Source organism: Mercenaria mercenaria, chromosome 13, assembly GCF_021730395.1.
Source record: "Mercenaria mercenaria strain notata chromosome 13, MADL_Memer_1, whole genome shotgun sequence".
NCBI lineage: Eukaryota > Metazoa > Mollusca > Bivalvia > Venerida > Veneridae > Mercenaria > Mercenaria mercenaria.
In genome coordinates this window covers 69,900,732-70,044,910 of record NC_069373.1, presented here as the reverse complement: position 1 = coordinate 70,044,910, position 144,179 = coordinate 69,900,732, and the positions used below count along the sequence as shown (strand labels likewise).

Here is a 144,179-nt window from a genome sequence, read left to right as displayed (position 1 = left end):
TTAAGTTAAGGCAGATTTTGATATTCATCACATCTTATAGCTAATTAAATGTCTGTCTTTTCCTTAAACCAAAATGAAATAAAAGATGACAGGAAAATTAAGAAAAATGTTTAAAAACTATTATCTTTTAATGGTACTTTATTTAGACCAAGTAGCCAAACATTAAGAAACGTATTTTCTTAATTGAAACAAAAGCAAAATGACAGCATAATTTACAGGTTTTTATTAAAACTGATTAATAATGGTAAGAATCGATAAAACTGCATTATTTTTTCCAGTCATCTCGCTCACATTTTTGTCATATTTTACAGAATTTATATAAGCCAAATACCAGGTTTAAATTCAAGTGTACAAATAAGTTTTTAATTATGTCACATAACTTATATATGACTTTGAAGAGTAGACAATGAGTAAGTTTTTCTCCATAAAAATACGGCTTTACATAAATCAGATATTGTACACAATAAACATATGTGAAAAAGTAATAGAGAAAAACCATTTTTGCACTTCCTCTTGAAGTAAATAATATAAAATATTTGTTTTTCATACAATTTTAATTTTGACAGCTGTAACAGGTACCTTATATACCAAGTACATGCAGCTATCAGTGATGATATCATTCATGGCCTACAAGTAAAACAAACGAAGAATAAGTTTAGGGTTTGAAATCAGTTACGTTGACGATAAAGCCGCTATTATGTTCATTGTAAAAGTATTTGCTTCTTGAAACATAAAATGCAGATCAGTCAGTTATGTACGAACTCATGATTTGGTTAAATGTTTTAAACTGGATGGGAGATACATCTATTTTCGGAAAAAAATAGTAAGACCTTAGCTATATTTACTATGTCAAATGAACTCATTTTAAGTTCAATAAATGTAGTAGCAGACTAAAGGCCATACAAAAAAAAAACAAAAAAAAAACAGAAAGGGCATATTACTCGAAGGACTTTAAATTTTAGCGGCTATTAGCCGCTAAAATATCACAGTTTTCAAACTGTTTCAAAGTGTAAAAAATAATTTTAAACCTTTACCTCCAAAGACTTCCTAAAAGAAAATTTTTAACGACCTGTCCAAAAATGTGTACAGTTGAAAGGACCAACAGATGTACGGAAACACGTTATGATTGGCAGGATGCATCCTTGTACTGTCCTCTTAAGTGTCTGCTGTAGAAATGTAACCAATTGGACGGGAGTTTCAATTGGACCTTAGAAAAAGTATCAAACAGGAGATTTGTTTTCGACAGATATACTGGACTTTGTAATTTTCTTTTGGACAAAAAAGGTTATATTCCAGTACATTGCCAAGACAGTTGTCTGAAGTCAAGCATTTGATTTATAATAACCGGCCTGCTTCATAAAATTACATATTTATGATTGTCTTACTGTGTTCCTCATAACTCCTTCTTATCCTGAAAAACGAAAACATTTTATTTTTATCATAAAAAAAAAAAAAACATTTTCAGTGAGACAGAATACATGTATCAATTGTAAAAAAATAATTGTAAATAACCAGTAAATCTCACTGGAAATGAAAGAAATATGAGCCGTGCCATGAGAAAACCAACATAGTGGCTTTGCGACCAGCATGGATCCAGACCAACCTGCGCATTCGCGCAGACTGGTCAGGATCCATGCTGTTCGCTTACAGTTTCTCTATTTCCAATAGACTTTGAAAGCGAACATCATGGATCCTGACCAGACTGCGCGGATGCGCAGGCTGGTCTGGATCCATGCTGGTCGCAAAGCCACTATGTTGGTTTTCTCATGGCACGGCTCATATATGAAACGCAAATCCGCTTTGACAAACTTATGGTTGTAGTCATGCTAAATGTGCTAACTGTGTACTCTACCAACTAGGAGTTTATGGTAAAAGAAGATCGTCATTTATAACAGGCAGATAAATAAAATGTGTAAGGGAAAAAAGGAACAATTGGTGTCAATAATCAATACGTTTATTTTAACATTGCTTTAAAGCGTGTTATGACACGTTTTGTCTTAATAGTTATCTAGCACGTCCTAGTCAAAAACTCATGTACAATTTGTTAACAATCCTGCCGTTTTTATAACAGCAAATTAATCAACATTCCACTGTACGCCACTCCACTCCCGCACTCACTGGGAAACACTGGATAAAATCTTATTCAGCATCGTCATCGTAGCTCAGTTAACTTCTTGGAATACTTTCCTATATAATTAGAAGCATACGTTTTCCCACAGTATTATTTTTGTAACATAGTCGTTAGTCTTCATCCTACACGGTCCCATTTCTGTGCCAGTTTATTTGGTATCAAGAGTGTCTTGGGAAATATGATTCGTTCAGAGAAAAATTGCACATATTGTGATATATGTAAACTAATTTATCAGATCAAATTTGTTAAAATAGAGAAAAGTGGAAATTCTGGCTGAAACATTTAACACAAGTGAGAAGTATAGCGGATTAAAAAAAAAGAAATTGATTATCTTTGGAAATAGCAACATAAAAAGGATCTTGATTTTGAATGATTCCAGTGGGAATTGCCTTAAGATTTATCCTAAATGAGAACAATCTGTAGAAAAAGATAATCGCCGTAGGTTTGGACTTGCTAATTACATTAGATGATTTCCCTCTTCTTGGTGAAGATCTACTCGATGTAACGTCTGTCTGGTTTATATTTTGAAAATTACCAAGAGCAAGTATTTATACTGAGTGATTTAGTCTTCGTAATATTACTATTACTAAGACTTTTCTTCAGGAAGAGGACTTTTATCACAACTTCTTTGGCTATATTTTATTATCGGACTTCCAAATTTTTAAATACTTCTTTGACTTGATATTTATGGAAATGTAATTCAGATTACAGATTTTTGAAGATTCTTGGGCAAAGTCACTACCAGTCTTTATTTATTAAAATATTACAACGCTTTACTGGAAGAGGCTTTGTCCGTACAACTACTTGTCCGCTACTACGCTTTCTTCTTGGATTGTGCAATGGCAGTATAGATAACTGAATACATACCTTTACAGTTTCAAAGGTTATGATTTATATCTCTTTACAGGAACTTTATTGTGTTTAAGAATGTCTTCCTGTGCTAACTGATAGAAAAGAAGGTAACTTGGTGGGGAATAAGTTTATAAAATTGATATTATGTTGCCTAACCCAGGAACATCGTGATGGTTTAAGAGCACAGATACTTAAAGTTTGGACCAGCTTCGACCCTGGCCTGGTCTGCAATTTTGTCAAATGTAACAAAGACCATTGAACAACATCTCAACAACTCAAAAAATAAGAATTTAATCAAAATCCAATTGTAGACCAGGGCAGGGTCGTACTGGCCCAACCCCAAGTATCTGGTTTAAGAGCGGGGGTTATGCGCGATGTTTTTGCATCTGTTTGTTTTCATTATTCCACTGGTATTTAATTTGTGTATATTTGAGCACGGTATGCATGTGTCTGCATATATATTTTCACGTGGAGTGCAGTATGGGTGACTGTGTATTTTAATGTGATCTGTTAGATAATAATTGTTTGGTTTGTAATTGATGTCAAAAACTACTGTTTGAAAAGGTGGTAAATTATTAAGAAAGAGTTCATTCTAAACTACATTGCAAATCCTTGTACGAAATAATTTACACCTGACAGTTTTTGACGTCGAAACCGCTCATAACAGTTATCTTCAAATGAGATAGAACACTTTCGGAAATTGAAATAGTTAATTCTTTCGACTGTATATAGCAAAATCACACTATCGCGTAGCAATGTTCTTTATTATAATACGTAAGTTGAAACGAATCCAGGAAATCCCCACTACCCCTAATTTGTCCAAAGCAGGCGATTCCCGAGCTATCTTTGATCTTGTCAAATTAATGCAAGCAAGCTAATTACAAAAAGATATTACATTTCACTAAGCCGTTTATTATCCTTTTGATATATTTCATCAAACACATTGGATCTAAATTGTGAAGGTTGCAAATGTATTAAATACAAGAATTTTACCGGAGACAGTAGGTTCTGTCTACAAAAACAGATTTCGACATTTCATTTTTCGATCAAGCTCTAAATTGTCAAAGAATCGACATGTCGGTAGAACTGCTAAATTCTAGGATCACTCAAGTATAAAGTATTCGTAAAACATCCTTCATATAAGTTTTAACATCATTATAAGGAATATTTTGTGAAAAAGGTCAAACAAAAGAAAGATAATGTCAAGCTAAAAACATTGTAGTGCATTATTTTCTGTAAAAATTAAATTTCGCTTTATTTCACTCGTGAAATGTATGGACTACTTTGTACTAAAGGCATGTTTTACCACATGTCTGTTTCAATGGTTTTACTAGACCTTACCCATTTTATAGTTCCACACCAGTGGAATGTATATATACTTTGTATTTTACCATAACGTTACTAGGTATAGTTCCCTTTTATATTCAAATAAATCGATTAAACGATTACTTGAATAAAACTCTATGCCCTTTTTTTTTGTTATAATTAGATTGACAAATTTAATTAAACTTACGATACAGTCATGACATTCAAACATTGAACACTAACTATTTTCATAACACACAACTAAGAATTGTAATAAATAAAATCTTATCCAATTAAAAGTTGCCAAAGATTTATGAAAACCTATCAAGAGAATATCTAATAGAAATAGATAAATACTGTGATATTTTATATTCATAATATTCACATTAGCCCCAACGGTAATTACTAAACTTAATGCCTAATTTCCATAATTACATTTTTGTTAACAGACAATGCGTGTATCGGCCATACATAACGGGCACATTACGGAATAAGATTATCTATTCTGCTATTCTGAAAGATCACTCTCTCTCCCCCTCTCTCTTTGAGGGCTTTCTTTCGCTCTGTTCCTCTGGTCAGATCTTTCTGTGTCTATACTGGTAGAGGATGTCATTTGAACATGTCTATAATAATAGAGGATGCCATTTGAACATGCCTATCATAATAGAGGATGCCATTTGAACATGTCTATCATATTAAGGGCGCTTCATCAATCGGGTATATTATGCAATGAATCATCAAAATGTTGGACAACGGTTAATCAATAGTATATTTATATTGTCTAATCGGTCAGTTAAATTATCATTGTATTTCTGTAATTTACATTATCTTGTCAGAAACCATACAAACATGCAAACGAAATATTACAGTGTCTAACAAGTGCATTCATATGGAGTCAGTCTGATGATGTTCTGTTCCCAAGTGGCAATTTACATGATATTTTGTAATTTCGTCTACCGTTAATTCTTAACGAAGTTGATAACTCAAACCAAAAACCTTTCTCGGCATGACGATAATTTCTAATGCTGAATTTACTTTAACGGTGAACATGTTCGGAGTTATTACGTGGTTTTTGTAGTAATCAAGCACATAGATATTACGCATTCATCTTATATGTAGAAAACATATTTTACAACTACGCCCAAATTTCATAGGTGCAATGAATGAACACTACTTTACTTAAACACAATGTCATGTTTGTGTTTCCAAAAGTTTTGTGTGTTGCGTTTAAAATAATACACACTTTATAAATGTATGAATCGTACTACTAGGCAAAATGCTTATCGTTTATTTTCAAATGATTTTGTGGAGTGTCTTAAAAATACATTTTTAGTCTAGTGATAAATATAATCTTCACGAAAATCATCCTGAAACATAGAAAGTAACAAAGCAAAGCAAAAGCAGACTCAATGTACATGTATTGTAATAAGAAATATTAACATTTAAGGCACCAAGCTTGTTGCAAGCTTTTGTACAGTTTTAAGTTGCAAGATAAATTGTACAGCATTATAATGTATAATTGTTTTGATCAGTTGAGTTCGATACTTCTAAATGCATTTTAATATGTTTGAATATTAATTTTTTTTTAAAAAAAATCCGTTCGCTCACAACGAACGCCGTAAATTTTTATTGAACATCATTTAGCAGTCAGGTAATTTAAACATATGCCGTATGTAATGTGATATAAATTTCCAGGCTATTAAAATGTCTGAACTAAAACAATAACTTATATTATCATCAATATGATCAAGCAAAATACTATGAACTTGTGACCTTGATTTACCTAGTATATTACACGATGGATGTCTCTCATAAACATATATATCGTTTAAAATCCTTCAATTAAATGACTTGAAAACCCTATGACTGTTACATTTACATAATGACAACCAGCCAGACAAGGATTTAATTATCTTAGATATGACGATGAAAATTAAAACAAAAAGACCACGCAGTCTTGACAACAATTGTGAACACAAAACTATTTCTGAAATATAAACAGTAAGAAACTTCAAAGGTGACAATGCAACGAATGCAATTTTAGATGATTTAACAAATAAATTTTGCTGAAGACTTAAAACAATCTAAAGAAAATCTGTGTCAAAACCGATTGCTGGGAGGTGAACTCTCTAGAAATCAAACTGATCAGCCTACCAGAACAAAGTTTAGTCAGACAGTATGAAATAATTGTGAAATCAGCTTTAAAGTGCTTGACAGTTTCTCAATATCGATATAAATTAGAGAGCTTTAAGCGTTTTGCACTGTATGAAGATGATGTATTTTATAGTTTCACCTTCTTTGACCTATTTGAATGTGAATCAGTCAGTGCATTACTATGCTTGATTATGTATTGACTCTGAACGTTTGTGTTGAAAGGTAATACAAGTGAAATGTATATAAATTGCCGTATAATGCCCAATTGTATTTGTCAAGAACGGTAACAATATGTAGATTAGGACAAAGATTCCACAGGAATAGCTATTCTCAGTGAACGTTGCTCCTTCAAAACGGTTCTATACAATTAACAGTTTATAGCAGAGTATGTCTGTATGGATGTGTAAATAATTGACATTCATACAAAAGTAAGTAGACTTGGGGGGAAAGGCTAGAGAACAAGGACAAAAGAAATACATAAAATAGGAACACAGAGGCGTACTGCCATGAAACGACCAGGAACAAAAGCACCACCGGGGAGTTTCAACCTGTTAAAAGTATGCAATAAAACCTGTAAAAAGATCGCTTTGAAACATAGAATGCAATAAAAAAATCAGACTCAGTTTGATTGAGTCTGTTCATGAGAGGTAATAAAATGTTCAACACCTCTCACGGCCCCTAGCACCGGCTTAAGGGGAACTCTATTACACATCTATTGAATGAACTCCATGATCCCAAAGGAAAAATATATATAACAATAAATAGCAAGTTTATTAATTTTGTAACTACAGTCAATCCAATAAGCTCAACGGAAGAAAACTCCTGATAAGTTATTCAGGATTATAAAGATGATATTTCAGCAAGTTTGTCCAATAAATATTTCATTCATTCGCAGATTCTGCGATATTTTATTATTTAACTTATTATTTAACTTATTTAATGTTATCAAAACAAACGTAATGTCGTATTGTCACGAATACCGATACAAATTAAATTGGCAAGTTCTTCCACAGTATTTTGTAGTCAATTTCTGGTTATGTTGCTTCAGGGACGTATTTCTTCAATAGAAAGCTGTAAATACAGCAGTTTTCTTGGAAATTGATAGCCTTCAGCTAGGTACTAATATATAATCTTCTGATTCCTGTAATTAGCTATTACCAATCCAATAAACATTAAAACAATAGTATACATAGATTTTGTAATAAAAGTTTTACCTCTTGGCGAAATTTACGTTTAAGTCAGTATGTTCAAACCAAACTGATAATGTTTCATTATATTTGGTAAAACTCTGTTTTGTAAGCAGGAATAAGAGAGTCAAATAGGCATGGCATTCGTAAATGAAAAGAAAAAAGGACACGTTAGCAATTCTTCTTTTGGACGTGCTCAGTGTTGACAAAATTATGGCGCGGTGTGTTTGTGTACTGTTTACACACACACATGGAGACGTTACATGCGCCTTTGAAACAAAATGTCGACATGCACCAATATTCTAATGAAAATAAGTAATGAAAATAACGTTCTTCTTAGAATGATTCTTATCTTTACATTGCTCTACGTAAAAGCAGACGACAGTTTTATGTAAGCCATTCCCTGTGCTGTATTATTTCTTCTTTTGTCTTTATTGCTATTATGTTAATAACACACCATATTGAGAAAATAGAATATTGTATCAACAAGTAAGGTTTGCTCAATATTTAATTCCTCATGTGACTCTTTCATGTTATGTATAATTACATGATCAGAAAAGCACTACTTCTAATACTGCTTATTAAATACATAGTTACAGCCATAAAGGGATGCAACAAAAAATTGCAGGAAAAAAACTTTCTTTTATGTTAATAAATATTCAAATCTTTGACAAATTACAAAAAGAATATCAGAAAGAGTTAAGCAGGTGCTAGGGGACGTGAGGGGTGTTGCACATTTCATCGCCTGTCATGAACAGACTCAATCAATTAAAAAAATAATAAAATTGCCATATCTTTATCTTTGCACCGACGTTTTACATTTTAGCTGCTAAGTACCTAATTGTTCATTTGTATGTTAGGAAGATAATGAATTTGACGAAAGAAGCCATATTGAGTGCATAATAACTATGTTAGGTAAATAACCTTACATTTTACACAAACACTTTCTAGCTAGCTAAAGCATGTTAATCACATTGCCAAGACAATCTGATTATTGCTTATCCCTAAGTAGTAGAAATCTGGTAATTTGTTACAGACTTCCTCTATTTCTTGACGGTTTCCATTTACAAATGTCAACAGCCGCATTTTATGGAGGAATTTAGCAGAAGTAGCAATTACTGCGCATTTAGATGAAAAACAGATTTACAAATGCCGATAAAAGGTAGTGATAGATAAATTGAGTTACTCCAGCTTTAAATGGAAATTTGTTACTATTTTACTCGTTTAAATTGCAGGAGAGGATTTGTTCCGAATTAACCGGTTTAAATTCCCCGTTTTTTGCCACTGACTGTTCCAAAACGGTGCACACCGTGCTCTTTTCTGTGTAAATTTACTGTAACAACTTTTGCAGACTATCGCCAATAGTTTTAATCAGGCCTTAATCCAGAGTTATATATTTTCAGTATAATTACTACATTGTTGCCAACATGGATAAAAGGGACCGATTGGTTAAGATCGCTGACTTTAAATTACTCGCCCCTCACAAATGTGGGTTCAAGTTTGACTCGGGGTGTTGAATTCTTCATGTGAGGAAGCAAACCAGGTGGCTAACGAAAGGTAGGTGGTTTTACCGAGGTACCTGTACGTGTTGAAACAATGTACTCAGGGGCACCTAGGGACTTCCTATCTGTAAAAATATTCTTTTGAAGCACAAATTGCAACTAAGCAAAACAATATCAGACCTAAAAACTGAGACGGTTTGATCAAACACATTTTTACCTGTGAAGGGTGTTTAATGTTACCTAAGGTTAAAAGATTGCTGAAAACCAAATACATGCTGTGTAAAAATAACTATTTAAATTAAGCGGTAACTGACATATCAATAATGTTACTGTGGTATGTGTCCCAATACTTTGGCATACTTACTTTCGACATGTAGTATTAAAACGGATCTAGGTTTAGTAAACTGGCAAAAGTTTTGAACGTACAAACACATTTAGTTCGTTGTAATGTTGTCATAACTTTTCAGCACCTGCTTCAGTTTTGACATGCGCACAGCAATATACAACTCCCTAAATATTAACGACAACAGTTTTGAATAATTTAAGAATGATATTAATCTGCTGTGATTTGAGGGTTCTTTATTGAAACGAAGGAAAGATGTTTCGTGCGCATAATTATCACGTTGCGAACCAAGAAACAGTTCATAGTCGTTGGCCAGAACTGACTGTACGGTTTTGTGTCCCAGATAATGCACTTGCTACCTTTTTGTAGAAAATAGCTCAGTTTTGACCCATTATATCTGTACAGTATGTTATTCAAACCCGCCAGCATTATTTTTGTGTATACAATTACTATTTCTAACACACTAATATCATAAGCATAAAAATAAATTTTGAATAATATACTTTTGTTTTCACAATAAGTACCGAGACATCTCACAAAATATTACATCATCACCATTTATCATCATGACAAAATTGTTTTACAAAAATAGAATGAAGATGTCAGTTTCTTTAAGAATTGACGCTAGACATAAATACATAATATCACGTCACTTGTCGCGCGAGAACAGAAAAGCATCATGCAGACTCCATGTTTATGCCCTCTTTACACTTTAATAGTCTGTTTGCGTGTTTGTATGGTCTAAGGAACGATAATTTTTAAGAAAATATATCACAGTAATTAAAAAATAAATCACTCCGATAACCAGTTAGCATCCATGGATGTTAGTCCATTACGGAATTTATCTCAGCACCGATATTTTGCAGACTCTTTATATCTTATTTATACGTGTGCTGTAGTATACATTTGAAGGGTCTATTGTACACAATAGAATTTCTAGGGAGTTTCAATTTGCTTTTCAAAGATATTCAATTGTTAAAGAAGCGCCGAAATATGAATGACCTAGTTCTTTGTTGAATTCCGAAAGAGAACATATGCCAAAAGTATATTATCTTTAACAATCGATAGGTTTAGTTTCATTCTCTTCTTAAAACAGCAATGGCTGTTTCTGTAAAAGTGGAAGCCTCGACTCATGATCTTACAGGCCGTTTATTAAAAAATAGGCGTTTATATGGTGTTTTATGGTTTGGCCTACTTTTGCGATGCATGGCTCTATGGCTATGTTTGGGGTGCTCTGTGCTTCCGGGAAATCTACCATTACCTTTTATCTTTGATAGGATGATATCTTACATTGCAAGTTTTTCCTTTCAATTACAGTCTTCGATAGAAGCATATTGGGAATTATGATAAAATAAAATGTATACTCAATATTAAGTAATAGTTTGCTATAAGCTTTGAAAGAAATTGATTTAGTTTTTATACAAGTAGATTATGTATTTTCTTGATAGTTTCGATTTATATAAGAAACTCTGAACAAAAAACGGTTTTCTATCATTATAATTTTAAATTGTCTCCTTTTAGATAATACGTTTCATTCTTTGTTACAAGCAATAAAGGATGTACGAACGTTTTGTTTTTCAGGATATCCACTATTTTGAAAAAAGTTTCTTTGAATATTTCTTTCTAAAAACATTTATACCGGACATAAATGAAAAATTATCAACACATTTGTACTATTTAACCAAACAGATACACAGTGGGATACGGATAGGTAAATGCAAATATCTCAATGAGTAGAACATGTTTGGTTTTGATATTATTCTGGCAGATATATGTAAACATAAGCTACACTTATAATAAAACTTTTTAACATTTTATCTAGAAAGCATCAATTAAAACAATAAGAAACTAAATTCATACAATCATCAGTTTTTGCAAGTTTTTTTCTAAATATATTTTCTTTGACGCACGGTGACCCCAACATTTTTCTTTCCTTTTCGAAGCGTTACTTTTTGTTTCATGAAATAAACAAAATATGTTTTAAAAATCTAAGCGCTACAAGTTTCTATTCATGAATTAAAAAATGGATGGGGCAATTACGTCAACATGTAAAAGTCGATATCCTATGTTTTATAAAGTATCCCCATTTTTACAAGTTTATTTAATTTCAGAAGTGCTTAAACAGATGGCGAAGAAAATGCCCTATAGAAACGAGTGCGGTGACTTGTGCTTTTCCTGATCTTATATGTCTAGAAACTAATGTTCATCCAGCTCACTGAGTATGAAAACTCCTTATTGTAGAAGAAATGGTCATACTGTCCAACCTTATATTCGCCTGGAACTTTTTTAAGGAACGCTCTTTATAGATGTGTTTTAGCAATGTCTAAAAGCCGTAAAATGTTCACAATAACTTGATATGAACGATTGATACAAAGCGAAATATAGAAATAAAAACAAAAGATCCCACACAAGTTTTTAAATCGGCCTGTTAATTATTGCAAAACTTGAGTGTATTATCTTTGAGACGTATACGTTTAGTACATATGCAAATTAGGTTTTGATTGTAGATCGTGCTCGATTAAAACGCAAATATGAAGACAGGAAAATGAAACTAAACCTTAATAAAAAGTATAAGGGTTTTTTTTATCTTTTTTAAGCAATAAAAGTATGTCCCTACATAGTTCATCATGTGTTCGGATGCGTAAGAATTAAATTACGAGTGCGTAGCACGAGTGATTAAATTATTCGCTTCGAACGAGTATTGGAACATATTTATTATATCTTTATTATTATTTATTATACTTCACAATTTACAGCTTTACATTTTACATCGATACGTCATTTGGCACACCATATGCTGTTATAATGAACTCCCCGCGGTTGGAAAGCATTGCAGAACAGAAGTTTTCCTTTTAATTCAAGTATAAGTCAGTAACAGTTAGGTCTGATATAAACGAAATCAGAAGTAGAACTTTATATTTAATGTTTATGAAGCTTGTACAGTTTCTGAAAATAGTACTCGAGACATGATGTCATTCGAATACACAAATAGTGAAATTTCGGCGTTTAAAATACGTAGACAATTGGAACATTTACTATTTTAGCAGTTGATATTTATAGAACTTCGGAGAAATTGTAAAATACACGGCCAGATAGATGACACCGATGTGGAACCGGCAACCTATCAGTATGGTAGACCGGCAAAATTTTCCCACGGTGAAAATTGCTTCTAACTATAAAATAAATATCAGTTAGTAATTGAACAAAATGAACGGCATGTAAATGAAAGGACAGTAGAATCTCTTGTGTTACAATCGTAGGGTGAAATGGAACAGCTATATATTTTACCGAAGATTCGCGTATAGGCTGTTTGCTATATATTTACATAGCATGTTAGAATAGTGTTTTATATATTTATTGATACTATCTGTTATACTTACTGACACCTCTTACAATGCTATTTCGTATGTCCTTTTTAAATTTACTTATTTACAGTCTTAGGCGTCAGTCCTATATTATTTACATGAACAGGAAAACAGTAATTGTAAAACAGTTTCGGTAGTTCGAAATAGCGGTACATATTCGATACAAAACTCATTTTATCGGTGTAAATAGAGATTTATAGTTTCTATGACAACTGTTTGTTTGCTTTTCCTTCACGTACTTCGAATTCATTTCAAATATTTAGGTATTCAAACCATTTGATCTCATAAGTTAGTTTACCAAATACCCCAAAGTGTGGTGAATCTGTCATTTAGAATCTAATTAATTCCTCCAGACAAACCTAATGCCAAATTTACTAGCACAGAAATTTGACTGTATGGGATAAATTTGATTATGATAGACTGACGACGAAATTAGAATAATATTGCTATTGGAAATGATTGTAACTGTATACGGAATTCATGCAAGATATTGGAATATGACTGTGTCACAATGACGACGTTGAATAAGATTTTATTCCAATCGAGCATGAAAGTAAGCTTTCAATATCACATATTATGTAAAACAAATCATCAAATTGAATCACGATACCAATCGAACAGTCAATTACAATTCCACTCGATCACAATTCTACTCGCTTGATCACAGTTCTGGATCTGAAATAAAAATGATTATTATATACCTGAATAAATGCTCATAAAGTACGGCTTTGTATTTCACAAGAAAATACGAGTAGACAGAAAATAAATTATTATTTTATTGTAAATCCTGCATTGTGCATGTTGTTGGATTACATCTGTGACCTGACACAGTTCGTGAACAGAGCACACGAAACAAACCCACCCAGTTCTACGTTTTAATCTATATACCTTGAAGATTTCGTTTGATGTTCATTGGTTAAAAACTAAAAACAATAAACAAAATGGTAGAATATATAATGGAAGGGTCATTTTAATAGAAGCTAGATGTGGAACGCTTTAACTCATATGATCTCGTCCTAGACAGAAAGATTTCACCCTTCGTACTGAACCGTGAACGATTAGCCGTAGACTTCAAAAAAATGTTAGACGTCAAACGATGGGAAACCCAACGGGTAGAAACCTTCCTTATTCCTAAACGGTTGCGAATACCTATATGAACAGACCCTACACTTATGTCCAACTCCTTTGTCATTTCTTCACATGTAAGTCTTCTATCATTTTTCAAAAGTTCCCTTACTTGTTCTATGTTGAAATCAGTGGTTACGCTTACAGTTCTGCTTGCACGTTGGTGATCTTTCACGGTCTCTTGTCAAAACTTGAATTCATTCACCCATCTGGTTATTGATTTATATGAGACATTTGTCCCGCATGCTTCTCTTAGTGTTTCAAATATTTCTGTCGCGCTCTTGTTACGTTGAACTTCAATTTTTATGTAGCTATCTGCGCTGATCCTGCGACGTAAATTCGGCCATGACGCTCTGAGTGACGTCATTTGATGTCGCATTATAATAACGTCATTTATTATATGAGTACCTATAATTAATAACAACTTTATGCTAAAAATTCTCACATTATCGCAGTGCGTCATGCATTATCACATTATCATAATAAGCCCCGGGCCCATTATCGATAATGGCCCTGACGATAGCGCGGGAAATTAACGTCCGTAAACAGAAATTACGTCATGACGCTTCTACAGTGAATGTTTGAGTTCTAAATTTATTATCTTGAGCGTAACGTCGTATGTTTTTCGTGATAAAACTTATTTAATCCCTGAAGTCTGCTAATAGCAACATAGAACAACTATCTAGGATTTTGATTTTAGACAGTATATAGTCTCTTACATATATAATATAGAAACTGAAAAGCTGTTTATTATTATGCAAGTAGTTATCAGTACCCACAAAAATTACACAATAAAGTTTTCTTACTATATTATAGGTAAACATGTAATAAACAGGTAAATGCACGGGAGCGCGGTGCCTTTGAGTGATAATGGCCCTTGAAGAAGATAATAGCCCTCGGGTTATTATCACCTTGCCAGGGCCATTATCACTCAAAGGCACCGCTCTCCCATTTATTAACCTATACATAACATAACGTCATGATCAATTAACGTTTATAATGTGTAAGTGTGCAAATTTTAAGCGTGATTGGAAATATAGTTTGTATGTGTCACTATATACTAAATGACCCTCGTATATATAGATGTGCAAATGTCCGGCATTGATACAGAAATACACCGACACAGTCCAAATAACACATCAGTTTGTTATGTTGAATGTTTATGCCGAATTATTTAAATATCCATATTGAGATGAAAACGTTGCAGACTGAGCTCACGATCTTTGACTTCTAAGTGCGACTGAACTTTGAGCTAGCGGCCTTTGTGTTGCGCATGAAACGTCGTATCATTTTGATAATCGTTTGTGCATCCTTTGACGAATTGTCAGTTATGGAGCTGACAGAAAAATCCATGCATGATTTATGGAGCGGACAAGAGCAGAACTTCCTATAATTACAAGACCCGTTATGACAATCAACAATTGATCACTTCTCTAAAATAATCCAGGAGTATTCTCAAGCACGATAATTTTTACTGATGACTCATTTATTTTATGTTTTGACCGAAACAGCATTTTTTTGGGGGTGGGAGAGGGGATGGGGGTGTGGATATGAATTCTAAGAGTTAAACAGTTGAACATTAAATGAATGGAAATACCTTGGGATTTAACTTCATAGGTCAATACAAAAAATGTACGAGCGCACAACTATAAAATCCAGGAAATTTAGTCCCAAACGAGTATTAATGACTTCATTGTAGTTAACTAATATCACTGAAGTATCGTTTTGTCGTTTCGAGCTTAAAACCCTTTCTTTGTAACAGCAAATTGATACTGTGGTTACATTAGGGTTAATCCTCGTTAGAGTTCTGTACAGATCATTCTGCCTATTTAAGGGATTTAGATCACTTTGTTATGTAACTGGGTAATTAGGGAAATAAACTGGATGGATTAAAATGTATTTATTAATTTCCAGGGTATCGAACGAATGCTTCTCTTAAACAAAGTCTTTATACTATTTATAAACTATTAATCACGTTTTCCATGTGAAATGATAAAGTACGTTTATAATGAAGCTTATTCAACTTAAAATCTAATTCAAGTACACGAAGGCATAGTACAAGGTATCAAATTATTTTAGTTACATCAGTGCTAACCATTCCTGTGATGTCGGGGCCTCCGTGGCCGAGTGGTTAAGGTCGCTGACTTGAATTTATTTATTTATTTGGGTTTAACGGCGCACCAACACAGTATATGGCGTCAAACAGTACAACAAATTTTAGTTCCACATCTCAAATCATTTGCCCCTCATCGATATAGGTTCGAGCCTCACTCCAGGCGTTGAATTCTTCATGTGAGGAAGCCATCCAGCAGGCTCATGGAAGGTCATCGGGTCTATTACACGTTGTTCCTAGTAACAACGTGTTTTCTGAATAGTTGAACAGGTATTGTTATTTGCACGTGTTCGACAAAAATCATATGTTGAAAATTACAACATCTATGACAAACCATTTTTGTATATTCATGGACAAGTTTATTAACCTGTCACTATTTTGATGCCTTATAGTACAGTTAAACAACGGATAACTTACTACAGGAACGTTACAAATCGTTAGCGTGGTAATATGATATCATAGGCGTCATGACATTACGTGTCAGTTACTTTCAGTTTTTATCAAGTATATAATTTTAAGCAATCTTAATTATCTATGGTGGTATTAAACCTAAAAATTTTCATGAGTCTTCCCCATCTAAATTATGTACAAAATATTGCAGCTTTTATGTATGAAAAAGTGTGTGTGTTTGTTGGGGGGGGGGGGGGGGGGAAGGTAGGGGGTGAGGTGTTGTTTAAGTTAACATCACAGCAATTGTGAAATAAAGTGTGCAGCTTAAACTTTAATTATACTTATTGTTTCCTTTCCAATTAATTTAACGGTAGATGTGGTACAGAAAGCTACGATTTCGTCAATGGCAACAACTACAGCAACAACAAAAAACCAAACGCAAAACCGAACCTCAGATATCCCGACAGCACAATTTAATATGCATCGCGTAATAGACAAGTGACACTGGCTTACTTTTTATCTTTCGTTGTTTTCGTGAGTTGTTAAGAAAGGCACTCCCGCTTCCTTCTAACTAACAATGACATTTTGTTTATATAAGGGAACGCCTGCATGACAGTAACAGAAGTTTCTGTTTTCAAGTTCTGGAAAGAAAATGACATTCCTAACACCTCTGCCGATATGCAAATCAAGTACGTTTGTAAAACAAAGTGAATGTCATTACGTGGAATTACTTGTTTCGGCACAAGATTCAGTGTTTTTGTGTAGTCATCACTCATCAGATAAAATATACAGTTTTCTATTGCTATGATATTATATGCATTTCTAACTCTTCGTTATTCTTTGCATTGATCACGGTAAATGCTTCTACATCGATGAAGCATAATAGAATTGTTGCTGTGGTATTCTTTTTTCATTTATTTAAAATACTTTAGTCATGTAGTATTAAAACGAAGCTAGTTAAGTTAATTGTCAAAGTTTTGAACATACCGACACATTTAGTTCGTTGTAATCTTGTCATAAATTCTCAGCGTCTGTTTCAGGGTTGACATGTGTATAGAAATATACAACTCAATTTATTTCAATGACAACATGTTTGAATGATTTAGGAATGTTGTTAATTTTATTATTTGAGGGTTCTTTAAATGAAAGGAAGGGAAAGATGTTACGTTGTTGCATACCAAGTTATGGATCATTGTCGCCTAAACTGACTGTTCAGGTTTGTGTTCCAGGTAATTTATGCACTTGCTATCTTTCTTCAGAACATAGTTCAATTTATATCTTCCTGTCTGGTATTCAAACCCGCCGACATTTATTTCTGTGAATAGAAATATCATTTCATACACAACTAACACCATAATACTACATTTTAAATAATATTCTACATGTAAAATTTGCTTGCTGTAATAAGTACCGAAATATCTCACAAAATATTGTTTTATCACCATTATCGTCATGATAACAAAATGATTTTACAATAATAAATTAAAAATATCAGTTTCTTTAAGAATTGACGCTAGACATAAATAGAAAATATCACGAACCTTGCCACATGAGAACAGAAAATCATCAGGCAGACTCCATATTTATGCACTGGTTAGACACTTTAATGGTTTATTTGCATGTTTGTATGGTCCAAGGAACGATATTTTTTAAAGAAAATATATCACAGTTATACACATTTAAATCATTCGGGAAACCATTTTGCATCTGCGGTTAGTCCAAGGTTAAAGTAAAGACTAAACACAGCAAGGATATTTTGAAGATTCTTTATATTTAATTTATAAATTTGATTATAGTATAAATTCGAGTTCTGTTGTACACAATAAGATTTCTATGGAGTTGCTTTCTGCTTTTCAAAAATATCCAATTGTTGTAGAAGCACAAAAAAAACAACTGATGACCTAGTGTTAAGTTGAATTCTGAAAGAGGACATATGCCAAAAGTATATTATCTTTAACAATCGATAGGTTTGGCTCTGCTTGAAGCAGGAAGGACTGTTTCTGCGAAAGTGAAAGCCTCGTTTCATGATCAGACAGGTCGTTTTATTTTGGAAAATAATAAACCCTTTAAATGATGTTTTATGGTTTGGTACGATGATATCATACATTGCAAGTTAACATAATGCATTTTACCTTTCAATTACAGTCTTTGATAGAAACAAATTTGGGATTTATGATGAAATAAAATGTAAACTCTATATCGAGTAATAGTTTGCTAAAAGTATTGAAAGGAATTGATTTAATCATTATACAAATAGAACATGCATTTTCCTGATAGTTTTGATTATTATAAGAAACTTTGAAAAAGAAAGTTTTTCTATAATCGTAATTATAAATTCTCTCCTTTTAGATAAAATATTTCATTCTTTGTTACAAGCAATAAAGGATATGCGAACTGTTTGTTATTCAGGATATTTGCCATTTTTAAAATGTTTCGTTGAATATTTTTTGTAACAAAATTTATGCCGAAAATAAATGATAAATTACTTATTTTTTGATAAATCATCTCAATGTGTGGTAATCTGTAATTTAGAACTAATTCATTCCCCTAGACAGACCTAATACCAAATTAACTAGAACAAAATTGGACTGTTTGGGATAAATTTGATTATAATAAACTGACGAAGGCGTTAAAATTATATTGCTTTTGGAAAACGTTTGTAACTGTATGAGAAATTCGTGCATGATATTGGAATATGACTGTCACAATGATGACACTGAGTAAGACTTTATTCCAGTCCAGCATAACAAGAAGCTATTAATATCGCATATAATGTAAAACAATTTCAACAAAATCTTCTTGACAAAAGTAATCATAGGTTGAATTGATATAAACGCCAAACATGTATGTACTTCAAATCAACTCCTTAACCGCCTCGATAGCCTAGTGGTAGAGCGTCCGCTTCGAGTGCGGGAGGTCGTGGGTTCGATTCCCGGCCGAGTCATACCAAAAACGTAAAAATGGTACCAGTAGCTCCCTTGCTTGGCGCTCAGCATTAAAAAGGGAAACTGGACTCTTCTCTCATACCCTCATGGCGATGGATTCCATCAAGAATGAGGTGTCGAGAGTGATTAATATAAGTTGTAGAACTTCCTTCACAATCGACCTAAAATAAATTATGTATAAACTAACTGAAAGTGGATATAAGTGTACAGGAAAAGTCAGGCGGCAGCTAAACAAAATTTGACCGATTTCAGTAATCATTGTTTAGAATGCGTAAGATACATTTTTATACAGTACAGGGCATGTATATATGTAGATTAACTTCGAATTACATGTATATCTATTAATCAAGCAATAATTCATTATAAGTTAGTAAGTTTAAATTGATTTCCTTAATTAAAAATCTAAAATTAATATGGATTCAAATTCGCAGATTAAAGATCAGCAAACTTAACCACCTATAAGAGTGAATGACTTTGGTTCAAATCCGCAATTTAGTTGACTGGCGGTAAGTCAGGTAATGCAGAAGGTGTCCAAAAAACATAGGTGTTCTTTAATTACATTAATACGTACAGAGAAGAGTAAATGGATGGAAATTATATATATGCTTTGGAATTTAATTTTTTTGATTATTACAACCATAAAAATTCCACGAAATTTAGTCCTCCACGAATATCAATGATTTCACTGTAGTTAACTAACATCACTAAATTATCGTTGTCTCTTTTCGAGTTTAATACCTTTCTCTATAACAGTAAATTGATACTGTGGTTACAGTAAGGTTATTCTCATTAGAGTTCTATACAGATCATTCAGACTATTCAACAGATTAAGATCACTTTGTCATGTAATTGGGTAATTATCGAAATGAACTGGATGGATTAAATTGTATTTATTCATTTCCAGGATATCAAACACATGCTTCTCTAAAATAAAGTCTTTATACTATTTATAAACTATTAATCACTTTTCCCATGTGAAATGGTAAAGTTCTTTTATAATGACCATTTATCAAACAACCCGCTCAATCCTAATTCAAGACATTGTACACGAAGACATAATACAATGTATCAATATAGCTGCACCAATACTAACCTGTGATGCGCTATAACATCACTTCATTAACTGTGACATTTGATTCCAAGTAACAATGTGCTTTCTGAATTGATGAATACTATTGCAAAGGTGTTGTGTATTCTAAAATTTGAATATGCACGTGTCCGACAAAAAGCACATGTTGAGAATTTATGCAAACTAAATACATGTATTTTTGTATATTCCTGAATAAAGTGTGCAGCTTAATCTTTAATACAGACTGTTTCCTTTTTCAATGAATGAAATGGTAGCGGTGGCACAGAAGGCTACGATTTCAACAATGGTAAAAACTACAATAATAAAAACAACAAATCAAGCGCAAAACGGAACCTCTACTCTCACGATAGCACAATTTTATGCCACCGTGTAATAATGCCGAAACGTTTGACAGGAGACACTGGCTTCGTTGTTTTTGCGATTTGTTAAGAAAGACACTCTCGCTTCCTTTTAACTAACAATAACATTTTGTTTATATAAGGGAACGCCTGCATTACAGTTACAGAAATTTCTGTTTTCAAGTTCTGGAAAGAAAATGAAACCCACTCGATATGCAAATCAAGCAAGGTGACTGTCCTTACATGTAGAATTACTTGTTTCGGCATAAGATTCAGTGTTTTTAAGTAGTCATCAGATAAAATATAAAATTTTCTATCGCTGTGATTTTCATGCGTTTTGGATTCTTGATTATACTTTGCTTAACCATGAATTGTACAAAATGTTCAATTATTCGTAAAATTCATATATTCTACATATTTTTAGTGATGTTTATCTTCCTACGATCACACTTTACCTGCAAATTATCAGCAAGATTTAATACCAGTTCTCTGTTTCAATACAATGATGTTTTAAATCAGAAACAAATTCGAATCTAGAAATTATTTTACCTAAATAACTAAAAGCAGTTAGAGGAATCGTCCTTCACTGGTATCATTTTCAAACATCTTCAGAATGAAATATAAAATGCATTATCGTGGAAAAATGAATTCTTCCATATATCTTTCAGGCTCATGTTAGGCAAATGATATATATATAAACATCAGTAAAAGCATCAAATATGCACCCAGACCTCTTCAGATAGGAAAATGGTCAAAATCGAAGTGTTTCAATTCCATATGTTTCTTTTTTCTTGTTTAATTACAAAATATCTGAAGATATTCGAGCACTTCAAACCTGAATGAAATATTTACTTCAGGAGAATTAGGAGGCAGGGACAAGCAAGTACAAGTTTAAACATCAAAAACAGAGAATTACACGAAGTACTTCAAAATAGATATGAAAGATAAAAGGTAAAGGTAGATTTCTCGGAAGCACAGAACACCACGAATAAATAGCCAAAGAGCCACGCATTTGCAAAGTAGGCCAACAAAAAAAAGAAGTTGTAACGGAAAATTATATTGACAGGTTGCTTCAAAAATCCAACAAGTACATTTTAATTTTATGCAAAATATATAAAAAGGGAGGAGGAAGGGGTAGGGGTAGAAAGGGTGGTGGTGGCGGGGGGTGAAAGGGGAAGTGGAACAAGGATGAATATTCAAAATGGAATGCTACGTTCCTTAATCACAGTTACCCTACAACGTAAACCACATTAGCGCAGACACTTACGTACAAAAGGCACACACACACACATGCTCACGGACGCTACTAACTTACATAGATAAGCAAATATAACAACACTATAGGGCACCGCCCAAGACACACAGACACACAAGCACATTAGCAGGAATAAACAACAATCGGGCACCACCTAAGGTCACACTGACAACAATGTAAAACATATCCTTAATGTACCGTAGTGTAAAAATAGAACGTATTTATAAACATATCCCAGAAACATCTGCTACAACGAATATATCCAGCTTGTTTAAAATATAAAACCAATTCATTATTAATATCAAAAACAGTTTTTACAAGTTTATTTATGTATCATGCTGGTATATCGTAACAAGTCATGAAATAGATATATTTCAGAATCATTAAATTGAATTATAGGAGAGACGTCATTAGATATATTATTAACCATGGCTGTATCCAAATCTTTGGTAAAACGTATCAAAATGAGAGTAGCTTTCATTTTATACTCAATGGGGAGTAAATTTACTGTAAATTACCTGATAAATGTTTACCACAAGAGTTGTCATTCTTTGCGAGGTCAGATGTTGTTATTGAAACACGGCTTTGGATTGGCTGAAAGACGTGTAACGGAACCCGTAAGTATCAATGCTGTATAAGCTAAGTGGATAAAGAAAAATAATGTTTACAATTTGTAAAATTTGTGCCGAAATCAAGCAATATATTTAGGAATATTTTCCAAGTGTCTGACTGAATGCATTTTAATTGTCACTTTAGAATAGTAGGTGTCAGTGCATGAGCATTTGGCCTCTATATGCCGTTCAACAAAGGGATTGTTTGTGTTTTAAGAGAAATTGTAAAATATTGAATCGGTTGCAGCAAAATAAAGCACTGTTTTATATCATGTATTTATTTTTTTTTGAAATTTTAAGGCTCTACATTTTCTACAAATTAATGTGAGGCATTTATTGATGTACCTCGGTTTTAAAATAAATTGTATGTAATGACAGTTTCTGCGAAAAAACTACCTTATAAAATACTTTAAAATCTGATGCTTAAATAGTAGAAATAACGACAACATATTGTAATGATAATATAAGTTAATGCGTAAGAAAACATATGATGTTATTGTTCTTACTTAAAAAGCAGTTTGAGAATGAAAAGGTTTATAAACAGATTAACCTACATAACTTTATGTCAACACAACATACGTGGGATGATCGATTAGAAAAAGATTTTATCTCTGATCTTGCATTTTATTGTCTTCTTAATAGTTCGTTAATGTATATTTCTGTTATTTCTTTTGATTGATGTTTCAAACGTCAGAAAAATGTATCATTCAGTAACTGTAAAGCATCTAGCGTCTGTAAATATTATGATATACCGGACGTTCATTTGTTGAGATACTCATATGGGAAAATTAGACCCATCGATTTTTCGCGCGAGTGAAAATATTTTATATAGCGCAAAGAAGGAGTCCTTTACTTTATCTAAATTTATGGAAAACGTAGTATAGGTATTTTAGCTTTGCAAACGATGTGATAATATTCAATGCATTGTCTAACTTATGAATATTTTATTTTTAAAATGAATTTAAAAGAAAATGGTCTTTTTTTGCATATACTTTATGTCTGTCTATCTACAATTAGATACATAGTAAAATATGGATAATTTGCTGAAATTTCTTCTGTTTAAGAAAGAATAAATATATTCTTATTTGCCCTTGAAGACCATTGCGAACGACTTAGTAATCTACATTCATTTAGCTATTGTTTCATATTAACTTCAGTTTTCTAGGTGATAAAGGAAATGGTCTTTTTTAGGCATTTTCCAGATGAGTATATGATTGTTTTCGTTATCGGAAAGACCCGAACATTCTCGTATATTTCCGTCAATTCTTACGGAATTTAAGCTCCTTAATGGTAAAGACTGATTCCTTCTCACCCGCTTAACAGCACACATGTACGGATTTATAAATTAGTGGACGCTCCACGATATGATTTGTTTACAGCGAATATTCAATTTTAAACAGCTTGAGGATCAAAAGTCAAAATTTCAAAAAGAAGTATTTCGAGTTTGCTTCGAATATGGATCTTGCTCGAAGCTCGAAACTGAAATGTTCAGTGTTTTATTCGAACCAGCATTGAACATCGAGTCTGTCGAAAATGGAAATCTTAAGGATGTAGGAACGAATTTTTTCAAACGTTTAGAATTTTGTCATACTCAGTTAGCTTGAAGAACATTAGTTTCCAAGACAAACAAGAGAAGAAAAAACCCAGGTCACCGAACTCGTTTTAATTTTATAGGGCATTTTCTTCGGTCTACGGATCGCGGGGTCGCGAGTTCGATCCTCGGGCGGGGCGTATGTTCTCTGTGCCTATTTGATAAACGACATTGTGTCTGAAACCATTAGTCCTCCACCAAGATTTTCAAAATATTTTGCAGTTTTAATGACACACTGAAATGCTTTAAAATGGAAAGAAAAAAAGTTGGGGTCACCGTGCATCTAATGGATTTATGAATAAAAAACTGTTAAAAACTGGAGAATTTTGATATTTTGAGCAAGCATGAATTTCTGGTCAATCGGCATTTTAAAATTTCATATTGCTATCTTTAAACTGGCTCTTAATTCAATACCTACTCGATATTCAGATTGAAAATTTGACTTTGATTTTCGAACTTGTTCAACATGCAGTGTAAGATATTCGAAAAGTTGAGCGAGCTCGCAAATAGAATTAATGCAAGATCGAAATCCAGCTGTTTCAAAAGTTAGTTTGACGTTCAATCCTAGTTCTAAATTCGATTGTTTTGAAAATTCGCACAGGCTTGAAATATAATGCCGGGAATAATCTATTTAGATTTTCAAAAACTTGAATTTCGATATATCCGATCTTGCACGATTTTTAATCTTTGAATTATGATCTTGAGTAGATCCTCAACAGTACAGTTGCAGTTTTAGTATTATTTTGAAATTCAGCTTTTCAAAATTTGAAGTTCGACACTAATTGCTTGCTCGATATTTGACTTTAAAAAATCAATATCAATCTTCTGAACAGTTTTTTTTTATTCAAATTAAAATCGAATTTTGGCTTTTGGAATATTACGAATTTCGATCATTGAGCTTGCCCGAAATTAAAAGCTATTTTGAAATCTGCTGACGTTTTTCGATCTTCAGGGGTAGTTTGGGATCAAAATGCGATGCGGCAAGTTATGAAGTTGAATTTCTATCTTCCACTGCTGGCATAAGATTCTAAGCTAGTTTGACACCGCTCACGACATATAATAAATGTGCAGTAATTTGATTACACAAACAAGTATGCCCACGGGCAGAATAACGAGCCCGCAAGCTGTCAAGTGTGACCTTGGACCTAGGGACCTGGTTCTTGCGCATGACACTCTGTCTCATAATGGTGAACATTCATGCCGAATTATCTTCGACTGATGTCAAAATTTGCATTTTATAGTTCTATAATTGCATGTGCTTTACAACATCGTTAAACATGAACAGGCTTTCCAGCTTGATATTTATGAAGTAAAATAGAAAAAAAAAAACATAGTTTTGTTCATAGTATGTTAACACTGTCAACATATTTTAAAAATGTCCTGTACAGTTCCAGACGATGACTATTAGCTTAGATTTTATTAAGAATGTGATGCCCATGATACTTTTTATAGCAGTTTTAGTGATGTATTTCAGCTTGGCAATCTGGAAATAAAAAGAATTGCTTTGATTCTCCATTAACTTTTTACCACTAAGTTCCTTATATATATATATGGACCAGGTGTTATGTCATCTAACGATAGAATGAAAATCATTTAGGTTATTTCAATAATGGTTTAAAAGTCTTATATTTATTTAGAATAATTTTGTATAAAAATACACTTTTGAGATTCAAGACGTGTGGTTGTTATGTCACTTGTCATTTACATGTTTTGAATTTGATCATACGTTTAACTCAAATAGGCTGTCACCATTAAGATATACATGCTGTTAACTGTTTATTTTTAGTTTTGGAAAAGAACACGTTTTACTGGCATTTAATATCCGATGAAAAATCTAAACCGTTTTTAAAATCAGGAAACGTGATTTTCACTGTGAGGATCATACAATTCAGCCTTTCATGAAGAATGTTCATTTCATCGGTTTTACAGCACTGCTTTTCTGACAAAATTAAACGGAAATCATAATGTCATCATTCGGTGAAAAAGTTTGTAAATCTTTAAAAATGGTGATTTAAATAAACATTTTGAATAATAAAATCGGGAAATGTACATGCAATAAATTTATTATTCATGCAGTGTGTCTGGCATATTCATATGTTCTGAGAATGTAAAATTACAGTCGTTAAATAAGTCATTTTGTAAATAAAAATTAAAAAGGGTCAGCTATGCTCTATTCTTCCGAAGGCAGTTTGAAACATGAAAAAGTACTTACAGCCATATTTCTCCATAAGAACCATTTATTGATAAGATCAAGGCATGTCGTTGAAATCGAACATTTCAGAAATCTTATTGCTCTTAAGATTTGAATATATATAATTATCCGAAATTAGATTCATTGGGCCGACTGCTTGCATTACGACAAGTAGTTTAAAAAACAGTGAGTCTTGGGTCATCGCAAATTTGACATTTGAATAACAGGGAAGAGAAAACTATTTATTGAAATAAATAAAGCCATTTACCTGCCAATATAAACAAATGCATTGAATGTCATCACTCTACATGCCCTTAGAACTTGCCCAGTTAGAAAATAATGTTCTGTCAGCATGAATCAAAAGAAAGATTCTATTCCGGATGCACATGAAATGCTAACAAATATGAATAGCTTTCTTACAGACTAGCGATTGGTTGATTCGACAGACTTAGAACCAGACCGCTGCTTCATAATTGTTCCAGTTTATGCCAAAACTTAGTACCTACAAAGTAAGAGCTAGGCAGTTGCTATATTTATTAATATGTGCATTCTCATATAATTTCAATCCATAATTTAGATTAAATGATAATATATATAGCATCCACAAAAGTTCATTAAGTCAATTTAGTTGGGAATATCTAAATCATATGTTTGCCAATTTTCCTATATCAGTTCAAAATGCTCTATTTTAGGAGTCATTAGGAAATCGATACCAAAAAGACGCAGCTGTAAAATAGAAGATATTTGCGTATCTTTATATAATGTCTCGATATCAAACTTCCAAATATTCACACGAAAGAAATTAACAGTGAAATACAGTTCTGATATACGTTATATGAATAAATCCAAGCAGACCTAAAATATATGACTTATGACAAGAACTATGTAAAATGAGTCTTCAATTTAATTCGCTCACAAATATATATAAATCTGACTTAAAACTTTGAATAAATGTCTGTCTTTAAGCAGTAGTTCTTTATACAGAGCGTTTTCCCTATAATTCAATTTAATTCAACCACGTTGATAAAATGCTTATATATATAACCAAAATATACAAAAGTATATTGCACTTCTAAAGTAGATATTAGCCTATTATAGCAAAAAGCATCAGATAAGCTATTCTAAAGTAAGTTTTCAAACATAGGAATATGTTGTTGTTAGGTATTGGCAATCTGTTGGCGGATGTTCTGTTTCGTGGATCCTACAAAAAATGTACATATTAACAATGTCTGGGTTCTCAGTGGTCCAGTGTTGACCTTCAAGGAACTTTCAGAAATTTGAAACGGACAAATAAACATTATTACATGACTGAGTAAGTATCTTATATCGTAACAATTTCATGACATTTAAGTATCATCATTCGGCATTTTTGCAATCAACATGTATTAATTTTGTTTACAAAATAATTAAATCTGTAGTTTTAACTTAAATGCATAATAATGCATGCATTTTTCTGACGTTATGTTTTTAGTATCACCTGCAAGTGCACAAACGCAACAGTCATTCTATGGTAAATATTTCATTCTTGCAACGTCTGTGTAAATATCAATCAACCTTTATCCCTTTATCATTTTTCATTAAATCTTATCTGATTTGGTGGTAACTTCTGTGAAACTCTATTCGTTACCTTTGTAATATGTGCACGTGGAGCTCGTGTTGTAATTAATGCTGATTCAAAATAAATAGCAAAAACTTAAATCCCATGTTAATGAATGTAACTTTCGATTTCAAGTTAGTGAACCACTATCCTTTACAAAAACATGAAAACATTTACAGCATATTCATTAAAATCTTTTAACGACTTTTATCCATGTCAAAAGTAGGCATTTTCTAAAATACTTTAAGCCACAAAACCAATTAACATTCAACTATAAAAGATGTTGTCTTGTTCTTGTTTTGACATTTAGATAAAAACAAATCAGTTGACGTACTGGACATCTCAGTTGTCTCAGTAAATTGCTAGGTCAGTGTTATACGACTCCCCAGGAAAATTATAACAAAAGACGTGTTTAATAAGCGAAAACTATCAGACAAAGATGAAAGACCGACAAAGGTGATGCATATGGTTATTAATGTGCTGTAAGAAATTTCATGCTTTAATGCTGATTCAATTTCAACGTCTTTAAGCAGAGTCTGGCCGTAATGGCGATAAATAAAAAAAAAACCCATTACATCATGTTACACGGTGAAGGTCTAATAAAAAGTACAAATGTATTGAAGTATTGCTTCTTATCCATGAGTAATACTGTAAATTCTGTCCTTTAGGATCAATAAGAACATTAAATTTTACTGTTAAGCGGGTGCTAAAGGGCGTGAGGGGTGTTGCACATTTTACTTCGTCTCACGAACAACCTTAGTTAAACCGAGTATGCTATTATTAGGTTGCATTCTTACTTCTAAAGGATCCTGTCACAGAAATTTATTCATATACTTTATGCTATTAACCATTTCGAAACTTACATGGTACTGTTAATAATATGATGTCAAGTTTACCATCAAGATAAACCATGCCCGAAAAAGCCTTATGATGAAAAAATACGTTATTTTCGAGGAAGTTTGTCCGGTAACTTTGAGAAAAGTTTATCCTGAGGCTCTGCCAATAAACGTTTCGTAGTCAAGCCTAATATCAGAAAAATGATCACAAAATTAACTTGAAACATATCTAGTGTTTTATACAGTAAAATATTTAATGTATTGTTCCCTAGCAGGGGACTATGGTTGGTGTTCATTAACGTGAATTAGCAACTTTTAGTAGGGAATTATTAACACCAAACATTTTCATTCGTAGTTAAGCCACTTGAGATGTTGATTCGGTGAAAGCCATTTTGACAAATATCCTTTTAAATAATATTGTTTACTTTATTAGTAGTGGTCAGAACAGGCTGGCAGTATGATCGAACAAGAAAACAGAACCTGATACGGCATCTACACCATTAAAAGATTGTTTATCGACACTTTGATCAAAGCAATGCTCATTAGCAATAAATTTTTCCGTAACGTATTGATCTAACTTTATATATAAAGTTATGATGATATAAGTTTTAAAAAAATAACATATCAAAGTAGAAAATGTAATTCACTTTTCTGTGTATCATTTAAACATTATATCTGTCTTTCAGTTCATTCATTTACTTATAAAAACCGAAGAAATTTACAAGCAAGATTCTCTTTCAACCACTTGTTTTCAAAAGTCACGACTAGATTATTGCTATGTGACGTACGTTCGTATCACGTTTACCGTTAACAGTTAATTAAGGTGTAATGCGCCCCAAATTTTTTGCCGAATATTGTCATGATATTTATGCTGTACAAAATTCAGGATATATGCGATTAAGTTCCGGTTTTACTTTTTCACCATATTGTTCGTGATTTTTGCTATTGTGTCACAAACATGGCCCCTGACGTCACTTTTCGTGCAGCGCCCAGTTCCGAGTGTTTTCGGCATTTTTCCTTTCCCGCCCTCTGAATGTTATATAAATGAAAAATTCAAAATAATTGTCATTTTGCAAACAGAAAATACTACTCGGTGGTACAAAATTCAGTGAAATGAAATTGACGTTTAGGACGTCAGTGACGATTTTGTGACGTCAGAACGGAAAAATTCATATCAAATTTTGCTAAAAAATTTGCCTTGAAATTCAGTTTATTAAAAATCGGCTCGATAAAAAACGTATATTTTTTTGTATGTTGTTTCGCAATGTGTGAACATCTATTAGACACATAAATACTTAGGGGTCACCGACTTTAATTTTTCGCAATATAATATAACTTTACCCTCACCCCACATGGTTTGTGGCTATATGACGTTAGAGTAAAACAGAATGTGTTTCAACTTACACAACTCACGTCCGGGTTAAAAAACGAGATGTCTTTATTATAAGAAATTTTCACGATATATTCAATCTCAACTTCAGATGCCATGAACTAGTGAAAGGAAACATCTTTGACAAAATGTATATCTTGTACAATTGTCCGTAAATATTTGACCCAACATTCATCAATCTTCGCTAATATGTTCGGACGTTTTCGTTACTTTACTCAATATCCTGAAAAGATCTATAATTACACAAATATAGTTAACCGTCTGACTTCCACGCACGTTACAACGGGTACGAAATTACCGCAGACCAATTTTTAAATTCAATATAATGAAGTCTTACCGTATTTGCTTTTATTCTTGCAATGTCTTTTGCAACGATTTTCACGAATTCTAATTGTTTTCTCTTCGGGAGTAATTTGTCTTTTTATCTAAGATACATTTAAAGATTTTATTCGACACTTACTACAAAATATCTTGAATACAAGTATATTTCTTTCAATAAATGAACCATAAAAAATAGATAGGTAAGTGCATTAATTTTCCGTCCTGTAAAACTTAGAGATACAATTTAAAAAAAGAAAAGAAAAAAAAAAGATGTTAGACTGAGGACTTCAACCCACAGCTCCGAGATTGGTGGCTAATCGTTTTGTCCCCGCAGCTACTTGCACATGCGATAATTTTTAAATCATAAAAAATACTTACGCAGTAGTTATTTCTCTATTGAGGGTCAGGTTAATACTTATGGACAATATATCCACTTTTTTCTGTCCATTTGTTATTCCTGTTGATGGTTTCAAAATGTAAATTCGAAGATTGAAGAATAGATGTCTTATCTGTTACTAATCTTCTCAGTCTAATGCAAAATGCTAACTTAGCTTTCTAAAAAAGCTAGTATGCGGTCAGTTGATGATTTGATTTCGTGAAAATAGGTACTAAAACATGTTTTAAACATATAGAAATTTCGTTCATATGTAATTTTATGATCGAGGGTTTGCCTGATTTTACCAGAAATATTTATCGACGCATGTCGGACTGTTGCTCCATTTCACATGTACAATCACCACGAAAACAATATTTATATATTTTATATTATATCAGATTCTATATCTGATATGAAATTAATATTTTTTACACGGATTAATTTATTGTGAATCATGAAACAAATTCTACCAATTTAGACATCAATCTCCACATCTCATTCGTGCGAGATTACAAGTTGAGAGAAGAGTCTGTTCTATACGCATAATGCTGAGCAAATGGCATTATTTTTTTATATCCTTGGTAAACGACTAGCGATCAAAGTCCCGACCTTCCGCATGAGAGAGACAAAGAGACAAAGACAGTGAGGTCATAGTACGGCAGAGTAGATAGTCCAACGGACAGACTTTATTCTTTAAAAAAAGATCTTCAGATGATTATTATTGCAGCTGGTCAGACGCAGAGAATTTATTCTTGAGACAGTGTCTTTTTATTACAATCAAGCACAACTGCTGGTCCGATGCAAATAATTTATTTCTTGGCGGGAACCTTCTGATCAAGTGCAGTTACAAGCTCTTAATAATGAATACTAGAAAATATTTCATAAAACCCCCAGTAGTTGCAGCGTTCAGATTTAAGAAGTATGGAAAAAGTAAAAGTCATATCTGTTTCTTTCGATGCTCTGGATATAGATGTAGAAATATAGTTTCGTGTTCACAATCTAAACACTTGGATTTAAATAATTATAAGTCATATCAAGGAATCAACACACATTATGCATGTTGATTAACCAATGATCAAATGTCTTTTCGATAATGCGAAATGTGGTTTACATAATTTACACCCTTTTTATCAAATAGCTCATTAAGGTATTTCATATCTACAACTCTTCTTTTCGGAACAGGTCCGTAATCACCTGAATTACATGTTTTAAAAAATTCGACTTTTTCTTTAACATTTTCTTAGCAAATCTCACCAAATGTCTCTCAATACTTTCATGTCGATTCATTTTATCAATTCATTCCAAAATTACCGTTAATACATGCAGCTTCGCATATTCTTTCGATTATTTTGTTAAAAAAAATGACGATTAAACGTGTCATTTCTTCATGGGGTAGGGGTAAAATACCGTTAAATACTGAAAAATTAAAGTCGGTGATCCCTAAGTATTTATGTGTCTTCTAGACGTATACATACTGTAAAACTACATACCAAAATTTTACGGTTTTTTTTATCGGGTCGATTTTTTATAAACTGGTTTTTTAAGGCAATATTTGTAACAAAACTTGATGTGAGGTTTTTCCGTTCTGACGTCACAATATCGTCTCTGACGTCCTAAGCGTAAATCTTAATTCATTGAATTTTATACCATTAAGTAGCATTTTCTGAATGCAAAGTGACAATTATTTTGTATTTTTCATTGATATGACATTCAGAGCGCAGGAAAGGAAAAATGCCGAAAGCACCCGGAACTGGGCGTTGCTCGAAAATTGACGTCAGGGGCCATGTTTGTGACACAATAGGAAAAACCACGAACAATATGGTGATAAAGTTAAACCGGAGCTCAATCGCATATATCTTGAATTTTATACAGTATAAATTTCAGGACGAAATTCGACAAAAAAAGAACTGGGGCGCATTCCACCTTAATGCTTTATTCCATTAGCTTTATATATCTTTCCTGTGATCAATTTATCGAGATTTAGATAATAAGTTGGATTCAGAAAATGCATAGAATAACTCAAAATATTAATATTGTACAAGTATACGATTTTCGCATTTTATTCAGCAATGGTGATAAGTGAAGATAAGCACCTTTAGAAACAAAACACAGAATCTGCAAAAATACACAACTGCTTCGGTCATCTTTTACAATGCTGGGTGCCATTTCACAGCAACTCGTCCTTTAAGATAAAATGTAATGCTAACTTCACTCCTTAGTATGAACTTTGAAAACAGACTTCTTTTAATGGATATTTTTCGTTTCATTTGAAAAAGGTGTCGTTAATTCAATTTTTGGACACATCTATCTATCTATTTTTCCTTCGGTTCGGATTCAAAGAATAGCCTAAATATAAAATAAATCTACTTACTCCTTACTCGAAAGTTCTAACTCTTCGTGAAACGGGCCCTTGAAAAATCAGTCATTTCTCATATTGTAAATACCAAGTGTGTGAATGGTCCATATATGAAAACTGAAAAGAAAATACACTATTTTGTAGTATGCATGCTTTCTAAAGTTTATTTTCTTTTTTATTGATATCCCACAAAAGTTAACTACAAAGATAGCACAAGCCTCTGGTGGTCGTAGCTGAACAGATTTACCCTGGCGCTTTGTAGTTCCTTAATATTAAGTCAACAAAGCTTAAACGTTATGTACATTTATGTCTATATATGTCTAATATTTGCCTGTTTTTTATGTATAATTGTATATGACTGTTAACGTTTATACTTATTTTTACCAAATAAGGATAATATTTTCGATGTACAGAGAACCGTACATATTTTATATTCACAATCTATTTAATAAGTAAATCATATGAGCCGTGCCATGGGAAAACCAACATAGTGGGTATGCGACCAGCATGGATCCAGACCAGCCTGCGCATCCGCGCAGTCTGGTCAGGATCCATGCTGTTCGCTAACAGTTTCTCCAATTCCAATAGGCTTTAAAAGCGAACAGCATGGAGCCTGACCAGACTGCGCGGATGCGCAGGCTGGTCTGGATCCATGCTGGTCGCATACCCACTATGTTGGTTTTCCCATGGCACGGCTCATATGATTTTGCTTTCATATCTCAACAGCAATTTGTAAAATTTTCATTTCATTCAAGGAAAAGATTACTGAATGAAAACAGTTTGAATTAGAGTAGGGGAATTCACGTGGAAACGATGGCAGTTACTTGCGGAAAGCATGTTAGTACCGGCACAGAATCCAGGGACACTGGTAGGGTTAACTGAAATACTGATGAAAAACGGCACTACTCTAAACAAAAAACAAACAATGTTTGATTTCCTTTGTAAAAACAGAAAAATATAAATGTGAAAATCACATTTATTCACAACTGACATAAATACATTTTGTATTTTACTTCACTCAAACTTTTAAGTGATGTGTGTAATAAATACGTACTATCAACAATTATTAACATAGAATTCGGTATCCAAAAGGACTCTTAGCACTTATTGCTTTTAAGCTGTCCCAGTCTCTTTGTTAACAACATAATAAGCAATTTTAGCGACACTATCTCAATCAAAGATATAATTTTCCGTGCCTCTGACAAAGGCATATGTTGTTTTATTTTACAATTAGCCTTAAGACATGACTAAATATAGCTATGCTATAACATTTTATATTTATTGTTATTTCGAAGAATGGTGTTGTAAAATATTTATCATTTGTAATAGTCTGCAACATAAAATAATTTCTTCTTACTACAGATAAAAACTGTCAACTCTGCATGTTACGTCACGTGTCATCCTTACTTCGAAATTAGGTTACAACAGTTGTCTACCGATAATGCACCTATATTAACATTAATGTAGGCGCAATTATGTCTAATCTTTGATGTTGAATAAAACAAATTTATCTTATTTTATTGTGTTGTTTAAATCATCCTACTATTATTATACGGGGCCTCCGTGGCCAAGTGGTTAAGGTCGCTTGCCCATTACCGATGTAGGTTCGAGCCTCATTGGGGCGTTGAATTCTTCATGTGGGGAAGCCATCCAGCTGGCTTACGGAAGTTCGGTGGTTCTACTCAGGTGCCCGCCCGTGATTAAATAATTCGCGGAGGGACACCTGGGATCTTCCTCCACCATCAAAAGCAGGAAAATCGCCAAATGACCTGCAATTGTGTCGGCGCGACTCTTTGACATTTTTAACAATTGTTTATAATTATTCTTTATTTCAGTATAAAAAACAAACCGCATTTACTTGCTTTCCACCTTCAAAGCGGGTTTGGACTGCTCTAAAAAGCTTGCAGCATGTATAAGTCGTTTGTTTTCAAGATAAGGGTGGTATTTTTTGTCCGTTTAATATCGGAAGTACAATTGAAAAGTTATACTTATTTCTTATTTCTTGCCATTAAGGACGTGTCTTTCAATTGTTTTTTCGTGAAACCATTTGGTAGGTTGACAAATAATTTCTCTCTGGCCGTATGAATAATTAACTGATTTATCAGTTTGCGGTGTTGTATGCATCACTGGAAGACATTTATTCTATCCAGACGGCACAGAACTTATAAATATAAATGGGAATGTTATCATGTTGAAGCTAAGAATGACAAATTTACAGCCAGGTTATTATTAAGCATGTTTTCTTTTCTGTCTTAGTGTACTATTATCTTTGAGTGGGTAGTTACATGGTCTTCCATTTGAGTTTTCTACCATCAAATTATATCAGAAACGGAGCATTTTAAATATAATGTATTGCAAATTAACACCAGCACTGGTAAATGACAATTATACTGAATAAAGTGATACAATCTCTTATTTGATGAAGGTTTCAGCTGTCTTGTGTGCTCTAAAAAACTTGCAGCATGTATAAGTCGTTTGTTTTCAAGATAAGGGTGGTACTTTTGTCAGTTTAATATCGGAAGTTGTGTCATTTCTCCTTGTTTTTCACTTACTGTACTGTCTGTGAAAATTTTGAAAATGTACATATTTTATACTTCGGGAACTTAGTTCCCACACAGACGTCAATATGTTCGCTCACATAAAGTACTCTTTTGGTGGCGTCAAGAAAGAGTTAATTGTGTAAAGTCACTCTGTTTCGAAGGTTTGAGGTTCCACCAATGTATTTGTGTTGTCATCTATGGCACTGAATAACTAATATCACGTTTTTCACATCGCAGGGCACAAGATGCGTATAGAAGGAGACTCGTACACATTCAGATGAGGAAAGACATATTAGGTGAACCAATTATTACCCTGCGATGTGAAAAATGCAATATATGTCATCCACTATTTTGAATGATCACGGATACTTAACATACCTGTGGCAGGTAAGGATATTATGAAGCATGACAAGTTGATTACTTTAATCTTGAATAAATAAATTTTATTATCTGAGCAACATAATTCTAGTTTTAAATAAGGACAAATTTTATGAAAATTTACTTATATCCTGTTCTTGCATTCTAAGAAGGCGGAATTGACTGATTAGAGGAGTTAGAAACATTCCTACCCTACAGTTAGAAAATGATTTAAGCTTTCATAGAAACAATGGAAAACATCATTGATTAAAGTAAACTCTAGATAGTAACACATTTTCTGAATAGTAGTAGAAGCTTTACGTACAGGAGTTCATCCAGTGATGTTTTACAGACATGGCAAATGTTCCAGTTGTTAATGATTAGTCTGTAATATTTGCTTAGCACTTCGCATCAGACATTTCCGGACAACCATCTACATCGTGTGCTTGTTTTTATCGGAAAAAGAACAGGATATTCTGCTGTCTTTAATCCGTTTTCTAGTTTAAAGTAAATTCAAACGTTAACTGACGCATTTTATACATCATTTTGGTGAAAATGTATATAATAAAGATTCATGTGATCTAGATGCGGCTTATATCTATTGTCGGTATCTTTATAATAAATAAAGCTATTACGCGATATGCTTAAGGTGTAAAGGATAAAAGACGTATACATATGAACGTCTCGACAACTGTGAAAAGTTTTATGTAAATTATTTACGAACATAAAATCTAACTATAGCGAATGGTTTAAAATAAAAAGAGACTATTGAATCTACAAAAAAGAATGACAAACAACAGCAAAATGTAAATCATATGGCGAATGTTCAAGTTTTTGATGGTGAAGGAAAACCCCAGATCCTCCTTCTCCTTCGGGCATCGTGTCAGGCCTGGACGGGCACCTGAGTAGACAACCAACCGTCCGTTAACCAGCTGTGTGGTGTCAACACATGAAGATTTATACACGCCAAGCGAGTATTTGAACCAAATCCGTTAAGGGCAAGTGATTCGAAATCAGTGACCATAACCACCCGGCAACTGTGGCCGCCAAAGTCAACTTGTAAAATACAACAAAACATTGCACAAAGTATCACTAATTATAATCAACTGTGCAATAAGATATTTGTGTCTGTTAATATCATATTTTGCCTTAAATATCTAATAATTCAATATTTTGAAATATGTTGTGAAAGTTCGGCAAATGAAAATGAAAAAATAATTGTGTGCTTGAAATGTTGCTTGACTTCTAAAATGTTTACAAATAAAAATAACCTGAGGTAATGTCCAAAGGACACGTTTGAAGGCATTTTGCTTCTAAAGTATACATTGTTAATTTAATGACAATAAGTCATATTTTCATTAAGTTACGTTTGTTTTTATAATAGATTAAACTCAATATAACGTGAATTTACTTTTCGTAAAGTACATAAATTACCATACAAGCATAAAACGATTCCCAGACTATTTTAGTTTCTTGTTGCAGAAATCACTCTTAATCAAACGTAAGTACGCCTTAAATGTAATTGCTTATAAATTAATATTCTTCCGCAAAAGGGAATATAACATGGTAGTGTTACAGATAGTAAAACATTCATGCTAAAATATGTTAGCTGATGACTATCCCTAACTCATTTCCGGGAATTTCTTATCAAGAAGACATTACGCGTTCCAAATCTTGACTGAAATATTTTAAGGACATACAAGTATATGGTTTTGTGGATGGTTGGATATTATCTAACATAAAATTAATGTTTCTTCATCAGAATCACTGCTTGAGAAAGGAAAGCCAATGACCAAGATTGACAAGATGGAATTAACTTTTTCGACATCGGTAAACTCACGCTGTTTCGTTGGCAATAAATTCTACAATGTTTCATTATGTGAAAACTTGAATAAAGCTAGGATGGGAAGAAATAACAGAGTGCGGAATGTACAGAATTATTCTTAACTCCTTATTGGCCTCTTCATTTCCTCATAGGAAAGAAATGAGCAAATCTAATAATTTCCCAATAGTACAATTTCTTGACATGATAATACAATTCTTTCTAACTCACACTGCACTTGTTTGTCCTTCTCTTTTAAAGTTTACATAAAGCCAAAAGCAGTCGTTTGTACGAGTTCGTGTGAAAACATCATGATAAAAATAAAATAGGTTTAACCTTACCAAATGCATGCATAACTCATTAACGTCAGCCGTCTACTGATCTTGTGAAGCAATGCAGCAAGTTTTCTTTTATCAACCCAGTTCGATTGCCTGTCCTTCCACTGTTTATGAGGATACACTTGTGTTTTCCACACTTAGTACAGTAGTTAAGCACTTACTGCACTAAGATAGCCATATTACATGCACAAAACTAATTTTGGATATTGAAGATATTTCTGAATATAAACACTTTAAGAGTTCAAATAAAGTAAACAGTTTGCCAGAACGTATGTCTAAAAGATACGGTGATTTAAATTGAAAAATATTTAATATTTCCGACAGTATTCTTGTCAACATGTAGACAGGCCTGGAATATTCTCCTTCAGGTATACACTATGCTTATGAAAACGACGACTCCGACGATGGTATACGTTTCATTTTCTCATCCGGTATATATAAAAATGTTCAATTAAATATCCTGAGCAGTGATGAATAATTTAATTATATTTTATCTAATAAGATTTCGTATAATATGATCAACCAAAATTTATGTTTTATTTTATCAACACTTAAGAAATTGTGGATTTTAATGGGAAATTTTCAGTTAAAACTGTATAATTCTGAGTAGAACTGTTAGCTGTTTACAAATACATGAAAGTAGACACACCCATGAAGGTTTGACAGCGTAAACTAAACCAAAAATACTCAGATATTGATTTAAAATCTGCAATAATGTTCTGAACCTCTTGTAAAACTGACAGAATTCTTTATACATTTATCGATTTAATCAAATAACACGAACGTTTTATTAAGGTACTACAAAAGGTGTCCAAACTGCGGAATATTCAGCTCAACTTGTAGACATAATGATGTCATTTTGATAGGACATTGATGCCAAATTGTTCTTAATTTTGAATTGAAATTGTAAACAAATAATTGACAATAAACTGTTCAAAACAGTCAATCATGGAATTAGATTAATCATGTTTATCTTGTATGTTAGCTCCTATGTGTACATAAGAATATTGCATAGCAATCAAAACTGTATATTTAAAATGATGGATCGCTGCTCGGTTAAAGGGATACGATTGATAGATAAATACTTGTCTTCACCTAACATCATAAACATACATGAAATGGTGTATAAGTGCGATATGTTTGCGTAAAAGTATAATACCAATAATTCTGTTAAAGTGTGCAACTGTCTTAACTGCATATACACCTTCAATAGAAAAAAAGCAGGCAGCATATACAAAGGGTGATTAAACAATATCAAACACTATGGAAAGCGGGAGTATTTGGACTACCAAAGCCACTGAAAAACTAAACAGTACCAGTAACTCAACGTATATGCCATGCTGTCCGATCTGAATAGCTCATCTCTGATTAATGTACGGGGAGACTTGTCTTATTTTAGTAACGTATTTTTCAAACATAATTCAATCAAATTTATTTTGCTATGTATTTCCCACTGGCATATGTTATACTTTTATTCTGTAAGACATATTTCATTATATTGTTAGGAAAGAATATTTTTCCCTTGGCAGTTTGAATTTTCATTTGATGTATATGATATTTTCCGACAAAATTGTCGGAGATGAGAAATTTATGTCAGATTTATAGACACTATTTGATAACATATTTATCTTACACACAGTAATTTGCAGTTGTACTTTTTCTCTCTCAAAAATATATTACATATGCTGATAACGCCAGACATTGCTTTTATTTGGAAATGAAGTAAATGTATTTCTTTGTTACTACAAACTTGCCAATTTTTAAACCCGTAGATTAAGTCTAAAAATGTATAGCAGGAAAAGCTCAGAAATAGTTAAAGGCACGAGTATTTTGTTTATGTGGACGACACTCTCAAAAAAGAGACACATAAAAACAAATAAATCTAAGTTAGGAGAAATAAATTGTTTTTATTTTGGTGGGTATTTGTCCTGCATAATGCTGTGCCTCATTGCTTACCCGTGTATATTTATATTTATTAAAAGGTGGAGGTATATAATAAAGGGTCTTTACAACAGTCGCTCGATCTGGGATGCTGTATTCGGCTCGAGTGGATTTTGCCTGATCGGATCTCACGAGGCGCGCAGGCGCCGAGTTTGATTCGTCCTTGCAAAATCCACTCGAGCCGAATACAAAATCCCAGATCTAGCTACTGTTGTAATGACCCTTTATTATATACCTCCACCTTTTTGTTTGTTTATTTGTAGTCGAACAAAATCTTAAATGTTTGTTGATGTTAAAATGAAATGAGTGATGTTTTTGTGTGCGCTATTTGTATGACTGTGTCAGCTCATGCATATTCAATGAAAGTAGTCCGGCAACATACAATACAAAAGGTACAATGCGGAATTTTTTCTGCCTTGTCATATTTACTTGTGAAATACAATCCAATTTTTGGACAGAATTTATATAGGTATATAATAAATACATATATGAAAAGGTTTATTAAAACAGTTCCTTGATCTGCAACGATGAATTCGGGTGGAGTGGATTATGTCATACCTAGATCCAAAGAGGAGCTTCATATCCGTTCAAATACTAGTTTGACAAGTGTTGATCCCACTTTATTTTCCTGTCATATTTTGTGTATTGACAAGTACATTCTTTATCTGAAATGCATCGCTTACAAAAAATCTTGTTCGACTTTTGCGAAAATGTGCGGTTCAGTGAGAATTCATAATTCAGATAAGTATAAGTTATAATTATAATACTTTCTTTACATTTTTTCTTGAAAGTGATGAGATTTCTACGTTTCTATAGCTTTCAACGTTACAGACACGAGTTTTGTCGTAAAGTTTATTCCGTTTGAAATATCTAAGAAGTATAAGATAGTTTAACAAAAACTTTTCTAAACAACATTGACAAACTTTTTAATGTAAAAGATGGGAGTTGTAGAGCGTTCATTGCATGTACACGTGTGTTTAAAATACATACGCTAGTTTTATAAATCACTCTTAGCCTTATACATTTATTGAAATACAATATATATGACATTACATGTGAATACTGCCATTAGTTCTCGGTGTTTGTATTACGCTTGAGGTGCCAGAAGATGGACCTTTGAGGCTTACCTATTTCTAGCATATAAGTACGTAATTCAAAATCCTGCAGTTGAAGAAACATCTTATAATTTCATGGGCAATTAAAAGATAAAAGGTAAGGGTAGATTTCCAGGAGCACCCAAAACACAGCCATAGAGCCATGCATCACAAAGTAGACCCACAACAAAAAGATGCCGTAACGGAAAAATATTGTAGACGGGTTGCTTCAAAAATCCAACAAGTATATTTTGATTATATGCAAAATAAGAAAGTGGGGGAGGGAGGGGTGGGGGGGGGGGGGGGGGGCAGCGGGAAGGGGTAATGGGTAGATAAAAGGGACGGATGGAGGAGGAAAGTGGAGCAAGGATGAATATTAAAAAGGGAAAGCCACATTCATTAAACGCACTAACCCTACAACGTAAACCACAGCAGCGCAGACATCCACGTACATATGACAAACATACGCATAATTAACATACACACAAGTAAGAAAAAACAACACTTTGGTGCACCGCCAAAGAAACACACACACACACACACACACACACACACACACACGTATGCACACACAAACAAGCAGGAAAACAACAACAGTCGGGCACCGCATACGGACGGCCGGCGGCCAAAATTAAGTTGGGCACGATAGCTTACTCCTAGTAAAAGGAGAGGGGATGCTAATGCGAGGGAGCGCAAATGCAAGGGCAAAGGATGGGAGGGGCGATGGGGTAGTGAGGAGAAAGAGGAAAGAAACACCAACAACAAAGAAGACAAATACGCAACACAAAATACGAGACAGACAGAAAACATATTGAAAATAGGGGCACCGCCTTGGAATGGTCAGTAATCTATATAAAGGAAACTGGGGGTTTAAACGCGTTTAGGGCATGCCGACCTCGCACTTACCCTTTTCTCAGCAAGTTAGACAAGACAATGTAAATAAAATCAATCACCGCTGAGAAAGGCTCTAACATTAGTGACAATATACCAGATCATATAGACTTTTACTTTGAAGGCTTATAAACGTGGGTACGTAAAGTAATCAAAAACAGGTTATTAATCTCGGTTGAGTTTCTAAATAGAGAAGCATACACAAGGTTGTTATTTTACCGTTTACTTAAATACCCTAATACAAATAATTACAAAATCAAAGACTGTGACAATTAATAACCATGCTGCAAATTCTAGCTGCAACTGAAGTGAAGTGACGGACAATTGATTCTATGCCGCCTTTCAATAGCATTTTAGTTATGCGGTTTGTCGAAAAAGTGTTTTTGGAGACTGCATTAAGGAACATAAATATATATATACATATGTTTACTTAAAGGTAATGTAAGCTTACCATTCCCACGTGCCCAGGAACAAAATCAGCTATCTTAATTTGATTAGCTATGTTCAATTTGGGTTGGTAACATGGTTGCATATCCATAAAATGAAACAGGAGCAGGCAGGTTTAACTGTATATTAATATCTCAGCATCCACCAATAAATTAAAGATAATTTCAAACGGGATTTTTTTTCTTCAGATATATTTTATATTTTACCAATACATTACCATTTTCCCTAGAAGTTTTATATAGGCCAATCAAAGTTTGATCTAAAAATCTTGTCTAGCGGTAAACAGACACAAGGTCCAAACACAAGAAAACAATGTGATATCACGATTTTTTATTCTCAGTATATGTAAATGTTTAACATTTATACATGATAATGCAATCATGATATTACAATTACATTTAATAAAAAGGCAGAAAAGGGATGTTGGAATGATTTTCGTTATAACACGATAAGAATTTCACACAACCTTCAGTATACGTGTTACTTCAACCAGCATTAATGAACAACCTTCCTTTTTAAGTATTTAGTACGACTGATAAAATTGTCGTAATTTTACATCTTTTAATTGATAAAATAACCTTTGTAGACATATTTCATGATGCGTTGGACAGAGGGTCAGAACCATAGAGCTTGTCCAATCTAGTTTGGTAGCTTCCCCGCATGAATTAATCCTATATCCTGATTTGAAGTTTCAACATAGCATCGACGGTAGGCGCAAAAGATTGGAAGGCAGTAACACTAGTAATCAGAGAAATAGATTAATGATAATGTAACCACGCAACAAAAATTTAAGATACAACAACGTGCGCTTCTTGTAATGCACACATTTCATGCGAAACTGGTAGACGTTATTTGTGTGCTTGGCATGTGATAAAATCTTTAAGAAAATATTTTAGAAGCTAAGAACGCAACCAAGCAAATATTGGGACTCGGAGTCGGTTTGATTTAGTCTGATTATGAACGTAATGAAATGTGAAACATTCCTTACGCCCTTTGTCACATTGTCAATTTACAGCTGATAAGCAATTGTCATCAAGTTTGCCATCTTTCCACGTAGAGATCTTTAGAACATTGTTATATGTTAACAGCCGTGAGGACATAAACGTCATAAAACACATACAGTGACAATCACTTTCATTGTGCCGAACCTTCCCTTAACGATTTTAATTTAATTCCAAACTGAAATGATTATCGACTCGCTAGACAAAATATTGAGCATGTTCATGGACTATAGTGGAAATGCAAGCTAACGTCCACACCCTCTATCCCCGTATTGAGCAGAACTGAACATACTAAAACAAAATATAGCGTTTCTTTTCTTCGTAGTTACAATCCTTCAATAAGAGTTAATTGCACAATGTGTTCAATATCCTGTTGTTTGCCATATTCGTGTGTGACTCCGTTTAACGGTAGGGTTTGCAAAACTTGACCCTTCCTTATTCAGATTATATACAAAACAATATTTCTACAAAAGCGTGTCCACCAGGGGACTGACCAGGTGTTTAGGTTCTTCGTTATTAATCGCCTCAAGAAGGTAAAATAAATAAGACTACCACACAAAATCAGACAACATCAAATCCAAATCTCTATGGCACTGGCAAATTATCAATGGAAGGTTACCAAATACAAACTTGACAGTAAAAATAATAATAAATATTTCGTAACGTATACTTTGCCTTTAGCAAAACAATTCTCATGTGGCTGACAAACATTGTATCTTTCATTTACAAGAATGTAAAATTATTATATATCAACCAAAGTCATAGCCTTTATCGAAAAAATTATATGTATTATGTAAACTTCTAATCCGCTGTGATGTTGCTCTCTTTGCACTGCGGAAAGAAATACTTTATAAAAGAAATAAATATATAGATATACAGCAGTGAAAATAAATTACCCAATCAGCCTGTGGCTATGTTTTAAATGAATCAATAAAGTGAATAATCTTGGAACAAAGGTCCAAAAAAGAATTATGAGCACCATATTGCTTTGAAAAGATATTCAAACTGTTAAAGTTTAATGAAGAGATGTTGAACGCTAACATAGACAATATTTTTTATACATATTTTGGTTGGGTGCAACCTTATGACTGTGTACTTGTTCTGAAATCGAAGAAGCAGGTTTCAAACAAATACTATTTGCAACATTGTCCAAGAAAAAAAAAACAAAGACAAATATCAAACAGGGAATGCCACGTGCCAAAAACGCAGCCTCCCCAAAACGACACCCACAGCACGCAGACGTGCACACCATAAACACACACACGCACACACACACTCGCACACAAAGCCAATACACGAGGACAAAACGAACGAACAAACAAAGGAACACAGTGGGGCACCGCCTTGGAACGGTCAGTTGCAAAAACACCTCTGGGGAGCTTAAACCGGTTTATGGTGCGCACCCTACCTCACTCTTACCCCCACCATGTTCCAAAGACACGGGACAGTGTAAATAAAAGTAATCCCCTCCAGGTGAATCTCTAACACACGTAATGGAAACAAAAAGGCATGGCATGTAGCACACAAAAATGCTTGTGTATAAATATGAGTTAATTTCTCTAAATCTTGTTCGATTTCGGAATATTTTATTTACCATAATCGTTAATTTGTGACAGGTCTTTTAATGTTATTTTGAAATGTCAAAAAACCATGGTCGACACGAGTCTTACATGTTTTAGCTCAACAATATAACAACAACATTCTTCAGGATAAAATTTCTAAGACAGTTTACACTTTTTCATTTGTAGAAAATTAGCAACTAGTGAGCGCGACTTATTTCAGATGTAAAACTGGGGACGTCGATTTAGGGCCATTCTTGTTTATAGATGAAATTATCTCGTTTCTTAATCTAACACAAATACTAACATATCCAAAATATACCACCGTAGGAAATAAATACGATTTTATTGTTTTTAATTCCATTCTTATATTTCTAGCTCATATTTTTTGGTTATGTTTCTATCATAAAAAAACTATTTTAAATTTCTTTGTTATTTCTTTTCACGAATTTGTTTTTTAAATCTTATCATAACAGAAAAATAAACTGCACAAGTTTCCGACAGGGTGAAGAAATACAGTTTTCTATAGAAATGGTACATTTAAGGTGAGATGCATTCCTTTTTCTGTTGACAAAATAACGATTTACACTTACGAGCGATTGCACATCATGCTTGCGCCCTAGTTACTATTGTCTATTCATTTTATAAAACTATATACTGTTGAAAGATTAAAACAAAACGTGGGTACTGACAACTGTTTCAGGTTTAACATTTCATTTCGAACGAATTTGATATTATTCCATTACGAAATAATTCAAATGTAATGGTTCGTAATGGGAGTAATTAATGCTGTTCAAGTGTATGAAAATAGACCGCCACACTTCATGAACGTTCAATAACACGTCACAGGCGTTTCATGACATTTCCATCTTTGAATGTTATATAAATCCACCAATTGAATCAACCCATGCACATATAGTGTTAGTCACTTTGGCTAGACTGTGGATTTGTGGGTGAGCACGTGTCAAGATTAAATGCCTGCACTACTTCAGTGTTTTGAAGTTTTGTTGCGTTAGTCATATTACTTGTTGAAGTGTTGTACATGGAATCCGCTCGAGATATTGCGGCGTACAGCTTTCTTTCGTAGCATCCAAATAAGGAACGAAACCCTGAAATGATAAACCTGTAAGCAATATATTATTTTTAGATTGAAGATTTAACAAGAGATTTTAAAGATATTATGGAAGTTTCTCCCATGATTTCTTTGCAAAGTTTTTTACGTGATGCCTTTCACCCCCAAGACGATGACAAAAATAACATCAAAATCTATCACAACAACAATACTTACAACAATAAAATAATATATATGGCAATAAGACGATAAATAACAAATTTTTATTAGAAAAATTCTTATAATAATGATACGACAGTAAATAACTATTATGTAAAATTCAATGAAATTAACTTTCTGGTTATGTATTTAAGCATTTGCATGTTCAAACAACTGATGTTACAATATGCAAATATAAGTCAGCTTTATGTGAGATAGTAAATGTTGATTACACAAGAATAATATTTACAACCGAGGTTAAGTCAATGCTGACAATATTTCTCCGAATGTTGACAATTTTACTGTTCCACGAAAATGACTGTGATTTTTGTTTTATCATACCTAGAAGCAAGATGAATATTAATGACACATTATTTATAAATTCATTTTTGAGATAACAATCGACAGTTCCAGGCTATTCAAGACATTTACATCGTTACTAGAATGTTCTGAGTTAACAAACGCTCGAAAAACTCCCGGTATCACTGACAGTAAACACTGTCATCGCGATTTTGCTAACTGAAAGAATGACGGTATTTTCGAAAGAAACAGTAAGCATAACGACCATTAGTTATATAGCAGTTTTGAATTGGCAGTAAAAACGAGATATAATAACATCGTTTCCAATGGTCCCTTGACAACTCATACAACTGAAGCATTCATAAAGACGGTTCATTGACCAAATGAATAGATAGCGATGGCAGAAGCATATACAATTTAAAACTACACTTTTAGTATACTATAACACGCCTCGAGACTTAAAGAACTATTTTGAAACAAGAAATTAATGTTTGTATATAAAGACAAATATGTTTCAGCAAGTTTTCAACAAGGTAAGTAATCTTTAAAATGTTTAGGACAGCTTCTTAGGGTAAGATTGTGTTTTATTATAAAACATTGTGTGTACTCGTACTAAGACCTTCCACAAAAATATTTCTTTTAATTATTTCCTGTTTTATCAATTAATGATTGCTCTTCCTGCTAAATTATTGATAAAGATAATTGTAATACATTTCAACCAATGAGCACTCGGTCCTGGTACAGTTGTCCGTATGCTAAAGTTCAAAATCTTTCTTAACAATATAAATCTTATTGTTAAGTGAATCCTATATTGATATAACAATAGCAAATACAGTGTCCACATCCGTTTTCTTTGATGTATAATGCACACCTGAAAAACTGCACCACTGGAATAAAGTTCAAGGCAAATTCTTCAGGTAAATAGGGACATACAGTTTTGAAGCGTTTAAAGTTTATTTTGAGATATGATAAAAACATACCTTTCCTAAAGTTTTCGTTGAAACCAGCATATATAAGTGGATTAAGAGCGCTGTTCGCATAGGCAATTGTGTATGATATAAACTCCAGAATCCTATACCATGAAGGTAACTGAAAATTAAACATTAAACACTTTAAAGAAACATTCAAAGTTGAGTGTTTAACAAAGTTATATTTTTATATAATTAAATTTGTAATTAATGATCGCAAATGTTTTCAGTGAAAAAAGTGAATAAAGCTAGATTGATTTGTGTTTTAACTGGAAATCAAGAACAAAGACCCAATAGAAACCGCTACTTTAGAGAACCACACCTTAACAAACGTTACAGCAGTATTTCATACATATGCAGTCATAGAGTAACTGGATTAAAAAATAGTAATAGCGAAAGCCCATTTGCAATGTGCACACAATCATTTGACATCATACAGGAGTTCAAGTATTAAGTATTAAGTATTTACTAGTATATGACAAAACTATTCGATACCTCGCTATGTCTTAACATGTTTCCAATTTCAAAATTGAATTCTATTCATATTGTTTGATTACAAATTAATGAGTACTAGAATTTAATTTCGGCTTGCATTCAAATTGTCACCTTAGGTTTTCAGGTGAATCTGTACTACTGTACTAATATGATACCATGTAAATATTTTCTTGTAAGAGTGTCTATCAGATTAAGAGGGCGGCAAAAAGACGATTGCTAGTGACGAGATTGTAATAAGATTATAAACAAAATTCATACGACTGGAATATTCACACAACTTACCGTCTCTTCTCGATTTGTTCTGAATTCTGTGTATAATATACTTATTTGAAGTGGCATCCAACACACACCAAAAGTAGCCAGTATAATAATAAGCATCTTAACAACCTGAAAAAATGTACATATAAAATGACAATTTGCCAAAGACATTTGATATATGATGAAAAAAATGTACATACGAAATGACAATTTGCCAATGACATTTGATATATGATGAAAAAAAATGTACATACGAAATGACAATTTGCCAAAGGCATTTGATACATGATGTTCAATACAACTATTGCTTTAAACCTATAAAGTATCCACTTACGATCTAATATAATATAAAACGAAGTCTGCTTATTGGAATCCTATGCATTCAATATACAAAAGATATATCTTCACAATATTGAAGTGTATTAATTAAAGTAAAATTGCTATGCGTTCAATACATAACAGTTTAATTACTGTCAAAGTTCTTCCCTTTCGCTGCCCTTCAGTGTCTACACTGTTACATACATTGTCATACATCAAGCAGGAATTGATTGATTGCAACATATTGTTTAGCTGTTCTTGTTTATTAATCTATATATTTGCACCGAGTTGTTTCAACTTCGCTTTGATCATGCAGTGAACAACTAGTTTACGTTCAATTAAGAAAGGTGTTTGCGTGTTCAGACATTTTTGAAACATGTATCGGCCAGTGCTTAGAAATTATTGTAATTGTAATTGTGCAGATAGACTACAAGTGTAAACTGCCTGTCTGTAAATCTATAACGTATATATAAACTATACGTCAATCTATAACGTATAAATAAACTGTCCGTAAATGTATAACGTATATATAAACTGTCCGTAAATGTATAACGTATAAATAAACTGTCCGTAAATGTATAACGTATATATAAACTGTCCGTACACGTATAACGTATAAATAAACTGTCCGTAAATGTATAACGTATATATAAACTGTCCGTAAACGTATAACGTATAAATAAACTGTCCGTAAACGTATAACGTATAATTAAACTGTCCGTAAACGTATAACGTATATATAAACTGTCCGTAAACGTATAACGTATAAATAAACTGTCCGTAAACGTATAACGTATAAATAAACTGTCCGTAAACGTATAACGTATAAATAAACCGTCCGTAAACGTATAACGTATATATAAACTGTCCGTAAATGTATAACGTATATATAAACTGTCCGTAAACGTATAACGTATATATAAACTGTCCGTAAATGTATAACGTATATATAAACTATCCGGAATGTATATCGTATAATAGCTGTTCGTAAATGTTTAGCGTATTATAACTGTTCGTAAATGTATAGCGTATAAAATGTAGATATACTATAGTTTATAAAGTGCGCATTTAATACAGAACTGGAAAAATGAAATTAACTGAAACAATTAAATTTTTTATATGGTCTGCATTAATTATAAAATCAGTAGTCGTAACTACTAAATATCAATATTCATACTGAGAAAATTTGTTGCTACTAGGAAACTACAAAATTCTGCTCCAGAGTATTTGTCTAAATCAGATTTTCATTCTTTTTCTGTTGTTTAGGATCAGGGTCTGTATTAAAGCGTTTATAAAGGAACGTTGAATATATTCATACAAAGCATACACATTTGTTTTTGTACCATCGGCAACCAAAACTAAATGTCAACTGATAATATCCGTTTGATATATACCAAAGACTTTCTCAGCTGATATCTCGTATTCGTTATTTTAGCATCGCAAATGAATTTCGATAATGGTGCGATCAGGACAGTATATTCGCGAAGAACAAATAATACAGCGCATGACGACATTAAGTAAAATGAATAAAACCTGCAGCAGAACTCATAAATTATGAATGTATAGTATATTTTTGTTCAATTACGATATTAATATTTCCACCGATAAGGACAATTTATAAGTTTCGGAGCGATATGATTAAAACATTTATATCTGGCATCATTTGTGACGTCATTCATCTGGATCTGTCATCTAAAACAGCTGCAAATATTGCCTAGTAGAAAGTCTGTACACGATCTCCTTTAACGAATGCACTGACTACTATACTTATTGCTAGGACACGATCATCTTAACCCCTGACAATAAAATTGACATTAGGTTTTATATACCATAAGGTTTCCTGCGATACTGGCACATCAACTAATTTAGCGTGTTTAGATACGTCATTCACATAACTAGAAGGTTTGGGAAAGAAACTCGATTAGTTCGTACACAGGAAGTTATCAACGAACTTCGGATCCGGTATAAACTGTTGTACCGTTTACAAGGTGTTAAAGGATACATTGAATTAACGTTGAACATTGCAGAGTAAATATATTTATCCTACCCTTATACAAGATATAGCACAATATCGGCCTGCCTAATAAACTTTGCTTTATTCAGTCAGTGTCAAAATATCACTTTTGCGGGAAATTTTGAAATCACATATTTTATCAAAATTTTAAACTGAAACCGATACTATTGTATTGGAAATGTTTGAATTTAGAAAATGAGTGGTCAAATTACAGGTTTTTATCCAGAAACAAAAAAGTTATTGCTATTTTTCACTTTTACGGCACTTCAGCCGGAAATTTTGAAAACATATTTTTTCCGAATTTTTCAATGAAACCGTTATCATTGTATTGGAAATGTTCTAACTAAGAAAATAAGTGGTAATATCAAAAGTTTTTATCCAGAAACAAAAAAGTTATTACATTTTTTCTATTTTATCCGCAAATTTTGTTGCACTTGCAAACGTTATATATGACGTTAAGTCTGCACGCTGTTGGTCTTTCCAACGACTTTTGCCCAAATATTCTGAGCACGTAGGATAAATAGAATATAAGATTACTGTCTGAAAATTTTAAATTTATTAGGCTCGTCTACGAAAATATATAAGGCTCGGCAGCAGCCTCGCCTAATATATTTTCTTCAACTCGCCTAATAAATTTAAATTTATCCGACAGTAACCTAATATTCTCTATATATTATGTATATTTAAGAGGTTTTTTAAACACAATGTGACGCAATTGATTGTCCGTTTTATCCATTACTTAGATACCTGTACCAACACAGCTCTATATACACTATTATTTTACCACAAATATCTATTATTAACCCTGTAGCTGTCCATTCTTAATGGATACTTTAAAACTGGACTGTTTGTAGATAATGGGCAAGTATAGTAAGACAACTGAGCGTTGAGGGATGCGACTTGTTTAGAGAATCGTGTACGTGGATTCTAACTCGTAGTAAGTCCGTTAGAGTTCTAATTAGTAACTGTTAAATTGTTTTGACGTGGAAGCCGACGCTAATCCGACGCCAACGAAAGGGTGACAGAACTAGTCCTAAAATTTAAAATACTCTAGCTAAATTTGCAGAACAATATTGGAACAAATACACACACATAGTAAAATAATGTTAAATCTTAAAATGTCAGAAAGGTACTTAAAAAATCAAAATATATTTTAAAATATCTCAAAACGTTTCAATGTGAAAATTGTGTTATGATACCATAATTGTTTAATTGTATACAACCATTGCTGAAATATGTATTTTATTGCAACATCTTTAACGCTATATCATTTATGATCCGCCAGATTTGTTTACTACAGAAAAACAAATCATTAAATTGCCTTTGCAACATTATTCAATAATTGTTTTCCTTTACACTATGGGATGTAACCCTACTTTTACCCATCATACATACTAAACATATTTAATTCATACATTTGGGGACTCGTTCGTCCAAATATACCGCTGTTTTTGACAAAACAGTGTTAAGCTTAACCTTATGTAATCTCATATATCTTGCATTTGTTAAATATAAAAATTAAATGAAAAATAACCTTTGTTTCGACTGCATAATATATTGATATTGCATACCTTTCTTTTTACTCGTTTTTGAAGTTTTATTTCCTTTGCTGATACCCTTTCCCCAGGCGAACGAGCAAACCACACCGTTAAAATGATTAAACTATATATAGCAGCCATAAATATCATTGGTAGGAAATATAATGCCACTGTCAGAACTGTATAGTAGGCTTTTCTACTAGGAACTGAATATTCTTTCATTCCGGTTTCTGGATTTTCAGTTACTTTCAATGGCCATTCGTCGTCACACCATATTTCAACATGGTTTTTCCACGCGAATGACTCAACTTTGCGCACGACAAGAAGTGGTGTTGCAACAGCGATCGCACAAACCCAGATTAGCACGATGGAGTGACTTGCCTTGCGTTCTATGATGTGTGCTTTCATGGCGAACACAATCCCGAAGAATCTGTCACAAGCAATCAGAATCAGGGAAAATACGCTTGCCACCAGGACGGCAACTGAAATAGATAAATGATAAGGTGTCTTACTGGCGTCTAGGATATGTCACAAACATCACTTAGATAATGAATTTTGTTCCTTCATGACAACGATTGTATGCTACAGTAAATCTAGAACAGTACGTGTGACGGGATGTTTGATATATTTAACAATGAATTAAGTGCATGATTCATATCAGTTTCATAGCTGGAATGAAACATTGCTAAAACAGCTTTGAAATGCATTCCACACATTTCATGCTGCTATTATTCTACGTCGTACATTCAAGTGTCTTAAATTTGTTTCATTACTGACGCCCGAAATATTTCATTTAAATGTATTTGTACATTGTTGCTATGTAACATGTGAGAGTCTTACAAAATGTTCTTAAGATGTATATCAAATCAATATCATATACTATAGTAATTCATTTATTGGATTTGGTATGGGTTTTGTTTCTTGTTGCTTTTTTTTGCGGGAGAGGAGGTGGTGGGGGTTGGAATGCATGCACAAAATGCAATATTGTGCAGTGTCTATATAGAACATACGGTAAAACTAACTGTATTCGTTGGCATGTTAATTTGTACTTCATAATGTATGTATAAGCTCAAGATCTCCTAGTCTCATTGGCTGATGGGCTTTTGTAAATCGACCGTAATATTCTTGAGGGTCTTTAATTTGTTACACTGTTCGTAGTAAAAAACTAAGTTGAAATTGACATTGGTAGTATCAGCAGATATTCTCTATACCTAAAAATTTTGCTGAAGCCCCGTTTTAATTGGTGGGTGTGCTTGCCTTTTTTGTGTATGTGTGCGAGCGTGCATGTTATATGTGTATGTGCACGTCCATATGCTGCAGATTCCGGTTTGGGCAGGCTGTGATTTTAATGTTTTGTTCTAAAGAAGATACTCTATTTACGAAAAAATGTCCTTCTTTGGTAACACCAAGTCTCCTTGATATTTAATGATTTGCTATTAAGCAAGTTTTATATATCATCGATCAGAATTCAGCTTTAATCGGTGCTAGGGAATGTGAGGGGTGTTGCACATTTCATTACATCTGGTGAACAGAATAATCAAACTGATTCTACTATAATCTTGCTTAGATGATTTCAATTCTTCCAAAGTGTATCTTATTATAGGTTTTAGAACTGCTAAGAGGCATACCAACATTTCATATCTACAGCTTCTTCGACAATTTTCGTGTAGTATTTCATTGTTAGTGACGAATATGCATTGCTTCAGTAAGTATTTCTAATAACGATGCTGCAATGACCTAACCCTAATCCTATACCTAACACCATATATACTGGATATTGGTTTCATACCTAACACCATATATCCTGGTTTCATATCTAACACCATATTTATTGGTTTCATACCTAACACCATATATATACTTTTTTATCTAATACCAAATATACAGGTTACTAACCTAACACCATATATACTGCTTTCGTACCTAGTACCATATATACTGGTTTCATACCTAACACCATAATAGTGGCATCATTCCTAACACCAAAATACTGGTTTCATATCTAACACCATATATATTATAGTCATTTGTATTTCCGACAACATTCAAGGGAAAATGCCGTTTGATATTTCATTTAAATGATAGGTATTAGAAGCTCAGGTCCTAACTAAAATTTAGATCAAATGTTGTCATAAGTGAATTTAGCTTTATATTACACATTCTACTCAACTTTTTCTGCTCAAAGTCAGCCGCTTTAAAACAAAATAAAAACAATTTATAGTTACACATTCCATTAAAATATTTAGCAAACAAATTGTCTCGGTAGGTACAGTAACAGTGGAATACCTGTTACATAAAAGAATTATGATTTTCTTTTTTTTGGTAACCTCCCTTTGTGTTGTTCAACAATCTATGCACAAGCTGCTAATTCTTAAAACTTTTTGTGGTATTTGAGATTAAACATCAATGACACCAAGCTTCCCCACGATGTTCTTATGTAAAATCAATTAAGGAAAAAGATAATTATAAAGAACTGATCAAAACAATATACATTATCAAACATGTACAAAATTTTGTGTGTCCTTCTATGAGAAATGTTGTGATACTCTTTTGATTCTTCAGATAAAATATACATAGGTCTAGGAGTTGTATTATTGTTAGATTAGTTATACCGTCATGGCAGGATTTATAAAAGAGGAAATTTAATTGTTTGGGGAGTTTAATTCATCTACATAGCAGACATCAATGACTTGATAAAATGCTGAAATTACTTCTTACAGAAGTAATACCCTCGGTCTATGTTATGTTTAACTCATCAAAGTTAACATAGATTTCAATATTGCTCTGATGTATAAAATGAATAACTATGCTTGGAATCGAAACAAATTAACAAATTAATTTGTATTTTCAATTTACTTTTAATATTTTAATATCTGTGTAGAACATAGTATATCATTTCACCTTGGATTCTATATAAATTGCCATAACCGTACTGTCCATGGTTAATTAGTATAACATTATATAAACAAAGTATGTGCTGAATTAAATATCTGTGCTATATTAAGGATATAGTTTAGACGAAACCAAGTTCACATACTCTATAAATAGAATTCCGCGCAAGCCGGTGCTAAAAGGAGTGAGAGGTGTTGCATATTTCGTTACCTCTCATGAACAGACTCGGTTAAACCATGTCTGTTATTATTTTGCTTGGTTGCGTTCTATGCTTCCGAAATAACTTAGACAAAATGAGAAACACCATTTCAGTAAAGTCCCTAAATTAATTTCGTTTGTCGGAATGGTCACCTTTAGCTCAACAGTTGTCACGTCTCTGTAATATCGTTTAGAGAAAATTCTTCTGACTTCACTATTTGATCTTCACTAGAATGATTTGCCGATAGCTACACAATGTTACAAAGACTTTCATTTGTCATAGATATATTCATTAAATCTATCTGCCTTTCTAGCATGTATAAACTGAAATAAATAGCATTGTACAATGTATTTTTGTTTCCGTACGTAGAAATTAATAACAATCTTTATGTTTTAAATGTCCAATTTACAATGATTTCCCACCGAGGCAATATCAACAGAAGTACATTTAACTTAAGGATAATTGCAAGGCGTTTGAATTTGTTTTTCTACATTGATAATTCTACTGTCCATTTAAATGGCGTTATATCTCTGTCGCCCTGCTCAAGAATTAACGCGAGGTACATGCAAAACATCATAGAACATCATGATACAATTGCAATTGCGAAACGCTAATTTTCCCAAGGCCCTTTTTCGATACAATTTCCTTTTGCAGACAACATTTCATTGTTTGCTAAAAACGGTCATTTATGTACGTTCATTCCTCTATATCAAATATGTTATTTGACATCAGGTTTAAAATTTCGTCTACGACGGCAAAGTAGTCAATAAAATCTGTAAAAAGGATCCTTTTGAAGCAAAGAATGCAACCAAGCAGAATAATAACAGACTCGGTTTGATTAAGTCTGTTCATGAGAGGTTATGAAAAAAGCAAAACACCTTTTACTGAACTCTATTACACATCAATTGAATGGACCAGAAAATATAACAACACTGAATCCAAGTACGGAGGAAATTTTATCAGAAAGTATGTTATTGTATTTCATAATCCTTCGTTTAAGATTAGTAACTGTTATTTGTGTTTACGACTATAGTATTTAGGAAGACTACTTTATAATGTTATAATATATATTTTATTACATGACTCCTAACAATTATCAGTTAATTTTTTCTGCTTTACAGTTCAACACATGTTTGCTGAGCTAAAGTGAAAACCGAGAGAAAACTCTTTTTAAAAAATACATTACTTTTGACTATTGACTGGCAAGCCATTCAGTATAATGTTACATGACAACTGAAATTAATTTTACGGTTTCATTATCACATTTTTATCTCATTTGTCGAAAGTAGACCTGTCATATTCTAGTAGCAGAAACGAAGGACCGGCTATCTATCAAAAGGAGCAATAAAGGAAACTATATATACAGAAAAGATGGCCGAAACTTGTATATACTCTTTTAGGAAAGTTGCTGATATTTGATCAGAGATTCAATAGAAATAAAAGTCAAAGGTTTCTGACGTTAATAGCGTATCTTTGACCTGTAGGAGGATTTCCGTTATTTTTACATTTACTGCAAATTATCGCGAGCAATTTTACCAAATAAAGAACACGGGGAGCAATTACATAGAACCATGACTGGCAGAAATAGAACATATACAGGCAATGAATGTATCTGTCTAAAATGTATACTGTTACCGTGGATTTAATAGTTACTATGAGACATAAATGATTCATCATATTCCTTTACTGTTTAGGTAGATTTGGCAATAATTGCATTTTTACAGACATGACATAAAATGTATTGGTGCCTCAAAGGACTTTTAGCAGTGTTTGCTTTTAAGCCGTCCAAGTCAGTTTGTCTTGTTCGTGTGAAACTTTGTCAACAATTACATTATTGTACATGAGTCCTCATATGAATCGCCGATCAAATCTAACTGGATTACGGATCGTCGGTGGTTCTACTCACGTCCCTGTCCACGATGAAATAATAACATAAAAAAGCTTAACAGAAAATTAGTGCGTTAAACCTAGTTAAACTCAACAAAATTTACTGTTTTTACTGAATAGCAGACAAATATTTGCATAGAAAAAATAATTTCGTTAAGGGTAGGTATAAGAAACGGCTGGAATATAATGTTGAAAATTTAAAAGACAAATAATTTTGCATGTGTTAAGCTTAATATTTCACTTGATATTATGTTTATTCCAATTCTTTGTTCCATTTAACAGTTTTTAGCACAAATAGATACTGAATAAAATCTGTAAAAAGATCCCTTGGAAGCGTAGAATGCAACCAAGCAGAATTATAGCAGACTCAGTTCATGAGAAAATACATGTATATTACCCATAGCTGAAGGCTTTTCAACATCACATCAACAGATTAAACTTATATGCCTCCTGGGGCAGATTGAAGGTGTGACAAGCATCAATATCTGATTCGCGGAATGCTTTGATATTTCTTTAATACTGAACAGTTGACAATCGTAAACAAAATTGCATAATCACGTTTTGTGAATTAATCATCATAACGATGTATAAACACGAACTTGTACAAAAGGCCGTTGCGCTCTGTATTAATGGAAAGAATAAAAGGATTGAAAACTGCAATACTAGTAGGGAAAATACTGAATTGAAATTTCAATAAAATGCACTCTCGAGAAATTATAGAATTTGCCTATGTTTGCTAATGCTATATGCTCTCTTTTAAGAATGAAACATAATATGAAATTAATACTGAGCTGACATGATCTTTATCATTTTTCACCCAGTTACTTCTTATTTTGTCGCAAAAATATTTCATTTTGATATTATTTTTTGCGTAAACAGGTAAACAAAATCTTGGTTTTAAGAAAAATTGGATAAAATTTGATGTGTTTTGTAAATCATCGTGAAATTCTTCATCTCAATGGTTTATAAACTTATCTTTAAAAACTCTTTAAAAACATTCGCAATGATTTTTGTTGGGTTTAAACGGCACATCGACACCAATGTATGTAACATGGCGACTTTCTACCTTTTTATAAGGGGGAAAGATCCCAGGTGCCCCTCCAAGCAACACTCATCACTTGCGGGGACTTGGGTAGAACCACCTACTGAACGTCTTAAGCCAGCACATGAAACAATTCTACACCCCAAGCGAGTACCGCAATGCACTATTTTAAGCCCTCTATCATTTCTTGCCTCACGTACTGTTAATATAGACATGTACACTGTTCATTCAATATATATAGTAAGTTCGAATACAGAGGAAGAGTACTAAATATTCCTTACCGCATTTTCATTCGGTGCATCCGGTGCAATAAACATAACATAGCATTATATCCGAAATAGAAAAAAAACTATACTATACTCGTTAACACAAATAACAATTAATAATCTTAAACGAAGGATTAAGAAACACAATAACATCCTTTCTGAAAATCTCATATTATGTTCTAATAATACTTTTACAAATTGTCTGACATTTTTATATCAGCAATGCATGCTTTTCATAGTATTCATACTTTTTAAAAATATGCCATTGATGGAATTGGATATATGTGTGTCAAATAAATCTTTATTCCATTGATTAATATTTTCATTAAAAATGTAATCATTTCAAATCATGTTTTGTTTGATTGTGTTTTCAATTTTACATAACCGTTTATTGTATACAATTTTTAAAGGAGGCTTTGTTTATATAATTACATTTACGCTTACTTAGTAGGCTATACTAGAAGTAAACTGTATGTATTACAATGTACTAAGAATATGTCACATGTAATTAATGTTATACTACTTAATCGAGCACTTATAATTATGGTACTGATTCGCATATTATAAATACTTTATCTCATTTAAAACGAGGATAGATGTTCAACGAAGAACGACACGCTCCAAACACTCAGCTTTCCATAACCGCAAAACTTAGCAGTGTATGTATAGACGTGCACACGACACCTCCGCATATCCGCCCTTCCCTTCTCTCTCCCCCCCCCCCCCCCCCCCCGAATACACACAAACACATAGGCAAAGCCACAAAATCACACAGACAACGAGGACAAAAGGAACAAATAAAGGAACACAGTGAAGCACTACCTTAAAACAGTAAGTGGCAAAAAACTCTTCTGGGGAGCTTTAACCGGGGGGCTTGAGGGGTATTGCACATTTCATAACCTCTCATAATTAGACTCATTCAAACCGAGTCAGCTTTTATTTTTCTTCGTCGTGTTCTTTACCCATATATATCTCATAAACCACTGTATGATCAACAAACTGATTTTGAAGCGGTAGATTTAGGGCACTGACCGGTCCAATGTGCTGTCCAACTATATATGTTTGTTTAATCTACGTTTTCTATATATCTGCTTTTATCTATATATACTTGTGCGAATGTGTATCATGCATATGTTTTGACATGCAATTTATAGATTTCATTTGAGATGCCTGTGTTTTGGGAACGTGACTTTTTGTCGGTATGTTTTAACTTTGACCAATGAGAAAAAAATGTAATTCATCTGCCAGCGATTATACATCGACATTAAGATGATTATCTAGGTGCATCGTCACTTTAGTTATTAATCAGAGTTGCTTAATTAATAGAAAAATGTAGGCAGTGCAATTTGAACCAAACCATACTGGTAATAATTGTTCCCGCAGGCAAATGAGACGAAAATATTTTCTAAGATTATTTTACACTAAGTTCATATATTAAACCAGAGAGATTATACAGCAATTTGCCTTTCCGACAAAATTCAAGGGATAATGCTAAATTCTGGTGATTCGATTTATTCAATTTATTCGGCTACTTTTTTTTACATTAGTGAAAAAGTACAGTGCCAGCATCATATAAATAGCGAATATTTCTCTGTGATATTACTGGTGCCTCATAAATACAGGGATCGGAGTAATTAGCTGAGAACCAATTAAAATAATGTTAAAAAGATTATCATACGTGCAGTTTATTTTCTGCTTCACTTTATTTTTGAGTCAAGTAGACAATATTTATTTAATAAGTTAAAAGCTGCTCAATCGCGGTTGATTACTCATTGATTATCTCCCTATCTACTTATAAGCCACACGTAACTTCTAAAATTTGTTTCATCAAACTTATTAGCTAGCAAAATATATAGTCTTTATACTATAAGCTGTAAGCTTATGAAAAAGTAGAAAGAAGTAGCTTTAACCGTATTGTCTGTAGATGTGTTCAGCCCTTTTAAAGTTTGTCGCTATGTTTTTGTGTTTGATTGTGCACACATTGGGGAACGCCATTACTATTAGCTGTCACATCTCCGTTAAGGGAAGGGCTTCATTTGAGGTTGGCGCCGGGGTAATTTTGTACACTATTATGTATTGTATGAATATCGTGTGGGTTAAAGAATAACGTCTAAATCGGCATATTCACCGCCTGGCCCTCAATAGCACAATTTGTTAGATGTAAAAAATTGGCTCAGATTCTATATACGTTTAAATTCAGATTCCATAGATTCTGAAATAACTTGAAACCTAATTGGTCTCATATAGACAGATAACTTAACTTACTTCACTTTTAGTAAAGATAAACAAGGTTAGACGCTACATCATAGTATAGACTGGATTATATGTATATGTAAGTTAGCAACTAGTCTCAAATTTTATACTTAAGGAGAAATGCCGCAACAGTAATGTTAAAAAAAAAAACAATTTGATGTGACAAAAATGTCTCTTTAAGTCAAACAATTTTCTTTTCTCAATGAAAAGCAATTTTGAAAGAAAATTTTGATGTTAATCGCAAATACCAGATCAAGTTGAAGTCACGGCAATGTTTCTAGCTAAATTTACGTTACAAAACACTAACATTGATAAAAAATAGTTATTCAGTTTCTTTTGCCTTGCTAGCCAGCATTGTTTACTTTACACCGAGGTAGAATTGTTTATATCTTTATTACCGTACTATATAATCGTCATTTTGTCGTGCCCTTTCTTATGTCTAAATAGTAAACATTCTCCCTATTATTTCAATAACAATATAAGAAAAGTAATAATATTAAAATTGTCCAGACAGTTTAAATTGCTTTCCACACTGATGAATGGTCAAAAACGTATTTAACATTTGATCATAAAAAGAATTTAGGGGTGATTTTGTCTTTTATATTTGCATTCAGAAAGAGTGGTTCGTGATTTGTTCATTTATTGTTGTAGAAATGTATTTTTCGTTAATCATTACTATGGAGGATTGCTATCGCAAACTTTCATCGCATAATGTAAAGGTATTTCGCTAACAGTTGTACCAAATCAGATACACATAATTGACAATGATAGAAAATATACAAGCAAAATAGTTTTTTGTGAAAGTTATGTATGTCTTTCGTAGACATTAAAAAAAGACATAAAATCATTACTTTGTCCAGATTGCTTGTATGAGTATGGCAATGTTTGCACATCTACAGAGACGAATTAAAGATGTGCTAAAAAATTTTGCTTTTGAATAGTCCAAGTATGTTTGTCTGAAAGTTGTTTTATTATTGTTTTACAGTGTGCAACGTTTTTAGCAACACGAATAATTTGACCATATGTACCATCTCATTTCGTGGATATGTTATCAAAGAAAACTTTTATCATTCAAATATATTTAAAATGCATATATGCTGTTTCACATGACAGTTTTTATCTGTAGCTTGGCTTTATTGTTATGATAATAATATACTGAAAATTGACAAGAGAATGACTGCACTTTATGCTGCGTTGTAGAGTATGAAACATGAGCTGGTTAACTAATAGTAACTATGGTGTGTATATTATATTTTCTTAATTGTTTCACTGCCTAATATATGCAATTAGTAAAATCAACTAGTCAAATAATTACATCATCAAAGACATCTTGCTTTACTCTTGATATATGTATCAACGCGTAGTGTTTTGACATTTTTTTTCAAAATTGAAATATTAGTCAGGAAAACATCATATTGATAAAATGTATAAGAAAATCCTCTCGAACAAGATAAATAGTAATAGACTCGATTGAGGCTGATGCATCTGTGTTGCATCTTTGGCGATTTTCATTGAGCTATCTTTTGTTCAGTTGATTTGTATAAGAATAACATTCAGTTTAACACTTTCACCGTGAATAGTTTATTAACATATTTTATGTCTAAAGTAAATGCATGTGATTTTAAGAAATTAGAAATGACAGTTGCACTAACATGGTCCTACTCGGTTTCGAAGCCGATGAATTTACTACTTGCAGCCGTGTTCTTTATTGCGTAGTGTTAAATCTGAGAATATTATCTAATGACAAAAGCCCAGCTTTATTCAAAATATTAGAATCGGTTTCAAATGAGTCTGTTCATCAGATGAAATATGCAACATCCCTTACACTGTCTAGATCAGCTTAATCAGGCATCGTTTACACTGAATCCCAAATAATACATTTCATGGTCCGAAAGAACATTTAGTCTAAGTAATGATAAAATGATCCTTTGACACGTGCACCTTGTATGAAATTCTAACAGTGTGCGTGTTATATATATTTTACTTTATACATGTAATTCTGTATAACATTTGGTTACTAGTATCACTTTTAAGGGTTTCAGCTTTATTTAGATGCTAGTTAGCAAATGTTGAGCTGTTATTGGCGGCCATTATTTCATTTACTGTGTGCCTTGTAAGTTTTGTAATGTCATTATGTTCTAATTGTTTGACAAATGCATAAATAGAAACATCTTGAAATATTTCAAAAGAATAACTTGTGCTAGTGTCCAGATATATTTTAACCGATTTTGTCATGTTACACCATATGGCTATCCCATGCTATATTTATTATTGATTGCTATATCAACACGTCGATATCCTAGGAAGACATCTTATGGAAGACACAAAACTTATAAATATAAATAAGAACATTACCTACTGTAGGCTTACTTATTTTAGCGGTGTACTAATAACAGCGCTTTTAGCGCTATCGCACGTGCGCTAATTCATGTCCGCGCATTACTTTGTCCAAGCATTTTCATGTACATTTTCATTTGATGATGTTTTCTTCGAAATTTTGCAAATAAATACTCTTGACAGTTTGCACTAGTTAAACTGCTTGCTAATATTTTAAGGTTCGTATGATATTCCTGTTTATTGTTCATATTATTATTTTAAATATATCATCATACAAAATAAAATATTTAAGCTTGTAGTTTTTGTTTTTTCTCATTTGATCAAGTTGTTATCGATTTCCGTATCACCTTCGGACATGTCCGTTGTTGCAGTCGCTCGGTTACGGAAAGGTGTGAACGTTTGTATTAAGACACAATGCATGTAGGACAAAGGAGATTCAATGATTAAAATGTATGACAATCTCGTTTTATTTCAGCAATTATAACTAGTATACATAATATATAACACGCAGATTATTATAATTAAATACAAGAAGAGATTTACGGTATAACACTTAAGTAAATAATTTAAGATAAATCCTACTTTCTTCAGCCCGCCAACAGTGAAAAAAATTGATTTCATAATCAGTATGACGTATAATTACAGCAGAAACACATTACATAAAAATTGCCGACGGTTAAGTTTATTTCCGAATATTTTCATGAATCTACGTAAATCTCCGATAGCCTTATCTCGGACAGCGCTAAAATTAGAAATTAACGGTCTCGCGAGAGCGCTAATTCACGTCCACGCATTAATTAGATATTTCACCAAAAATTGCGTTTGCGCTAAATTTTTGCCGCGCTAATAAATGTACGCCTACAGTAGTTGCCGCTGACATATGTCCGGCTCTAGGTTATCTTAATGGTTTGTCAGAATTATAAATGCATAGCAAATATATTTTGTAAAGTTCGATGTGTAAAACGACTGGAAAACATCATGTTCATTTTATCAAATTCATACTGAAAAAATCTTCATAGGATGATGCAATATCAGTACAAGCGACAAAGCTGCAGGTGAAAACGTAGGATCTGGTCGTCATGAGTAAAATATATTTTAAACTTACATCACGAAAATAAAAACATATTACTTTGTCTTTGCAATGGTTTTCAGAATTCTGCCCATTTTACATCCCATTGCCCCTGTAAATGTGAGTAGACACCATTCAATACCTTGGTTTATTATATACCTGTATAAAGACTGTACAGATACAGAATGTCTTCACATAAAATACGAACAGACAGAAAACGTTCGTATTGTACTTTAAATCATGTATTGTGCATTTTGCTGAACAACTATCATTAATCTACATCCATGCCCTGACGCAGTTTATATATATATATCGCACAAAAAAGGCGATTCTTAGTTATTCTTTAACATTGACAAACCTTGAAAATTTCGTTTAATGTTCATTGGTCAAAAACAAAACAACAAAAACAGGTTGAAGTATATGATAAAAGGGTCATTATATCAATATCGAGATCATTCAGTGAGACAATGTATCGTTGTACATGCTTTGATATAATTATATGGGCCATTCCATGAGCAAAAGATAATAGAAAGGGTAGATTTCTCGGAAGTACAGAGCACCACAAACACAGCATCAGAGCCTCGCATTTGCAAAGTAGGCCCACAACAAGCATGTACAGATGACATGATATAATTATTGCATAATTAATAGTTTAAAACACTGGAACATAACTGATTTCCTTCTGTTCATGTAGAAAGTACAAACTAGTATATTGTTTCCAACGGTATATTTAAGTACGTAAACTTATGACTCCGATTATACTCATTAACGTTTTTCTACAACATTATGAAATTCATTGATGCAGCCATCAAGTTCAGCCTACTGCTATTTTCTGTTATAAATTAAGCAATTATGATCTATGTTCTAATGCGTAGTTCAAACGTCCATAAACTTTTTTTACGTCCGTTATATAGGAAACGTGTCTTTAATTGCGGAAGAATAAGTCCGTTTTCAGTTCATTATATGTAAGTGTTCGTGAGTGCTTATATGTTATAGTAGTCAAATCAAACACACCTGAAAGAGATAAAAAATATGTCTAACTGTTTTACGAAACAGTGTTGAGTGTCATGTTTGGGACACCATATAACAGTAGACAAAAAAGAAGTCATATGTTTAAGTAACATCATAAATCACCGATCCCACTAAATCAGCCGGTCAGTACAAATTAATTTACTATCTTCTGGTATTCTAAGGAAGCTAAAGTAAAGACAGGATGGATGTCATTTTCTACCTGTTGTTTTTACGGGAATTATGTCTTTGTTTTATACTTGACATTTCCTTATTGCGTCTAGTTTTACGTTATTTTTGTTGGGTTTGACGTCGCACCCACACAATTGTCACATGGTGATTTTCCAGCTTTGATGGTAAAGGAAGACCTCAGGTGCCCCACCATACATTAATTCATCACGGGCGGGCACCTGGGTAGAATCACCGACCTTCCGTAAGCCAGTTGGATGGCTTCCTCATATGAAGAATTTCCATTAATGAAATTGTTTCAATATCACTTAGGCTTGTACAGTCTGCTCATTCGTTTGTATTCTTAAACAGATTTCATAAACCACCTAAATCGTTTCCTTATAAATGTCGATCTGGGATAAGTATGTCAAGAAACAAATATACTCACTTGAGATGATTTTAGAACATAAAGGTTTTCCAAACGACCACATTTTGCTTTTTACAAAATATTGGTCGTGGTGTACATGATTCATTTAGCATCAACAAAGGTACTTGATCCCACATTCTAAGCAGGATAAAGGACTTTCATCACATGTTGTCTTTCCCAAATCGTATGTATAACTTCCATATACCATAACACAAGCAATCGACAATCTGAACGACCGATACTTGAATTATTTGTATAGGAAGCGGTTTTCAAATAAATGATAGGTGCATATTCCACAAATCAATAAGATTAATTTTCTTTCGCGGAGATTATTGTGCCTTACACAAATCAATCATTTGTACTAGACTAACATTTCCTGCAAATTTTGTTGACTGTATAGATAATATAAACATATAATCTATCTGTTGTGACAGCAGTTTGTAATAAGATACTTAATTACTTCTATGTAATGGCAATATGTGTCTCCTGATGACTTTTATATAATCGGGATTCCATGAACTTCAAAAAGCCAAGAAGCGTACCCTATATTTTTTTTCATACGGTTCATTGTAGTCTAAGCAATACTTTATGACGTTGTTCATAAAATCTGACAACTGATAAAATTAATGCAAAATGAAAGTCCAGACAGCAGAATCCAGGTAAAATCAAATGAGTAAGATGAATAAAACAAATTATAAGTAACCACAAAGGTACAGAGTGTACACCTTTTCCTATGAGGCGTATGACAAGTGTAAGACTCAAATTTGGCAGGAGGTTGGTAAGATAATACCAAAATAGTTCTTCTTGTTAGAAAGCAATGGACATGCTAGTGGCATATAGATGCAACGACAGGACAGGAAATGGCATCATTGGTAACATGGAAACGATACAGTGTATATAAAAGCAAATAAAGGTCAGCGTGTGTTCTGCCTATTGTTGTACCAAAGGCGGGACATATCAAATGGATGATGCATGTTGCTTATAAATGTCACTTGTACATTAATGACACAGGGTTGTTAGTTCTCGAATGAGACTGAATACATCTAATACTTGTAAAATTAATGTAAAATACTTAATATTGTCTGTTTAAGATTGAATGCACAACAACGTTATCTGTTGTTTAACATTAAGGGCAATCATGACACAGATGGGCAGCAGTTACTGACGCTTGATAAAGATCATAACAAGATTGTAAGAATCACATTTCTAATTTTTGCTGCAATTCTGACAGTGATTGTTGTTGCTTCTGATTGACTGTTAGCTAAAGTGAAAAATAAAAATCACATGCATTTATTGGCAATTATTAGTTCGCTAACATATATTAAGAACAACAATATGAGACATACAATATAACATTCTGGTAATGTATAACCAAAACAATCTAACAAATGAGGCTTACAAAGAATGTTGGAAAATGAGAACATTGCCGTTTAATTTACCAAACAATGGACGTTAGTGCACCGATGGTCCTTTCTCATTACAAGATTTTTTTTCAAGATTTATTCATATACACTCAGTACATTTTACATGTAACACATGAGGTACAAACAAATATACATACATTGCGAGGCACATACAAACATATGATACAATAAATAAAACGAAGTTTTGTAATTCTTTAAACCGGCAGTCACTATTCTAGGTTCGCATAAGTGTAGTAGACAGGAGAAGGAACTTTCTTTTAAAAGAAAAAGGGAGAATTAGTCCCAGCTGTTACTGTTTACGATGAACAATTAAACAATATCGAAATGATTCGTAAATAATAATAACTCCAAAAATAGTATATAAAATTGTTACATTGGGTGGCTGTACTACTGGCTGGATGAATGGATGGATGGGTGGGTAGATGAATGGATGGATGTGTGGACGAATGTATGGATAGATGGATGGTAAACGTAATGCAAGCATTCGCAACTGTGTGCCTTTGTTAATCTTACCGAAACGAAACTATAAGACCAACAATAATTGATACTTGCGTATACTGCGTAAAAGAACGTATCCAGCTGTGTTTACCTTGCACGAAACGAAAACACAAGGTCAACTGTGGATGAATATATACTTTGGATACATATATTACAGAAGTACACGCTGATCATTTAATTAGAACTGCATGCAACATAGATACAGTATTGGATGTCAACATAATAAATACTTAAGCTAAAGAACAAAAATATACACGCATACAAAATAACATATTTTATACGTATTACTGAAATCTGACTACAATTTCTTTCACAAGCATACATAACTTTTTATATGTAACAAAATTTCCAGGATTAGTATTCATTAATTTTTCAAACTTAATGATATTGGTGTTTTTATAAAAATATTTGTTAATGTGTCTTTTTCTACTGTTATTAAACATTGGGCATTCTAGCAAATAATGAAGTTCGTCTCCGATATTTCCATTACATAACGTGCATTTTCTTAGTTCCAACGGTATTCTTTGCCAATTTCCGATTTCTACTGGTAATCGGTGATTTCTTGTTCTAAACTTGATCATAAAACTCAAATATTTGTGAGGTGATTTAGTAAGATACTGTTCAAATCCAAATTTATTTTTGAAAAGTCTGTATATTTTACAGCTCGGAGAATTATACAAGCCGGAGTACCATTCATTTACGAATATATCTGAAAGTTTCTGTCTTACAGCCTCTGCTAACCAATTAACATTTGGAAATCATGAGATAGCCAAATATTGTACATTCCACATTCTATAAGTATTGTTTTGATACAGTGCAACCACTGGAAGTTAATATTTAGGTTCGTATCAATATGATTATATTTACTCAACATAATAGCGTACATTTCACTTGATAATTTACCTTGGTCTGAAACAATTAATTTAGCCCAAAAAGAAAGCATTTTTACTTTGATATCAACTGCGATAGGTTTAACACCGGTCTCGCCATAAACAATAACATTTGGTGTACTTTTTTTGAGGTTAAGGATATGCTTTAGGAATTTCAGTTGCACTCTTTCAATAACGTCTATATTACCAGAACCCCAAATTTCAGATCCGTACAATAAAATAGGTTTAACCATTTTGGCGAAAAGATCAATCTGTATATCAATTGGCAAACAAAGATTTTTTGATCTCTTTATTAGAGCATACATAGCTTTCGTAGCTTGTTTGGCAATATCTTGTTTAGTTTTATAGAAAGATCCCGATCTGGAAAACAGGATACCAAGATACTTATATTCAGATACCATTTCAATAGAAGTGCTCTTGCACTTAAAATCATATTTGCGTTGTCTTCCTTTAGAAAATACAAGAATTTTTGTTTTGGTTGTGTTTAACTCTAGCTTCCATGCATCGCAATACTCACTATATATATTCAGTATTGATTGTAGATCTTCAGAAGACTCTGCCAACAGAACAGTGTCATCTGCGTATAACAAAACGAAGAGTTTTAGAAAGTTAATGGCAAGTGATTCTCTTTCATGCTTATTACAAGTAACACCCGATACTCGATTACAGTTTTGAATAAAAGCAGCTAGGTCATTCACATATAGGGAAAAAAGCAAGGGAGATAAATTTTCCCCTTGACGTACTCCAACATTACAAGGGAAATAATCTGACCGCAACCCATTTACAAAAATACATGACTTCGCGTTTTCGTAGATATTTTTAACCACTTGTAAAAATTTACCATTTATACTGTTCAAAATCAGTTTAGACCAAAGTCCGTCTCTCCACACGGTATCAAAAGCAGCTTTTAGATCTACAAAAGCGCAAAATAACATCCTTTTGCTGTTTTTTAAGATCTGAATCAACGAATTTAAAACAAATAGATTATCTGACGTAGAATATCCCCTACGGAAACCAGCTTGAGATCTATGAATGATGTTATTTTCAGAGCAGTATTTCTGGAGTCTGTTATTTAGTATTAATGTAAAAAGTTTCCCTAGGCAGCTCAGAAGAGTGATTGGGCGGTAATTTGCTGGATCTGTAGGGTCTCCTTTGTTTTTGAATATTGGATTAATCAGACCAACAGTCCAAGACTTTGGTACCATTCCCCTATTAAAAATAATATTAAAAAAATTAAGCAGTATTTCTTTAATTTTTGGGAGTGCATACTTTATGTGTTCATTTAGGATAGTATCATCTCCACAAGCCTTGTTGTTTTTTAAATGTTTAATAGCAATTTCAATTTCATCCATGTTGATGGGAAGGTTTAGCATCTCATTAGTTTCGGGATGTAGAAATTCAGTATCATTTGTTTTTCCTGCTTGATGATCATAATTTAAATTTTTAAAGTAACTGTGCAATTCATTTATTTCAGCACTTACATTTCTACCCTTCTTTCCCTTAAGTATCTTCCAAAATTTTCTAGGTGAATCTGCTTTGAGATTTTTAAGTTTTTCAGCGTTTGAAGCCATAAAATTCTTAAAAGTTTTATTTAGAACAGACTTGTAACTTTTACTTTGAACTTTCAGATTGAGTTTATTTTCATCAGTGTTTCTTAGTTTGTATAAATACTTGGCAGAGTGGAATCTTCTTCTAGCAATATGACAGTCCTTGTTAAACCACTCTTTATCTTTGCTTTTATTTGTGTTAGTAGTTTTTAAAGTATTCATATACCTAACACCAATTGTCATTTCTGCACTTTCAGTAAGGAAATTTGAGATATCATCCGCTATTTCATTAAGTAAATTTTCTGTTTCATTCTCTGTATTTTCTAAAGTCAACAATTTTCTATGTATATCCAAAATTCTATTTTCTTCTAAATTTTCGAGATATATATTCGCTTTCTCATGGTCCCAAACGGTATATTTAACAAAGTTCTTCTTAGACCCTCTGTCAACAAAATTTATGTCAAACTTTAAAGTTAAAGATACTGGACAGTGAACATCTGAGTATAACTCACAAAAATCGTGCACCACCAAACATTCAACAGACTCAGACATGCTACTGGTACAAACAAAATAATCAACCAGTAGCATGTTTGAGTCTGTTGAATGTTTGGTGGTGCACGATTTTTGTGAGTTATACTCAGATACAGTGCCTACTATCAAAAATACTTGTTTAAGAGCAGTTCAACATTCTGCATTCTGGTATTTAGATAATTTGCCAACACACGCATACACGCATACCCACATACGCGCAAACACACATACAAGGCAAACACACAAAAAAAAATGAACAAACAAAAACATTCTGGAGAACCACCTTGGAAGCATCAGAGACAAAAAACTACTACGGAACTTAAAAATTTTAAATATGCGCACGTAACCTTAGCCCAATTAGGTTCCAAAGTCACAGGGTAAATATATATGTCACCCCAACAGGTGAGTTCCTGACACACACCATGACGATGGAAGCCGCAAATGCTCTAAATTTACACAAAATGCAAACTCGTTGCATTTGAAGAAGACAGATCACCAGGAGAAACACCTTTAACGACCCGACAATACATTTTCTCTACATCTTGTTTATCGTCAATTCCCGGATTGCTCCCCGAGAGCGTTGTCAAGTCAATTTAAAGGTAACTATTGCCCATTTTTTCACTACACTATTTTATCTTTATCTATTTAAATATTGTGTTACCTGTTCTACCTATTAAGGACTGGTACAGTGCGCACTTTTCATCTTCAATGAGAAAAATTCAAATCCTGTTTAGATGTCATTTACGGACGGGAGGCATTGTATTTCACCACTTAATATCGAATACAGTTTATAAATCTAGATTAGTTTCCAGCTTTGACAGGTACAGGTGTTCGCCAATAATTACTTCTGTAATATAAGAAGACGCTGTCAGAAGTGACAAAGGATCACATAAATTCCTCAAGTGAACGAGTGTAGACCTAGGAGGAATTTGTGTACTAGAATGTTTCTATCAAGTTAGAAATCAGATAAATATACTGACTGGTAGCCGCCTCGTAACTATTGTTCATGTACAATATGTTAGTCCAACCTTCATTCAAAATTCAAGTACTTTTAAAAATGTAAATGACTGGTTTTTTATTACTCTTTTGTTATTTTCTCTTAAATATGTGTTTCCTATTCCAGACATTTTTTCCATAAATATTGTACTTACTGTCAACATTATATTATATCTCTGTCAAAAAGTAATGAATTATTGAAAAGAGTATGGGATAAAATTTGCAGGCGTTTTATATTATACACAGTATACATAAAAAGACAAAAATACAGAATGCCATCTGCTGCAATTCAGTCTCTTAGATTTTCACGATTAAATATAATATCAATCATCATAGTAAAGTTAAAGATGATTCCGAGATATAAGGGTATTAATCTGGAATATAACTGTTAAAATTATCTAGTTATGTTCATTCTTTCATAACAACATTTGACGACCAGCGCCACATTTTACTTTGACGCTATTAAAATGTACAACATCTAAAGACTATTTTCTACTGTTGACATACCTTTAGAGTTTGAATTCAAGTCTACTCTAGTCATGAAACAAACGTTTTACTTCATTAAGTATTTATTACCTCAATTTAAAAAATACCTGCATATCAACAAAGAAGATATTTGCTCTAGCGCGTCTTTCTACGCGCCGAAAAGCATCAATGCAAAAATTCAATTTTGAAACTTCTCTTTGAGAACTGTTTTCAGGATACTTTTAGCAAGACTTTTGATATTGCGAAAGAATTCCCATATTGCACACCAATAACTCTCTTTGACATTAGTATATAATTTATGGAGAAAAATGTTTTTATACAAACTTTTACAGATAGGTTTAATACATTATCGGATATAGTCTGTAAAATCTCGCATAATTTTCTTATCTGAAAAATTATTCGCCACATTTGATAGATAAATATTAGAAATTAAAACAGTCTAGGGACCTTAATAATGTAATAAAGTATGACTATCGATACGATAAATACAATACAAACAATACAATTTCCAAACTTTATGCTGCAGATATAATTGGATGATGACTTTCGCATTATTATGTTAAATTGAGTCACATGCATCTGCCTACCTTATACAATCAATCAGCCATCGATATTGGTCCAATAATCTGATCACTTTAAGTTTCAGATTGCATCTGCGTGTGTATAAAATATTCATTATCTAGACTAAGAACTAAGTCGTGTCTAACATAATAACCATTCTTTGAGATTAATTAATTATATTTTTTTCTAAAAGTTTAACTCAGGGCAAAATAAAATTGTTACTTTATAAACCAAACAAAGCATAAATGTAAACATCTATCTACAATGTATCTATTACTTTGTGCGTCAACCTGCACATATTTTAACATGAATGCATGTTTGTGAAAAAAGATTTAAACCGTCAGTGTATGTTCGTATTGAGATGTGATTTGAAAAGTAGTAGGGCGTTCCACTAAACAAACTACATAAGGAAGAAAGAAAAATTATGGAAGTCACTTAATGAACTTTACTATCCATTATAGTTGCTGTTACTAAAGAAAAGGGGCCAGTATGACATTTTATGTCATCCCCTGTTGAAAGATTTTTAAAAGCATCTCAAAAGGAAAACCTAGGCGAACGATGACGCTTGAAGATATTAACGCCGTAGATTTACATATATTGCAGGTATTTTATGCCTAAACACTTTCTCTATCTTGACACAAATAATTACTCAGTAAATAAATGATCTACTTAAATGAAGAGCTAAATAAGTTGATATTATTTTGCCCATCTTTGCACCCTGAAATACCTTTTTAATTCGAATACTTGCGGACCTAACTGAAGTGAAAAACAAATAACACATGCGATTACCAAATATCAGTAAATAATTGATCTACTTAAATAAAGAGCTAAATGAATCGTTATCATTTTGCCCATCTTTGCACCCTGATATACATTTTTAATTCGAATACTCGCGGATCTAACTGGAGTGAAAAACAAATTACACATTCGATTACCAAATATCTTTAACTAGAAAGCTAAACAAAACAAATAGTGCACAAATAGACACATTGTGCTGTGAACATTGATCGACACAACACACAACACTCGTCCTTGAATGAAAAATGAAAACCAGTGAATATCAATAAAAAGTAGTAGCTGAAAAATTGACCCCAACACCTCGTATATCTAGGCGGCTGATCACTCGCACCTCTTGATATAACCTACACAAGACCCTATTGGGTATCATTAAAATGACAGCTACGGGCCAGTTTCTCACAGGCGATATCTGAACAAAAGAAAAAAATATCAGAAATTTAAACTCTTGCGTTTTATGCAGCCCGTCTGGGCGAACCAGATGTTTAAAGCACTGGTTTTGGCAATAGGGGTAAAACGACCTCAAGGGGGGGGGGGGGGGGGGGGCGAAGGCGTGCTGTCATGGCTGTTTGTTACAATAAGGCGGTAAATATTATCATTATTCATTTATGATATTGTTGTAATAACCATTATTTTTTATTATTATGTACAACGCCATTTATAAAAACGACGTTTAATCATATTGTTCAGTTTCAGTTTTGTGATTGCATATGTCATGTTTTGTTATTTTCCTACATATCTGCGATGTGTCACATGTTTAATTGTAAAGCGCCTTTGAACGTATATTCCATATGAAAAGGGCGCTCAACAAATCTGGTATAATAATAATAATAATAATAATAATAATAATAATAATAATAATAATTATGCATCGGATGGTAAACGCATATACTATTCTCATACGTCACTTAAAGAGGTGGGGGGGGGGGGTCGCAGTTAGGTGTCTGCGCAAAATGTTTTTTGAATTTCTTTATATTTTATGACAATATACCTACATGTATTAAGTTTCATTCACAAGTGTTACTGTTATCAGTTTTTACTTAATTTTATAGAAATTTACATTTAAAGTGGGTGGGGTAATTTGACATGTAACCAGCCAGGAACACAATCTCCGCCACGTTTTTAAAAATGGTTCAAACTTTTTACCTGGAACTTTCGTGATAAAATAACTATGCAATGGGCATTTACACAACATGTTGCGTTTTAAATTGTCTTGGATACTTTTTTCAACACAGAGCCACAAAGTGGCCTAATCAGATTTACTGATTTTCAATGGACGGACTTCACCAAAAATCTAAAACATTTTTTATTAGTTGAGATATTTAGGTGTTATTTTCAGCAGATATTGTAAGCTAAATAAACATTAAAATGACAATATATCAGTACACTCTGATTAATATTGGAAGAGTGGTACACTCTCAAACTAGGGAAAAGTGGGTGGGGTAAATAAACATACGAAGCTAAACATTCGAAGCAACACAACTATAGGAATAATAATTTTGCAGTTCAAGGAATGGCCTCAGATTATCTACTACTATCTTAATTATGCCTCTATGAGTGGTGGGGGCATATAGATTTGGTCTTGTCCGTGCATGTGAGCGTCCGTCCGTCGCACGAAGTTCTTGACGCATCTATCTCAAAAAGTATTTGATATAAATTGATGAAAAATTGCATGAGTCTTTATCGTGATATGTACTTGCGTACCTTCTATTTTTTGTCTGGCTCCGCCCCTTATTTCGAGATTTATGGCCCCTGACATAGTCAAAAACACATATTTTCACTTTGTGACACGCCTAGCTCAGAAAGTATTTGATATAGAATGTGTCTTTAGGACACATGGTGTGCCCCCACTTGTACATTTGTCAAATATAAGGGGCAATAATTCAATGATTCATGTTTGCAGTTTTAAGGGGATATAGCCACAACAAACATTTTATACAAAAGATTCATCATTCTAGGCCATATACCTTTTGAACTATGAGCATCACAAACAAAACATCCACTATTTTGGCTATTTTAAGGGCAATAACTCTGTAATAAGCGCTAAGGTTCTCAAGATGAATGCCAAGTGTGCAAGGTCACATCATAATCAAGACTCATGCAGTGCTTCATGAATTTACATCAAACTTTCTGAGCTAGGCACGTCATTAGGTAAAAATGTGCATTTTGAACCATTTCAGTGGCTATAACTCTAGAAATAGGAGCCAGACGACAAATAGGAGGTTCACAAGTTCATATCATGATAAAGACTCATGCATGGTTTCATCAATTTATATGTAATACTTTCTGAGCTAGGCGCACAACAAGGTAAAAATGTGCATTTTTGACTATTTCAGGGGCCATGATTCTAGAAATAGGGGGCAGAGTCAGGCGAAAAATAGGAGATGCTCAAGTTCATATCACAATAATGATTCATGCAAGGTTTCATCAATTTATATGAAATACTTTTTGCGCTATCCACATCACAACGTGAAAATGTGCATTTTTGACTATTTCAGGGGCCAAAACTCTGGAAAAAGGGTGTAGAGACCGTAGAAAAATAAAAGGTGCGCAAGTTCATATCATGGTTAAGATTCATGCAAGGTTTCATCAATCTATATATAATACTTTCTGAGCTAGGCGTGTCACAAGGTGAAAATATGTGTTTTTGACTATGTCAGGGGCCATAATTCTGGAAAGAAGGGGCGGAGCCAGACAAAAAATAAAAGGTGCGCAAGTACATATCACGATAAAAACTCATGCAATTTTTCATCAATTTATATCAAATACTTTTTGAGCTAGGTGCGTCAAGAACTTCGGGCGACGGACGGACGCTCAGACACACGGATGCACGGACAAGACCAAATCTATATGCCCCCACCACTCATACGGGCATAATTAAGATAGTAGTAGATAATCTGAGGCCATTTCTTGAACTGCAAAATTATTATTCCTATAGTTGTGTTGCTTCGAATGTTTAGCTTCGTATGTTTATTTACCCCACCCACTTTTCCCTAGTTTGAGAGTGTACCACTCTTCCAATATTAATCAGAGTGTACTGATATATTGTCATTTTAATGTTTATTTAGCTTACAATATCTGCTGAAAATAACACCTAAATATCTCAACTAATAAAAAATGTTTTAGATTTTTGGTGAAGTTCGTCCATTGAAAATCAGTAAATTTGATTAGGCCACCTTGTGGCTCTGCGTTGAAAAAAGTATTCAAGACAATTTAAAACGCAACATGTTGTGTAAATGACCATTTCATAGTTATTTTATCACGAAAGTTCCAGGTAAAAAGTTTGAACCATTTTTAAAAACGCGGCGGAGATTGTGTTCCTGGCTGGTTACATGTCAAATTACCCCACCCACTTTAAATGTAAATTTCTATAAAAGTAAGTCAAAACTGATAACAGTAACACTTGTGAATGAAACTTAATACATGTAGGTATATTGTCATAAAATATAGAGAAAATCAAAAAACATTTTGCGCAGACACCTAACTGCGACACCCCCCCCCCCCCCCCCCACCTTTCGATTTATTAATAACAACTTTTTCTGAGCAAAACTACGGCCTACCGCTTTATAAATGATTTACAATGCCACACAGTCAAAACCTGTAGCTAAAATGGCATGGTTTTCAGCTCACCTAAGAAGTGGCCAGGTGGGTTTTTCTGATCGCTCGATGTCCGGCGTCCGTCGTCTGTCTGTCTGTCGTCTGTCAACATTTGGCTTGTGTATGCAATAGAGGCTGTATTTTTCAACTGATCTTCATGATATTTGGTCAGAATGATAATCTTGATGAAATCTAGGCCGAGTTCGAAAATGGGTCATCTCGGGTCAAAAACTAGGTCACTAGGTCAAATCAAAGAAAAACCTTGTGTATGCGATAGAGGCTGTATTTTTCAATTAATCTTCATGAATGTTGGTCAGAATGATAACCTAGATGAAATCTAGGTCGAGTTTGAAAATAGGTTATCTCGGGTCAGAAACCAGGTCACTAGGTCAAATCAAAGAAAAACCTTGTGTATGCGACAGAGGCTGTATTTTTCAATTGATCTTCATGAATATTGGTCAGAATGATAATCTTGATTAAATCTAGGCCGAGTTTGAAAATGGGTTATCTCGGGTCAAAAACTAGGTCACTAGGTCAAATCAAAGAAAAACCTTGTGTATGCGATAGAGGCTGTATTTTTCAATTGATCTTCATGAATATTGGTCAGAATAATAACCTAGATGAAATCTAGATCGAGTTCGAAAATGGGTTATCTTGGGTCAAAAACTAGGTCACTAGGTCAAATCAAAGAAAAAACTTGTGTATGCGATAGAGGCTGTATTTTTCAATTGATCTTCATGAATATTGGTCGGAACGATTGCCTTGATGAAATCTAGGTCGAGTTCGAAAATGGGTCATCTCGGATCAAAAACTAGGTCACTAGGTCAAATCAAAGAAAAACCTTGTGTATGCGATAGAGGCGGTATTTTTCAATTGATCTTCATGAATTTAGGTCAGAATGATAACCTTGATGAAATCTAGGCCGAGTTCAAAAATGGGTCATCTGGGGTCAAAAATTGGTCACTAGGTCAAATCAAGGAAAAACCTTGTGTATGCGATAGAGGCTGTATTTTTCAATTGATCTTCATGAATTTTGGGCAGAATGATAACCTTGATGAAATTTAAACCAAGTTCGAAAATGGATCATCTGAGATCAAAAAGTAGGTCACTAGGTCAAATCAAAGAAAAACCTTGTGTATGGAATAGAGGCTGTATTTTTCAACTGATCTTCATGAAATTCAGCCAGAATGATTACCTTGATAATATCTAGGCTGAGTTCGAAAATGGGTCACCTGGGGTCAAAAACTAGGTCACTAGGTCAAATCGAAGAAAAACATTGTGTATGCAATAGAGGATGTATTTTTCAATTGATCTTCATGAAATTTAGTCAGAGTGATTGCCTTGATGAAATCTAGTTAGAATATGGGTTATCTGAGGTCAAAAACTAGGTCACTAGGTCAAATTAAAGAAAAATCTTGTGTATGCGATAGAGACTGTTTTTTTCAATTGATTTTTGTGAAATCTGGTCAGGATGATTGCCTTAATGAAATCTAGGTCGAATTTGAATATGGGTCATCTGAGGTCAAGAACTAGGTCACTTGGTCAAATCAAAGAAAAAACTTGTGTATGTGATAGAGGCTGTATTTTTCAGTTGATCTTCATGAATTTTGGTCAGAATGATTGCCTGGATAAAATCTAGGTCGAGTTTGAACATGGGTCATCTAGGGTCAAAAACTAGGTCATATCTAAGAAAATGCTTGTTTTATCGCAAGAGACCAATTTTTTGGTCCAATCTTAATGAAAATTGGTCAGAATATTTGTTTCCATGAAATCACTAGGTCAAACATGATTTACACTGTTATGGTGTGTTTCTTAGGTGAGCGACCTAGGGCCATCTTGGCCCTCTTGTTTAAAGACCGACAGAAAAATATGCACCAAAAATGTTACTTTATCGCAGTTGAAAATGCAACTTTTATTTTTCGAGCACATCATTCTTGCTGACTGTTTTGTCGTTTTCATGTAGAATTTGCTGTTTATAAACAGGCGATCAATCTTTGTTATGGAATTTATACAACATGAGATCCTTCCATATCAGTTAATAACATCCTGTCGTCGGAATTTTTCCTTATTTTTTATAAATTCAATTATAAGTTTAAATGATACGGCTAAAATTTCTGAAAATAATTTTCTATCGATCGCAATGATCGCGGGGGACCTTACAAAATAAAACTATTTTTAATATATAATTATTGAGTAATAGACTATTTAAGTTTGAGACATTGTGTATAAATGTGTCTCTTACAATAATGTACATTATCAACAGTAACAGTGTCGAAACAAAATAGCAAATGGGAGAAATCTGCGAAAAAATAATTATGGTTCCTGCACATTACATTTTCTCTTTACGTCTAAACGATCCGTCGAAAAGTTATTGAATTATGATCTGAAAAATAATTAAAAAAATGAGGTTAAATAGATTTGAGCCGTGCCATGGGAAAACCAACATAGTGGGTGTGCGACCAGCATGGATCCAGACCAGCCTGCGCATCCGCGCAGTCTGGTCAGGCTCCATGCTGTTCGCTTTTAAAGCCTATTGGAATTGGAGAAACTGTTAGCGAACAGCATGGATCCTGACCAGACTGCGCGGATGCGCAGGCTGGTCTGGATCCATGCTGGTCGCACACCCACTATGTTGGTTTTCCCATGGCATGGCTCATTCATGTTTTTCTGTCAATGCATTTCCTCTTATTATCCTTTATCATTTTGTGAACTTTCAACGAAACCCTTTGAAAATTTTTAGAATGATGCAAAGTAGAATCATGGTTGTTCCCTTTAATGTCCTCTATCACTGAATGCACTTTAGGGAAGTTGTATACCATAACATTCGAGAGGGCGAATGTACAAACGGGAGCAAAAATAGGAATATACGACTAATAGGTAAATGTGTCTTCCGAACAATTACATAAGACCTGTCTCTTTTTATCAATTTGATGGTAAAATGTTTAATAATGCCGAAATGATTGATAAAATACCATAGAAAACAATGTTACGTTAAAATGACATCACAAACATCATGACGTTACCTGTCAGTAACCGCGCACAATTAATAGCTTTTATCTACGTGATTTTTAACATTTTAGTCAATGTTTTGTCATATATGCCGTATTATTTTCCGCGAGTCTTCCGTTTTGATTATAGGGATAACGCATGTTTTTTCGTGTTATAACGTCTGCAGAATCCCGAGGGATTGGTTGGTGCCCGAGCCCGTAGGGTGGGGGTACCAACGTATCCCGAGGGATTCTGCAGATGTTATAACACGAAATGAACATGCGCTAACGCTATTCTAGCATAAAACGCGGAAAAAGTACTAATAAATGAATACATCCTACCTCAACGTCGTTAAATTTCCATGAAATGCGCGGGAATGTCTGAGTTGTTTTTACGTTGACGTCATTTCGTTTTGAATTATCCGTTTTGGGGCCGAATGACGTTTACGCTTTGCCACGGAACTCGCATATACAAAAAGGTGTTATAACAGCACGTGAGCGCGAGAATCTCTCTGTTAACACACGTTTTCTCTCCTGTTAAAACACCCCCGAAATGTGTCAATAACAGCAGTTTTATGCTAGAATAATGATCAATATTTTGAGTTGTTACGAACATGTATTGAAATTTGGTAATTATAGATTTATAACTATGTTAAAATTGTCCATATTTTAGTTGAAAATAATGATATCGTGAACTAAACTAGTGTTACTATGGCAAAGAACCACGCGGCGTATATATCTGTCTTTGAAATTTAAAGGCTATAATTTTGGCCTATCTAAGGAACATTGGTTCAGATTTAGGCGGTATTTCTATATTGTCTATAAGAGTGATTATTGCAAGCATACATGATTATCCGGTGAGAACTAAAATTAAGTAAATATGTAACTTACTTCAAAATTGACATATCTTGAAGCTACATGAAACGGACAAGATAAACTTATTTAATATTAAAAAAATACGATAAAGCCAAATATAAGATATTTTAAACATCTCTGTTGCCTTGGTTACATATAACTTTAAGATAAAATAGGTTACACTGTTAAGTTTTCGATATTCTGCTCACATACTGCACCCTTATAATCTATTTACGTCATAATGAAAATGACACTGAAACCGTCATAAACGTTATCATATATAGTTGCTTTAAACGGATTTTTGAAGCAACCCGTCTAAAATATTTTTCCATTACAGTTTCTTTTTGTTGTGGGCCTACTTTGCGATGCATGACCCCATGGCTGTGTTTGAGCGCTATATGCTTCCGGGAAATCTACCTTTACATTTTATCTTTTTTAATATGACAGAAAATGCGTTACTATTGATTCCTTTAGTGGTTGTAGGTGCAGGTGGGAATATCATGCTAGGCGGTAACGAGACTCTATCGAGTTACCTTGCAAACAGTTACCGAGAGCCGAAGTTTCAAACCGCATCTTCAGCTAGTGACAAAATCTTTTTTTTTTTTTTTTTGCATACAATATTCATAAAATAGTAGAAATCTAAAACGAATGTTTTTTTTACTTAGCACAATTTTCTTATAGCAGCGTGTTTAAACAAGCGCGAGGAATCAAAGTTAATAAGCAGGAAATATGTCATGGCGTTTTAAAAATAAATAACAATGTTTAGTTTCGATTTTGTTTCATCGCTTGCAGCAAAACGTTATTTATTACAGAGAATTATCGAAGTATTAGAATGAAATATATCTGGTATTTTCACAGTGAAAAATATCATCTTTCGTTTTTGTCAAAGTTGTTGTGGGATAATGCAATAAATTAAAGAGCTTTCAATACAACAAAATTCAAGAATCCACTCAACAATACTAAATCAGATTTCTTAATATGATTTATCAGTATTGAATAACGTTGAACTTCATCTACTACAATGTATTTCTTTTACAATAATGGATTTTAATGTACAAACCGTTTAATATATGTGGCATATTTCGAATACATGAAAATTCAGTACTGACGATCTGCATTACTTATTATATTTCTCTCACCTTGTGCTTAATGCCTGCACAATTTTTCAGAATATTGTGCATAAATAGAATATTCATTTTCCATTTCTAAAGGTAAAAAAGGTATTTAGACAGAAACACTGCAGTATTGTTGTAATAATCAGCTGCGCGTGTAACAGTGGAACAGCTGACCCATGATAACGATTTCTTTCCATACCTTTCAATAATTTGTAGTCTACTATCATTGTTCAACAGTTACTATGCATAACCGGTCATAGTATGATATAAATCATGTATATCATACGAAATAGATTGAGCCAGTAACAAACTCAATTTCGCATAAATGATTGTGCATAGACCAATGAGAAATGTGACCAATACGGGATTCAAGCATCTTGATTGGTTCACTTGAGGGGGCAATATCCAAAGTAATTTTTTTCATCTATAGGCCTCTTCATATATTTTATTTCTTGTTTTCTATAATACTAATACTCTCTAAAGACTGCAGACACAGTGGAAACATTATTAAGTTATTTCAATGTTGTTGCATACAATAACAATATTTACAAAATGTAGGAGCGAATTTTAAACAAATTGAGACCTTTGTTGGTACCTTTACAATACAGAATGTTGTATGGAATTAATTGCTTTTTGCCTAAATCTTTTCGGAAAAAAAAATGAAAGTAGATATAATGTATAAAGTGCTGCTAAAAGTAAAACGTTGGCGTCTGTGTCGGTACATAACATTGCGTTGCTAATTAGAGACGAATACTTCTATTCAGTTAAACTTTTACATTCTTTAGGTCTACATTAAAATAACAAAAAAAGAAATAATCATGATTTAATCCCGTTATAACGGGTAGGACATATCACGGCTTTGCTGTCTTCTGTACGCCAGTTGCCTGTCAGGACCAAAATTGACTTCTTACAAATTCTAAAACCAATGTAAAATGAAAACTTAAAAGCTATATACGTTGTTATTTCATCAGTCAAAATGTCCTGAAGAATATTTTTACCGTTTTTTTTTTTCATACGACAATGGTAACATGAAATAAAATAACGCTTTGAATTTAACGGCTGGAAAAAGACATTCAGCTCCTACTGTAATTTAACCAAAATAATAAAAGGATACCTGCACGATTAATTTTATATTCTTCAAGCACATTCTGTGATTAAGCTCAGACCTGGTTATCAAAAAAGCAGACATATCAATACACGTTTTAAATATAAGTATATCCTCATTATTTTAAATAAAGGGTCGACTGCACAGACATGCTTGATGGTTTATCATTTCTATATCGTGCGAACAGTAATTGCAACACACAAAAGGAGAAGAAATATTTCAGAAAAACAAACATACAAAAAAGAACGAAACAAACTTGGTCTTAATGGGATGATAAGTCACACAAACTTTCTAAGAGCTTAAGGATCCCTTACATGAAGGAAAAATATCCAAATATTGAATATGGATAGTGCAAAAGCTATGTTTAAGGATAGCTTCTACTTAAGATATCAAACTGTGTTTAGAATATGTATGTAATCCATTGACATTTACAATTAGGAACAAACAAAGTTAAGAAAAGGCAGACGAACAAAACATATAAATAAAAGAATTTAGTATGATCCGCCTTAAAACGGTCAGTGGCGTTAAATTAACACGGAATCCGACAAATATTGCAATCTCGTGTTAAGATAATAAATGGTTTCCTCCATTTAGATCAATCATGATGATTGCCATATCATTTTCATGCAGATATTGTTAACTGCAAGTAGATAATCAATCTTGATTAACGATATTATACAATGCGAAATTTGATAACTTCCGGAAGAATTGATAATTTGATTTGACGATACTGTCAACTTTAACACAAATAATCAGAAGTAATTGTATAAACACAGGGCTAAATTTGAGATTAAGGTCTAAGCCTGCAATAAAATAAATAGATAAATGAACATGATTCGCCTGTTGTCACACACATAATGGCAACAAGGAACAAGCGGCACCAGAACCTTGAAATGTTTTGGAAAATATCAAACCGTTTTCCTTTAAGACCTCCGTTAATAATGTACAGTATAAAATATGTCTTAATTAGAATGGACCAGGGTAAAGAAGGGCTTACGGAATGATATTTTTACAATTTTTACCAGGTATACAATTATTGGCAAAATATCTAAGACACAGAGTAGAACAATTTGTAAACATTTGTAGTAATTGCACGCAACGTATTGGACAGACATAGTTTATCATTGTAAACGAATTAAAAACTCTGCTAACGTAACTATAACCATACGAGAAAATATATTTAGATGAGCCCCTGGTCTACGTCATTTAAAGTTTACAGACTGAAGTTTAATGTAAGTGAACAATCTTTAAAGATAAAGATATAGTTCAATTTTGGGATCAGTAATATCATTTTTAAAAGTATTATCTTTAACATTCATATTTCTATTCTAAACAGTAACCACGCAATATATCTGTCAACGGTAAATTAACCATTTATAAGAATGGTCCAATATGTATGCATTCGACATTGGAAGAATTTTATAGTAAGAGCAAGCATAATGCGTAATCTGGCATTTTAAACACCAGCTGAACTGACGAGACTGTGTCTGTTCTGACATGTACTTCGTTTCTAATGCTTAAAAGTTAATGAAACTCGTAGCTGTTATCTTCTTTAAATGCAAAATAATGATGCGTATTTTGCACAAATCTATATCACGCAGTTTTTACATGTATTGTACTTACATATCTGTACGAATTATTGAAGCGTTAGTTTCATAACAATACATAAAGACACACGTAAACAAAACAAAAATAACTATAAATGACATTAATGTTCGCATACTGACAATGAAGAGTCATTGTTCTCCTTGGACATTGGAATTTGTACTAACAGCTTTTTTAAAAAAAAAAAACACTGGCACCTACGTTAATGCACTGCATTGCGTTGTGTCATTGAGTAAATACCAGCACTCCTATTTATACTTGAGCTGTCAAGTAAAAAAGAAAATAGAGAATAATCATGCTTTAATGCCATTATTTCTGTTACTTATATGACAGAAATCTGGTAGGTGCAGTTGACCTCACCCACTTGCGAATTGGACGTAGTACATTGTGTAGTCTACATTATAATCATTTCAACCATAAAAAGTAAATCTATTTTTGCGTTACTTTTAATGATACGTATAGAATGCGTATCAATTTGTATCATTCAACAATGTTAAAATAAAACTAAAACTAGCATACTTAATCAAGAAAACGGTGTTCATGGCAGACCGGTTTTATGAAAGGAGTTATGGGAAGGTAAAGTTGCTTAAAAATACGTTGAAAAGCTGCGTTCAACCAAACCAGCCTTTCCACTCCTCTACAAAACGAGGACCGACAGCAGTTGATTGATATATCCACAAAATACAAAACAATATAAATAAAGAAACACATCACCGTTGGACACTGTTTTGAAACGTTCAGTGACATTAAATTAACTAGAAATCCGACTAATATTGCCTTCTCGTCTTAGATAATATATTAGTTGTTTGTTTGTTCTAATCAATCATGTTGACTGCTACATCATTTTCTAGCGGATTTTGTGGACTGCAAATAGACAATCAATCTAATTAACGAAACTTTGCGACATGTATGTGATATTTGATATCTTTCGGTTGAATTAATCATGTACTTCAACGATACGTGTTAGCAACAACAGCTATCCAGCAGTAATTTATAAAATAAGGCTTGACATAATAGTTAAAGCCTACAAAATTGTGGATCAAAGTAAAGATGGTCCGTCGGTAGACATACAAGTGATAGCGACATAGGAAAAGAAATTGTTTAAGACATTTGCTTAAAAATACAGTGAAAGGACGGATGAACCGTTATTAAAATTGAACACTGACTGACTGGTTGCCTTTAATTTGTTCAGAGATCGGTCAAGGGTAACAAAACGCTGACAAAAATGTTCCTGAGCACTTTTCTATATTTACCAGAATATCAAAGACTCAAAGTAGAACAATGTGCTAGAATTGCATGATTCTACCTTCGTATTATGTAAATTTTGGTGCGTGTACCTATATGTGATGAAAAATGTTATTTATGAAGATAGAAAGTGTCCTATTTGTCATTTGTGGATTCTGAATACCGCGTTGATAATTCTGAAGTATTTACGGTAATGATGTCTTTGTATCTTAATTGGTAATCTATATGCTTTTACTTTCTATAGAGGGAAGTTGCTAACCAGTATATTCTTTATCTATTTAAAGGGGTTAATGGATTTCTCTAGAGATCTCTTCCCATACCTGCTTTTTCTTATACTTTGCCTTTCAACTGTTTACTTCAAAGAATTTACAATCGATTAGCAGCAAGTAATTATGTCTCTGGATATGTTATTTTATTAATGGTGCAGCAGCTATATACTCAGGAAATGTAATTACTGATTTATTTAGGATATTGCATTTGAGCATGAATACAGTTCACGAACTTATCATCTATATATTAAAGAAAACGTTTCATGTATGATATAAAAAGCAAGGAGACATTTCCAGAAGGAATATCTACGTTACAAGACCGCAACCTACTGAAAACGAAATTACATTCAAGCTACTTCAAAATAGATATATATATTTCAGCACGTGCATATCATGCAGGCTTAAATTTGTTGAATTCTCACAGCGACGTGAAATAGTACTTTAACTCTTGTCGTGCGACGTCATACCACGGGACAACATAAAATAAGCTTCGAGCTATCAGGCACGTTCAAGAAACATTTTAAAATTTTAATCATCCAATGATGCAATTTGTTTTCCTTGAAATTCGAACATTGTTGAGACAACAAATGAAAGGTTATGCATTTTAGGCAGAATTAGTTGAATATTTACATACATGGGTGAACCGGTTTAAACTTCCTTGTGGTGGCTTTACACTTAGTGGCCCACAATCTTTCTTTGTTTTTGTTTGTTGTTTATATTTCTGTTTTTTGTCTGTGCTTTAGTGCGTGTTTCATGTTGTCTATATTCATAAACGGATAAAGTATAATTAAGGTGCTGCATTATTTAAAATGGAATGTTGTTTTTCTAATTTCAGTTTTCTTTGTAATTTAACTTTGTAGTTTATGAACTTATACATAGGTCGGTTGTAGTTAGTTCACGAGGTAATGAACGGTACTGTTATCGTCCATCAACCAAACTTATTTTAACCGTTTTTCTAGAGAACAATATTTACAGGTACCATATAGCTTACCTCTTTTGAAATGTTTCCACCGAATCAGGCCATCCAGTCTGTTAATCTTTTCATTCGTTTCGATCAAGCAATAAGTTTTATATAATGGGGATTATCTTTTATAGCTGACTCAGTCTTCATACTCAGTCAGTAGCTAGAGATTTTCATTTTTTGTCCCACTGACTTGTATGCCCGGTTAAACAGTACCTATTTAGTGAAACCATTAAGTAGATGGCCAATAGGTGCATTGTTTATTGTTACGTGCAATTTCTCATATATCATTTAATTACCTCTTTATGAATCAGGTTTTTGCTTAAGCTTCGCTGCCCTTAGTTACGGGAAACTTAGATTCATTAAAACGTTAATAAATGATCTATGCCTTTGCAGTTACATTGTTTTGAGATGCAAGAGTTTCAAAACAGTCATTTATCTTGAATTTATACAAGCCCTGACTTTTTACAAATTTATTGGTTTGAAACAATACGCCTTAAAGCAAGTTAATGAACATCACTAAATGCGGAGAATCTAACATATTGTTGATCCGCACTTCTGTTCCATAATAAAAAAGAGTTTGCACAAGTCATAAATAACTAGTGGGATTAAAGTAAACTTCATATTCCGTTAAAATTTTGGAATATATGTCTTCGATAAAATTGTTAAAATCTATTCTCGTTGCTACACGTTAGTGTATGTTTTTAAATTTATGTTTGCATTGCACTTATGCATATATTCGCATACTAGATAAAATTTACAAACAAACCTGAAGTTTGCGTGCAAATCAATCATTTTACATTTATCTGTTTTCATGAAACACTCGTGAAGCACAGGTAATGCTTCTGTAAGTTCTTTGATACATTTAAAGCAGCATGCTTTGAAATGTATGTCAACTAGATATATTTTGAATTGATGAAAAAAGCATTACTAATTATTAAATTTCTTTACTTACGATTTTCGGTGCAATCTTTAAAACACAGATTACATATATATACTTGATTAGAGCTAGTACCTATTTTTTAAATTAAAAGCTAATATCAAATGTTAAAATGATTTATAACTGAATAGAATACTTATTTACTAGAATCTTTATTTGATCATTTTAGACATGTTGTTTAACATACTTTTTTATTTTTGTTATTTAATTTCCATGTAGTTCCTCTTCCAGGTAATCCCACATATCAAACTAATGACAAGTGTTTAATCCCTTAATAAGTGAGTTATTGGGAATGTTCTCATCATATATAAAAGTTGCCAAGTACATGAGTATTGTTTGACATCAGAAAATGTTTTTAATCTTATAAAATCAATTCAGATTCACTTTTAGGTAGAAATTTCGAAATAATGTTATGTGTAACATATCATACATGAACATTAGTAACAATCCTTCAATATTTATCTTGCAAATTGACATTTAAATGAAATGACTTGGTAAATATCAGGTAGGGTTAATATTTGTGTCATTGATTGATCTCCAGTCCTGTATTCTGTATCTATGTATTGTTAAAATTTACTCTTACATGGCAGTGAACGAAGCTTCTAAAGTGTAAATAACTGAATTACAACATTTCAGTAAAACGAAAAAGTAATGATGTGATTTTCAAAAAAAATATATATAACTGACGAAAATATTAGAGAGGATGTGACATATATCAATCACATTCTCTCTAATATTTTCGTCGCGATTATGATGGAAAATTATATTTAGAGATACAAGTTAATGGCTGAAACATGTTACGAGATGCGAGATTATGATTGAAACATGTTATGGCTACATTTAAAAGACAATTGGGAATGACACTCGCCGTTTAATTACGCCGTCACATTTCTTATGTTTAATGGGTAATTTGTGTCAAAACAGATTTCTTATCTTACAGTAAAACACAGCTTTTAGCTGTTAATAATTGATTGTATTTTATACATTATAATGAATACGTCGATATCATTTTGTCATCTTTGCTTGTTGGAATACATTGCTAAAACAGTCAATCTAATCGGAGTTGACATTAATTTCATATCTAACAAATGCAAATAGCGTATTTCGTGTAATAATTATCTATAATGTTCATTTCATTTCGGTGACCAAGCATGTAAGTCTTTTACAAAAGAAGTCTGCATGATTGATAATTTTACTAGTATACGCGTTAGCTTCCTAATATAAGCTTAAAATGTATAGGCCGTGGGGCTCGTGTTTCCATTGTAACGCATTTCCCTCACTTTTAAACAACTATGTATGAAAACGTTTTTTTTTTTATGGATTCAGTGCCATTCTGTTAATGACCAACATGGAATATTTTGGTAATATTATTAGCAAAATACCAAGCTCTTTACATGGTGCCCTATTTTTCTTAAAGTTTAAAGTGACCATGGCAACAGAGGTGTTTAAAATAGCTTATATCTTGCTTTTTATCGTAATTTCTTATAAAAAATATTAAATAAAATTATCTTTCTTGTTAATGTAGATTAAAAACATCTTATTTCTAACTTAAGTAATATTTTCGTGTTATTTGCACATATTTAAACAAATTTCACAGCTTAAAATACTTACAGCAGCACCCCTCGTTGGACATTTTTTATGAAAATTCGTTCTGCAAGCTGCTATTATTCTCATGGATATTGTTGAAATGCAAATAAAAAGCCGAAGCTGTGTTCCTTAAATAGACCAGTAACAACGCTTTTGAATTTTACATTTAGATATATAGGTCACGGGCTTCGTTTCCATGGTAACATCAATCTAATTCAAGAAACCACAATTGTCTACTGAAATTTGAACAATTTCAGACCTTAGTTTTAGTATATAAGTAACAAATTATCAAGGGAAACTGAAAAATATGTATTACAAATCAAACTGCCCCATCTTTATTTGAAAATGGCCGTAATAAGTAACCTTTCACCCAACTATGTTCCAAATAACATTAATGACCATCATCAATTTTCTTACATTCCGCATAACATTTCAATATAACTACAAAAAAGAAGCAAAATGTTGATCATTATTCAGAGCGAAAGACTCATAAAAATATTTCAGCAAATAATGGCTGTTTAAATATATTTCAAATAAAGAAAATACACAGAATTACGTTCGATCCTCGGGCGGGGCGTATGTTCTCCGTGACTATTTGATAAACGACAATGTGTCTGCAATCATTAGTCCTCCACCTCTGATTCATGTGGGGAAGTTGGCAGTTACTTGCGGAGAACAGGTTTGTACTGGTACAGAATCCAGGAACACTGGTTAGGTTAACTGCCCGCCGTTACATGACTGAAATACTGTTGAAAAACGGCGTTAAACCCAAAAAAAAACAAAAAACAAACAAACACAGAATTACATACTTTGAAAATCAAAACTACCAATTTTTGCGCGGTAACTTACACGTAACGTCATGACGTCAATGACGTCATTTAAAGTCAACAATGTTTTGAAGCGTTTCTGCGGCAATTTATTTATTATTTCTACCTTATTAAACCATTAAGCATCAGATCGGAGACAGGTTCAGGATTTTCTTTCAGAAGAATGGATATACAAACACATTTAGTTTGTCGTAATCGTCGTCGTAAATCGTCACGTTAGCTTCCGGTTGGGCATGCGCACATACAAATATTAAGGTAACCTACCTCCTTAAAAATAGGGACGTTCGTCGGAGTGACTTGATCTATACCATTTAAAGTAAGAACTTTGATGTTTCAGCAGGAAAAGCTTACATGTGATAAAATGATTATCACATTTGTGTCCTTCCACATTGAATTTATTAAACTCGTTGAACAGAGCAGAGCCTCGCATTTCATTGTTTTATTTAACTCCTTCAATACATTCACTCATGTAATATCCTCTTTGTCATACCCGGAAAGAAACACTTGGCATTGTAACAATAAGATTATACATAGTGAAGATACAGATTTTCATTCAGTTGACACTAAGAAAGAACTTGGTACCTGTGAAAAAGTCTATGGATGCATTTTTGGCCATATTAGTCGCCCGCTTATATCATCCAATTGTATATTAATCGCAATGTGTCCAGTAATTTGTACTTAACCCTTTTTAAGTTGCAGCTAAGGCAGCTTTTGAACTAAAGTCTGTCCCACCTATCTGGTTAACATCATTTTTAAAATTATGATATGCGCTATGATGCCCTAAAATATGTTTTTACATAGCGCAGATCCATATCTCTAGACACTTTTTCAATTTTCAAAAAAGATTTTTTTGAAGTTGATATGTTCAATTTTGTATTTTCCTCCATAGACCGTAATGCTAAATGACGTCGCGTCGCTTCTTGTATATAAACAATATGGCGGCGCCCTGTAATACTTTTTTTAGGGGACAACTCAAAATTATCGACGTTTAAATGTATTAGAAAATAAAACTCGGGCCGAGTTCACACTGTATTGCTAAAAAAGTCTCCCTCTTGTTTTATGAATTCAAATAATTGTTATTAATAAAAGATAATACGGGGAACAATTGGCATGTTTAAGTTCAAGTGTTACAGAGTAATATAAATATATTTTTGATGTTTGAGTATTAATCGTTAGTAGATCAAAATGTTTTTTTAAGAGCTCCCCTAAATTTGGGTCGATTTTAAGATTAATGTTACCCGTAAAGCAGCAAAGGATAGAATACTTTACCCTTTCTCATGCCCAGCTTAATTTTCAGTCGTGCGTAACTGAGATATTTGTTTTTAAAAAAAGACAAAAACAAAAGAATATATCTTAGATGATGCCGTATCAGGAAGGCAGTACACGATGTTGAAAGTTCAGACTTTGATAGCCGAACCTACGATGATAAAAAGTCCAAAATACACTGATGAAAAGTCGAAAGTATGCTGGTGAAAACTCGAAACTACGATGATGAAAACTCGAAACTACGATAGTGGTCGAAACTAAGATGCTAAAAAGTCGAAACCGCGAAACCACGATGGTGATAATACGAAATGATTTCGACTTTCAGCATCATAGTTTCGTGGTTTCGACTTTTAAACATCGTAGTCTCGTTCTGACGTTGCTTCGAGCTCACATACATTATGTGGCGATGGCCCTACCGTGCGTAAACATCATGCGCGGATCCAGCCATTTTTCTCAAGTGGTGTTCCGACCGAACCCTTACCATGGCAAACATGTGTCTGTTTATATTTAATAATTTGAGGTTATTTAGGTGGATGTTAGCCGTTTACAAATAAAGAGTTGTCAATAAGTATATGTTGAACATGCTAAAAGAGGAAATAGCGGGGCATACTCCCCCTGAATATTTTGAAATTCAGCGCTTCATTTCCTGCATTTTGGGACGTTTTAGAAGCATTTAATAACATCTTTTCCATTGCCATTGTATATACAATATACCCCTTATTTTCACATTTTTATGAGCTCACCTGTTAAAACAAAAGGTAGAATTATTCGTATCTTTGAGATAATTAACATAAATATGAATAAGCGCTCTACGTGAAGCAACCTCATACACTTTGAATGCGGTCCCTAATGTTGCCTTTTCGAAAAAATCATTTTCTTTCCTTCTTCTCATCTTTCCTTTTTTTTTTTAGGATTTTCCAAGGGGTCCGGACTACCGGACCCCCCCCCTCTGGATCCGCACATGGTTAAGCTTACCATTGTTACCATAAAAAAAAAATTCGGCTCCATTTAAACATTTTGGTAAAATTAAAATGTTTCGAAATTGTGATTTTAGAGCGGTATTTACACAAGAAAAAAATTTGACATTATTAAAACTATAAAATTATAAATTCTTTTAAACTTTCAAAACCCTTAGAGATGTTTAAATGATGTAGATCTACATTCTAAATCGATCTGGCTCTATAGCATTTGACCCGCGATTCACGCTCTGAACATTACGGATTTATAGTTGGCAGGAGCGTAGCTGGCTTTTTCATCCTGAACAAAAGCTTGTGCATAAAAATATCTGAATCACGGGAAGACGTAGCCATACCTTTGCTTTTTTATCGTTAAATTTGTTTTATCAGTTGTCACAAGTTTAAACGAAGATGGAATGCAGACGGAGAGAACTTTGCTTGAATATAGCTTTAAGTCACGCGATGATCTAGTATCTCAGATGTGAAGCCGTTGATCCCATCTTATTTGTAAATACACTTTATGTGTGTTTTTTTTATCACGTTTCTTTAAAAACTCCATTGATTTCGCTAATGCACGGGATCCCTCTAAGTCGGCGAAATTGCCTCTTTGTCTCACAGGATCTCTCTTATCTCCCTTCATCCGGCACGGGAACCCTCTCTGACACAATTTTCTATCAGCACCGGTGCCCTCTCAATTTAACTTCAATGTTAGAATTATGAGATTGTATTCATATTTTTTTAAAAGTTGCACAATAATGCAGACTTACAAGTGTGTCCCCTCTTTGTATCATATCAAATTATACAAAATCTAGTTTAAGTGATTTAAGTATCATTCTAAAATATTTTTAACATTTTCTTTTTATAAACAAAGAAGGATTTTACCGTGTAGTGTTTGCCGATTAAGCATGTTTCACAAAATTACGTACTTTTGGTAATGCGTCCATTTACGCCTAAACAGGGTTCCAGATTAAAATCCCTTCAATGGAAATAGATTTTAGTTTTGCGTGCTTTGTGGGCAAATAAAACTTTTTTTTCCGTTCATATGCGTCGTAATTAGGCCCTAATCATCTCTCTTATCTCATTGGTCAGGATAAGGCGGACCCGATGATGCCATTTTCAAATTTGGTGCCAAAATATTTAGTGCAGGGTTAAAAGCGCTTATAAAATGTTAACTACAAGCTGCAAGCAATGTCTGTTTTCCGACATTAACAAAGTAGCAGGGTGATATTTTGCGGGGCCGTGGTATACGAGCGAGATAATAGTTAAACTACTGGTATTTGTTTTTATCAATCATGGAAATAAAATTAATAAGCTCTAATTACATGTTCAGTACGGAATTTTAGATAACCATAAGCTCCTATAGCCTTATCCCCCCTTACCATTCCATTTTTATTTTGCATATTTAGCATTTTTATTTTATATTTTTCGTTTTCTCGGATATCTGCAGACCCAGGCCTGCAGTGCCTTATAGAAGCTACGCCACTAGTTGGATGAACAGTAAGGCAAGTCTGCTGTGACGTCATTCAGTTTTATGTCATTAATTTTGTGATGTCACTTTCAAATCGGACGCGATAGAAAAGTGTAGTGTGTTTTCAAAGCAGTAGTTTTATGGTAATTAATTTTGGAAAGGGTAATATATCGAGAAATCTTTGAAATACATTCAATGGGAAGGAAGGATGTTTAAATCGTAGAATACAGGTTATTTTTTGAGCCATGCGTATAAAAAAATGGTGTAATCAACGCATTGTTTCATATGTATAGTGCAATTGGGCCTGAATATCATCTAGAGTGCCACTGTCTGAGTGTAGTTGTTCGACATAGAACAAAAATGAGGTTGTATTCCGACTGGCCGGTGGAAAAATAAATGGGGAATTGATAATTTGTAAATCGGACCTTGGGATACAGCATACAGTTAACTTGGAATTTGCAAGTTGCATGTGAGTAAATTTGTCTTCCTTGCATTTGAAATTTGTTTTGAATATACGAACTGTTCAATCTGTTGATCTTTCAAGGTTTTTCAGTACCAAACGACGATTATTCATTTTTAAATCCATTTTGAGTTGCTCCCCAAGTAATTCACGTGAACTTTCATGTTCTCCTCCTTTTTAGAGAGTAAACGCCAATGGCGGCCGATTTTTAACAACAGTGAGCTGCCGTTGGAAAAATATATGTGGCATTCATTTAGAAATTCGAGTACTTAGAGAAAAATCCTTGAAATTCTCGAGGGTGACTTTTTTGTAGTTTGACTAACGCCATTTACTTTACCGATAGCTGCACCAGTTTTGTCACCGTGCATCCAAGTTGATGTTAACCGATGGGATGGGACAGACTTTAGTATATAATATATAACATAAGTGAATTACTAAATGCATCATAGAATGTTGTTCCATTACCTTTTTAACCTTGAAGGCAGATATATATATATATATATAACAATATCAGAGGTATTTTCAATTAAATCTGTAAGGTACTTGAATTATTTGCTTTAGATATTATTTCTTATTTTACAAAATGTGCAGCTGTTTACTTGTAAATAGCTGTAAACAAAGACTTCTTTTAAATACGGGATCTTCCCCAAAGTGCCCAGCGAGTCCGCCTTCAGCATACTGCAATTAGTATCACGCATGATTGTCAAATACAAACAAAAGCAATCTACAAAGAATGATCCAATCCGTCTACAGTATTTTCTGCAATACATATCGAGCACGACTGTCAAATACAGAAAAAAATCTATCAATAACAAGAGCCATTTGTAAAACACATATGCCCCAATGAAGGCATGCTAGAGGCATGTGTGGGTATGTAATTTTGTATGCTGTGGCCTTGACCAAACAACATAAAACATCAGGTGTCATCTACGGGCTACAATCATCCATACTAAGACACTCGACAACCAAAACGTTCTTTAATTATAGAGCTGAAACAATTTTCAGTCTAGAGAGACTGTTACCTTAGCATTTTATACAGTGACTTTGAGCCTTTGATACCGCTCATTGACTAAAAATGTTTTGTCCTTCACATGTTAAAACTAGTAAGATGATTGCATGTAGCCAGTAAATGACTAATACTCTTTTAGGGATCGTTAGGTAAAATATGTATTTTGTATTTATACATAAACATTAACATTTTTAGGAACCAAAGGCTTATAACAAGGCTCTGTTATATACACTACAATATTTCAGAGGGGAATGAATAGACTTATGAGTACACATCAGTTAGGTAATTATTCTGTCATTTTCTTGTTGCTGCCTGTAAATGCACATTTTTTTTTATTTATACAAGAACGTGCGATCAGATCGCATCCAGAATATTATTTAATATCTATGCATTGCTTCAGTATTATTATACAAATGCAAGATTAAAACCGCGATTATTCTGTCATTTATTCTAACATTATATTCTAACCTTTCAAACGTTTTTCACAAAAGCGATGCAATATATCGAATTTTGATATTGTAATAGATTTAATTTACAACTTTGAGCACAGCTTTAACACTGCTTTGACAAAAGTAAACAAATACAAATATCATGTACAAATACATAAGTAAAATCCGCTAAATAGCAGGTTATATATATATATGGCGAAATTTGGAAGTACGTATACCCTTCTATCATACAAACAACAAAACCTTTCGTGATAAGGCCACTAAAAAAAAGTGGAAAACCAAGATCGCCCAACACGACTTAAACGAAAATGTTGCAGGTTCGGTTTGATTGAGCCTGTTCATTGACGGTAGTGGAAGTGCAAGCTACCGTCCACTCCTCCTAACATGTTACACATGTTATAAGTACCAGAATGTAATTTTGAGACATCCGCAGATGTATTCCCTAAGTCATGAAACGTTCCAGGTAATTAGTGCTATACCTTTGTTGTGCGAGAAAACCCTGCAAACTGTTTTTTAAGCCTGATGATTCTGATATAATTTTTTTCGTTATCTTGAATTTAGTGACCATTCTATTTCTAGCTTGGTCTTAAATTCGCTTGATCAAAGCATATAACTTTGATAGTAACATTTATTCCGCTCGTAACGTTTATGTCATAAAAGCTCTTTATCTTTGCAGAACGATTCTCTTTTAGGTAAATACTTTCAACTTCTTTAGCAGAAACTTATTTTTTTTGTTTGAGAGGAATCTGTTAAATGATTTTGAATGAAATTGTGATCCTGTATTCTAAAAATTTCATAATCATGCATGTTTGTTAATATTATTGTTGTTAATATAAATGTTCAAATCTATAAATCTTCTCCCATCAATTATTCGACATTTTCCTGGATTGATAAATGTTTGAATTGACAGACGTTTTCTTTTGTAGTTATGTTCTTTACGAAGAAACAAATTCCGAATAGGATTGTTTTTCTTTTAAAACACTTTAAAGTATGCTGTACGCTAAAATATGTAAATGTGTAAATGTTCGAGGAACACACAATCTAGGAATATAAGACAAACGCACGATATTTGGTTTTAAGCTGAAGTTAAAGCAACATCATTTTTTGTTTTTACTTACACGTTCGTCTGTTGATAAACCTTGAACATCGTGACGTGAGCGAATATTTGCTTATTCTTGTTCCAAAGAAAAGATTCTCATAAATATATTTTAGTTTTAAAACTTTTTTTGAGCACACTTGAATATTGCCATCATACTTCATATTTATGTATAGAAGATAAAATATCCTTTATTGTATTTGTTGCTACTAAGTGAGGAAAAATGCCCCAATGTTTTGTTTGCTATTGTTTGAGGAAACTGTTGTCCTCATCAACACAAATGAAAACTAGGCACAGAATCCGATGTTTTTGTTTTCAAGTACAATGTTCAATAATGTAGGCAACAGAAATATCTGAGAAATCACCTTTTCTGTTTCCATTCAGGAAATGTATAAAAAGAAAGGTCTATTTTTACAGACAGAAATCGAAACAAAGCATTTAAGGTTAAATATAAAGGGAAGAATAATACTTTTGAAAACGGTAAGTGATGATTATAAAAGAAAGGTTTGAAATAAAAGTTCAATAGTGGAGGATGTTTGGGTTCACACTGTGTTTTCAGCAAAAATCATTTGTCATTATAAACTTAGGAAAATCAGAAATATATAACGTTTTCCCCTAATCTTCTTGTTTCATTTGTTACGGCCAAATCATGAAAAATCGTGATTCTTTTGTAATTAAATGATAGAAACTAAAGAATTTTCATTCTCCTAACATTTTCCCTCGTGTCTCTGCAGATCCGAAGGGGTTTTGACAAACAGATTTTAATGCCTTTGAGCACTTACCTTTCAATCTTTTCAAATTTTACCTTTGTTTAGACGCGTTCCCAAATAGTGTATTTTCTATGCATACAAAGGGAATACTTATGTAAAAGAGAGTTGGCAAGATTTGCTACTGTATTTAACTTTATTTACAATAAGTATTTGGGATAAGCTAAACATCTCTTATTCCCTCGATCTACTTCTTTTAATAGGTCAAGTCGAATACCAAATAAGAAGTTTCATATCAAAACGTTTATACAAGTTATGCTAACATTCTAGTTTTAGATAGAAAAGAAATGAGCCGTGCCATGGGAAAACCAACATAGTGGCTTTGCGACCAGCATGGATCCAGACCAGCCTGCGCATCCGCGCAGTCTGGTCAGGCTCCATGCTGTTCGCTTTTAAAGCCTATTGGAATTGGAGAAACCGTTAGCGAACAGCATGGATCCTGACCAGACTGCGCGGATGCGCAGGATGGTCTGGATCCATGCTGGTCGCACACCCACTATGTTGGTTTTCCCATGGCGCGGCTCAAATATTTAATAATGATTTAGTACACGATAGAAGAAGCAATGTGACGTTGAAAGTAACGTTATTATAGAATTAATTCACGATCGTGTTTTGACTACCATTCGAGGTACTTTACATATGTTGAATAATAGAGTTCTCACGCACATGGGAAAGTGAATTGAGTTACTCTGACACCATATAGACGTAGACAGATAGAATTTGTCAAAACCCAGAGGCAATGATTAGAACTTTTTACATAATTGCATATGTTTTACCTCTCCAGTGCGTCTATTCCTGATGATTGTGAAGATAACATAAGCTGTACTTTAACCTTTAACCATACAATTTGTCTTTCCCTTTTGCGACAAATTCTAATATCACATATTCACTCCGTATATTTATAAGCGCACATGTTTGGTTATTGGACTTTTCAAGAACTAGATCAGATTTTCCTTTCAAATTTTCAACACTTAATCATAATACCTTTTTCTTTAAAAAAAACTTACCTTGTTTAGACATTTTTACCTGAAAAGGTAATATCAAACGCGGATTTCGAAATTTTACGCATGCGCAAACAATACAAACAGTTAATCATTTTAAATGGGAAAATTATGTCAAAACTACAGTACAATATCACAAAGTAAATTCCAGTTTAATAATTTCATTCAAGACTCGAACGTTTCAATTCCATAATTTTGTAATTTGTTGTTGTTTTTATGAAGTTACCACTGGCATTTTGAAATACTTAAAACAACATTTCTCTTATTTTTAACATTTCTTGGTAACGAGGTATTTTAAAGTCAGAAATATTAATTTGTACCAAATTGGATAAAATAACCCAGTACATTAGAGACACTCCAATGTATATTTAATATAAAAGTGAAATTACTAGTAATCGATTTCTCTGGTGATTGGAACAATAGATAATACGTAAGGGTAGATTTAAGTCTAATTAGGTAACACTGATTAGAAGTCTTAAGCTTTGATAGGTGTGATATGATATATTTCCAAAAATGACCATATTAGGATTTTTGTCAATTTGTTTCGTTGTTTAGAAATGTATTTCTCGTATAAAGGTTTAGTATAACACGTTCGATTTTTTTCATGTTTTTTTTATTTTATGTTTCTTATGCGTTATGTTAGGTGTAAATTTTACTACGGAATATCTTGACAATATTAATGAAATTTGGCTTAAATTTTCAAAAATGGGTACGGTATTTTATGTGCAAAATTTGCTTAATGTTACTTATTGTATTCTGAGAAAAAGAGAAAAACTACGGATATGCGTTTTTAAACGTACTGAGTGTATGTTAAAGTTAAAAAAAGTAACCAAAAAGGTAAGTGGGAACATTTTTATAGAAAATTGGTGATATAAATAAAATGAGTGTTGTTGATCCCAGACATATAAAATCATGACTGACCAAGCATCATGACATTTCTTAGCGTGTCATTTGCAGGCATTTAGCCATGGCTTGACCAGGAAAAGATATAAATGCGGTAATTGTTCCTCCTCATATAGATTCTGCTGTTGAATAAAGATCACGCGTGTAGATCACGTCTGTACATTTACTACTCTTTAAGATTTTGTTTCGCTTTTGTCTGATTATCAATCAAGTTTTTAAAGATTCACTTGAGCCGTGCCATGAGAAAACCAACATAGTGGGTTTGCGACCAGCTTGGATCCAGACCAGCCTGCGCATCCGCGCAGTCTGGTCAGGATCCATGCTGTTCGCTTTCATAGCCTGTTGGAATTAGAGAAACTGTTAGCGAACAGCATGGATCCTGACCAGACTGCGCGGATGCGCAGGCTGGTCTGGATCCATGCTGGTCGCAAACCCACTATGTTGGTTTTCTCATGGCACTTATAGTTTTACAGTTGAACCTCGGTATCTCGAATTCCAAGGGATGGAGTATTTTACATCGAAATAACCGAACTTTGACTTCAAATTGTATTTTGTGCACATGTTTCTGGGCGTGACTTGAAAATATCTTTGAGACAGCCGGAAATGTGAGATAACATAGTTCCAGATATTGAGTTTCAATTGCATGTATCTGTTTTCGTCTTTATAACAAAAGGCACGATGTGCCGTTTTTAACAATATATCAAAGGATTGGTGTTATTTCACTGATTTGCCTGTGTTTTTCTGTCAATATTCATCTGACCATATTACAAGTAGTATCTCTGCATTATAGTTCCAAATTAGCTAATTAGTAAATTTTTAATTGGTTTGGTTAATTGATTATAATTAACTGGTTATTTGGCTTGTAAGTCATCAGCCTTTTGCAAATTAATTTCTTGTTTGATTTCTTCCATATTTTGAATATAAAAAAAACAATGAGATGTTTTATAATTTTGAATAAGTTCTGCAGGACGAGTTGCATTTTCTGGTCTGATCGTAAAGATCGCCGGCCAAACTGAAACTAGTATATGAATTTTGGTTCTTAAGCTTTTCCACTTTCATATCTTATTTTTATAGTAATTCTTATCATTCTGAACGTTTATAAAGACTTGCTCAATGTTTAGACAAATTTACATATTTACAGAATATGTAGTCTAATCAAAATGAAACGAATTTTATAAATCAAACTTATTTCAGAAATTTAAGGCCACAAAAATCTTAATGTAAATGAAATGCAATACTATAACACTAATTCCTTTTGAATGAAGTTTGTTTGACAGTATGTAAAATTCTAATTATATGTATGATTGCAGTGAAACCGGAATTTTGCAGCCAATCAAGGAGGTGACAAAATCCGTCTGCTTAAGACAACTTAAAACTATCAAAAATTTAATTTTGGATGTCAGTCGTCTGGCTACTACAGGAAGTGGTTGTTTAATACAGGTGGCCGCTAAGACAGGTACAATTCTATAATCATTGCGTACAGTTGCAACAATTGAAAAAATAAAATTAAAAATAAATATACAGATAAAAGCTATACATGAACTGAGTTTGTTTACATACCTTGTGCGAATGAATTTACTTTGCAAAAGAAACTGCCAAGAACCCATCCGTCTGTAAGGTTGTCAACCAGGTGTACCCATGTACAACATACTGTTACCAGGAGATCCGACACGGCAAGGTTCACAATGAAAAAATTAGTTGTTGACTGCATTCTCTTGTTCTTTGCCACTACGATGATTATTAACAGGTTTCCAGCAATAGCTAGTAAAATTATTAAAGCATAAATGGTAATCTTTATGGTCATTTCCCAGATTGGGACGTTTTTAAACTCTACGGGATAGTTCATGTTATGAATATTATCCAGATAGTCAAAATAATCTTCATATAGAGAGGTCATGTTTGTTTGCATCATTTGCTCCGTGGTTCCTTCTGCGAGGATTGTTTTCGTCTTTTCAAGAAATGATTTATTAATTTCCGGTGTCATGTCCGTCATTTCCGCTAATTTAGACGTATCCATTATTAATATACACTAATTGGAAGTAATTCTGCAGTGATCGACTCTGGATTATATGGTGCGCTTAATATATTATTTTTAAAAATTCCATGCCGGCGAAATATGTTTATCAAGAATCTGCTCTGTCAACAATCTTTCTACTGAACGTTTAAAAGACGTATGACAAATTTCCACATTCATGCAATATCTGTTTACATATCTGAAAAGTTTACCTTAACAAAGGCATTTTTTTTCAAGATTGTAATAATTGTGTAATATATTTTATATTCCTTTATCAACATTTTTAACCGAGAAACAAGCTGTAATGGATTAACAATAATATACTTAAATGACAAGTATTTTTTTAATTACTCTTATTCATTGAAGAATGTTTCACACCTGTTCGTACAAGACAATCACACTCCACTGACAAAGCTTTAAAGCTTTCTTCCATAACGATACTCGATACGATCCTGAACGCAGCATGTTTTCTATCTCACGCAGCTGTGATTGGCTTATATCGATAATTTCCGAGAAAGACGAAATGACAAAACTCGAGGTAGAGCGTCTCCGGTTCGTAATCACGGGCACCAAAATGTCCAATTTCCATTGCTTCGAACATTTGTTCGACTGCAATTATATCAAAGAAAATAAAACTGTTAAGTCTCCGTGGAAAAGCCGCGGGAGAGAATTTATTAGATGTGTCAAAGACTTCGCTTTTCCAGTGTCAATGGCAATCCCTAGGGGAAGAAAATTTACTTTTATACATATGTCTTTATTAACATCAGTAGCAAAGAAACCAGATGGCCGTTTCTCCCGGACAACAGGAAATTTCATGTTAAATCGCCGCGAATGTAATTTTAGTATTGAAAGGATGCATTAAAGTCATTTGCTAAAATCCCCGAGACGACAAGATAAAAAGGAAACTTCTGGTAATTAGATGTCTAACTTTCATACGCATATGTCTTTGGTCGCCGTCCACAAAATCTTGACTTAACAAAATTTAGTGTTATTCTAAACGTTCGCAATAAATAGTCTTTTGTTTTTATTAAGTGTAAAACGTTTAAACGGCTGAACAATATCTTGTTTACATTTTCATTGCATTTGATAAAACGAATTGCAATCCAAATTTAAATATACCTTTTTCCTAAGAAGAACTAAAAGAAATATACCTTTTTCATAATAAAATATCAATTATAACATAAACATCGTAACGTTACAATGTTACACAGTCATGAGGTTACTTCAACTAAGCAGCTACTGAAATACCTGAATCATCTAGAAATGGAACATTCATTTAAGACAAACGTACTCCTACAAAAAGACCTGTCGAGTCATTTACATTAACAGAGCAAATTTAGATTTGTTGAGCTTAGCTGTATCAAAACACTGGCATTATGTTCCTCTTATATGTACCAATGTAGATATTCATATCAATTAGTAAAAAAGTGTTTCCTCTCTTGTTCGCTGTGAATAAAACTAAGTATTTTATTTTAATGTCTAGATTTTAGATAATTATTATTTTATATGATTTTTAAATAATTATAATAATAATAGTAAAAAATAGTGTATATAAAGTTATTTGTGTCCTTTTATTGTACTAGTCAATAACATATATAATTATATATATATATGGACATCTTAAAAAGTTTTAGCACACTACATGCTCTACGGATAACTTCCGCTCACCAGTTTTATGTGACAGCATTTAATGTTGATTTATTTTTATACGTGTATACGTTTTGTATTTTAGTCAACTTTACTTGTTCGTGCCATTTCTAAAGAAACCATGCAACTACATTTTAGACGGTTAAGTTTGCATGACAATTTCTATCTAATTAGATGGCATTGATGTATCTCATATACTTGGCAGGTGGCTTATATACATTTAAAACGGGTAGCTTAAATTCCATAATGTTTTTAACTTTATGTCAATAACAGACAAAGCATGCGCAGCTGTCCAATTAAATGTTATGCATATCTATATGGTAAGAATGGCATTGCTTTCAATACTGCTCACAGCTAGTGTCATAAAGGGTGATGATAAAAACAATGGATCCAGTAATAATTTCTAATATGTTTATCAGTATTGTAACATTTGACAAATTTATGACAAAATAGAATTTGACAAGAAATTTGCCTATTTTACGTCCATAATAAAATATGTGAACGAGGCATTACGACCCTTTAAAGTGCGGAAAGTCACAATAGGCAATTAACATATCATAAAGAAAGCATGGACATAGCGGCACCGCATACTTAATTAGTAGTCGTAAAATGCAATATTTGTAATCAGTATAAATACTGTTGCATGACAACTATTTCTCTTGATATTTGAAATATGACGAAGTTGTTATTTTATATAAAACTCTTCATGCTGAGAATAACAAACGGTTCTTAAATTTTAAATCAGACAGTGCACGTATTTTGTATGAAATAGTGCCTAAAGTTTCAGTTTGTTTTTGCCTTTATCTTATCTCATTTTCAATAACAATTTCAATAAACTTATAACATATAAAGCAGAGTTATATTCAATGTTTCCTGTGCACAGTTTGGATGTAAGAGACAAGTTTATTTATTTTTATGTTCTATAAGATAGTTCTTAAAATACTTCTATCCATGATAATGGCGTTTGAACTCTAACACGACTCATTGGAAACACAGGGAAATTATACGGTGCAGTTTACGAAAATGCGCTGTACGCCCGCAAGTATGACTTTGTCATTGTGACCAAGCACAAGCTATGAGTGATGAGTGATACTACGATATTGCATATTTTACAAGACTAATTAAAAGAATATGTTATATCATTTCTTTATCTTTATTCTTCCGCGTTGTTATTGGAAATGCATCTTTTATAGAAAGGTATATCAAAATTTTTATATCAGCTTTTACAAGTTCCTTGCTTCGTTATTTATATTATTTATTGGCAGAATTCGTACGAGTTTTAGCGTAGTTGAATGCCAGTAATGTACTAAAATGGTATTTCAGGCCTAGTAAATACAAATAATTCATTGCGTCTTTTATCTATATAGGCTATAATAACAGCACAAAAGAGATATTTACTGCAGATTGATGTAAAGTTCAAACGAACAACTTTGTGTCTCCTGTTGGTGTCTAGTAAAAAGTTAAAACAAAGTGTGATGCATATATTTACAGTCAAAATATGTCTCCTTTGATTACAGCGATTATTTTTTCAATTCTAATAAAGACTACTGACATCAGAAGCGAAATATTTTAGAGGCTATATGTCACATCTATTGACTAAGTTTATTCTATTATATCACGAAATGTGGAACCAAAATGTGTAGTCCTGTTTGGCGCCATATAACCTATACTGTGTTGGTGCGCAGTAAAATCCAAATAAATAAATAAATATCACGAAACGATCTGACGCATTGTTAGGACGTTAAATTGTATTATTTAAACGACCGTCGTAAGTTGCCGACTATTTTAAGCTTTTTATAAACGTATCAATACTGGATTAACAACGTCAACATCAATAAGTGCGATAATCACGTTTGGAGTATCACTGTTTACGACCCACTGCAATTTTACAAATGTGACTGCAATATGCTGTTTGTACATACAGTATACTTTTTAGACTTTCGCTAAGAGTGTTGAATGCAAATATATGAGTTGCATTTATTATAATTTAAAAGCACATCAATGTAAGACACATGACTGATATCCACTATTTCTAAGGAAGTCAGTTATATCAACATTTCCTTGTAATTTTCACCTCCTGTGTTAGAATGTTACACGATTTAGAGTAAGTTGAAAACATGTTTCTACATTTGAAAATTACAGAAGAGAGAAAAGAGGATCATTTGTCGAATCATCTATGACTATCCAAAAGCAAAAACTCTCGGAAGGGTTTTATATGAACAGACTCAATTTTGGTTGCATCTTTTGCTTCCAAAGGATCTTTTTACAGATTTTATTTAAGAAATAATAAGTTTCCAAGAGTGGTTTATCGTAGAATTTCCCGTGTTTTGAGTTCTTATGCGTAAGAATATATCACGAAGGCCGTAGGCCTGAGTGATATATAATTTCGCATAAGAACGACGCATTGAATTATATGTATTCACATATATATCAAATTTACATATGTACATGTTGTATTATCGCTAAATTTTTGACAAAAGCAACAGGTAAGTAAAAATGGTCGGCGAGAAAAGTGTAAAGGCAGCTCAAATTCGAGGTTATATTTAGACTCGATGCAAACTTGGCGTGTCTGCGAAGGATATTGTTTGAGGAAATGTGCAGAACAAAGTGTCGTATGCCACAGTCACGGGGTTGGTTAAGAAGTTTCAAAGCGGCTTTGACTCCATTAATGATGCACCAAAACCTGGACGTCCTTGTAGTGCCACTTCTAACAGTATGACCGGTGGTTAAGTCTGACGCAAGACTAACTGTTCAGGCTGGTATCTCAGTCGCAAGTGTATTTTTCATACTAAAACGTAATTTGAAAATGAGACGCATTACAGCCAGATGGCCCCATCATTTATTGTCGAACAAGCAAAAACGTGTCCTACTTGAAACAGCCAGAAATCTGCTTAAAATGTTTCCAAAATACCATAGAAAAGCAGTATTCTGACATTATTATTGGAGATGAGACATGGGTACACTTTTTTGAGCCTACTAGGAAAATTAACAACAAAATATTGGCTACCAAAAACTGCCGCGGCCCCTCAATTGCCAAAGGATTGATGAGTGCAAAGAAAGCAATGTTTGTTATTTTCCTTGATATCCGCGGTCCGATTATGAAACTAGTTGTACAAAATAGAAAATATGTGACTGGATTAGTTTATAAAGAGAAAGTGTTGAAGAAACTTAAACAATATTTTAATAGGCGCCTGCACACTGAGTTTAAGCACCTTTCAATGCTGCACCACAACGCCCCTGTGCATAAGTCTGCTGTTGTGACCTCGTTTTTGAAGAAGGAAAGGGTTCGAGTTCTTCCACATGCACCATATTCTCCAGATCTAGCCCCGTGGGACTATTTTCTTGTTCCCTTGACTGAAAAAAACATTTAGCTGATAGACATTATATGTCCCGACAGGCCCTGGGATCCGCTGTTTATCAGTGTATGCTAGGTATACCTGAAAATGAGTATGAAAATGCCTTTAAAAAAATTAGATTAAACATTTGAAACTTTGTTAACGTAGCAAGGGCGATTACTTTGAGGGCTTATGAAGCGTAAATAAATTAAAATCTATCAAACGCGCCCTTCTTATTACCCCAGTTGCATTACTTGTAAAATGCCCCTCGTACATTTCATTATCAGCAGAACGGGTCATTCACATGTCGTTGACATCGTAAGAAATGAAAAGTACACAGTGCACATATTACGATACCTTAATCAAAATCTAGTACTCTAAATTAAAATTGACATCTAGTTAACTTACCATCTGCTAGCCTGAGAATAGTAAGATATTTCAGGGGAATCTTTCTCTATCACTTGTGTTCAAGTGTCACAGTTCAATACTTTTTAAAAGATGCTATGCGACTTTTGATTCTTTGGCAAAGTAGGAAACATACTGATCGAAAAACTGCCATTCATTCTTTGGTTACAGACAAACTTTGACAGACCACGTCTATTCAGAGACCACCAGCATAAAGCTAAATATTTTCCGGTTCTCATTCGTGCTGTTAAAGAACAAATTGTGTTGTATTAAGACTCAAGTTTTATTCAGAGTCCATTTTCTCTCCTTCCCTTGGGTGGTCACAAAACAAATTTGTACTGTATATTACGGTTTTAAATTTTTCTTAAATAATCCGTGAAATTCTTCAAAAATAAATATTTGACAGTTGCCTCATAATTGAAGAGAACATGTTTGCAAAGATTTTTCAAAGATGGGATATACTATATATAATAATTCTTTGAACATTTTATATTGCATTGTTTTCTTCATGATGAAAGGCTGCATCTACTTTTGATGACATAATTATGCAACAAGTAAAAATCTAGTCCTATTCTTATGTTGTGAAATTATCCTCTAGCCTTTATTCTGAAATGTACCATTTTGTTGTTTCGGAATGGCGACTGCAAAACAAACCTAAGTATCGAGTATTTAAAGTGAGCTTAACGTAAAGCAGTGTAATTTTAATCAAGCTATGAAATTTTCGAATAGTAACAGCTTTTAACATTTTCTTAAAAGTTTTCTCATTTCACGTGTATTGGCACTATATTAAGAATGCATGAAAATAATGTCTAAATTAAACATATTCTGCATTAACCGAATAAGCAGTCGGTCGTGTATTTCGTCAATTAGAGCGTTACTTCGCAAGCCCAGACAGTTAAAAAAAGAAAGAAAAACGTTCTTTCCTATGTCATATTTGTTAAAAGTCGCATGAATCAAAATTATTCACTAGCCGTGTAGTGGTACAACAATAACATTTGAAAAATTCTACGATTTGAAGTTATCTCAAACATATATAAATAAAGACTGCTAAAAGACAAGTGGAAGTCTGGTACTATATATCATGCAGGGCATGTTCTTTAAATCTTATTCTGAAACGGAAACGGATATTTCCAAATTTGTATATAAACCATGATTCATGAGCAAGAACGTCTTCTTTCTACCTTGTATGTATTTCGAAGTGCATATGTCGTAATAAGAAAATATAGTTCAACTGTGGCCAACTAATCATTCCAAGCCTCCCTACATCCATTTAGTTTGGATATACAGAAGGCGCTTACAGAAAACAAAGATGTAAAACAAAGTTATGCTAAGCAAAAGGAAATAATTATTATTATGTTAGTTCCCATAATTTTTGAAAAAAAGCTATTGGTACGTGAAAAGCAATATGCCAACAAACGAATGCTTATTAAGAAAACGTATACAATTTATGATATGGATTCATGAAGTTAAATATGTCAGAATTCAAATTGATGGACATCTCCATAATGCATTTTCCATTATACTATATATATTATATTTGTAGCTCTTAATGATGTACGGGCGTTTCTTTTCAGGATATCCGCCATCAAAAATTAAGGGGTCGGTAGTTTCAAATATCTATGAAAGTAGATTAGGGTTGGTTCTGAAATTTTCTGATATATACACATATATATATATATATATATATATATATATAATGATAAGCTTCAACTGAAATAAAAGTTTATCATTAGATAATGCATTAAGTAATACCTTTCTTACACTAGCCGCTATATATGATTTTGTGTCATGGTTGACGATATGAAGGTCCAATTATCCATTAAGTACTGGTTTCCCATACATAAACTTTATACCCATATTACATAAACAGCTTTATAAGACCAGTTTTATTGAAAATTCAATTTCATATTTTACTTATTTGTACCTTATCTACTTTCTGTAAAAGAGCATGCATGCCAAAATGAAGGATGTGTGAAAAGTTCGTTTCGGTAGTTTTAAGTGCTTCACATTTTCCAATGCTTAAGGATAAAAACAAAGGGCAAAATTTCAAATTTGAATGATCTCACGTCGTGTTGTACACTTACCATGAAAGTCGTCTACTTGATAGGACTATGATGCGTATTCAAATAAATGCTCAACCGAGCGTTGTGTTCTATGTCTGGATCGACATGTTTTAGGGGAATTACAACACGTTTGGATTTTTCATATAGACAAATGAACCTAATGGTATACAATAAATACATAACATCGCAACATATGTCAGATAACACAGTTGAAGAAAATAAGTTATGTTCGATTATTTTTTCTCACAGCTTTGATTTCTTTTATATCTCGATGAAATGCATCATTTAACATATGTTTAGCATCTGGTGTATTTCTATGATTGTATTAAATAGCTGACGGCACTTTGTCGAGATTTATATATTCAAAAGTAAAGCATAAAGGCTTTTGTTTCAAAACCATGCTGTAACATTTTTGTTTTAAGCAGTTTTTAAATACCACCAGGACTGAACTGTTGATTTCTGTCTTCTGGCCTGTTTCGTCGGGCCTTTAAGGGTGTTTCTCTTGATGCTCTGTCTTCTGCAAAGGCATTGAGTACATACGTTTTTGGTTCTTAAGGTTTATTTTTATATAATTATACAGAAGCATTTTTGTGTTTTACATGCCATGTATTTTGTTTTCATTACGTCTGTTAGAGATTCACCTGGCGGGGATTACTTTTATTTACACTGTCCCGTGACTTTGGAAAATGGTGGGGGTAAGAGTGAGGTTGGGTGCGCACTATAAACCGGTTTAAGCTCCCCAGTGGTGTTTTTGCCACTGAACATTCCAAGGCGGCGCCCCACTGTGTTCCTTTATTTATTCGTTTTGTCCTCTTGTGTTTGCTTTGTGTGTGAGTGTGTTTGTTGGCGGTGCTGTGAGTTTCGTTTTGGGAAGGCTGCGTATTTGGAACGTGGCATTCTCTCTTTGATATTTATCCTAGCTTTTTTTCCGAATTATTACAATTAAAATTCTGTTAAATGTTTCTAATTTTAGTGGTTTCTTCTTTTGATCATATACCAAGATAATAAGAACAACATTGAGAATTTCAAACAGGAAAAATTCAATGATTTCTCAAGTTCAAGAATTAAAAGAAAAACCAATTCAGGCTCATAAACTAAAGGCATACGCTCAATAATTTTTAATTTCTTAATTTGGCCTCAGATTGATCCTATTTAATGATATTTAATGAGATATGAAATTTTCATGTTGATTAGATATTTGCGCAATTAGTTTTTGAAAGAAATTAATGCAACTGGGAAAGTCTCTTGATCTTACCATGCGCAGCCAGCATGCCCTTACACTGCTATTTGAAAATTGGTGCAGAATTTAATGTGATAGGTGAAGACAGCTGTAAGCTGTTTATAACATCACAATCACTGTCAGCATCAAATAGTTTTAAATTACTTGACTTGTTTGAAAAGGAGTATAAAAATCATACTTAGTTTGTAAGAATGTAAGTGCTTTGAGTTGAAAATATTAGAAAAGTCAAAGAAAACTAGCAAGCGAATCAGTAGATATAACTAAATGCCCGGAAGACGATTTGTTATTTGTTTGATGACATATTTTAAGATCACCTGATCCAATAACTATAACCAAAGCACAGGAAACCTGGTTAATACATTTTTATGAGGCAATAAAATGCTAAGAAAAGTTAATGGAAACACAAATAAGTTCGCTGAGTTAGCCCTTACGGTTGTCCAAGCAGATATTTTAACACTAAAACAGCAATAAATTCAGGAATGAGCTTCATTCAAATAAGTACTGCTATTACCACATGTGGTAATAACTGAAACAGTTTATTATCAGCAAGAAGAAAAGTAATCAACATTGCGGAAAAGTGAAAAGTGTGCTATTTTGTTGCGTAACTGGCATATTGCTGTTCAGGAAACAACGAGGCTTTACATCATCTTTTTCTTGAACTAAGAACTGAAACAGTTACGCTTCGTAGGGAGGAGTCGCCAACATTTGCAACCACTAGCAAAAATAAATAACATACAAACCAATTTTAATTACTGCACGAGAGTCATAGAGAAGAAAAAGCATGAAACCTGGTTAATATGTAAAAGAAAAAAAAAGATTGTTTTGATTCCTGATAAAAGGATGCTACACAAATGGACGATGCTTTTTAAACTTATCTACCAGCAGCTGTTCTGAAATATATTTATCTTCTTCACCAGCACAGGTAGAGCACCAAAAATCCTACAGTATCCTGGAGACAGATTCATTATCAAGATAACTGAAACTGCTAAATCTGTTAGTCAAGTATTCCGATTTGCGGTCAAACGTTAGTTTCCCCTTGCTTTGTCATTTCAAAATATTTAATACTATTCCTTGTTCCAACGACATACCTGACTGTTCTTTTCAAACGGCATAGCGACATGCAAATGTGCGTTCTAGAAATTATGCATATATATACTATTGAAAAAGCACTCCACACTTTTTTGGTTATTGCTGCTACAGCTTTAATGACGAATAATTTGTTGTTAACAATAAAAAATATCATTTAAATGGCTTTGGTTTTCATAATAATTTCAGAACTAGGTCAGTCATGTCTAAACTGTAAGCAAAGTTTCGGTGTTAAAAGTTTGGTTTTGGTTTCTTGTTATAAGTTGTAACGTGACAGTAATCATTGGTGGGTGCTTAACTAGCCTATAGAACAAACAAGGACAAATATCAATTGCTCAAGCAAAGTTTTAGGAACGCAGGTCCTCTCAATAAAAAAACACTTAGAGCGTTGTACACTTTATATATAGACATATAAACAAAGACAAAATAGAAAAATCAGACAACGAGGACAAGATGAACAGAGAAAACATAAGGGACACAGCGAGACACCGCTTTGGAAAATTCCGTGGCAGAATACCAGGTGAGTTTTAAGGAAGCTCTGCACGTTGTTCCATAATATCAAATTTTATCAAATCATATTATTTTAAATCAACATTGTGTGGGAAGGCAATTCAGCTAACAAAAAGATAGGGTCGTGAGGTTTTTGTTAAAAACATTTGAAAATATTTGTCCTCTGGTTAATTCTAATAATAGGCTTCTACATGGAAAACGCACTTCTGCTGACATTTTGCCTATAGAAGAAGTTCAACATTATAGATTTTAATGACACATTTCGCACCTTTTTTCAGTAATATGGGCAAATAAAATGTGCAGATCCGCGTGCTTAATTTTTCACAATTCGTCAAATATTTGAGTCTTTATATTTTTGCTATTAAAACAACTCTATTGTACAAATAACCTTAAGAAAGACAATATCGGTAATTGTTTAACACTCATGCTGGGAATGTAGATTTCCGGTAACATTAATGCTACCCATAAAAACGGCTTAGATTTCCCTGTTATATGACGTCTCTCGATTAATCACTTAATCAGATGTACAGAAATACGGTAAAGTGATTAATTGTGAATTTCATAAGATACATGACAGTGTAACTAAAAAAGAAATCGTCACCAGATGAGTCGTGAAATATGTCAGTTATGAAAGTAGTCCGAACGTTCAACGTGTTTGCGTTGCATGCTTTGTAAAATACTTTCTTGAAAATATTTATTTAATATCAAAAATTGTAGCAAATAAACAGTAATGCAGAACCGTATTTTTTATTTCAATACCATACCCCATTTTGAAAATAGGATTGTCTCACCGTATGCAAAATTTGAAAACTTTAGGGAACGTTTACAGTATTGCTTAAAAACATTATAGTACGTGGGGCCAATAATGCCTACCATGCACCCCTCCCTAGACTTTTTTTCATAGGTACCAAATTGTTCGGCAGGACCAATTCTTTCAAAATGTTCCCATGAAAAATCTCTTTTGAACTATATATGATTTCACTGTTTCCATGGCAACCGATCATTTTTGGAAAGGACAACCATATTTAAGATAATTAGTCATATCTTGGTCAGTTTGGGTGATAAAACAATAGAAATGGTATCAAAATGGAGCGAAGACATTGCCTTTAAATAGCAGCATTTTTATATTAATCAACTAATTTGCATATTCATGAATATTAATTAGAGTGTTTTAAAATGACAAAATTTTATTAGAAAATAATATTTTCTAAGTTTTAAATCAATTTAAATGTACCATACAGTTTTGATCTGTTTTGAAAGTCTCTCGATGTTTTCTTAAATAGTATTTTGTAACTCTGATGGTAATTCGTTTACCCCACAATAGGTATGTTCAGCTAATTTGCATAAAATGAAACACTGCTACAATCAACAACTCAGAAAACGAGATACCACTTAAATTGAATGAAATGATATAATTGATTGTTATCAATAAAACAACACTTATGTATAAGAAATATAGTTTAAACATCTATTTGAAGGAGGAATCAGTATGTAACATACTTTACACATGTTACGTTACCTTTTTCAATAACCTTGTTTTATTTCATCAATTATTTAGAAAATATATATGGTACAGTTTTAATCTGGTCTTAATGTCTCTCAGTGTTTTTAGAATAATATTTTGTTACTCTGAAGGTAAACATTTTTTCTACATTAGGTATTTTAGGTAATATGCATATAATGAAAGTGTTCTAAAACAGACATGGAGTTAAAGAAATGTTTTTCTTTTGAGCACTATCTATTTACGCATTCATTCATAAATTGCAGCACTACAACTCAGACTGAATTGTTATTTCTGATTCTGAAACAGAAATTTATTGAATGTCGTTATAAAAGTTAATAAACATGATGCATGGGCACAGTTTGCTATCTAAAATGTATTTATCTTGACGTTTACAGAAGTGCATATATCTTAATTTAAACCATGTAGATTGATCAGCTGTGCTGTAACAAAGCATTCCTAATCTCTCTACATTCCATTCTGTGATCGGAAAGATTAAAAAGGAAAAAACTTAAAAGATTCAGTGAGTGAGTTCGATGTTCCATACATTAATGAAAACACGCAATACCATGATTTATCACTTTTGGTATGTTAAAGACGTTGCCTTGTATTATAAATGTGTAGAAATCTTTGCGCGTTATTAGATGTGTTTCTCATGCAATACAAATTTGACGTGGAACAAAATGTGTTTTTCTGTATTTCATATCACACATACGCAGCACCATCATTTATCACTTTTGGTGTGTTAAAGACGTTGCCATATGGTACAGAGATTTTATACGAACTAAATCACCACCACAATATACCATACCAATTACGGCAAAGCGCCTAACAGTACAAACGAGTTTGCACATGCCACAGCAAGTCCACTTACCAGTAAGATTTGTTTCGACACTGCTTTATATACACACCCAAATTGTACTACACATTCGTGCAGGTTCAACATTTGCATATAGACTCAAATCTCTGTTTTCATGTCTCACAAATAAACAGTGATATTTTAGTCATTTAACTAATTGGGACCAGAGAAGCTATATTGTCTCTCTATGAAAGTAAACTGGATCTCGAGGATACTCTGAATATATAGAGATAATTTACATTAAGGGATACAATTAAATTCAGAACAGTTGACCTTCCCATATATGAAATCCGCTAGGATACATGTTCATATTATGAATTATTATATGATGGAGAGAATGCCAGACCAATTACGGCAAAGCGCCTAGCAGTACTTGTGCACATGCCACAGAAAGTCCAACTAATCCAATAAGATTACTTTCGATGCAGCTTTATGTACATACCTGAATTATACTACATATTCGTACTGGTTATATATATATGTGCGTGCGTGCGTTCGTGCTTGTGTGATATAAAATACAGATAAACGCATTCTGTTCCACCACAAATTTGTATGATAATGCCGGCACAAGGAATTTCCGTTTGATATGCTTGCCATTGATATAGCATCTTCAATTATTACAGCGCTTGAACATTATTTGGAATAACCGAAACATTATTTGCATGAGCTAAATCATATCCAAAAAACACCGACGCATATACTTTTACTCTAATAATAATTGCAACCATAAGCTGTGCATTCTTAATGCTACAAGTCAGCACGTTTTAACAGAGATTTTACGAATTTTCTATTTCCGTACTTCGTCAAATGATAAAACACCACCGTGGAAACGTTTTTAAAAATATTATTTATTTTTATAAAGTCGCCGGTATTGATCTATTGAATGAAAAACTCTTTTGAAATTATGTAAGTCCAATGATGAATAATAATTAGCACGGACATCGTGTGCATCAACATTAATATCGCAGTAAGTTGGTCCCTCTTTTCATTTTTGTAATATAAAAGTTTGCTTATCTCAATATAAGTTGTGTCGTTGCAAACGTTAGTCAGATATTTCACGGGACCAGTGGTTAAGGTCGCTGACTTCGAATCACTTGCACCTCATCGGATGTGAGTTTGAGCCTCACTTGGGGCGTTGAATTCTTCATGTGAGGAAGTCATCCGCCTTGCATACGAGAGATGATTATAAATCATTTAGATAAACATGATGTATCTGATTTTTATGTGGTTTAAAGTGAATTTTCTTGACCCTTTAAGACGGGTAAGTAATAACCAAACCGAAACATAACATTCTTTGCCTTTTGTAAATGTACGTATGAGCTACAATGTCGACAGAAATGATCTACTGTAGACTTAAGCAGTATTCAAAATAACTGATGAGTACGCGTATCTTCTCTAAAAGGCAGGAATATTATTTTATACAATTTGCCCACGGACGGTTGAATAAGGTAAATTTTCCTGTTTCTTTAATGACATTTTCATGTTATAAAATGTGTTTGCCAACTAATTTAATAGCTAGAGTAAAATTTTAACATTTCACTGTCACTTTCAATTATCCAAGTATCCAAACATTCACTGCTGTATATTATATTGTCATACATTCTTTTGAATATAATTTGAATATCAATCATATTGCGTTGAACGTTTACCCTGAACAACGTCCGTTAAAATTTACATACTATATGTAACAACTGTGCGCGTTGCGACCTTTGGAATATGTGCCTATGGTGATAGTTTTATTTTTTGGGAAATTTTAACGAATTATAATGCTAATATGAGCCGTGCCATGAGAAAATCAACATAGTGGGTTTGCGACCAGCATGGATCCAGACTAGCCTGCGCATCTGCGCAGTCTGGTCAGGCTCCATGCTGTTCGCTTTTAAAGCCTATTGATATTGGAGAAACTGTTAGCGAACAGCATGGATCCTGACCAGACTGCGCGGATGCGCAGCTGGTCTGGATCCATGCTGGTCGCATACCCACTATGTTGGTTTTCCCATGGCATGGCTCATATAGAAAAATGAACCTTAATGGTACACAATAAAAAATAACGAAACGAAACGTCAGCTTATAGTTACAGAAAACATTATATACGTCCGTTTTATTTCTATCTCGCAGCTTCGATATTTACGTATCTAGATGAAATAAATCAATTGAAAAATGTCAAACATCTGGAGCATCTTAATGTTTGTATTAAATAGCTGAAGGCAGATTTTGTATATTAACATTGCTTAGAGAGTTCAATGTTTTTGTGCTTTACTTTTGTTTAAATGATTTTCTAGTTGCAGAATAATATTTTTGTTTCTGTAAAACGCTTAGCTTGCAAGTGGTATCTTCTATTCTTTCATAACAATGTTAAAAAACAACACTGAAAGTCGCAAAATGAAGATATCAAACTGGAAAAATGAAATATAATCGAGAGATTTAGAAATTGTGAAAGATGCAAAGTATTCAGATGTATTATATACGTCTGTCCGACAAGTATTATATACTTTTAGCATACACTCGGCAATTTGTAACTGCTAAAAGTCGATTCTGCTAAGCATCGAGATGACGCAATTACTTTCATGTTGATTAAATATTTGTGTAATTACATTTTTGAAACAGTTATAATGTCTAGACGCATCCACCATGCATCCACCATGCCTATGCACAGTTATGTGTATTGCCTATGCACAGTTATGTGTAAAATGGGTGCACAAGTCAATATTCAAAAACAATCCGTGAAAAGGAATAGATCTAGTAGAAAGAGGAATATTATTTTGAATTCAAACTTGGACAATCTGTACTGATTTTCTGATATTCTTATAAAAATTAACAATATATCTCTTACCTTCGTAAAAATACAAAATCATCCTCTTGAATAAGGGCATGCTTTACTTCCATATTTTTAAACATTTGACTCAGGCAACTACACCACATATCCCAAGCACTGAAAATTTCACTTCCAGCTCCAGACTCACTCGCAGAGAATTGAAAAAATTTAAAGTCACTAAATTTACACTGTTTCAAGAATTATAATTAAAACAAACACTTTTGTTTCTATTTAATAAAAATAGATTCCTTATATTAGGCATAAATCAAGAATAAGCATGGTGTCAAGTGTATTATAATCCTTTCCAAGAATCGATCCATGTATGATGATGTAAACTTTGTGATGTCATGATGAACGTAACACAATGACGTCATTAAATACTTCTGTCTGTGTGATGAAAGTTGAGACAGGCATAGTTCAATTACTAGTTGTGTTTAAATAATCTGTTTAGAAAATAAAAGCCATGCACTACTAAAACTAGACTCTGTAGGTAAATGAAATTCACTGATGTAAAAACCAGTCCGTCAATATGGGAGGAGTTTCATTTTGATATCAGGTCAAGGGATATCTAGCACTTTGCATAGTAGTGCATGATAAATAGAGACTACAGGCTACTGTCTTTTGATATCAATGTTATCAGGTCAAGATTGGTGTGGGCTGGAAGGGGTGAGGGAAACGAACCCCTTCCGCCCATATCTGCCGAGCCTGATAACATTGATATCAAAAGACAGTTGTCTGTTATCCTATTTATCATGAAACTCATACAACCTGCCTCATCTCTTAATTATTTCGTAAAATTTGACTTCTGAAGCAAGATTAATAAATTCATATCTTTACGGATTTGAAAATTCATCCGCCCCTGAAACATATGAACGAAACAATACGGCAGCCATATTGAATTCAACTTCGACAATGTTTATTATTATAATTTATTATAATTCTGATATTCTTATATAAAACTAACAATGAAATAAACTTTTACCTGCGTAAAAAGAAAAAAAGATCCTCTTGAATAAATCAGAACATGCTTTATTTCCACATTATTAAACATTTGACTCATAAAACTACATGTCCAAAGCGCTGAAAATTTCGCTTCCAGTTCCAGACTCAGTCAGATCCAAGAATTATAATTAACACAAACACTTTGTCTACTACTTAATAAAAACTGGATGCCTTAAATTAGGCATAAGTCGAGAATAAGTACATTGACATTGTCAAGTGTATTGTACAGTAAACCTTTCCAAGAATCGATCCATGTAAACATTGTGATGTCATGATGAACGTTACACAATGACGCCATTAATTAAGTGCTATTGTCTGTGTGATAAATATGGAGACAAGCATATTTAAGGAAATTAGTTGAGATTACAGAATCCGTTTAGAAAAATGTCGTGCAACATTAAAACTGGATTCTGTAGTAAAATTCGATGTGGAAGGAAACTGATGTAAAAACTAGTCCATCAATATGGGAGGAGCTTAATTTTTATATCAGGTCAATGACATGATATCAAAATGAAATATCAGCCAAGTGATATCAGGCATATTGTATAGTAGTTTCATGATAAATCAATGCTTGCTTCCTAATTGATTTTAAAGATAATTAGTTTTGCCAAATATTGAACAAAAAGAGCATGATCTATTTGTTAGGCAGTTAACAAGTGTATTAATTTATTGTTCACAATTTTTCATGATGCAACTTATTTCGAATGCAAGACCTCTGAGATAAAGATATTAGAAATGTAAATGATGATTTGTTGTTTTTCGTTCACATATTTCAAGTCACCGATTTTCTTTCAAATGAATATTGCTATTACCAAATCTAGTAATAACAGAGACTGTTCATGTTCAGCAAGAGATAAAAGGTAAGGGTAGTTTTTCCGGAAGCACAGAATACCCCAAACACAGTCACAGAGCCAATAAAGAATATAAAAAGTAAAAACCAAACTGATTCAGTGACTGTCTTTGATGTTTTAATTCAAGACAACACACTTTGTCTTTGAAATGCGATGTGAATTGAATGTGTTTAGCTTTGATTAATCACATGCAATATCATGATGACTATTAGGCTTCATATTCTATAGACGTTCGAATATATACAAAATATTATAATGGCGTAGATTTGAATGATCATGATTACTTTTAAAGGAAAGTTATCTGCTGTTACAACGTATTGCATTATGGCATTTCTTTTAACGCATACTGTGAATATATTTAATTTCGTTGCTGCTACCATATAATGTGGTTTTATCCCGAACATTTATATTTGTGATAAACGCTCATTTTAAATTTTTTATAATATCGATGGGTGAGTGTACATGTGTACAAAATGATTATTTTTTTACTTCCGATAAACACCATGATCATTTCAAATTGAGTTTTGTTAAGTGTGTTTGTCGTGATAATTCGTGATAAGTATCTTTAAAACTTTGTGCTACTGTTAGTCTTATTTTTGTAGATTCTGTGTATTAACATAGAAGGCCATAGTGGAAATAAGTTGTATGTTTAATATGTACTCTTAATATGTAACCATCACAAAATAAAGTTATTATTATTATTATTATCATTATTATTATTATTATCATTTTTATCATAATTATCATCATTATTATAACAACTATTTTATATTTTATCATGGATTGCAAGTTTCGAAAGTTAAATGAACGTGAATATAAGTTTTGTTATTTAGTTCTTTTTTCTTTTTGCGGATTGACGCGACCACGAAATCCACGAATATGAGCCCACACTGACATAGAAATTTTCACAGCATTTACATTTCTTGTGCGTTTCATTGGAATTAATTATTTATACCGTTATATTACTTCATTCAATAATTATAAATAAGTGCCAATTTTTGTTTAATAATAAGTGATTAAATACGACTGTGATGATACAGACACAAGGAAGACTAGTCTAACATGAATGCCATTTGTAAAGAATCTTCAGATACAACATCGCTGAGACAGTATTTTGCTTCGTAATGAAATTAATTGCGTGAGTTAAATCCATATCCAACAAACAACGGTGGAAATACCTGAAAAACCGTTACTGCAGTCGCCAACTGAAAATTCTTAATGTTGCAAGTTTAATATTTCTTTTTTAATCTTGTCTTCAGAGAAGCTTTACGAGTTTTCTATTTCCGTAAGTCTGCAAATGCTAAAAACCGCCGTAAATGGGATTAAGTAAAGCGTTTTTGTCCTTCCGAGAGCGACAATGGCCTTGATTGGGCGTTTATACAGACGCAAGTATTTCTCTTAACTTTGTGAAGTTTAATAAACATCCGGCATACGACATTCGAAAAAGGTCTCGAAGTCGTTCAGTAAGCGATAGAGGACAAACGACATTAAAAAAACAATGTCTTATAAAATAACGACAATAGACATACACCATTCGAATTTCGGCCTTATGAAAATACAAGAAGGCAGGTGGGGTAAAAAGGGGAAAGAACGAATGGGAAAGTATAAGTAAAATGATATGGGGCAAAAAATAGAGGAGGGGATAAAAACGTGTTGGACTGAAATGAAGTAACACCGCCAACATAAAAGACAACATATAAAAAAAACGACAAAACGCTAGTTGAAAATAGCATTGTAACGGACAGTAACATACATGAAGAAAACTGGAAGTTTAAACGCGTTTTGGATAAAAGAAACTCACACTTAGCCCTTTGTCAACTAATTAGACAAAACAGTGTAATCAAAATAAATTTCTGCGGACATATGATCTAACATTACTTTTAAAATACTAGATTGTGTAAAATAACATATACATATGGTGAATTCGAGATATCCGTTCGTCGATATACTCAATAACTTGTCTGAAGCCAGAGCACTAAAGGCAGAACATTTCAGAGCACAGCTATGCAAGTTTCAAGAGATAAATCTACTCCCTCAGTTCGTTTATGTAGGATGTATGATGAAAGCATTACCGTGTCACACACTTGTGCAGCCATTGCACCATTAAATAATAAAGTGTATTAACTTACTGCACTTAATTCAATATCCAAACATGCACTATGCTTGTTTTTGTATTGTATGCTGTTTTGATAAATTTTCTAGGATTATGTTTTATTTTTGGTAGTTTATAAATTACATTCCCATAGTATTGGGTGTGTATAAGACCAAGTTGAAGTATTTTAATGTTTGTATTATATTTCTGTAAAATGTTCGGAAGATCTCAATTAACATTTACTGGATGCTTTCCGTAGAAACTTTAAGCAAGCTGTTACAAAATAAGTAAGTTATGATGTATCGTCACAGTATGATGTTGCTTGGAGGACGTCTACGTCCAGGTAATGGAAATTGACCATTGACCGTTGAAACCGTCTCTTGTGCCATATATTTTTGTTTCTAAATTACGGAATTAGCTTTGTAAATTTGTAATTCTTTAGGGAAAATGTGTTTCACCATTTTTGACAAATATAGATTGTCCATATTCAAAATATCTTCAAGGTAACTTGCGGTTTTATAAAAAAAGCTTCAGTATTGTAAAAATTGGTCTCGGGGAATAAACTAAACATAAAATGTTGTTCATAACAGTATAAAATCAAGAAACATTTAATCGAGCGCTATTTGTTCCCATTTGGATACCATTTACTTTTCTATAAGTTTATTATCAAACTTAATGAATATTTATCCAATAGAAACAGCAAGACTTCACATAACTGATCACAGACCCGAAAGTCGAAATACTTACATATAAGTATTTACCTTTATCATATTATAATACAGAAAAAGAAATGTTTTGTTTGTTTTTATTGATTTCACGTTGAAATAATTTTGGAACTGTTCGAAGAAATGGAAATGAAACTCTCTCTCTCTCTCTCTCTCTCTCTCTCTCTAACATTACACCCTCTAATACACAGATAAAATTGTTTAAAAGCTTATTGTGCCAGAGAACTAATTAAAGTATCAAGATAATTTTCCATTTTACCAGCTTTCTTTGACCCACAGAATGTTATTTTAGGTAGTATATATTGAGATATATACACATCGAACATAAAGGGTATATATTCATTTTTCCATTTGTAGTAAATCACAATTATGAATGATATCTTTTTGTAACGTCTGACGCCTGCAAATTCCTTTTAATGTTACATTTAAGCTTAAGCCGACCAAATACGTTTTAACGATACCGGAGCTATGATCCGACTAAGTGTTATCTGAAACCTATTAGTAAACCATTACGTAAGGTTTTTGAGGAAATGGTGTGATAAATATCTAGAGAAAATTTGTTTAAAATTGTAAAGCCGATTAATGCCACCGTGGTAGGTTGTTAACCTGATACTAATCTGCATATGAAAAAAACGAAGTGCATGTGATATATATTTTCTGTATAAAATGTCGCACGTTGTAATGCGATGAACTCTACTAGCAGTGAAAAAAACGTAGGAATTACTTCAGATTTAAGTAAGACAGATATCATTAAGTAGAAAACCCTTGTTAATAGTCTAAACATAAGTTAATACAGTCAAACCTGTGTTGAGAACCACCTCTGTACAGAGACCACCTGGCTCTTAAAGACCACATGCTTTGTTTTCCCATTTTAACATTTACAGTGTATTTTAACCTGTGAATAAAGACCACATTTTGGCTCTCCCAAGGGTGGTCTTTTTAGACAGGTTTGACTGTACATCAAATTTTACGTTCTTACGCGGCACTACATTCTCCGATTTTTGAAATAAGTTATATCAGCGAAAATGTAACGTAAAATATAAATTGAACTCACCTGTTTACATTTTGAAACCGGTGATAGCTGCACCACGGAAATGTCGATAGCTCTTTACCTTATCACTACGTTTTGGTAGTGGTGCTAGTGTTTAGTAGTCGTGTATTTGTAGGGGAGAATATTAACAGAATATCCAGGTTTTGTTTTCACGAAATAATTCAAATCTTTTAGTAAAAACAAATAAGCCAAACGTGTTTTTAGACAGCAACTTAATGATGGATTTTTCTCTACTATATTTTCCGTTACAGTTTCTTATTTTTTCGGGCCTACTTCGCGATGTATGGCTCTATGGCTGTTTTTTGGGTATACTCTATGCTTCCGCTTCTGGAACATCTACCTTTACCTTATCTTTTGTAGATAGAATGTTATAAAGGCCATTACTGAAAAATCAAAAGCCATGGATTGCAAGCAAACTTATGAAATATCTTCAAATACAAAGACACATGTTGTTAGCCTTTTTAGTGATACCGTTTCCTACCTTATACCCCAGTCACACATACGGCGCGGATAGCTACATTTAGCCACGGATAGAAACGTAGTAATCCGTATCGCTCCGTATCGATCCGTACCTGAGCCGTACCTTAAAGTAGTAACCCGTATCAATTCGTACCAACCCGTACGGCTCAGGTACGGATCGATACGGATTACTACGTTTCTGTCTGTAGCTAAACGTAGCTATCCGCGCCGTATGTGTGACTGTGGTATTACGCAAGTCTGTTAAGCAAACTGATATTGCAACATAAAGCTAGAAAATACTGTACTAGTCTTTAAATCGGTCTTAGATGCTTATGATCTTAAGATTAGAAGAAAAAAAAAAACGTATACAACCTCTATTTTTTCTAAATCAGGCCTTGAGAACAAATATCTATTTTACACATGCATTAAACCCATTTATCAAGTTGTCGATGCAGCCGCTTTGCTTGTATTAGTTTTCAGTTTTTAACTAAACCCAATAAAGATACAACATCATAAGAACTATTTTTATGTATATTGTGTCTTTTTACTTCTACTTGACATAAAAATCTAAGGTATTAACTGTGGTTGGAGTATCGCTTTCTCTATGATGCATAAGCCAAACTATTTAACAGATTATCTACAGTTGGTTCACGTATGGAAGCATGTAGCCATATCTAGTAAATCTCTTCCCAGACATTCTAAATACGTAAATGTTTATTTGCATTGTTATCTAAATATTTGCCAGAATTTGGTCTATATCAACAATCCAGAATACCGAAGATTATTCTACAAATGAGCCGTGCCATGGGAAAACCAACATAGTGGCTTTGCGATCAGCATGGATCCAGACCAGCCTGCGCATCCGCGCAGTCTGGTCAGGATCCATGCTGTTCGCTATTAAAACCTACTACAATCAGAGAAACCGTTAGAAAACAGCATGGATCCTGACCAGACTGCGCGGATGCGCAGGCTGGTCTGGATCCATGCTGGTCGCAAACCCACTATGTTGATTTTCTCATGGCACGGCTCAAATCTATTATATCTATATCTATATATATGTATATATCAATTCAAGGCTAGAGTTTTAAAAGCTTGTCAGCAGCCCGTTTATTATGCTATTTTTCACCATAACCGAAATTGAAAGATCTTTTGCTATGACTTAATTTGAACAGTATCCGCATTCACTGCAAATGGGAAATAGTACATAGTAAATAAACTCCTTGGCCAAATTAATATGAACAATTACAGTTATACCCGTTTGTGTCAAGAATCTTGGTTTTAGTTAAGATAATATTCGTTTGCAAGAGTTTCGTCTATATTTTCTGTGCTGTTTAACTGTAATCCATGTCGACACACAGTATAATACATGTACATATGGCCATCGATTGTAAATGACTTTCATTTAGATAGAGTAATTTTGTGATAATTGCGATAAGATTAATTGGTTCTCAGCCACCTTGTAATTGATCTTTGGACAGAAAGCAAAGAATAAAACTCCATGGTACCCGAAAACTTCGGTCCATTTCATTGCTTTGAAACAAAATTCTTAACTTAATACAGACCCGACGAAACGGGTCAGAATTACGTCATTTGTTCAAAATTTACGAAAAATAGTTGAACTTGAGACAAAAACATACACAAATAAAACGTTGGCAAAATAAATTGTTATCAGTTGTTTTGGAATGTGCTAGACAATGAAACGAACAGAATAGCTATTGTGAGGGCTGGATATTTTCCCAGGGATCTAATATAAGCAGGACTTTTTATATACTCTCATTCTCTTAGATTGATATTGTATACTTACTGCAATATTGTGACCAGATTATCTTACTTTTTTTCAATCTGCCAACCCGGTAGCATTTCTTTTCAAAGATAAAATAGTTTAATAGGCGAAATCCCGAGTTGAAAATAATTGTGCAAATATCGTACCATAAAATTGGTCGCAATTTTTATTGTTATACTGTCTCTTCGAATGAGAAAATGACACATGACTACAAGGAATTAATTCTCAATACTTTTTAAGTCTGTATCGAAAATCTACGTTTACAAAGGCATATGTTTATTTCTCAGATGAAGCGATAAACTTTTTTGCCAAACATTTCTGTAGAAAATGAAATATTCATCGACTTTCTGAGAATTTAGTAAATTCGTTTTGTTTGCATTAAGTATCCTTGTTAATTCTCTCTATATCTCGTATTGCTCATTGATGTCGGAGTGACAGGTGTTACGAAACTATTTACATACAAATTTGTTTGACCCATTCAGTATTCATAACTTCCAAATATGGGAAAGTCAACAATTCATTCAGCTCTTTTCGGTGGATAAACCAAGGAAGAGAGAATATATGTTTAATACGGCAATATCCACCAGCGACATTATTGTAAAATTGTTATATACCCAGATACAAAGTATATGGGGCTATAATAGTCAGGCATGTTCTTCCGTCGGTTCGTCAGGAACGTCCGTTCATATTCGTGACCGCTCCGTATCTGGTGTCTTCCTCCACCATCAAAGCTGAAAAGTCGCCATATCCTTAAGACGACGAGCACATTTTTATACAATCTCGCCAGGCATACGTATGTTTTTGACAACACAGAAAGTGACGTCAGATGACCTTCAGCTTTTACCGGAAGAAAAGAAAATGAAAGTAAATATAAGGCTAAATTTGAGAACGAAAGTCGCATTTGAATCGGTCCCGCGCAGGGGTCAACCCGTCTAAATATATGCGCGTGAACTTCTTCTTTATTTTATTTTTTGCTAATGGGTAGTTAATTTTCAGCACTTTCTAACTATTTGAAAATACCTGGGCTTTAGCACGAGATATCAGTTTTTTATCTACGAAAACATATTTGAACTTTGAATAAACACAAACCCCAAAGTGGTCCGTAACGGAGCAAGGGTATATGAAGAATCGTTCAAAAGGTCCTTTTGATGTTCCCTAAAAGTGTCAGTACATGACTTGATATTAGATATTTCCGTATTTTAGAGCTGCAGACCTAGACATGTCAAAATAGTTTCAAAATAAATTTCGTATAATAAATGTTGATTCTTCGAAAGCGTGAAAGGGCAATCAGACGATAATACACTTTATCACGTTACATGATGATGTATCGTCACAGTATGGTGTTGCTTGGGAGGACGTCTACGTCCAGGTAATGGAAATTGACCATTGACCGTTGAAACCGTCTCTTGTGCCATATATTTTTGTTTCTAAATTACTTTATAAAATTGTTAAATGATGTTCGGGGAATTAGCTTTGTAAAATGTAATTCTTTAGGAAAAATGTGTTTCACTATTTCTGACAAATATAGATTGTCCATATTTAAAATATCTTCAAGCTTTACGGTAACTTGAGGTTTTGTAAAAAGCTTCAGTATTGTATAAATTGGTCTCGGGGAACAACCTAAACTTAAAATGTTGTTCATAACAGTATAAAATCAAGAAACATTTAATCGAGCGCTATTTGTTCTCATTTGGATACCATTTACTTTTCTATAAGTTTTATTGTCAAACTTAATAAATTTTTATCCCATAGAAACAGCAAGACTTCACATAACTGATCACAGGCCCGAAAGTCGAAATACTTACATAAAAGTATTTACCTTTATCATATTATAATACAAAAAAAAAAAAATAAAACGCAACGTTTTGTTTGTTTTTATTGATTTCACGTTGAAATAATTTTGGAATTGTTCGAAGAATTGGAAATGAAAGTTAGCCGAATTTTTGAAAGTGTTTGATGCCATAAGAGCGCACATAAATGTCGGAACGGTTGTCGTGATTGTCTTGAGTTCCAGCAATGAAGAAGCCTAACTTAACCACAACAATAATGGTTACAGGCGTGGAAAGCATATGACATATAATTGTGTCGGTGCGACGTTAAATCCAACAAAAAAAAAAAAAAAACCACTAGAAGGAATATCATAAAACTACAAGCGTCATTTGTTTATCTCATTGACACGACATTCAAAGGGCACAGTCCAGGTCATTAGGTTCAAGGTGAGGCCAAAGGTCACAATCACAGCATTTTGATTACCCTGTTTCAAACCGGCGTCTGGGGGTATTAATCACCTTAAGTGGTAGCTCTAGTTTCAGTTATTTCTTAAAAACAGTCATAAAAGGAATCAACGCAAATACATTAGAGGTTCTTTTAACTCTTCTAATAACTTTTAATATAGCAGTGCACAGCGTTATATTGCACAAAATTAGACTTATTCCGTCAGAAATCACGTAATGAAAAATCTTCATAAAATGTCACTGTCTCCCAATTAGATATGAAAAAACCAGACGGCGTCTGAATATGATATCGTGATGGAAGAACTTGATGACAAACTGTCTCAAGTAATCAATTAGATATATTATATTTTATTAATTTAAAATAAGCACTCAAAGCATATTTGGAATGCAGGTGCAGTATCTTCGGGACTTTATTCAATGCATGATCTACACATGCTTGAACATCAGGAAAAAAGAGAATCAAAATCAGCAACTTTAAACTTTTTAAATTTAAGAACATTTCAATATTTGAAAAAAAAGACAGCCATGATAATTTCATAAAAGCGTAAAATGTGGCTGATTAGTACTTTTGAGGATAATTCTTGGAAAATCATTTCTAAATTCATTGAAATTTCTATTTTCTCAACTGTTTAACTTTTTTTTCAATTTAAACCAAACAAACAATTATTTCTAACGCTAGAACTGCAGCAACTTAAGAAATTAATCCATTTAAAAGATTTAATGCTCAATTAACGATTTGGCAGAGTGTTAATCTCGTAACAAACTCTAATTGAAAAAGCTGCTTCCACGGTTAATAATTCTCTTAAATTTTGAACTGTAATATCTTCTTTCTTTCAAGTAGTGTAAGAGATTTAAATAACCTTGTAAAGTTATAATGATAAGAAAGAGTGGGTTTGTCAGTGACCTTTCACGGGAATATATGGGGTCAGTATGATGAATTGTGGAGGGCGAGGCTTTAGCCGAGTAGCCATATTTGCCATATTTACCAGACATACTTATGTCCAGGATCACTAACGATAATATTAATTGTTTTGTTTGATCAGCTGAATAAAAGGGGGTCACCATGTGACTACCGTTTAACCAATGAAAACGTTAGAATCTTGTTGGACCGGAATCAAAGAGATTTATTTGGCAAGTAGTATTTTTTATTGTGACCTGTTCCAAATCAAGATAGCAATTTTTGTGTTATGTTTCTTCCTTTACCGGTAGCTACTACAAATTTCCAAATGGGACGCGCCATGAGAAAACCAATATAGTGCAACCAGCATGGATCCAGACCAGCCTGCGCATCCGCGCAGTCTGGTCAGGATCCATGCTGTTCGCTTTCAAAGCCTATTGCAATAAGAGAAACAGCATGGATCCTGACCAGGATGCGCAGGCTGGTCTGGATCCATGCTGGTCGCAAATGCACTATGTTGGTTTTCTCATGGTGCGGCTCAAATCATGTTTATCGGTTCCGAATATATATCTTGATTTGCCGTCTTGCATATCTCCGAAAACTGGCGCATATCTGCGTACGCCGAATTTATCCCGGCAGTGCCGAGAAGCCAAGCGAATGCCTAGCAGGTTGCCAGCGAGAAAACGGCGTACGCCGCAAATGTGAACGCATTGGCCCATAGTGTTACAAAGTCCTGTTTACAGAGAAATATTAGAGCTGAAACCTTACAATAAATGTTGAAAATATGTCATAAATGTCTGTTCAGTAATAAAAACGCATAACTTATCCCAAACAATCATCTAGTGATGCCAATATTTTAGACATTCGCCGATAAAATCCTCTTATATTTATGTTCCCATCAACCGTATTCAAAGACGAAATAAAATGTATTATAATAACTGTCTTAAACTTGTATTCTGCAGGCTTATTATTCAAGTTGCTAAATTACTTTAAGATACCTTTAAGAAAAGAAATCCGATGTCCTCCATTCTTGTAAGCTCTCTCGCCATTTAAAAAAGGCACTGATAAATTAGCGGGAAGGTGAAGTTGACAATGGTAACTTTATATCCTAGAGAACTAATAGCAGTTTAACGATAATGATAATGCGCCAGACAGAGTGTATCAGCTGAAAACCCATCGGTAAGACATAAAATGGCAATTTGGGGACAGACGGAGCGAAAGGTATTACCACTAATCTGACAAAAGACAGCTCTTTAGGTAAAACAGAAATTATATCATTTTCTTTAACCTGCAGTCAAATAGTTTTACGATCATTTTGACATAAATTTAGCTGAAGTCAGCAAACAAATCTTTAAGGGAACAGTTATCAGACTGTAATAGAAGGCTTTGGGGTAAATGGTGAAATAAATATCCAGAACAGTACAACCGATAGATGTCTCACAGAGTTTTAATCCTATATACTCTATTCTTTCGTTTTATATCTGCATCATGTTAAGGACGATTTGTAAGTATGAGGTCTGTCTTTCGCACAAGTTTGCATTTTGTGGAAAACAGCGCAATAACACAACCAAGCGACTTTCTACTTTAATCTTAGGAACCCCTGAAGATCAACACCTCGGCTGAATAAGGCGAGCGATAAAACTTTTCCGTATTTGGACTAAGTGTTGTAATATTTTAAGATCCGTTGAAATAATGGAATAAATTCAGCTTATCTATTTAGTACTATTCCACTTAAGCAAGGGGTGTGAGGAGTGTTTCAAATTTTATTGCCACTCAGAAACAAATTTCAACAAACCGAGACTGCTTTTATGTTGGTTAGGTGTGTTCTATCCTTCCATAGAATTTCTTTATAGATGGCCGTGGAAACTACTTTGAAATACACAGTTCTTTCCTAGGTCAGATTTCACACTGAAAAGGATCAGTTTTATTGTAGCAATGTTTAAAATTGCGTTAAATAGAAGACGAATTAGGTTGTTTTTTTTTTTGGTGAATAAATAAATATAATACAGACACTTGAAGTACTAAATTTAGGCGTTTAAAATATGTAATGATGTATCAATCTCAGGTTTCATAATCATAGCACTAGGGACATCGATATGTGAGTAGTTAATGCCGACGACCGCTGCTGGCCTACAACCTCTTAAAGGATGTAGAGTTCTTTCATCTGAGAAAGTCATCGGGTGACTTACGGAAGGAAAGTTTTCGCCCGTGCCAGAAATAATTAAAACATGGGTTAATGGGATCTTCTGTCGCAATTAAAGCGCTGTTAACCGCCACGTGACCTTAATTGTTTAGATGTGACTTCGCCTAAAACCAACTTAAACATATACAAACAAACATTTCATATAAAAATCTAGAATTTAAAGTCGAAGAAAACCATTTTATACTTTACATTTCTTTCATATAAAATCATTGACTCAATCTCTATCTCCGATATGTATGTATTGACGCTGAACACATGTTTTCATAACCATATTTTGAAACCTGAAAATAAATTATAGACTGAATGAAGCCCAAGACTAGAAGCGTTTCTTACTTTCGTAATCAAATATTTACGACATTACGTGTGGTTGTTGATTGACTGTCTTTTTGATCAATAAAGAATGTCAAAACATATCTGCAGCTGGTTCCATGTCTAGAACGCTGTATCAATATCTAGTAAATCTTTTCCCCAGACGTTGTTAGATTACCAATACGAAAATGTCATTCAGATTAATTATCTAAACATGTGCCAGAATTCGGTGCATTTCACGAAGATGAAAGAATATTCTTCAGATCAGATTTAATTATCTTTCACAGATTTGAGCAAATATATACCTTGATGCCAACATTATGACTTGTATTAATATAGAGAATCTACAAAGCTGAGTTCATGCAACCTGCAGGGTCTTATTTACCATTCGACCTATCTAGATTAAACGACACTTTAAACATGTAATGACGAAAGCAATACCCGAGAATGATGTCCTACTTTCATCATCTGTTTTGAAAATGAACTGTAACTTTGACCATTTATTTTACCAAAAAATGGAATCTGATAAGTGTACCTTATGCGAAACAAAGTTTCTTACTCAAAGTTTTTGCTATCATTTTGTTTGCGTTGAAAATATCTGCAATCCACCAAACATGTTACAACGTCTTGCGTACATTTCTTTTGATTTCTTTTGTATTATTCAACCTCCAGGTATAAGTTATACATCATTTTCTAGGATTTATTTTATTAGCTTTTTGAATATTGTAATGTCATATCTCCTATTAATTTTATTCTCGAGACTGTGATTTTTACCATGTTTATGGGGGGAAAACTTGGTATGTTTACTTTATGCTTAGTACATAGTTCTGTGTATGTTGTTTTCATGCTAACCATAAAATTCTCAAAGTTTAAAATGGATTCAGCAACAAACGGAGTCAGAAGAGTTCAGTTATCACCTTTGCTGTTTGCTGAAATGATGTATGACACCTGTAGTATATGCTTTAAATTTAAAGAAAATCTTTTTAAAAAAATCATTGTAACTGAAGAGGTGAATCAAACAGTAAATTAAAAATTGATTGAAGTACCTTTTTTAAGTTCCGTATTGTTTTTATCTTATGTTTACGGCAGGTAAAACAAATGTCAAAATGGAGAATGTGTTAGAAATCATTACTTCCAATGTTGCAAATGAATTTATACATTTACAGCCGTAAACAGAGGTAAAGAAATGCATTCGGTAATACTTTTTTATATCAGTCACATTTTCAAACGTATATATCAGATTGTAATTACGGCAGCAGCCAAAAATAAGACATTTATATTATTCTATGTTCATAAAAGATAGTGACAGAAACATTATTACCAAAGACATTATGACCATTTTATCAATGATGGTACTGTCCACCAATAATGTTCAGTAATCCATAAAAACCAAAATGTAATATCGTATCATATATTTAATGTACATTGTAAGAACGTTCATTTTAAAAGTGAAATTTAAAAGCAACAACCACTTCAAAGGTGTAGATATATTGTTTAAAGTATTATGATTTATTTAGATCATCTACTAGTGTATAAATAATAAACGTAAAATGATAACTTGCTTTGAACTATTACAGAATTCTGAAGAGGTATAGATATACCTAACTCAATAACAAACTAGTTAGATTGAAATAAAAATGAATTATTCATTCCATGATCAATGTAGTTCAAAGCGAAAAGCAACACAAAATCCATCATAACATATAAAGTATACCATATTTGCATAACATTCCAGATATAGCGTGTAAAACGTGTATGCGACCGATACGTCCGTAACAGAGGATTCTGTCATACATTAGCAGCTAGGATCAGATAGATAAACATGTATTTCGATGGGACCGGCAAAATTTGTTCGAGTTAGTAGTAGTTCGATCCATCGAACAATATACATCATTAAGGGATTTTGCCCGGACCTGTCAATGAGTTCGGGCGAAGGGCGGTGTTCGAATTAGCAGAGTTCAAGCGAACGAAGTTTAATTGTATTATAAGCGGAACTCCGACGAAATCTCAAAATGTTATTTATACTTGAGCAAACATTATTTTGCATTTGGTCAGCCTTATGATAAGTTTTTTATCAGTGGGTACTTTATACTATCGAAATGTTCATGTTTGCTCATTTATTTCAGAATAGTTTATTTGAATGCAATTGTGTGTTTGTTAGTTACAAAGAATACAAATGGTGTATGCTTGTGTATAAAGGCATTGGCAATGCATTAAAATAATAAGCAACCTTTGATTTCGTCCCTTTATGTCTAATGTGATGTATTCCTTTAGACTACTCATTCTTGTATCGAATTGGAACATTGTAAAAGAAAGACTCTGAATGCGGCAATATTTCCAGGAATAATTGGTATTTTCTCTTATACATCTAAATATGGCTACTTTAGTATCGAAAACCTAATAAGTGATTCTCAAGTAAAAGAAGGATTTATAATTGATAGAGCTATCAGCCTGAAAACTTTTCTGTTTACAGAACAAACATATTTTTTTAAACCCTTATTAACTTGAAGAAAGGTACGCTAATTAAATAAAGAAACGTGATCAATTGCCGCCAAGAATCATCTTATTACTTGTTTAAATTGCATAGTAAATGTATGAAAATTGCAATGTCTTAATAGCCTGTTTAGAACAACAAATACTGCAATGTTTCAATGGGCAGAATAAGTAGTATATAAGCTGCAATGTCTAAATTACTTGATTAAATTAATGGTATATAAGCTGCTATGTCTTTTTCTAAATAACATGTTTCGACTGAATGATATATAATTTATTATGTCGAAATGACTTGTTTTACGGTTAATAGTGTATAAACCGCAAGTCTAAATAATTGTTTTACTCAAATTGTGGATGAAGTCTATAACCACGACATGCATTCCCACTGAATTGAAATTCATCTAGCACAATAAATTGGTTACACAGAGTTTTAAGACTACCTCGTAATATAGTTATAATCCCACGTTTGGCGCAAAATTTTGAGTAAAATGTGCAGTCACACCAGGAGTTGAATTTGGAGCTCCGGAATACCTTGTTGATGCGCCAAAGATCGAAATACAGGGCTGCTTACACATGTTCTCCCTAAATTGTCAATCAAGACCGAGACCATATCATAAGATTTTTGTCAATAAAGATGCTGGTGGAAGTAAGGATATGTACCCTCAACATAGATTAAGGCTAATTTGTCCTTCTGTGCTCAAGTGATATTGTCCAGCAAGGTTAGAAATCTTCAGGTATCTAATAACTCACCATTTAAATAGCATAGTTTCGATTCCGTTGAATATCCAGTGGTGTGTGTGTGCGGGGGCGGGGAGGGATTCTCTTTAAACATTAGAATGCAAATTTACGTAACAATGACCAGTGTTACGAAATACTATACATGTAGATCGGTTTGACCCATTTAGTCACATAATTTTAAAACTCAAAATTCAACATCGGTATTAGTAGTGCTTTAATTGTCTGTGAAAATTTACGCTGCAGGGCAAACATGTCTTCAGCCCGAATCTTTTGTTTTAACAATGTTTAGATTTGCCAGAAGTATTTGAAAATGATTTTCTTAACATTCTTGATACACAGATAGAAAAAAGTAATTCAAGAAGGTGTAAGGTAAAAGTCTTCGTGAAATATTTTCAATAGAAAGAAATGTTTCGAAAATATTTTAGATATATTGTATTTCGCACACGGAAACAGTTTGTACACACTCCTTGACACAATTGCAACCATTTGCATTTTCAACGATACTGGAGTGATCAGAGCTGTTATATTTCGATCTCTTCAGATCGTTCAGCACGATGTTTATGTTGTGTTAGTGTACTGTTTAATTTTTCAGCTTGAACATTTCGGCTTGGGTGGTTCCAATACTCCCGCTTTTAAAGCTTCGGGTATTGTTTACTCATTCCTTGGATATGGTGCTTGCTTTTTAATTTTGTCTTTTGGAAATTTCTGTTATATGCAGACTCCATAACCACAGATCGAGGGCTTAGAGCGAAACTGGTCTATCTGTATATAGAAATAGAAGCAAATAGACCAGTTTCGCTCTAAGCCCTCGAGATGCCCTCTCTAAATTCCAGTTAGTTTAGTTCTGCCCATTGTTTTCTCGTTTAGGGCAAATCCATTGTTTTCTCTGGGGACCGTACGCCGCTTTTCATGGATTTTACTCTGCGCATCATTGAAGGTTCCATGTGCACTGCCGCATGAGTACATCTGTGCATGTCTCTAAATTATAGTCTAGTACTTATAACAAGTGTAAATGTTGAGTTCTGCTCAACCCTGGGCTAGAGGGCGTAGACGGTAGCATGCATTTCCACTACTGTCCATGAACAGGCTCAATCACACCGAGCCTGCAACATTTTCGTTTATGTCGTGTTGGGCGACCTATGATTTTCCACTTGTTTTTGCAATCATTTATGTATTTCTATCAGTTTTTACCAAGATGTTCGAATTGAAAATGAACATAACTAGAAAAGAACATTTTCACAGTTGGCGAATGAACAAATGGACTTTGTTTCACCGATTCTCAGCTTTTTCCGAACTAACCAATTACGAGATTGACTGCTGTAAATCCGGTGTCTTTGATGATTTGGCCGGTAATACAGGAAGGAAATAAAAACCTAATGGATCCGCAGTATTTATGTTAAGTTGGCGGTAACAATGAGATCCACAATAGAAACTAATGCTGATTTAGTGGCGTTTCTTCATCGCTTGAAAGTGGTCGGCAGAAGAATTCCTTTTAGTAATTTTGTGTGTTTTCTTTCTAAATGACAGGTCAAACCTCAGGCCATAGAATGTGTTGTACATCAAACTGACATAGAATATCTTTTATTCATAGATTCTCCTAGCAATATATTAATATAGCAATTGACTGCATTTCCGGAGAATAAAAATCCATCAGAACATCATTTGGAACCAAAACGTGCAACGAAACAAAATTATATTAGGCTCGGTTTGATCGGATCTGTTCATAAGAGGTAAGAAACGTGCCACATTTCATTCATAAAGAATTAATGTGACTTTGAGCAAAGTCTTAACAGTGGAAAGCTAGGAAGTGACGCTAAAACCTTAATATGAACCTTACTGAAAATGCTGAAATGATATATTAACACAATTACCTTTATCATAACTTTTGTTCATATCTTACCGGTTTATATATATTCAGATAAACGTATTCTAAACTGTCATTTAAACGTCCGAGGACATAAGCAGAACTATTTCTGTATCATTTACATTTATACAAAAGCTTGAGAGACAAAAGTAAAGAAGTTCAATCGTTATTTTCTCCCTGTATGCCTGACATTACCACAATATAAGTTACACAAACAAAGATGACAATGTAGTATATCAATAACGAATACCTTGCTTTACGAACGTTAACACCTTGAAACGATCATGTGCTCTTAAATTACTGCGTTATCAAATAATTATGATGTGCTCTGACAAATTAGTGCACGAATATCTCTTGCTGCGTACGATTACTAGAGATAGACTAGTTTAATGGTCTCTTTGATAACTAAAGATTTACGTCTCAGAGAATTAATTGCAGCTTTACGATAATGACATCATCACCAGACCAACCTTCAAGTATGCCATTTTGTGACCTTGAGCGATATATACAGCAAAATTTGTATTTAGCCAAGAAAAAAAAGAGCGGACTAAATTTAAAAAAAATACTTGTCAAATCAATTCAATTTAAAGAGGCCAATGCGGAGATTTTAAAACAATTTGTCATATCATATTCATACTAATTTGAAAAATATCCTTCAATTTATCAGCATAAAGTCCCCAAAACTGGTCACATTAAATGAGATTAATGGACTCTGTAAAAGACGACGTCATTTCAAATGATACACATACAAACCAGAAACAAGATATAATCAGATTATTTGATGAAAAATATTGTTATGATCACTAAAATCATAAGCTAGCCCTAAAATATCTGCCAAATATTAGTAGAAACAATGGTTTACCTCCTAGCATAGCTGATCGAGCGAACCCTTGCCTCTTATTGCTACCATTGAATTTGAAGATGAAAGACGGAATTTCCTCCCCACTCCGGTTACTTCATCTAAGTGAAGCAAGATCAGGGGAAGTAATCCCTCCAAGCCCTAAAACTAAGAATAAATATCGACTTAATGATTTCCTTTGATTAGCCAGAAACTAACCTTATACTTTGAGACAAATGACGATCCGGTCAACGGTTGGCTAGAGTTTTCCGCCCTGTGACTTTTAAAATATTTATGCATTCTTCAGTGACTGTTAATGGAATCACTATAGATCCTCTATAATGTTCCAAGCTGGACCAAATAAATGAAATATAGCAGGTTCGCGCCTAGTTGATGCCGTCGTAATACCATAATTGACAGTTCCATAAAAACAACTATCACATAGTTTCTATGCATTCTGAAATTTACATGTACAGCAGTATCTGTGTTAACAAATAAGCATCAATATAATGATATATAACAAGCCATAAATGAAATTAATGTCAATGCACAAATAAAACTTAAACACTATAACGTCTTCCAATATTGGGTGAGGTGGGTTGGTTAGTGAATTCTGATGTGTTACTCGTCGGAGAGCCGAAGGATAATGTGAAATGTGCTTATGTTATGTATATATCATTCCCCTTTACGCTTACTTAATGTTTACTGACATAGTTTTGAGACATCATGGTGTTCCAGATCGTTCTACCACAATACTGACCTAGTTTTGAGACATGTCAATTAGTTGTTTTCATTCTATAGTGTTCCAGAATGTTCTACAAAATACTGATAAACAGGGTGTTACAATTATTTTTAAAGTCTGGATTGTTCTTGGTTTTTCCAGAATATTCTTTTTATTCTTGATGATACTTGGAAGTTCTGGAACCTTTCATGTTAATTTAGATAGAAAGCTGTCTGACGACAGGGTAGAACCTTAAAGTAAGAACTTATTGATAAACTCTCCTGTATTTCTTAATAACAAAATCTTACCACTTTGGATATTTAACATTTGAAGGATTTACATTAATAGCGTGGATTTAAAAAGTTATCTTTATAGAGAGGATTTATAATCTTTGGACATATTAAATTCAGTTTGGATTTGTGAACATTTTGTTTGGATTTATATTTGACCAGGACAGGATTTGAACTATTTTTGCACATTGGATTGGATTTTACGGCTATTTGACATTTTTAACGTATTTGAATTTTATTAATAAAATATTTTTATTGTTAATAGTTGCTGGTTTGTTTTTCTGTTACTTTTATTTACTGTAACAAGCGATTGTTACCCTTTAACGTAACACTTTCTACAAATGTATATTCGTCCATAAAACTTTTCGACCTCAAGGATTTCGTCCGCATTCGCTCCTCTTCGAATTGGACTAAGAGTGCGCAAATATTTACAAAAATAATAAGGCATTATTTCTATAGCAATAAGTCTCACGTATTGGTAAGTTCCTCGACATGAGTATTTTATTGTCTGTTTGGCCTTAATGCTAATTTAATTGCAATTTAACGATCAGAAAATGTGTTTAGTAAATTATTTAACAATGCTTTAAAGTAAATGATGCAATGAATTTATCGACAGAAAAATCGATGAATATCAATGAGAAATTGTCTTGACCTATGCTCTGTTCCAGTACATATTTTGTGCCGCCGTATAAACTACGTAATACACCTGTTGTAAGCGTCCGGAACTGCTTTTCTGTTTTCTTTTAGTTTTGTTGAGTTCAACATAATATCAAGACAATTATGAGTCATAAAGAATTTTAGTTGCACATGAAGATGCAACACCGGGCATTATAATTATAAGGCGGCAAACGGCAATCTGGATGGAAGAACCATAAGCCAGCTTGATAGCATCCTAATATGAAAGATTTGTGAGTCTCGAGTGAGATTATGAACCATGGAGTGCAAGTAAATCGAAGTAAGCGGCCGTTAGAGGTCCCATTGTTTTTTTGGTAGATGTTAATATTTGATGCACCTGAAAATTTGATAAATTCTTTTTTTTTACTTATCTGAACAATACTTTAATAAAAAGCTGAGACCTATGTCTTATCATCATTTCAACACTTTATAAGTTATCCTTGTGTACGTCGATTCCCACTTACCGAAATAACGCAGAGAAATATTCGAGCATCAGCTGATTAGCAAAAAACTTACTTTCATCCATATTTTTAGCTCTTCACAAACTATATTAAACAAAATAAGTTAAGGACATGGGTTAGAAACTTGTCACAAGAGATATCAAAACAAAGTTAGCCTTTTGTAACATCTAGTCCGTGTAATCATCGACTGAAGGGCCTGTGAGGTACATAATATTGGTATACCATCGAGCAGTTACCCAAAATGGAAACAACTTTCATTTAGAAAGAATCTCTTTGTGTTTATACATTGCAAAAGCTATTTAGGTGATTTAATTGTTTCATTAAAATCGGATAATTACTGAGAACTAAACTTTTTTCTCCATTAAAAATTAGGTATATCTCGCTTTGTTTCGCTTCCTCTGATTGGCCAAATGTTTGATTTAGTTTGAACTTATTACACTTAGTGTATTGGATTTGATAAGTTTATTTCTGAATATTCCAATTTTACATTTGTCAGACTTGTTCATGCTGCATCTTTTTTTAACTGTTCACATAAAATAAATAAGTGTTCTAAATACGAAAAATTTCCGTTCAAATTATATTCTGCATTTACAGTTCACTGAAATCATGTAGAAATCGGAGAGGATTTTCGGAATCATATTGGACTTTTTCAATTACTAATATGAAATAAGGCAAAGAAATTAGGTTTAACTTTAACATATTACAAAGAAACTATTCACTTCTTAAAAGAAAGTGAAAATTTGGGAGAACCAATTCACTTGCAAAAAATATTTACATTTAGTGTCATACCTGATACAGCCAATGTCATACTAAGCCGGTATCACGGTGACGTCACTGGCTTTAGGAATATTAATGACAGTATTTTCCAATTTCTTTCCAATGTTTTTAAAAGAAAATAATCTTTTTTTCAACTAGATGAAAACCTCTCTTGCATGATTTTTGAGTGAAAAATAATTTTCAGCAATCGGATGATGTTTTGTATTCGCTGCAGAGAAAATTACTTTCTCGCCGCTAGGTGCGCATTGTTAGCTTCCTTCGAAAGTTTTGATACCCACCACTAAGTGTGTGTTTTGTTAGATGTAAAGACAATGACGAAATATTAGTAAGTAGTTTTCTGTCGCCTTCTGGATGATAGATCAAAATGAATGGTCATACAGTCACAAAATATCGTAAATAGAGAATACTAGCTGCAAGAATGAATTATAAATATGCTGTTATATAAATACTCAGTACATTTTTACGCATAAGGTATATTCCCGAGAGATGTATCGTTTTCCATCTTAAGTAAATTCACAAAATTTCTATATCCTTTCTTGTGAAAACTGGCAACAGTAAATATCGCTTTGATTTCATATATATCCTGTCCCTAGTCTGAATTCATTTACGGTTTATTTCTGGTCATTTTTCATAACTTGTTCAAATACTATGCACAGCATAACACTTGTTTACATTTTTTCAACTTTTTCAGTTGGCTTCTAAAAGTATCTAGCATGCAATACAAATTGAGCTGCTCTCACACATTCTGATAAAAAGCGCATACCGACAACAAGCCCATATCTTAAGCAAATGTTACATGGTGTTTTCCTATGGTACGTTTCTTGTCCGTTTACAATTTGTGTACATATACATACGGATAACAACGCCATTGTTTATCTTTCATACATGTATACATTGTACTTTTATACACCATGTACATGTTTTAGTGAATTGATGATATGTTACAATGCATTATATCTCGTATTTTTATAATGATTATGAAATATAGTTAGCATTGGAACAGAAATACAAAATAAGTGAAACTAAAAGAGCATTTATTACATGTACCGTAACAATTAAGTTCACATGTATACGCCACTCTGATATCGTGCTGCATCAAGAGTACACCAGACAAAACATAATTTGATCTTACATTCAAACAATAGCAAACACCCTCTGTGTTTAAAAATATTTCAGTGATACATTTGCATGGAAAATCATAGGACGGAGACCAGACGTGCTGAATATATGTTTATCTGTCGAGCTTTAAGCGTATAAGCCTCTAAATCATTTGGAATCGACATATAAGACTAAGTGCACACGCATCTAGATGTACAGCTTAATATCTACATTTTAAACAGCAGAAAACAGAAGAAAGTGTCTATGTAAATAATACCAAAATGTTGATAATAGGTAGGAATTTTTCATGCGTCTCAGTTACACCATTGTAGTAAAAGTTATGACCTCTCAAGCGTATACATATAATATGTTACAGTTTTGTCAGTGGAAATTTTCAAACCTTTTTCCATGTCACATGACATGTATGTTAGATTGTTTTCTTTGAACTTGGTTTTCGTAATTAATACCCGCCTAGAACTTGATTTTCTTCTATTTAAAGAGATTAATGTATTTGCTAAATTTGGAAATATGTAAATGTTAGTCTCAGTTATATATTTGTTGAAAAAAAAATGCTTCAAGATTATAAGCAAACAATAAAAATATGTATAGAATATTTGATTTATTCCATAGGAGTTTCATTCCAGATGCACTCAGGCAAAGGCAGGTATCGCCGTAAGGCATTTCTTTACGAGTGATGCCAGATGCTTTACATTAATTAAATGATAAACATCACATTGAAGGTATGAAAACGAATTGCAAGAACAATACATATACAAACAGAAGACTCTAAACTATTAAACATATGTTGCTTCAGTCATCAACATATACATAAATGTTGCCGGAGGCCTTGTCCTCTAGACGCAGTAACGATTGTGACCATTTCACGCCTCCGTAGAAATATTATGTATTGCCAAATAAAAACTTGCCTCACTGTGTGAATAGGGCTGAATCAGGTGTTTAGTATCTTTGACATGAATATTTTAAATTAGGTATTCTGCCAGCTCAGTAATATTTCAGTTTTCAAATTCCCAAGCGAAATTTCAGCCACAAATGCAGTGTGTAAATGTAATATATGATAGTAAACCTGGAACCAATGTTATTAAATACAGATGTCAATTGAAACTTTCAAAACATTGCTGTTGATCAGTTATTTACAGTGTTTTAGGTAATAAAAAAAAATTCCTCTCGTTTAGTAGATAAATGATGCAATAGTAAAACGAAATGCGCAGGGTTTCCTTGGGTGCCATTGCACGGTCTTGTTTCGCCAAACACTCTTTGAAACTTCGGTTTCTTTTGCAAGCCAATGTATTTGAGGCCTTTGGCAGCAGTAATTTCCGTGCCCATTACCGTATAAAAAAGCAGAGATGTCACTAGCTAGGCGTTGCAGAGGGTGTCCATGCAAGCTAACCCAGCAAATCGGCAAACCCGGAAAGATTTGTTTTCTCTTGAACTTTGAACATGCATCAAGATTGGCCCGGGACGTATATTTGCGTGTGAAATGTGCGTTGCCAAGTCCCATGACTGCAGAAGAAACCGAGATGTCACTGAGTGCATGTTAAACAGAGGGCGGTTTCCAATTACGCCAGGTGATTACACCAAGAGAAAACTCTTGTAGGCAGATGTTTGTGGCCAGGGAAGCTTTGATGCCTCGTGAAATTCATTCCGCGTCCACAACCGTAGACGAAATAATGATATAGGCGTTTCAGAAGGCTCAGTATTCTTCTATGAGCAACTCATCAGTTGTCACTTTGTACTGGCTATAACAATACTATGTAATGCAGTAACAGTAGCAGGCAATTGTAAAGCAACTTTCAGTCAGCCCCGCTTATCGAATTCGGCTAGAACGACGATGAAAAAGGGGAATACTATTTAGATATTTGATATTTTCGGTATTTTAATGGAACATGTCTGATTCAGTACTTTGCATATTTCTTGTTTTATTTTTTTATCATAGAAAAAGTTATTTTGAATATGTAATTCATATATAAGGAATACATGCTCATAGTTAACGATATGTTAGGAGAAGAATGCTATATTAAGTTTAAATAGCGGCCTTTAGCAGGCTTTCTTATGTCTTCACTAAGAGCCTTCTAATCAGATATTACATGATATCCACCTTTTAACTGCATTATTATATATATTAAATTAAAAACAAAAATTCGCATTTCAAGGAAGAATGACATGTTACATCTTACGCCCATAAACTGAAATACCGATTTACTATTTCAACTACAACTACATACAAGGACCAAGACAAACGATCAAGGCATTTAGTGATAATTCAGTACTTTTTGAAAAGCGACATCTGAACAAGACTTTAATAGCCTAATACCATACTATTATCCTATCAAACTGATGTTGTTTGAAGTCAGTAGCTGTAAAATGGCATTTAGACCAAAAAAACGCAAACTGAAAGATTTTGCATCAGTAATTAAGTTTTCAGAAAAATACCCCCGAAGGTTAATGTAATAAAAACAAGGAAGTATATCCAACAGAGAAAGCCACGTTCCAAAGACGCACCCTCCCCAAATCTAAGTAGCTGTTTACTAACATATTTTCATCCAATCTCATATATTGATGACAACCAAAAAACTTTTGTTAAATTTTCTGTTTTCTTCACACCCTGAAAAAAGTATAATTGTGATTAATATAGTACTGACATAGTAGTTATGAATTATTGATAACAATACATAACGAAATAATTAACAGGGTTTGTTCTATGCACGAAGTACATATCATTTATAGTCTATGGTGCATGTAATAACGCCACATATAACAGGATTTATTCAGTTTTAATCGAACATGCCCTATGACACGGGCTGTAAACACTGGCTCCCACTATATATGGAGGTGAGTTGAAAAAAGAGCCAGTGATACTTTCGA

General features: G+C 33.2%; 1 protein-coding gene across 1 annotated transcript; it reads right to left on the bottom strand.

Moving 5' to 3' along the window:
* Window positions 1-43,217: 43,217 nt before the first annotated feature.
* On the bottom strand, window positions 43,218-102,685 carry LOC123529533 (QRFP-like peptide receptor). The gene is made up of 5 exons (XM_045309902.2): window positions 101,820-102,685; window positions 52,549-52,997; window positions 48,670-48,774; window positions 47,905-48,013; window positions 43,218-46,463 (listed from the first exon to the last, which is right to left on the bottom strand). The coding sequence occupies exons 1-5, from the start codon at window positions 102,274-102,276 to the stop codon at window positions 46,276-46,278; spliced, it is 1,308 nt and encodes a 435-aa protein (XP_045165837.2). The 5' UTR covers window positions 102,277-102,685; the 3' UTR covers window positions 43,218-46,275.
* Between the last annotated feature and the right edge of the window lie 41,494 nt (window positions 102,686-144,179).

Excerpts from the sequence above, each read along its gene's own strand:
- LOC123529533 (XM_045309902.2), bottom strand. The coding sequence starts at position 102,276 with ATGGATACGTCTAAATTAGCGGAAATGACGGACATGACACCGGAAATT. Across the intron at positions 48,775-52,548 it reads AAAAACGAGTAAAAAGAAAG|GTTGTTAAGATGCTTATTAT; the intron begins GTATGCAATATC and ends ACATTTTTTCAG. Across the intron at positions 46,464-47,904 it reads CAACGAAAACTTTAGGAAAG|GGTTTCGTTCCTTATTTGGA; the intron begins GTATGTTTTTAT and ends TTATCATTTCAG.